This window comes from Myotis daubentonii, chromosome 1, assembly GCF_963259705.1.
Source record: "Myotis daubentonii chromosome 1, mMyoDau2.1, whole genome shotgun sequence".
Classification (NCBI taxonomy): domain Eukaryota; kingdom Metazoa; phylum Chordata; class Mammalia; order Chiroptera; family Vespertilionidae; genus Myotis; species Myotis daubentonii.
Genome location: NC_081840.1, coordinates 62263746 through 62407924, shown reverse-complemented (window position 1 = coordinate 62407924; position 144179 = coordinate 62263746).

Below are 144179 nucleotides of genomic sequence, written 5' to 3'. Positions count from 1 at the left end.
CCAGTCTTGTGTAAGAGCATGATAACTAGTTATTAAATGTGGGTTGCCCCTGAGGAGAAAAATTAATATTTGCAGCTTCTTTCAGTCAAAGACAATGCCTCAATAGGGACACAGCTATGAGCCACCAGTAGCCAATACCCCTTGTGGCTGGAGGAATGAGTGCCTTAGTCCTGTGGGGGGATTTGGGTGGTACACCGAAGCATCTACTACAAGGCTCACTGAAAATTAAGAGGCATTATTCCAGAGACAGAAAGGAATAGTGCTACAAGGGTTGAGGAACATCCCTACTCTTTCTATGATATTGGGTTCCTCACACTTGAAAAAGGGACATACTACCAAGTTCTATAAGTAGACTTACTCTGCTTGAAAACAGTATCTTAGAGGTGGCTGAATAGCAAGAATGTTTGGCTGCCATGTATATGTAAGCTGGGTATTAAGTCTCTTGTGAGTCAGTATTCCCTATGCATAAGCTTGCCATAGACAGAGTGAAGCTTTCCTCAGAAGTGTCTGACTTTGAATGGACCACACTGGGCACACAATGGCCAGCTAGGCATGCAAGTTCTGAGATGAATCAATAGTGCTAGACAGAGAGGTTTCATCCCATGGTTGTTAAACAGCTGTTGCTCCTGAAGTTTTGACTTGTGCTGTTGGGTTACGGTCTTCTATTATCATTCAGGATTTTATCTAAATAGAAATGGACCTAGTGTAAGGATCCTATGTACCCAAATTGGTAGAAGTTCAAAATCTTTCCTTTAGGGAATCATTTCATTGGTGAGATAAAAGAAATGTGAGTGTGAGTATGGTGGAGTAATTTACTTTTATAGCATTAATATAAACTACCAGGGTCAATTAAATTCTTCAAAGTATTTGCTGCTTCTCCCTAAGGAAGGATTATGTATCCCCACTCACTCCTTTGATATTGGGCTTTGCTGTGTACATTGCAATGAAGTGAAATGGCCAGGGGGGGAAAATTATGTGTGTCACTTCTGAACAGAAGTTTTAAGAGTCATTGAATGGTTTGCTACTTGGCCCCCTTTTTCTTCTTTTATAAGAGAAATATTCCATTTAAGGGCTGTTCCCTAAGTCTGGGCCTAGACATAAAGGTTCATGGAGCAGAGCCACAGCTGACTCTAATGAAAATGCAAAATAAGTGAGAAATAATCTCTGATGTTTGAGGAAACTGTGATTTTTTTTTTTTTTGAGAGGTTGTTTGTTATCACAGCACTAGAGGCCCAGTGCACGAATTCATGCACCTTGAAAGGAACTGTGGGCCACGAGGCTACAGTGGGCACAAGGGTGGGTCTCGGCCCATCCTCCATGCCTCCACCCTGCCCCTCAGGCCACAGCCCTCTTTCCCCTGTCTGCTGGCAGCCCTGCTCCCACTGGCAGCCCCAGTCCCACACGCTGACAGTGCCGGTCCTGCTCGCACCCGCTGATGGGCGCAGAGCGATTGGGGCCAGCGCCAGCAGCAGGTGTGAGCAGGGCCAGCGTGTGCTAGCAGGGCCGGCGCATGTGAGCAAGGCCAGCGCCAACAGCAGGGTGCAAGCACTGGGCAGGACTGTGGCGCATGGGAGCAAAGAATTTTCAGTAACCACCAGAGGCTTGCAGATGACAGCAACCGGCACCCCACCTTGGTCTGGTGCCCCCACTCACCTGCTCTACCATCCTGCGGTGACTGCTGCCTGCCATGTTCCGCACTCTACTGCCTGCTGCTGACATCCGCCGTGTTCCGCACACGACCCCTGGTGGTCAGCGCATGTCATAGCGACCGGTTGTTCAGTCGTTCTATCATTCGGTCTATTTGCATATTAGTCTTTTATTACACAGGATAATTTAGCCAAAACTGACTGGTAACAGTCAAATTTCATAATTTAGCCAAAACTTACTGGTAACAGTCAAATTTTGTGCAGATTCTGTTTGGAGACTTGATACATTCACTTAAAAATGATGAAAGGACTCCAGAATGAAGTAATTCTCTGGTAGGAATATTGCTAAAGTAAAATTGATCATTCTATCCCATTTCTATAATCTGGTCATTTTAGCGTTTTGTTTTGCTTTTGTTTCTGTGACAATAGTAGAGGCTAGGACAGTGATGGCGAACCTATGACACGCGTGTCAGAGGTGACACGCGAACTCATTTTTTTGGTTGATTTTTCTTTGTTAAATGGCATTTAAATATATAAAATAAATATCAAAAATATAAATCTTTGTTTTACTATGGTTGTAAAGATCAAAAAATTTCTATATGTGACACAGCACCAGAGTTAAGTTAGGGTTTTTCAAAATGCTGACACGCCGAGCTCAAAAGGTTCACCATCACGGGGCTAGGAGAAGGAAAGAGATACAGGGAGGAACACAGAGGTGACCTGGTGAACAGTCCCTGACTGGGGCTGGGATGATGAGTGGGGATAACAACAGCTCTGTAATTAGAAGGAAAAACAGATAAATTGCTAATTTTGAATTTGCATTTTTGGAAGATATATGTTATTAATTCTTTTGAAAATAATGCTGTAAGGAGTCTGTTCTGTAGTTTGGGTAGGATCAAAGGGAAAACATGAGGCTTTCTTGCACTTGGCTCTATCTACACTTCCAGATAGCATACATTTTGTGTACCCGAACATACACACACTCACTCAGTGAAGATAAGATTTTATTTCCTTCAATTAAATTCAGTACTTAAAATAGCAACAAAAACAACCAAAAATGCTTTTCGGTATTTGAAAGAAGTTTTTGTGTGGTTGCCTATTTATTTCTTTCATTTTGGGTGAAGGCATAGGGATTCTTGATGGTCCATATTTCTTAAATTTTATCCAAATGTAAAATAGTGATTCATCAAAGATCATATACAACTCTTCACACATCCTTAAAAGAATAGCCACAATTTAAAATGTGCTTTTATGTGAGACACTGGTATGTTTCATGATACATAGGCTGTAACAACAAGATGGATAGCCTCATCTACAAAATGAGGCTTAGAAGACCAAACTCACTGGTTAGTCAGGAAGAGCTTAAATGAAAATGCATGTGGAGTGCATAGTATAGTGTCTGGCACAGAGGAAAGAGGAAAAAATGGTAGCTAATATACACCCTAATATAACACTTCCTCCAACCAAATGTTACAAGTCTTTAGTTCCAGTTTGCCCATTTTTCTCATGGAGAAACTACTAGAAAAAATTGATAAGGTCATTGGATTGGAACAAAAACGTTTTATGCATCCCCTGACTCCACCTTTCTCTCTCTTGTTTGGTGCCCCTGGAACACCTGGCCACCCTTCTCTTGGAATTGGATTATGGCAGGCAGAGTTCTAAGATAACCCCAAGATTCTGCCCCTAAATAGCCCTGTATAATCCTTCCTCTTGAGTGGGCAGGACCTGTGAATATGGTAAAATATTATTCCCATGAATGGGTTACTAATCCACAGACTTAGTTAATCGAAATGGAAATTGTTCTGTGTGGGCTTGACCTAATCAGGGGAGTTCTTTAAGGAAAGGTGGGCATTAGAGAGTGGCTGCTGCTGCTGCAGGCCTTGCAAGAGGAAATTGTCATGCTGTGCGGAGGGAGATGTGGCCTAGACTCAGGAACGGCCTCAAAGAACTGAACTGGTCCCACTCCTCCCAACAATTAGCAAGAAGCCAGAGACCTGTCAGCCACAAAGAAACTGATTCTGTCAACAAACCAAGGGAGCATGGATATAGATCTTTCTTTAGTCAGGCTTTGACATAAGGATACAGCCAGCTGACACCTTGATTTCAACCTTATGACACTGTGAACACAGGAACCACTGAAGCTGAGATAATAACTTTATTCTGTTTTAGGAAGCTAAGTTGTGGCAATTTGAGGTGCAGCAATAGAAAACTAATATAAGATGAAACACATCATGGGACATGGAACCTAGCCTCCTGAGTGAATACTGGAGTCTTGAGACACAATCCAGAAGTAAAGGGATGTTAACTCCCTCCGGATAAAGATTAACCAATGGGAAGTGAAACGAGGAAGGAAGATAAGCATAAATCCCCAAATCCCACCCTCTCCCTCCACCCTTAGAGGACTACTCCAATTCCTCCCCCCACTTCTTTTTTGTAACCCTTCTAAAGAAGTCTTATGTGCCAAGGGAATGCATCTCATGCTTAATTTGCTTTGTCTTTTCATAGCATGTGACTAGCCAGCTGGGTTATAACACATTACACTTCACTCATTTCTTTCTTCTTCATCCTCACCAACATGTTCAGCATCTCCCAGTTACAATGTTAGCACTTTAATCCTTTCCCAGGTTTTGCTTTCTGAGGGACCTGGGCTAGGTCACTCACAGAACAGTGGCAGAGCCATAATTTGAGTCCAAGCCTGACTCCAAAGCAGAAGTTAATTTCAGGATACCTTATTTCATTTCAAGGAAATTAAAGTTAAAAGTGAACGCTGCATACATGGTTGAGGCAGCACACAATTTCTATGCTAATGACCACTCAGGAAGACAGAATAGGGGTTCAGATTGTCTTGTTATTCAAAATAGAGTTGATCAAACTGTTAGAAGGAACAGTTTCTGGCTCTTCCATTAAGTTCAATTTAACATACATTTGACAGCAAGGAACTCTATAGTGTAATTGGTGCTAGATTCCTTTAATGTTTATTGCTAGTGCATTTGGGGTGATAGTATCTTAAAAGAGTCACTTGCTCTTTGCACAGTGGAGATTAAGATCCCAGTGTACCTTTTCTTCTCAGTTCTTTTCTTTTTTAGAGTTGTCAATACATTTCCTGAGGTTGGAATTTTGCCTTGAACTATTTCCGAGATGCTCTTTCCATTGAGCAGTGCTCAATGAGCCTGAGGCAGAATTTGAAGCAAATAAACAGAAACAGCACCCAAGTGCATTTTTAACACTGAGTCTGTTGGTAAATGAAAACGTTCCTTTCAGATTGGCTAATCTGTTCAGTGCATTAGGGACTAATAGGGTGGGCATCACACTTTGCTGCCTTAATGATAGAGCCCAGAGGATAGGTAATGCCTTATTTCCTGTGTATTTTTCTCCTTATGAACTGTGGTAACTTGATGACCACAACCACAAGTTGAGCATGTTGTTTTTAAATATGTTCTTAGGAGCCGTGGACAGGTAGCTCAGTTGGTTAGTGTCATCCCGATACTCCAAGGTTGGGGGTTTGGCCTCTGGGTCAGGATACATACAAGAAACAACCAATGAATGGATAAATAAGTGGAACAACAAATCGATGTTTCTCTCTCTCTCCTCCTTTCCTCTCCCTCTTCTTCCTCTCCCTCTCTCCTTCCTTTCCTTCCCCAATCTCTCCCTCCCCCAATCATTCCCACCTTCCCACTTTCCCTCTCTCCTTGTCCCCCCCCTCTTCCTCTAAATCAACCAATCAATCAATCAATCAATCAATATGTCCTTAGGATTCAGTTGCAGGTTCCTTGGAGAAGCCTGTACTGTTCTGGTTCGTTGAAAGTTTTACTGATAATCTGAGTTGAGTCATTTGGGCAGTCACATGTTGTTGAGTGAGAAGTGAATACCTGACTGAAGCTTGGCCAAACATCCTCTCTCAGGTATGAGGTGGAGACCACCAAGGAGATGAGGCTGATCTCCTCACTAGATGATTTGGAAACCTGGGAGCTACAGGGTGGCCATCTTCCCCCTGTATCTGGATGGAGAAGCTAAAAAGCCCATCCGATTTTATTTTCTATGTGGCTTCTTTGCTCTTCCCCATTTTTATGGAAATGTTGTATGAAGAGAGAGTGCCAGCAGGGATGATTTTCACTTTTCTCTTCTGGATCCTGTCTTCACCTCTCTTCACTCTGCTTTGTCTCCAGGAGGCTGAGCCCCAACCTCTGATTCTGTGTGACTCCCCTACCCTCTGGCTTCTGGGTAGGGTTAGTCATTATAAAGTATCATTAGGAGATCAAAACACAAGCAGTCGAAGTACTTATTCCCTTGCCTCCTTCCTCAGAGGCTACTGATTTGCAGTGGTTGCCGTTCTGTAGCAAGGTCACAGATCTTATAGGGCGATTTTCTCCTTCAGCAATAGCTGCAGATCTCGCTCTGTTTCAATGGATGTATCCCAGGTCTAGCAGCGGGCAGATTCTAGGCCTAAAGGAGCAAGAGGAGGGAGCTGCATCTTGCCTTGTTGGTTTCGCTTCACCCTGTGCTCGGCCTGTAAGTAAGTCACATATGCCTTTGAGAGTGCTGTCTTTTTCCTGCTGAGATCATGAGACTGTTATACGACCTATGCTCCGGAGGTTCTAATGTCTTTTGGATCCTGATCAGGATTTTACAATGAATTTGTTTTGCTTTAACTATTTAAATGTGTCTCAAAACCAAAGAGTCCGTACAAATAAAGATTGAATTGCATATATAATATTTACATAGACCTAAAAACTTTTCCAAAATAGGATAAAATTCACCAATAATTCAAATGGGTTGTTACTATGTACATGGTACTATGATATGTAATAGATTTGATTTTTTCCCCAGTTTTATCAAGGTATAATTGGCATATAACATTGAATTAGTTTTAGATGCACATGATGCTTTGATACATAAATATATTGCAAAGTGATTACCACAATAAAATTTCAGTTAATATCCATCATCACACATAGTTACAATTTTTTTATTATGTCCTTTAACCACTTCCACCCATTTTGTTCACCCTAACCCCCATTTTGAGTATTCATTTATTTTTTTTGTGTGTGTTTGTATATGGTGAGAATCTTAGAAAGAGACACACATAATCAAGTAATAGCTATAGGAGTTGGTAGCTAAATGTGAAAAGATAGATAGAAGATGCCAAGGTTTTGAACGTAAATTACTAGGAGAATGGAAGTAGCATTAAAATAACTGTGGATTTGAAATGTTAGCTTTGGTATATGTCTGAGTATGATGGTAAAATTGAGCAAATGTCTTGGACGCAGCTGTATATTTGATTCAGCAAAAAAAAAAAAAAAGAAAAAAAAAGAAAAAAAAAAGCCACTGTTGGAAATTTTCTTCAAATATAGATGAAGCTAATATTTTAAATAAAGATTTTAGTTCAAGATTTTAACAAGGGAGCTGAAATATGTTTAATAGTTAACTAGCTGAAAAACACACACCACAAATGTAAAATGAAACAAAATATTTCTGAGCCATGTTCCAAGAGAAATGAAGATGGGGGAAATGAGTGCTGTTCTCTACTGTACCAAGGCAATGAAAAAGTAGCCACCTGATAGAAGTGCCCCCAAATTGGATTTTCGTGTTCCATTCAGCATGAACACATTCCTCATTGTTTTCCCCATGACCTTCTCTTCTTCCTTGTACCCTCAGGAGAAATGAACTCATTAAAATATGTGGGTACATAATGAGATAATAAATAATGCAGCAATCTCAGTCCAACTAAAGATACTCGCGATCTCTATTGACTTTGGCATTTATTTAAAAGTCTCCAGAGAAGAACCTCCTGGCAAGTTTTAGCAGATTTATTTATTTATTTTTAACCTGAGGTGTATTTAGAATAAAAAATGACAAACTTCTAAATTGGTTTATTTTTCTTACAGGCATTTTTAGGGATATTTCAGCAAATGGTATAGCCAAGTTTATGTGGAGGCACTAAGCCCATCAGTGGAATTCTCCGTATCAGTAGAAATCAACAAAGCCTAATGCTCTCAGCTCTTTTCTTTAAGCTTATTTGAAATCGGTTTCCTTACCTATGAGATGGAGGAGCTGAGCTACATTTGCTAGGTCTTCTCTTGCTTTAGGTTACTAATTTCTAGTGACAAGTTCAAAGTCACAAACTTAATGACAGCCCTAGCCATTTCCTGTGCAGCAGCAGGAGGAAGAAAGCCTGACTGGAACAGGAAATGGCTGCTTTGGGATTAGCGCCATCAGGCGTGAATACTGCTCCCAGTACCAATTACTAGTTGTAGACAAGACAGGGACATTTTTTGTTCCCTGTTTTATAGATGACCAAGTAAGTCCCAAACGCCATATGTTTTACAAGACTGTTCCAGACACCTGCATGCAATAGGTGCTTTATCATGTTCCTTCCCACTATATCGGGAAGCTTCTTTTGGGACAGTTTTATGGTAATCATTGTTATGTTGAAACCAAGCTTTGAGTCACCACACTTTAGTATATAAGCAGGTTAGGCCCTCAGTAGTCCTTTAGACATTACATGTCAGTGAACATTGAGACCAAAGTCTAGCTTTATTTTATTTTATATTTTTTAGAGAGAGTGGGAGGGAGGGAGGGGGAGAGAGAAAGGAAATGAGAAAGGGAGGGAGGAAGAGACAGAGAGACCATCAATGTGAGAAAGACACTCAACTGGTTGCCTCCCCCGTGTGCCTCGCCTCCGTGAGACTGTAGGGTAACAGATGTTGGGCAGCTGGGGGCACATTCTTACCTGTGCTGAGGGGCGCACCGATTAAAGAGAGCAGTTGTACTTCTGTGATGCTGAGGCACAGGGTGCAGAGGGGAAGAAGGGGATCAGACTGAGTGGGAAGCCCGGGGGTAGAGTACAGTAGAGGATAGACTGTGCTAGATATGGTAAGGGCAACGGGTAGTCACTGAAGCAGCGTAGATAGAAAAGAGAATGCAAGCTTCCTGAGGGCCTGGGACGATCTTAGACACCTGTCTCCTTCACGACGCCCAGTGAGCTTCTTGCATGCAGCAGGCCCGCAGGGACTTTCGGGTCAGGGGTGGAGCTCCCTTAGTTCTGGTCGCCGCATGAAGGCACGGATGGATCTTGGCTGAATTCACAGCAAGACAGTAAATGTTTGGAATCCTTTGTTCCTGGAAACAAACTTCGGGAGTGCGACCTTGTATTTCATACGACTTTGTTCTTCAAAAATCGCTGCCGTATAATACTTTTTGTCAATTAGTTGGAATTGCATTCAGTTAATGGCATATGTAATTAGCCATCTCATCTTGCTCGGAAGGGCACTAACAAGAGGTAAAATGAGCTATTTTCAGTGGTTGTAAAACTACTGAGCCACAGAAACAGAGGCCGAGACCCTGTTAGGGCTCAGAGGAAATGGAGCTGAAACGAAAAAAAGTACCGCCACAAATGGAAACTATTCCATAAAAGGACAGATAATTTTAGTCTGAAATTGGGGGAGTATGCCATTAAATTCTCACAAATTGGTTCATTTTTTTCTACCACACTCCAAAACCCCAGTTTTCATTTCCCCAGGAAAATAAATATTAAACCAAAGGAGATAATTGCTTAGAGTTTCATAAATCTATTGTTTATCTTATCAAACTATAAAAAGTTAGTTAGTAATTAAAATTTAACAACCAGCTACGTAAGAGTATTAATAGAAAAAGCTAACATTTATTTTGTGCTTACAATGGGCCAGGTGTTGTTTGAAGTTCTCTACATGTATTCTCATTTAATCCTTATAGCAACTCTATGAATAACAAAATGGAATAACTGGTTGATTACATATTAGTAAGGAGATAATTATTCTCTGTACCCATGCCTGTGTCTCTTGAGCTGTGCTGTCCAGTAGCCATTTGCCACATGTATCTATTTAAATTAGAGTTAATATAAATAAAACATTCAGTTCTTGCATCACACTACCCAATTCTAATTGCTCAATAGCCCGGAGTGGCTAGTGTTACTGTATTGGATAGCACAGGTAGGGAACAGTTTCATTATCAGACAAACTTCTGTCAGACAGTGCTATTCTGTATCTTTATTTCAAATAAAAAACTATTTGCCAGCGTGGTTAAGGGAGTTACTTAAGATCACACAGTTTATAATTGGGACAGCCAGGACATAAACCTAGGAATCTTTACCCATCACATGCACTGCTCTATTGTACCTACTTTTACCAACGTACAGCAGGAAGAGGGATACAGTCATAATCACAGCCTTGGCCATAAATGACCTGTTAATACTCATCGCAGGGAGGGGTGTGACTATGGAGGATTCAACTGCCAAGGGTGCGGGCTAGACTTCATTCCTCTCCTTTTGAACGCCTGAATGTTAACACAGGTGAAAGAGCAACACCGGGTGCCGGGGTCCAACCCCAGCAGGTCCAGGGGTTCCCAAAGGCGTAGATGGAGTCGGCGAAGAAGGAAGGACACGGAGACAGTGTTCAGTTGATCAGCAGCCTAGCCAGGATCTCCAGCCAGGATCTCCAGCCAAGTTCTGGTCTGGATCTCCAGAGAGGTTCTGCTGTTTATTGTCTTGTTACATCTGTATTTATACCAGTTGATTTTAATCCTGTCAATTTCTATTACAAAGGTTAGGGCGTTTCTTATCTCCATTCCAGGGAGTAAAGATTATGTAGCTTAAGCATGATTGTTTGTAGTTAAAGTGATTAACTACCCGCCTGGCACTTAGTTAAGGAGTTTCATCCCCTCCCTAACTTCAGGGAAAAATCCCTACCTGGGGAAACAACCTTTCTCAGAGAGGTGACCTTGGTTAAAACACACAGCGCTAAGGGGAGCAAACATATTAAGAACAGTATGCTATATACGCCAGGTCCCTTGAAACATATGCTGTGCAGATGTTTCTATCCTGCAGTGACTGTGTCAAGCAGCAAGGATGGACCAGCTTCCGGCAACCAGGGGACAAGAGGGTGCCCTGTATTATGGGACAGACTGAGAGGCCGTGGATACAGAACTGAACCGCCATGTCATCCTTCAAGGTCCAGGGAAGCCGAAGGCTTCTCCTGCTATGATACCCTGTGGCATTTTTACCATGACCTTTGTTCAGCACCTCTGAGGAATGGCTTGTGCCAAAAACCTGGCTGAGGCCTGGAGCTTGGGAATCTGTTGTAAATGTTTTCTGATATGTATTTTCATTGTGACTTTCTTGGATTTAAAAATTAATGAAGAAACTTCTTATGTAATTACCATTATAGGATGTCTTTCACACATATGTTATACGTTTATGTTCATGCTCTGTAGCCCTAACCATTTTCTTTTGTATCCAATATTTTAAGCACCTTTTAAAAAAAATGAGTGCTTAAAATATTAGAACTGTGTGTTGTCCCTCCACCTTTCCTTTACATCTGTGAGGCTTCTCCCTCTGGCAGGGCGGCAGGTGCTCTGGAGCCCAGCCGACTTCCCTGTGGCTCTGGCAATTCTCAAACATTCAAGCACACGGGATTCCAGCTCCAGGGCTCCCCCTGGGGGCAGGAGCACATTCGTTTGCTCAGTGTGGAGCAGGTCAGAAATGCTACATAGTAATGACTGCAGGAGCCCCCATCAACCAATGACAGCTGAGAACCGGTAGGTGAATAAATACCTCCACCTCTTTGCTCTGTGGGGGACAGCTCTGAATTGGGAACCCACAGTGAGGCCCACCCTTGGCTGATCCCCTTCTCTTGGGGAGGGGCAGAACCTAATACTTGCTTCTACCCAATAATATGGCAAATATGATGGGATAGTAACGCCTGTGTGACTGTTATATAAAACAACATCTTAGCAGACTGCAGTGAGAGGTTCTCCTGCTGGCATGTGTAAGAGGGCTGCATGGCAGAGAACTGCAGGTCATCTCAAGGAACTAAAGTCTGCCATCAGCCATGTGAGCTTGGAGAGGACCCCAAACTCCAGAAAGAAATGCAGGCTGGTTTGACATCTTGTTTGTGAGACCCTAATTAGAGAGTCTAGGGAATCTATGCCCAGATTCATGACCCATGGAAACTATGAGATAATAAATGCCTATTGTCTTAAGCAGCTATGTTGGCAGTAATTTGTTAACACAGCAGTGGAAAACTAATACAAGATTCTTCCAGAGCCTCCCAGGGGTCCCCAGGGGACCGAGCCCCAGTTGCTCCCAGTGGTAATTTGCTCATTATTGTCCCCTACACAGGCTTCCTTCTGTTTTCTTTCCCACTTTCCTAGTCTCCTGCTGCTACTTCTTGGAGTCAACTTCTAAATAGAGTACTAGTACTCAAATCGTTAATTTTGGGTCTGCTTCTGGGAGAACCCAACCTAACATTAGCATTTTTTAAGTTTTTAAAAAATTACTTTATAAAGATAGAGTTCACATGTGGTATAATACACCCACTTAAAGTGTAAAACTCAATATTTTATATACACTCATGGAACCATTGCTACAATCAATTTTAGAACATTTATATCACCCTAAAAAGAAGTCCATATACATTAGCAGTCACTCCCCATTCCCCAACTGTCCCAGCCTGAAGCAATCCTAATCTATACTTCCTGTCTATAGATTTACCTGTCTTAGATATGTCATAGAAATGGAATCATAATATGTGATCATATGTGACTGATATCTTTCACTTTACGTAATATATTCAAGGTTCATCAGTATCGAAGCATGTATCAGTACTTTATTTCTTTTATTGCCTAGTACTCCATTATATGGATCTACCACATTTTATTTATGTAATTACCCACTGATGGGCATTTGGGTTGTTTCCACATTTGACTATTACGAATACTGGTGCTATGAACATTTGTGTATGTTTTTGTTTGGACGTGTTTCATTTCTCTTTGGTGTATACCTGGGAGTGGAATTGCTAGGACATATGGTAACTCTATACTTAACATTTTAAGAAACTGCCAAATCATTTTTCAAAGTGACTGCATCATTATACATTGCTACCAGCAATGTGTGAGGGTTATAATTTCTCACATACTTGTTAACACTTGCTACCTATCTTTTTGGTTTTAGCCATTGTAGTAGGTATGAGTGGTATATCACTGTGGTTTTCATTTGTGTTTTCCTAATAACAAATAATGTTGAACATGTTTTCATGTGCTTATTGGCCATTGGTATGCATTCTTTAGAGAACTGTTTATTCACATCTCTTTCCAATTTTACATTGAATTACTTGTCATTTTATTGAGTTGTAAGTGTTCTTCGTACATTCTGGGTATAAGTCCCTCATCAAATATATGATTTACAAATACCTCCATTCTGTAAGTTACTTTTTCACTTTCCTTTAAATTTACTTTTGAGTTATAATTGACATGTAACATTGTATAAATTTAAGGTGTACAAGTTGTTGATTTGATACATTTATATATTGCCATATGATTACCATACAGTGATAATTCCTCTATCATATAATATAATTATTTCCTTTTTGAGGTGGGAGCAAGTAAGATCTAGCCCAGGGGTGGGCAAACTTTTTGACTCGAGGGCCACAATGGGTTCTTAAACTGGACCGGAGGGCCGGAACAAAAGCATGGATGGAGTGTTTGTGTGAACTAATATAAATTCAAGGTAAACATCATTACATAAAAGGGTACAGTCTTTTATTTCAATAGTTTTATTCATTTCAAACGGGCCGGATCTGGCCCGCGGGCCGTAGTTTGCCCACGGCTGATAGCCTCTTATCACCTTTGAGGTTTATAATATGGTATTGCTGTCTATAATCACTAGTCTGTACATTAGATCCTCAGGACTTATTCATCTAATAGTTGCAAGTTTTTCTCCTTAAACAACATCTCTTCAATCCCCCCAGTCCCTAGATACTGGAAACAACTACTCTACTGTTTTTTATAACCTTGACTTTTTTAGATTCCACATATAAGTGATATCATTCAGTGTTTGTCTTTCTCTGTCTGACTTACCTTATTAGCATAATGCCCTCAAGGCCCATACATGTTGTTGCAAGTAACAGGATTTCCTTTTTTTATATATAACAGAATAGCATTCCATTATATGTGTGTGTACATGTGTATGTGTGTGTATACACACACACACACACACACACACACACACTAGAGGCCCGATGCATGAAATATGTGCAAGGGGTTCAGCCCTCGCAGCCTCGGTAGCTTGCCTTGGCCCTCACAGCCCCCACTTCATCTAGAAGCTCATCCGGAAGGATGTCCGGAAGACCGTTCGGCTGTCCAGTCTAATTAGCATATTATGCTTTTATTATTATATACACCATATCTTCCTTATCTAGTCATCTGTTGGCAGACACTTAGGTTGTTTTCATATGTTAGTTGTTATGAATAATGCTGAGTAAACATTCTTATATCTCTTTCATATCCTGTTTTTATTTTCCTGTGGGTATATACCCATGAGTGGAGTTGTTGGATCATGTGTTCTATATTTAACTTTTTGAAAAACATCCTATTGTTTTCCATTGTGGCTCAACCATTTGCAATCTTACCAACAGGGTACAAAGGTTTCCTTTTATCCACATCCTCACCAATGCTTATTGCTTGACTGGTTGATAATAACCATTCTAACAGGTGTGAGTGATATCTCATTGTATTTGTTTTCTGTTTCTCTGATTACCTGTGATGTTGAGCACCTTTTCATGTACCTGTTGGCCATTTGGATGTCTTCTTTGGAAAAATGTCTTTTTAGCTTCTCTGCCCATTTTTAAATTGGATTATTGGCTTTAATGTGTTTGAGTTGTATGAATTCTTTATATATTTTGGATATTTAATTCATTGCCAGATATATGGTTTGAAAATATTTTCTCCCATTCTCTGGGTTACCTTTTCATTTTATTCCATTGTTTCTTCTGCCATGCAGAAGCTTCTAAGTTTGATGCAGTACCACTTGTTGAATTTTGCTTTTGTGGCTTGTGCCTTAGGTGTCATACCTAAAAAATTATTGCTAAGGCCAATGTCAAGGAACTTCCTTTCTATGTTTTCTCTAGAAGTTTTATGACAATAGATCTTATATTTAAGTCTTTAATACATTTTCAGTTATGTTTTGTAAGTGGTGTTAAATAGGTGGTCCAATTTTGTTCTTCTGCACGTGGTTACCAGTTTTCCCAACACTTTGTTGGAGAGACTGTCCTTTTCCCATTGAGGGTTCTTGGCTCCCCTGTCAAATATTAGTTGACCATAAATATGGGGGGTCATTTCTGGGCTCTCAATTCTCTTCCATTGGCCGATGGGTCTATTTTTCATGCCATTACCAAACTTTGTAAATTACTGTAGCTTTGTAGTACAGTTTGAATTCAAAAAGTATGATACTTGTGGTTTTGTTCTTCTTTCTCATGATTTCTATGGTTATTTAGGGTCTTTTGTGGTGCCATTCAAATTTTAGAATTATTTTTTCTATTTCTATGAAAAATGACATTGCAATTTTGGTAGAGATTGCATTGAATCAATAGATGATTTAAGGAAGTATGGACATTTTAACAATATTAATTCTTCCAATCCATGAATACATGATATTGTTCCATTTGTTTGTGTTGTCTTCAATTTTGGGGGGTCAAAGTCTTGTGATTTTCATAGTGCACATATTTCACTTCCTTGATTAAGTTTATTCCTAAGTATTTAATTGTTTTTTATTTTTTTATGAATGGGATAGTTTCTGTTATCTTTTTCAGATGTTTTGTTGTAAACACAAGTGATTGCTGTAGGTTGATTTTTATGTGCTGCAACCTTACTGAGTTTGTTGATTAGTTCCAACAGTTGTTTTTGGTTTTTTTCTGGCAGAGTCTTTAGGATTATATATATATATATATATATATATATATATATATATATATATATAATCTGCAAGTAATGACAATTTTATTTTTCCTTTTGGATTTGGGTTCCTTTTATTTCTTTGTTTTGCCCTAATTGCTCTGTTTAGGACTTCCAGTACTATGTTGATTAATAGTGGTGAGAGTGGGTACCTTTGTCTTACTCCTGATCTAAAAGGAAAAGCTTTCAGTTGTTCACTATGGACTATAATGTTAGCCGTGGGTTTGTCATATATGGCCTTTATTATGTTGAGGTATATTCCTTCTACACACAATTTGTTTAGGATTGTTGTCATAAAAAGAGTATTTTGTCAAATGCTTTTTATGCATCTATTTAGATCATATGATTTCTATCATTCTATTAAAGTGGTATGTCACATTTATTGATATGTTGTATTGAAACATTCTTGCATTCCAAATAAAACTCTTTATGTCATAACGTATAATCTTTTTAATGTGTTGTTGAATTCAGTTTGCTTATACTTGTTTTTGAGAATTTTTACATCTATGTTCATTATGGATATAGTTCTATTTTCTATAGTTAGTGTCCTTATCTGCTTTGGTATTAGGGTAGTGCTAGCTTTGTAAAATGAGTTTTACAAAGGGTTCCCTTTTTTTCAATTTTTATTTTTTTTGGAGAGTTTGAAAAAGATCAGTGTTAATTCTTCATTAAATGTTTAGTGGAATTTGTCAATGAAATCATATATGGCCCTTGATATTTTGATACTTTGAGTCTTTTAAGAAAATTATTCACTTCATCTAAGTAGCTTGCTGACATAGTTATTTATAGTATTCCCCTGTAATTATTTTTTACTTATGTACATTTTATAGTCATGTTCCTTCTTAATTTATGATTTATTAATTTGAGTCTTTTATCAGCAAAGTATTTATCGATTTATTGATTCTTTCAAAGAGCTAACTTTTGGTCTTGATTTTTCTCTATTCTTTTTCTATTATGTAATTCAATAATTTCCTCTGTAATATTTATTCCTGTCATTTGTTTGATATGGTTTAATTTCTTTCTTTTCCAGTGTCTTTTGGTAGAACATTAGATGATTAATTTGAAATCTTTATTTTTGTAATATAGATTGTTTATAGTATAAATTTCCCCTCTCAGAACTGCTTTAGCATGTTTTATTATATTGTATTTTAATTTAGATTTATCTCAAATTCTGTTTAAATATAGAAATTTGCTTTAAGATAGTTTTATTCCCTTCCTTTGTTCTATTATTGTCAAGTATGTGAACTGTTTACACAGTTTTATAATTATTTTTATGTAACTTTAAATATTTTAAGTAAAATTGAAAGGACAAGTGAGGATATTTTTATATAGTCTATTAACCTATATATAATCTTTTTCTGGTGATTCTTATTTCTTGGTATGGATTTGAATTTCCATTTGATGTTCTTTCTGTTCAGAATGGACCTTCTTTTGTATTTCTTATAAGGCGTGTGTTGGCAACAAATTTTGTCTTTTTTAACTTGAAAGTGTATATATTGTAACTTAATTTTAAAAAACATTTTTAAAATCAATAGATTTTATTTTTAGAGCAGTTTTAAGTTTATAGGAAAAATTGAACAGAAAGCACAAAGTTTCATATACTTCTAGTTGAGTTTCCTTTATTATTAACATCTTGCATTGGTGTTATACATTTTTTTTTTTTTACAATTGATGAATCAATATTGATATATCATTATTAACTAAGTCCATAGTTTACATTAGGGGTCATCCTATGTGGTTTGAGGTTTGCCATTCTAATAGGTATGTAATGGTATCCCATCATTTATAATATAAAACTCCCTAATTACATATAATGTTGAACATTTTTATAGGCTTATTTTCTATCTGTATGTCTTCTTTGGTGAAGTGTCTAAGTTTTTTAGCCTACATTTTTTAAAAAAATATTTTTATTGATTTCAGCAAGGAAGGGAGAGAAGAAGAAAGATGGAAACATCTATGATGAGAGAGAATCACTGATTGGCTGCCTCCTTCATACGCCCCACTGGGGATGGAGCCCACAACCCAGGCATGTGCCCTGACCAGGAATAGAGCCGTGACCTCCTGGTTCATAGGTCAATGCTCAATCACTGCAAGTCAATAGTACTATGACTCAGCATAGTACTATTTACTTTTTCTTTGTTGTAAAAATTAGTCAAAAACTTACAATTTTAAAACTCACCTTTCAATCCAGTTTTTACTTGGATTGTTTTCTGAGTGTTGAATTTTAAGAGTTTTTTTTTTTGAATATTTTGGATTCAGGTCCTTTATCAGATATGTTTTTCAAAATGTTCTTCCAGTTTGTCACTTATCTTCTCATCCTTTTAAAAATGTGTTAAACAAAGTAGAAGTTTTAAATTTTAATAAAGTCTAAATTAATAATTCCCCTCTTATGAATTGTGCTTTTGGTGTATCTAAAAACTCATTGCCAAACTCAAGATCACCTAGATTTTCTCTTATTTTATACTAGGGGCCCGGTGCACGAAATTCGTGCACTGGGTGTGTGTGGGGGGGAGTGTCCCTCAGCCCAGTCTGCCCCCTCTCACATACTGGGAGCCCTCAGGCGTTGACCCCCATCACCCTCCAATCGCAGGATCGGCCCCTTGCCCAGGCCTGACGCCTCTGACACAGGCATCAGGCCTGGGCAGGGGACCCTCATTTCCCCCAATCACTGGTTCTGCCCCCAGCCCAGGCCTGATGCCTCTGGCCCAGGCATCAGGCCTGGGCAGGGGACCCCCAGACCCCTCCGATTGCTGGCTCTGCCCCTTGCCCAGGCCTGATGCCTCAGCCAGAGGCGTAGACCCCCATCACCCTCTGATCACCTGATCAGCCCCTTGCCCAGGCCTGATGCCTCCGCCAGAGGTGTCAGGCTTGGACAGGGGACCCCCATCTCCCCCCGATCACTGGCTCTGGCCCCCGCCCAGGCCTGAGGCCTCTGGCCCAGGAATCATGCCTGGGCAGGGGACCCCCATCTCCCTCTGATCGCTTGCTCCACCCTCTGCCCAAGCCTGACGCCTCTGACCCAGGCTTCAGGCCTGGGCAAGGGGACCATCATATCCCCCCAATCCCCAGCTCAGCCCCCCGCCCAGGCCTGATGCCTCGGCCAGAGGAGTTGACTCTCATCACCCTCCGATCACCAATCACCGGATCGGCCCCTTGACCAGGCCTGAGGCCTCCAGCAGAGGTGTCAGGCCTGGGCAGGGGACCCCCAGCTCCCCGCGGTTGCAGGCTCCGCCCCTGCCCAGGCCTAACGCCTCTGGCTGAGGCGTCCGGCCCGGGCAGCGGGGACCCGCAGCTGCAGCGGCCCCGCAATCGTGGGCTCCCCTTTAGGCCCAGGCAAGGGACCCCTAGGCTCCCGGGACTGCCAGTTTCGACCGTGTCCAGCTCCCATCGCTGGCTCCACCCCTACTTCCTGTTATCACTGGCCAGGGCAGCAAAGGCACCTGATTCTCTGATCATGGCTGGGGGGCAGGGCAAAGGCAGCCCCAGGGCCGCCTTTGCCCTGCCCCCCAGCTCTTAGCTCCCCCCTGGGTTTCCGATCACTGTCAGTGGCAGGGGGCTTCTTCCTGCTTTCCCTTTCGCCTCCCTGCATTGTGCCTACATATGCAAATTAACCGCCATCTTGTTGGCAGTTAACTGCCAATCTTAGTTGGCAGTTAATTTGCATATAGCCCTGATTAGCCAATGAAAAGAGTAGCTCGTACGCCAATTACCATTTTTCTCTTTTATTAGTGTTGACTAGTGGCCCGGTGCATGAAATTTGTGCACGGGGGAGGGTGTGTTCCTCAGCCTGGCCTGCACCCTCTCCAATTTGGGGCCCCTCGAAGGATGTCCTACTGCCAGTTTATAGGGATCAGGCCTATACCAGCAGTTGGACATCCCTCTCGCATTCCGGGACTGCTGGCTCCTAACCGCTCACCTGCCTGCCTACCTGCCTGATTGCCTCTAACCACTCTGCCTGCTGGCCTGCTTGCCTCCAACTGCCCCCCCCCCCCCGCTGATGGCCTGCTTGCCCCCAAATGCCCCCCTGCCAGCTTGATCACCCCAAACTGCCCCCCGTGCTGGCCTGCTCGCCCCTACCTTCCCTCCCCATTGGCCTGCTCATCCCCAACTGTCCCCCTGCTGTCCTGATCACCTCCAACTGACCCCCACTGATGGCCTGCTTGCTCCCAACTGTCCCCCCTGCTGGTCTGCTTACCCCCAATGGCCCCGCCCCCCACCAGCCTGATCATCCACAACTGCCCTCCCCTCTTGGCCTCTAACTGCCTCTACCTCGGCCCCACCACCATGGCTTTGTCCAGAAGAACATCTGAAAGGTCTCCTGGAAGGTCTCCCAGTCTAATTAGCATATTACTCTTTTATTAATATAGATATATTTGTCTGTAAATATGATTGTGATTGCAGATATGAGTAGGACCAGTTAAAATTTTATAGAATGGGCCTTTTATTACAGATGGCTTGCCATGTATGCATTTTTTCTAAAGAAGTAAAAATTACTTTAAAAAAATGTTTCAGGAAGACTTTGAGAAATTTACAGTATCTGCTTTTCTTCCAAGAAATTTGTCACTTTTATGCCAGAGTGAGAATTATTTGTATGCTTTGTATGTCAGCATTGGGCCACTGTGACTGGGGGGCACTTAGCTTGACTTGAGAGTAATTATCTTGCTCACTGGCTGGGAGGGAGGGTGTGTGGCAGAGGAGATAAATACTTGGTTCTGGATTATTCATAGATTGCTGACTTTCTGGATTGATTGTGCAAGCCCCTCCTTTTATTGATGTATACCTTCTATTGACAAACATCTACCCTGGGAGAGAAATGAGATGAAACTCTCTTCCTTTTCATTGTAAAAAGCATTTGAATTCCTAAGGTGTGATAAGGCCACCCAACCATCCACAGTCAAGGTACACATTTTCATGGAGGATGTTCCCACTCTTGAATAAATTAAAACAATTTTTTTCTTTTAATTTAAACTTTCTTCTATAACTGTTTTCTTGTTACTTAACAGCTAGTTTTTTTGAAACTACTTCCAAAGCTTTTCAAGCTGTATATGTCCTTGGAATGAATTATAAATAAGAATTGAGCCCGGCGGGTGTGACTCAGTGGTTTAGCATCAACCTATGAACCAGGAAGTCACAGTTTGATTCCAGGTCAGGCCACATGCTTGGGTTGTGGGCTTGATCCCCAGTACGGGGCATGTAGGAGGCAGCCGATCAATGATTCTCTCTCATCATTGATATTTCTATCTCTCTCCCTCTCCCTCTCTGAATCAGTAAGAATATATTTGAGAGAGAGAGAGAGAGAGAGAGAGAGAGAGAGAGAGAGAGAGAGAGAGAAGAGAGTATGTATGTTTGTAAATAAGAAAACATGTATTTGATGTTCTTAGAAAGTCTTATTTTCTTTCATTAAAACTTGTGCAGTATAGGGAACTCCATAGATTCTCTTAATTTGAAGAAAGTTAGAGGGAAAGGTATTAATTCGGAGTTCCTTGGGAAAATGTGTCACTTATATATATTTTTTATGTTTATTTTTTTTTAATCAAAAACTGAAATATTTTCTATTCAGAAAATATATTTGGATTTAAATATCTTCTATAATTTTAACCCTAAAATATCAATTTAAATATTTTAAAAATGGTTGGGATGTTTGTTTTTTAAAATAAGTTAGGTTACTGGAGTTCTACATGTTACTGGATCACCTGGGGTAATTTTCTGATTGGAAAATTAAGAATTATAGTCAGAGGGGAGGACATGAGAATTTTTAAAGAACATATTCAATTTACTTTAGAAGCCGAACCTCTCTTATCATGTGACTTGTTTTGTATGTTCGTTAAACTATATTATCACATAAGCATTGCTGCTATTGGGACAAACAGTGACAGTTGATTCGGGTCATTTGAATGTCCACTGTCTGTTTTAATTTGTATGTTCGTTTTGACACTGTTATATGCTCAGACTTCAGTGGAAGTCATGAGAACCTATTATTTTTGCCTGCTCCCTCCTTTACGCTGGAAATATTCCTTTTTACTCAGAGGCACCTTAACTTTGATGTAAGGGATTATTTCCATTGCCAACTGTTTTCTTCCTTGCCAAGAAAGAGAGTTGTGAACTCTTCAGTGATACCTTCCCCAGCATATTTGCAGATGTGGTTGGGAAAAGTCATTTCATCCCTGACCTTTGCATGTCAGGTGCTGGGGTGCTGCCTTGCCTGCGCCCGGCTCTCCAATCCCAATGTGGCTCTCTCTTCCTCCAATCGCCATGGCGACCACCGGGACACAGGCCAGGTGGCACCCCCATGGCTGTTGCCTGCTGCCTGGGTTTCTGATCACTGTTCTGTCCTTCCCTTCCGCCTCCCATAATTGTGCCTATGTGTGCAAATTAACCGCCATCTTTGTTGGCAGTTAATTTGCATATCACCCTAATTAGCCAATGGGAAGCATAGCAGAAGTATGGTTAATTACCCTTTTTGTCTTTTATTAGATAGGATTGTAAAAGTTTTATAGCTTTGTGTTTTACATTTCAACCTACCATCCATATTGTGCTATTTGTCAAACGAGTAAGGTCAGTATCTATATTCTTTTTTTTTTTTTTTTTGGTATGTATATGTCCAGTGGTTTCAGTACTTATTTCTTCTTTGGATAACCTTTGATTCTTTGTCAAAGTTCAGTGAAATGGGTTTGTGTGAGTCTATTTACAGGCTCTCTGTTATGTTCCATTGATCTATTTGTCTATGTATTTCATTAATACAACAGTTCTTGATTACTATAACTTTATAAAATGTCTTAAAGTTGGGTAGTATTAGTTCTCTGACTTTGTGTTATTATTTATTTAATTTTGTTTTTTTATCTTTACCTGAGGATATTTTTGCATTGATTTTTAGAGGGAGTGGAAGAGAGGGAAAGAAAGAGAGAAACATCCATGTGAGAAAAATACATTGATTGGTTGCCTCCTGCACATGCCCCAGCCAGGGCCTGGGCCAGGGAGGAACCTGCAATTGAGGTATGTGCCCTAGACTGGAATTGAACCTGGAACCCTTCAGTCCGCAGGCCGATGCTCTATCCACTGAGCCAAACTGGCTAGGGCTGACTTTGTTTTTTATTATCATGCTTGCTATTCTGGGTGTTTTGTCTCTCTATGTAAAATTTAGAATTAGTTTGTTGATATGCCAAACTAATTTATTTGTGATATTTATTGGGTTTGCATTGAATCTATAGACAAATTTGGGAAGAATTGATATCTTAAGAATATTGACTCTTCTATTGTTATTGGTAAAGTTGGGGTATCCTTTTCACCACTGGATACTCGGGGTGGAATTCTTAAGACAACTTGGAAAAAATTTTTGAGACTCAAATGGGAGGATGAGTGATTTTTGTGTGCATGGAATGACATCCCTGGGTTTCCAAAGTCCCCTTTCCCTTAGTCCAATTATGGAAGTATAGCTGGGGTTTCAGTAGAGCTAGAAGCAAAGCCAGTGTCCAGAGTTTCTGTCCCATATGGCAGCTACGTCCAGTTCAGCATCAGGCTTGTTGCAGCCTATTAGTCCATTGTGTGAGGGGTCCAAGTGGCCATGGGCCATGTGGGTGAATGTAGAGGAGCAAAGAGGGCATGTCCCCTGCAATAAGAGTCCCAAGAGAGCCAAGAGAGTGAACTTCTTTGTTCAGAGGATTAAATATCTTAAAGTTCTTGTGCTTGCAGTGTCCATGCCTCTTCTGGCCAGTGACCTATTCCCAGGTGTGACTGACAGAAAAGTGCCTTCCCTGTGTCACCCCAACATTACTGGGCATGCGTCTATCTTCCCTCTGTTGGACTCCTGGGGAATGTAAAGTTGTAGCTTCCTGGGGAAGCTGCCCAAATGACATGCCTATAATATTTGGCCTTCCCTTTGCTCCTTTCACTATCTATGAGCCTGGACTATTTTTCCATTTATTTCAGATCTTTTATTTCTACCAGAGTTTTATAGATTTATAACAAAATGTTTGATTTTGAGGGATGTGTTAATATAAATGGTAATAAGTTTTTAATATCAAATTTCACTTGTTTATTGATGGTTTTCAGAAAACAATTGACTTTTTATATTAACCTTGCATCCTTCAAGTTTGCTATATTCGCTTATTAGTTTTAGGATTTTTTGGTCAATTTTTTTAGGATTTTCTTCAGAGACAATCATTTAATCTGCAGACACATTTCATTTCTTTATAGTCTGTTGTTTCTCAGAAGGTACACCCTTGGGCATGTTCACAGTCATTTAAACCCCTTTGCCTTCCATCCCAGGGTTGAAAATGGTTGAGTGGAGAGGGTCAATGAGAAAAAAAAGTGGGGCGGGGGGAACATCTGTAATACTTTCAATAATAAAGATAGATAGATAGATAGATAGATAGATAGATAGATAGATAGATAGATGTTACCTGGTTTTAACTGGGTTGTCTCTGTTGCGAACACATCTAGCTTCTAGCCTCCAGTATCTGATAATTTTTCTATTATTTTTCTACAGCACCCTGAGGCATAAATTGTTCTATAGTTGATCCAATCAAGTCCAGGCTGTTTTGCAAGGGTTTTCTTTGAGGTTTATTCCAACCCCAGGAAAACTTCTTAACTGTCTCTTTACCTGATTCTCTCTGTGAAACTAGTTGGTCTGCCATTTTGCTTGTTATTATGAAGCTACCACCAGTTGGTTAATTTCTCACTATCATAATCTAAATTGTTTTTGTCATCACTCTTGGCTTAAACTTCCTTGCTTTGCTCCAAATAAAGTCGGTTCTCACTGGGAAAGCTTTGAATTTCTCTTATTGTTGCCTGCCTTTCCCAATGACAGTCCCAATGACAGGGACTACAGCCTGCTTCTTTCACAGTGACAACTCTGCTCTGTCAGCAGGTCAATGGGTGGGGGTGGGAGCCGCTGTTCTTGGCTTGCCCCTTTCTGCATGAAATGTCTACTCTATGCGTGATTTGGTACAAAGCTGGATAAGATGTCCATGTGCTCTTCTTTCAGGGCCTGGAGCAGAGCTTCTATGCCATTAGTGAGGGAGGGTGGAAGAAGGGAGCCCCAGGCCTTTCAGCTGCATTTCCTGGGAAAGAGCTTCTGTAGCACCGACCTATGGTATGGGAATGAGAAATGCTGGTGGCTTGTGTCTTTCAGAGAGAAAAGAAGCCCCTGAGAACTGGGGGATTCCCTTTATCTTGGCTGCATATATCATTGTGGTTTTTACAACCCAGAGCTGGGGGCAGGGAGGAGGGGCAAGGAAGCATTTCATGGCTCTAATGCCACAGATTCTTACCTTTTCATAAATATTTAATAGATTTTCTTGAATAAATGTTTCTACATTTGTGGCATTCTCTTAGAAAATTTAAATTATTCTTTTACATACATACATACATACATATACATACACATATGTATATATATATGAGTAGGTATATATGTCTATACATATCTCATTAGCTATGGTTGTTTCTTAGCAAGGTTCTACAGAGCTCTTCATACCACCTTCAAGGAAGTCTTGCCACCCACTCCTATTTTTTTTATAATCTCATTTTTTTCTTAATACAGTTTCATGATTATTTTAAAAAATATATATTTTTTGATTTCAGAAAGGAAGGGAGGGGGAGAGAGAGATGGAAACATCAATGACGAGAGAGAATGACTGATCAGCTGCCTCCTGCATGACCCCTACAGGAGATCTAGCCTACAACTGGGCATGTGCCCTTGACTGGAATCGAACCTGGGACCTGTCAGTCTATAGGCCAACGCTCTATCTACTGAGCCAAACCAAATAGGGCCTTTTTTTTTTTTTTAATGAATCAGAGAACAGCATGTGCCTATATTGGTCTTACCTTATAATCCAGGCACTTTTGCAATATGTGGCGAGAGCTTTGTGAATAAGACTTTTCAGGATTGTATTTGTTAAAGAAAATGAGGACGTACCCCGAGGAAGACTCACTGGATGGGGGATTAAGCTTTGCTTCAATAATGGTGCAGGTGGAGGGTGATTAGCACTCAGATTTGAGAGTGTGAGACAAAGTTGGGGGAAAAGGAGTCTCTTTATGGCTATAAGAAGGTAGAACAGTGTTTTTATCAGTTTGGAAAAGATACATCAGGCATTAGTTTTGACACTGCAGGCTTTGTGGGTGGTCCTCAGGTGGGAGGCAGGAATGTCAGCACCATTTCCCTCCTTCTCTTCTCCAGATGCAGATATAGTCTTACCAGCACAGCATTCAGGGTAAGAGCTAGTAGGTCTTGATGTTGGGCAGGATTCCCTTAAGTCAGTGGTTCTCAACCCTGACTGCACATTAGAATCACCTGGGAATCTTTTTAAAATCCTGATTTCTGGGCCTCATCCTCTGGAAATTCTGTTTCTTTGTTATGGGGTGTGACCACATTAGTAACAAAGAAACAGAATTTCCGGAGGATGAGGCCCAGAAATCAGGATTTTAAAAAGATTCCCAGGTGATTCTAATGTGCAGCCATGGTTGAGAACCACTGCCCTAGGGCAGTGGTCAGCAAACTGCGGCTCAAGAGACACATGCGACTCTTTGGCCCCTTGAGTGTGGCTCTTCCACAAAATGCCACGTGCGGGCGGGCACGTACACTGTGATTGAAACTTCGTGGCCCATGCGCAGAAGTCGGTATTTTGTGGAAGAGCCACACTCAAGGGGCCAAAGAGCCACATGTGGCTCGCAAGGTGCAGTTTGCCGACCACTGCAGGGGATGGAGATGCTAAAGGAGAGACTCCTACTCAGAGTTCCTAAATATTTATGGCATCTGAGTTGGATATAAAGGGAAAACTAGTGCTTTATTGGGGTGCCTGTGTTATGGCCATTGCCACTCTGTCGGGAGGAATCCATGCTTGCTTCTTGGTTTGGTGAAATTAAGGTGTCATCAGCACATGACATATTAACAGCAGAGGTGGTTTTGGCATCTTGAGGACTTTAGCACTACTTGTTCCCTTCATGGAAGCGAGTGTTTTCTGGAAAGCTCTGAGGGCAGAAGTGAGGCACCCATGTGGCTTGCACAGCCCTTTCCAGATAAAAAATAGTAATGACATAAGCAGTCATTAGCTTTTTTTAACAAAAAGAACAGTTATGTTCACAGCAAAATTGAGAGAAAGGCACAGAAGTTTCCCACATATCTCCTAACTCCACACATGCATAATCTACCCTGTTATCAACAGCCCGCTCCACTGTGGTATGTTTTTTGCAATTGATGAACCTATGTTGACACGTCCTAATAACCCAAGTACATAGTTTACCTTAGGGTTCACTCTTGGTCTTTTACATTCCATGGATTTGGACAACTATGTAATGACTAGAAGCGCAGCATGCGAAATCACGTGACCCTGCCCACCCGCGCATGCCCCGCCCGCTGCCCCTGCCATGCTCGCAGCCCCGCCCACTTGCACGCGCAGCCCTACCCACTCGTGCCAGTCTTTGGTTGTTAATGGTGTTAGGGACACAGGCCTTTTATAATATAAACTAGAGGCCCAGTGCATGAAATTTGTGCATGAGGGCGGGGGCATCTCCCTCTCCAATCTGGGACCCCTTGTGGGGTGACTGCCGGTTTAGGCCTGATCCCAATCTGGGATCTGCTCTCACAATCCCTCTCACAATCTGGGACTGCTGGCTCCTAACTGCTAGCCTGCCTGATTGCCCCTAACTGCTTCTGCCTGCCTGCCTGGTCTCTCCCTAACTGCTTCCCTGCTGCCCTAATCAACCCCAATTGCCCTCCCCTGCTGTCCTGATGGCCCCCACTGCCCTCCTCTGCCGGCCTGTTTGCCCCGACTACCCTCCCCTGCTGGGCTGATCGCCCCCAACTGCCCTCCCCTGCCCTCCCCTGCCAGCCATCTTGTGGTGGCCATCTTGTGATGATGTCATCATGATTCCACCTAGGCTTTTATTATATAGGATATGCAGCCATCATTTTCATGCCATACAGAGTATTTTCACTGCCCTATAAATACTGTGCTCTTCCAATTCATCACTCTACTCCTGCCCATCCTAATAATAGCTTTTCAAAAGTTACTATGTGCCAGTAAACATTTTGCAATACCAATAAGAAGTAGACTTTTTCATTATCTTCACTTTACAGGTGAGCAAACGGGGACATAGAGAAGTTGAGAGGCTTGCACATCTCATGATTAAGTCTAGCAGGTGGAGAAAAAGGGGATCTAACTTCCAAGTCAGCAGTGTTGACCAATACTCTGTGCTTCATCTGCAGAGGTTCTTAGAAGGAAGTATGGATGACCCTGGTAGGAAGGAGGGGGACAACTGCTAGGGAAACCACTTTACTACTTAGAGAGCCCTCCATTCCTTTTGTATGTGCCAGCCCGGGGTGTCCTGGAGAAACTATTCACACTTATTAGTGTTTTTGTATTGTTTTTTACTTTTTCATAATGTAAAATATAACATTTAATAGATAAATATTTCACATTTTTGTTTCAAATTGCTATACTTTTCATGAGTATTAAAAACATATTTTCTTTAATCATATTTATAGGTGTTATCTAATATTGAAATGAAGTTTACAGAAAAATTTGGTAATTTCTTTGCTATGACTCCCATATATACACCAAGAGAAACATTAATCCCTACTATCTGTGCTTATGTTCTTCATAACATTTCTACTGTTTTACTTATCTACCTTTGAAAGAAAGCAATTAAGTTATATTTCTCCTCATTTTATTGTCAACAGATAATCTATAACCTGCTGTATAGTGTTATAATGACTTTATTTACATCTTTTCTGAGCAGGGAGAATTACTATTTACCATAGAGTAATCATATTTAGAGTGTTTTAGAAGGAAATCTTTGTTCTCTATACCATCTGCCAAAATTGTTTATTAATGCTGTTTTAAAATGATAAATCTCCAAATATGTCGCCACCCCAGACTTTTCTTCTGTGCACTGAAGACACTTCTGATTGTAATATCTCTTGTGATGAACACTGTGCTGTATTGTACAGATTTCTTTTCAGGACTAAAATACCTCTTACTCTAGTCATGGGAGTGTTCACAGTGGTCAGCCTTCCTCAGGGACTGTCCTGGCTGGAGAGAGGCATCTCGCTCAACTTCATGCTTCTTTCTTGGGGGAGCTTATTTCCAATGACTGATCAATATAAGGGTATAAACGCCTGACGCTCTCACTCAAGTGGGGATAATTGCAAGGTTTGTTTCATCTTCTAAACCTTCCTTAGGGATGCCTGGGGCTTCCATTGAGTCTCATTGCTGCCCAATACTGCGTTTTCCTTTCCCTTTATCCTGAGTTGATTTAAGGGCATCCTATATAATAAAGAGGGAATATGCTAATTTGTTCGTGAAGGTGTCCCCATAACGACCTATTTGCATATTGATGCACGTGCAGCAGGGGGCGGGCAGCCTGAGTCAAGTTTGCTGGGGCCCGCATGCCTCTCCTCCCTACAACTCCAAACCCTTGTGGATATAGGCCTGAGTGGCCTTCGCCCCAGGGTCAGACCCTTCCCCACTGCCCTCCCTCTGCACCCCCCTCACTGACAGCAGCAGGGCTGTCTCCACAGCTGAAGTGTGCTGAACCTCGCTGGGGGCACGGCTAAACCCACCCTCCTTAGCCCGCCTGGCTCCACCCTGGCCCGCCCCGCCCTGGCCTGGCCCCCTCCCCGCTCCAGGAGATTGTAGCCCTGCCCTGAGCAGGTACACCTGTGAAACAGCCACGTACAATTTAAAGAATGGCACCAAGTGGGAAGGTTTGACAGTTACTCCCCTTTGGCATTGCTGCCTCCCTAACTCCCTGCCCCCTGCCAGCGCCTCCAGGGATGACCAGCGCTACAGGGCTGCTGGCCAGAGCCCGCCCCTCCGGAGCCTGCAGAACCCTCTGCAAAGCTTCCATAACTACATGCCGGGGTCCAACCCCAGCGGGTCCAGGGGTTCCCAAAGGCGTAGACAGAGTCGGCGAAGAAGGAATGACACGGAGACAGCGTTCAGTTGATCAGCAGCCTAGCCAGGATCTCCAGCCAAGTTCTGGTCTCGATCTCCAGAGAGGTTCTGCTTAGGATGCCCAGCCAGGTTCTGTGACCAGGTTCTAGTCAGGTTCTCTTGCCATGTTCTATAGTCGGGTTCAGTCCAGGATCTTTTGCCATGTTCTCTCCAGTGAAGTTCTTCTGTCTCCAGGATCCGTGTAGGTTCTATCTTCTGAATTCTCTTCTAAGCTCTGTCTCTCTCTGTCTTGTTACAACTGTATTTATACCAGTTGATTCAATCCTATCAATCTCTATTACAAAGGTTAGGCCGTTTCTTATCTCCATTCCAGGGAGTAAAGATTATGTAGCTTAAGCATGATTGTTCATAGTTAAAGTGATTAATTACCCGCCTGGCACTTAGTTGAGGGGTTTTATTCCCTCCCTAACTTCAGGGGAAAATCCCTACCTGGGGATTCAACCTTTCTCGGAGAGGTGACCTTGGTTAAAACACAGCGCCAAGAAGGTGAGCAAACATATTAAGAACCATATGCCATATATGCCAGGTCCCTTGAAACAGCAAGGATGGACCGGCTCCCGGCAACTACAGTCCCAGGAAACAATCATGCCCTCCTCTCCTAATGAGCACCTGCTACCTGTGAGGGTACCCATGGGCAGTTGGGGGTGAGCAGGCTGGCAGGGGGGCAGTTGGGGGTGAGCAGGCTGGAAGGGGGGGGCAGTTGCGAGTGATCAGGCTGGCAGGCAGAGTGGTTAGGGGCGATCAGGCAGGCAGACAGGTGAGTGGTTAGGAGCCAGAGGCCCTGGATTGTAAGAGGGATGTCCTGGCAGTCGGACATCCCCCAAAGAGTCCTGGATTGGTGAGGGTGCAGACCAGACTAAGGGACACTCCCCACCCCCCTGCACAAATTTTGTGCACCGGGCCACTAGTTCTCTAATACACCTCTTGCATGTTAATCTCAACCTCAGAGTCAACTTCCCAGGAAATCCAATTTGAGTTACTGACAGATCTCTAATATGATGTGCCTAGACATAACATGGTTTTGCGAAAGAGACTTTTATTGTATTTCCTAAATAAGTTAATGACACCATCATCCACTTTAACACCAAAAGCAGAGATCTGGGAGTTGCTCTGGACTCTTAATCATCACTGTTATTTCTTTGATTGCCAGTTCCCTTGACTAAAGTTCATTTCTGAATATTTCCTCTTCTCCCCATCCTATTGCCATTTTTTTTGGCTTCCATATTTTCTGCCTGCCTAGCGCAGCAGCTTCATAACTTATTGTGGATTTGTAGCAGATGCTGTCAGTGCGCTGCTACATCCCTTGACATTCACTCTTCCCAGACTTGCCAAAGGCTTGTTACAGTGCGCACCTGCAACTCTGTCTGAGGCTTTCTCTGGCCTCTGGAGACTGCTGAGTTTGTGTTCCAGGAACTTCTGGGAAGTTAATACTCCCAGTAGCAGCCATCAACCATTGTCGGATGAGAGTTAGTAGGTAGATACTCTGATGGGAAACTCTGAGGCATATTGTACATGGTCTCCCAGAGGTCCCCTATGGATTTAAACTTTAGTTGCCCATAACTGTAACCTTCTCAATAATGTAAACTTCACTGACACCTTTCCTGTTCCTGCCTTTGTCACTCCTGTATCAATGTTTCCTGGCATCACCTCCCCTAGGAACTGACTGTGACAAGAATCTTACCTGAGGGTAGGTTGCCCAGAAGCAGACCCCGAGATAAAGGTTTAAGTGCGGGAAGTTATCTGAATAAAACGCAAATGTGATTATTTCGTTGTCTTATTTAAAAATTTAGGCTGCTAAAGGTAAAGTTCAAAGTCCTTAGCATGCCATCCGAGGCCCTTCATGACATTCAGCATGATCTTTGCTGATTCACTGAGCTAGCAGATCAGAATCATGGCCCTTCTAAATAATTCATAATCATCTCTCGGTTAGAAGGTAAGTCCTCGAGCAGCAAGTCTATCTGGTTTGGGCTAAATGTGGGATGCATCTGATCCCTCTATGAATAGTTCAAACAAAACTTCATTGAGGCAAGAAATAAAGTAACCTCTATTCTAGACACACAAAAATGTGTGCTTCTCAATGGCACTTCAATGATAAGTTTTCCCACTTTCATCCTCTTTCAATGGGATTTGGACTAAAATCTCTCATTAGTTTTTCACAGTTGAGCATTTCTTCAGAATAAAGATTGATGCAATTTTAGAGTTCACAGGAAAGCCAGGGTGGAAACAGGCATTCATTCTTTTTTGTGCCTTTAACTTGGCCACTAGCGTCCAAATGGCACTGAAACCCAAAGCTCAATTTATAAGATTTAAAAAACAAGGTAAGGTGTTACTATTAAATGAACATTTATGAACACCTACCATACAATGGTGTGAGAAATACAGAGGAGATATTTTGGGCCAGGTAAGAAGGCTTGAATAAAAAAGGGAGTCTAAGTTTGAAAGATACTAACTAAACTTGAAAATTATGAATCTCTGCCTACTGCCCTTTGCTGAACTGTTCACGCTGTGAAGCCTTGTCCACCACTTTACACATGAGACAGTAATCTTACAATGAGTAATTACACACAAACACTATTTCCTCAGGGTGACTTTCTGACTCCATTATCTGTTTTCCAGAGTGTCTTAGAGTTTTCTTTAAATATACAATTACTTGTTCATTTAAATTCACTCTCCCTCGCTGGATTAAAGTCTCAGAATGGTTGGGACCACATCTATATTTTTTAGAATGATATTCTTAGTATCTACTGCCTGACATGATGGGGACTCCATAAATATTTGTTGAATAAATGAATACTCAAACATGACAGATCAAGGGACTGATCTCAGATCTGACTTCCCACACTTATGTTCTTTACAATGCATACTTTTAGCAGATTAAAAGGCAAAGATAGTACCACACATATCTATAAACTTGGTGCTTAATTAATTATTGCCTGGCAATGTTAAAGTGAGAAGCAGCCACGGAACACTCTGATCAAACCTGTTGGCCTTTGTATCATTAAACAAAAATGTTTTTCAGGCTTCATGGACTGTGGGGCAGAGGGGAGTCTGAGTTAGGATTTCACCCATGTGGCAAATTCGGGACATGAACTTCTTAGTGATGGACTTCATATACAAACTAAGTTAACTGTACAGACTGCTATCTAAAATCATTCACCCAACCCTTCCTTTATTTATCCCTGTCTGAGCCGGTGAGAACATTTTATTTCCTATGACAGTTGTTAACACTGTGGTTTGGTTTTTAGGCTAATCCCTGCATGGCTACAAGCCTTCACGGCTGCCACAATCCAGATAGTAAATGTAGATAACATTTGGTCAAGTCCCCCCACCCTCCCCCAAAAAAGAACCCCAAACCCCCAAACAGAAAACCCCCAAACTATAGGTTCTTCGTTTTTTAGGAAGAAAACTTTTCCCAGGAGCCTTATGTAATGATTTCTTCTCAGGAGAATATGGCTCGGATTGGGTCACATTATGTTTTGGTGGCATTTTTACCCACATTCTTTTCTTGTGGGCTCTGTTTTCTCCTAGAGAGTAGCTGGAACATAGACAACCAACGGTGTTTCCCATAGGAGCTCCTACTCCATGAAATTCAACTTCAATGTGTATTAAAAAGTCTCATTTTATAGTTGGTTTTGGTAAAGTGGAAAGGAGTTTTAATCATTTAAAAAATTTAGTGGCTAAAAAAACCAAAAACCAAAACAAAACCAAACCCTGCCCCTGAAACTGTTTGTCTCTAATATGCCCTAAATTTTTTTTCTAAAAGTTAGTTGTGGTAATTCCATAGCTCTCTTTTTGGCAGAGGGAGCAGCTGTTCTCCACAAGAGAAAACGTTGGAAGATCAAGTAGGGGTTCAATTGAAGGTCCTCTAAAAATGCTATTTGTCCCCAATTTCTTACCTTTCACATACTTGGGTTCCTGGAATTTCCTGACTTTATCATGTATTTCTTACATTGTCCTTCTTGCCTTTGCTCCATCCAGCCTCTTAGAATCTTACCAATATGTCACAGGAGGAAAGCCATCGAACTGGGTCTTGAAATCTTTCACGATTCCCCCTCCTCTAATTATACCATTTTCTTATCACTTATCACCATGTGACCTATATCATTAGAGCTGTGTTCCTAATTTCCTCACAATCTATGACTTCAAATATTCCAAAATAATAGTCTTATTTATCTTGGTAGTTTTATAGCTTAATACCCAGTGTACAGTCAATGCCTCTTTCCTGTAGCCATACTATTTGCAATATTACTTACAGACTCTATTTACTGATGGGAGAAATTGCAGTTTTCATACCCGCTGAAATAGGGTTGACTTATGGCCTGCCACAGTCATTGGTCAACAAAAGTTAATTCAGAATCCATGCTTCAAGAATCTATGCTCTGTTCTTATTTTCTGTCAGATTAGCCTGGGCTTGTTTTCATAGCATAGCAGAAGAGAAGTGCAGGGGTGAGGGGAGAGAGAGAGAGAGAGAGAGAGAGAGAGAGAGAGAGAGAGAGAGAGAGAGAGAGAGAGAGAGAGAGAGAGAGAGAGAGAGAGAGAAAAAGAACACCATATAAAGAACTGGCTGACAGTCAATTCACCCCCAAACAAATTGGAGAGCCAAGCCAAGATAGCAGGGCTGCCTATTCAATGTACAGAAGACCATATGAACATTTATGAGTCCATCAGAAACCAGAAAAAATATCCATATAACCTATAAACACAGGAACAATAGAAAATATTATACTTTTAAGCTACTAGACTTTGGGGTGGTTTGTCATACAGCAATGACCAACTGATAACATGCTCAAGAATTTATTGCTTTGAAACCACCTTTTGTAATTGAATAAGAATTTTCATCCCTGGCAAAGAAGTAGCTAATGAGTATATGGCCCAGATTCTTCATGGTAAAATTATCATAGATATTGAACAATTTGATACAAAATGAGAAGTAAGTCAATAAGATAACCTTTAAAAAAGTAAATGAAAATGTTATCTTTAAATTATTCTAGCTGTGAAAATAAGATGAAAAAATTCATGTACAAAATAATTTAATACTATGTACTTTTGTACTTTTTGTTCCTGAATAAAAGATTTTGATGTGCCTAGAGAGAGGGTAGTAATAACATTCAAAAGTCAAATTTATTCAAAATGCCTTTCAAGCACTCCTTTATTGTTATGCTAATTAAACTTAATTCATAAATAAAATATCAAGTTGAGATGTATTTGGCAAATGTAATCTATTAAGGAATACTCAGATTCATAACTCCTCCCAGTTGGCTGAGTTCTTAATACCCCAGTTTTCTGCCAGGCCATAGGGCTTATTCTTATGTTAAAGTAATAGGCATTTGCCAAGAATTCTGACTTAACTATGTCTTTACACAACTATAAACAAATCATCTTAGAATCTCAACAGTCTGTATATGCAGAGGGATTATCAGTAGCCCAGAGCCCCCTAACTCAGAATTTCAGGAATTAGGTGACAGGGTCAGAATGCTAATCTGAACTAGGAATGTGAAAGATAATTTTAGACTAACATTTCAAAATCAGTTAAGGAAGAAAATTTCACTTTAATCAGAATCTGAACAGATGTAAAGATGACACTGTATTTGCTCTTCTGTGCCTGGCAATCAACTCTGTGTAACTATATTAAGATGAGCCAGAAACAAGGTTAATGGAAGATTTAAATATGCCCAGGGTTGTACTCTTGCTAGAATTCAAGGAAGAGGCAAGCACTTAAGCAGTGTGGTTCCCATTCAGAGCTCTACGTGTGCACTCAGAGAAGAAATCTGCTTGGAGGTAAGACCAGGGACTAGAAAGTGAACCTAGAAATGCTCACAGTTGGAGGTGTTATTACTGTAATATTTCTTTGATATGGCACCTCAGAGTCTGGCTTTCCACGGAATGCTAGTGAATTAAAATTCAGTGAACAATATTTACTGAGTACCAAGTGCTTCTGGGGAGAGTATATTTGTGGGAGGGGCAGGGAAGAAAAGACACTACTTTATCTCTACTCAGAAGTTTATTGTCTTTTTGAAATGGGAGGGAGAATTATAAAATTTTTAATATTTTATTTTTTTTCATCACCATTATCCCCTCTATGCTCTCTTCCACACCCCCCTCCCCAATCCGCAATCACCACACTGTTGTCCATGTCCATGAGTTCTCTCTCTTTTTGCTCAATCCCTCAAAGCACACCCCCCCCCGCAATACACACACACACACACACACACACACACAAACATACCACCACCACCTGAGCTGTCTGCCTGCTTCAGTTTGTTTCACTCATATGTGGAAGGTGAATTTTGAAGGACATTACTTACTGAGCTGCTTTGTGCCTCCTGCCTCACATATATATTTATAATTAACTCCCCCCTCATCCTCCTGTATTACAGAGTAGACATGATGGGCAGAGACTCTGAGAAGCCAAGGTCAGTAGGAAAGTAAGGATTCAAAATCAGGTGTGACTCTCCAACAGATGTTCTTTTCACTACAAGAACACTACAGAAGAACTAGAAGAGTAATTTTTTTAAAAAAATATATTTTATTGATTTTTTACAGGGAATAAGGGAGAGGGATAGAGAGTTAGAAACATCGATGAGAGAGATCGATCAGCTGCCTCCTGCAATGGGGATGTGCCCGCAACCAAGGTACATGCCCTTGACCGGAATCGAACCCGGGACCCCTCAGTCCGCAGGCCGACGCTCTATCCACTGAGCCAAACCGGTTCAGCAAGAAGAGCAATTTTTGTGACTCTAATATGGTATCTGTGAGAAAGTATACAAATCTACACATTTATGTAGGTGTTTTTCCAGGATGGATTGCTTCCACCAGAAGTACAAGTTCCTGAGTGCTAGGCTGTAGGGCTTTGGTGAATACAATTACATCCAATCTCTTATTGTGGGAGGTAACATTTTTATTTAAAAAATTCTTGCATATCAGCTCATAAGAATAAGTGGGGGAGTAAGGAAGGGATTTTTTTCAACTGCAGCTTTTTGGGGGCTTAACATGGTAGAATCCAGTCCAGACATAAAAACAGTCCAGTCCCATTGATCTTGGGGCTAAGATGAGTTATTGGCCTAAGATACATTAATGAAGGAATATGCAATTAGTTAGTGAAGGCAAATTTCCTGAGCATAGGGTGCTCTGATTATCCTCTCAGGAGACATTCCCCAGAGGCCTTTCTGTGGTGAAGAAGATTAATAATAACTCTTTTGCTTCATGTAGTTTATGGCAATTTAAAACTGCGTTTATGTATGGTGTCATTTAAAAACATTTTTTACTGAGATATAATTCATATGCCGTAAAACCAACTCATTTAAAGTATACAACTCAATAGTTTGTAGTATATTCAGCTATGTAACTATCACAACTAAGTTTAGAACACTTTTGTTACTCTAAAAATAAGTCCTGTACCAGATTTTAAAATCCTTCAGTTGATTAATATTTGAGTTGTTTTTACTTTTGGGCTACTGGGAATAATGTTGCTATGAGCATTTCTGAATAAATTTGTGTGTGGACATGCATTTTCTTTTCTCTTGGGTTTGTACCTGGGAATGAAATTGATGGGTCATATGGTAACTTTATATTTATCATTTTAAGGAACCACTCAACTATTTTTCAAATTGCTTCACCATTTTACCACTAGCAATTAATGAAGTTGCAATTTTTCTACCTCCTCATTAACACTTGTTATTGCCTGATTTTTTATTTTAGCCATCCTAGTGCATATAAAGTTGTATCTCATTGTAGTTTTGATTTGCATTTCTCTAATAACAAATGATGTTGATCATCTTTTCATCTGCATAATGACCATTTTGATATCTTCTTTGGAGAAAAGTCTTTTCAAATTCCTCGCTCATTTCTAAATTGGCTTATTTTTATGTTTATTATTGAATTATAAGAGTTTTAAAAATGTATTCTGGATATAAGACTCTTATCAGATATTTTTTAAATGTCTTCTCCCATCATGTGGTTGTCTTTTCACTTTCTTGATGGTGTTTGCAGCCCAGGAGTTTTTCATTTTGATAAAGTTCAGTTTATATATTCATTTTGCTGCTTGTGTTTATGGTATCATATCTATAACTTCCCGGTATCATATCTAAATTGCTTAATCCAAGGTCACCTAGATTTTCTACTATGTTTTTTTCTAAAAATTTTATGGTTTTAGCTCTTACATTTCGGTTGTTGATAAATTTTGAGTTAATTTTTGTGTGTGATATGAGATAGGGGTCTAAATTCAGTATTTCGCATGTGGATATCTATTTGTTCCAACACCATTTGTTGAAAAGGCTTTACCTTCCCTCATTGAATAGTCTTGCTATCCTTGTAGTAAATCAATGGGTTTATATTTGGCCTTTTAATTTTGTTTCATTGATATATATATATATATATATATATATATATATATATATATATATATATATATATATATATCTCCATTCTTATGCCAATACTACACTTACTTGATTAGTGTAGTAGATTTTGAAATTGGAAAGTGTGGCCCTCCAACATTGTTTGTCTTTTTCAAAATTATTTGGCTGAGTCCCTTGTATTTGCATATGAATTTTAGGATCAGCTTGCCAATTTCTGCAAAAATTTCCAAGTTTGGATTTTGATAAGAATTAGGTTAAACCTGTAGGTCAAATTGAGGAGTTATGCTGTCTCAATAACATGTTTTCAATCCATGAACATAGGATGTTTTTACATTTATTTAAATCTTCCTTAATATCTTTTTTTTTATTGCTTAAAGTATTACAAAGGGTATTACATATGTATCCATTTTATCCCCCCGCCCTAGGCAATCCCCTAGCCTCCCCTATCACCCAGTGTCTTATGTCCATTGGTTATGCTTATATGCATGCATACAAGTCCTTTAGTTGATCTCTTACCCCCCTACCTCCTGCCCCCCAACCCTCCCCGGCCTTCCCGCTGCAGTTTGACAATCTGTTTGAGGCAGCTCTGCCTCTGTATCTATTATTGTTCAAAAGTTTATAATGGTCTCTATTGTCCATGAATGAGTGAGATCATGTGGTATTTTTCCTTTATTGACTGGCTTATTTCACTTAGCATAATGCTCTCCAGTTCCATCCATGACGTTGCAAATGGTAAGAGTTCCTTCCTTTTTACAGCAGCATAGTATTCCATCGTGTAGATGTACCACAGTTTTCTAATCCATTCATCTACTGATGGGCACTTAGGCTGTTTCCAGATCTTAGCTATGGTGAATTGTGCTGCTATGAACATAGGGGTGCATATATCCTTTCTGATTGGTGTTTCTGGTTTCTTGGGATATATTCCTAGAAGTGGGATCACAGGGTCAAATGGGAGTTCCATTTTCAGTTTTTTAAGGAAACTCCATACTGTCTTCCATAGTGGCTGCACCAGTCTGCATTCCCACCAGCAGTGCACAAGTGTTCCTTTTTCTCCACATCCTCTCCAGCACTTGTCGTTTGTTGATTTGTTGATGATAGCCAGTCTGACAGGTGTGAGATGGTACCTCATTGCTGTTTTGATTTGCATCTCTCGGATGATTAGTGACTTTGAGCATGTTTTCATATGTCTCTTGGCTTTCTGGATGTCCTCTTTTGAAAGGTGTCTATTTAGGTCCTTTGCCCATTTTTTGATTGGATTGTTTATCTTTCTTTTGTTAAGTTGTATGAGTTCCCTATAAATTTTGGAGATTAGGCCCTTATCAGATATGTCATTGGCAAATATGTTTTCCCACACAGTGGGTTTTCTCGTTGTTTTGTTGATGGTTTCTTTTGCTGTGCAGAAGCTTTTTATTTTGATGTAGTCCCATTTGTTCATTTTTTCTTTAGTTTCAAGTGCCCTAGGAGCTGTATCAGTGAAGAAATTGCTTCGGCATATGTCTGAGATTTTGTTGCCTTTGGATTCTTCTAGAATTTTTATGGTTTCCCGTCGTACATTTAAGTCCTTTATCCATTTTGAGTTTATTTTTGTGTATGGTGTAAGTTGGTGGCCTAGTTTCATTTTCTTGCATATATCTGTCCAATTTTCCCAGCACCATTTATTGAAGAGACTATCTTGGCTCCATTGTATGTTCTTGCCTCCTTTGTCAAATATTAATTGAGCATATTGGTTCGGGCCGATTTCTGGGCTCTCTATTCTATTCCATTGATCTATATGCCTATTCTTGTGCCAGTACCAGGCAGTTTTGAGAACAGTGGCTTTGTAATACAACTTGATATCTGGTATTGAGATCCCACCTACTTTGTTCTTTTTCAGGATTGCTGCAGCTATTCGGGGTCTTTTTTTATTCCAGATGAATTTTTGGAGAGTTCGTTCTAGATCTCTGAAGTATGCCGTTGGTATTTTAATGGGAAGTGCGTTGAATTTATAGATTGCTTTGGGTAGTATGGACATTTTAATGATGTTGATTCTACCAATCCATGAACACGGTATGTTCTTCCATCTGTTTATGTCTTCCTCTATATCTTTTTTCAACGTCCTGTAGTTTTCTGAGTAGAGGTCTTTTACCTCTTTAGTTAAGTTTATTCCTAGGTAGCTTAGTTTTTTTCGGTGCAATGGTGAACGGGATTGTTTTTATAATCTCTCTTTCTGAAAGTTCACTATTGGTGTATAGAAATGCCTCAGATTTCTTGGGGTTAATTTTGTATCCTGCTACATTGCCTAATTCATGTATTAAGTCTAGTAGCTTTTTGATGGAATCTCTAGGGTTTTGTATGTATAATATCATGTCGTCTGCAAATAAGGACAGTTTTACTTCCTCTTTTCCAATTTGGATGCCTTTTATTTCTTCTTCTTGCCGAATTGCAATGGCTAACACTTCCAGTACTATGTTGAACAGGAGTGGTGAGAGGGGGCATCCCTGTCTTGTTCCTGTTCTTAGGGGAAATGGTGTTAGTTTTTGTCCATTGAGTATGATGTTGGCTATGGGCCTGTCATATATGGCTTTTATTATGTTGAGGTATGATCCTTCTACTCCCACCTTGCTGAGAGTTTTTATCAAAAATGGGTGTTGAATTTTGTCAAATGCTTTTTCTGCATCAATTGATATGACCATGTGGTTTTTTTCTTTCAATTTGTTTATGTGATGTATCACGTTTATTGATTTGCGGATATTGTACCATCCTTGCATCCCTGCGATAAATCCTACTTGGTCATGGTGTATGATCTTTCTGATGTACTGCTGGATCCGATTTGCTAAGATTTTGTTGAGGATTTTGGCATCTATGTTCATGAGGGATATTGGCCTGTAATTCTCTTTCATTGTATTGTCTTTACCTGGTTTTGGTATTAGGGTGATGCTGGCTTCATAGAATGAGCTTGGAAGTGTTCCTTCCTCTTGAATTTTTTGTAGTAGTCTGAGGAGGATAGGTTTTAGTTCTTCCTTGAATGTTTGGTAAAACTCCCCTGTGAAGCCGTCTGGTCCTGGGCTTTTGTTTGCTGGAAGCTTTTTGATGACTGCTTCAATTTCTTCCATAGTTATTGGCCTGTTGAGATTTTTAGATTCTTCCTGATTGAGTTTTGGAATGTTGTATTTTTCTAGGAATTTGTCCATTTCCTCCATGTTGTCTAGTTTGTTGGAGTAGAGCTGTCCATAGTATTTTTTAACAATCATTTGTATTTCTGTGGGGTCTGTTGTTATTTCGCCTCTATCATTTCTGATTTTATTTATTTGGGTCCTCTCTCTCTGCTTCTTGGTGAGTCTGGCTAGAGGTTTGTCAATCTTGTTTATCCTTTCAAAGAACCAGCTCTTGGTTTCATTGATTTTCTGTATTGTTTTTTTGGTCTCTATGTCATTTATTTCTGCTCTAATCTTTATTATCTCCTTCCTTCTGCTCACTCTGGGCTTTTCTTGTTGCTCTCTTTCTAATTCTTTGAGTTGTAGAGTTAGATGATTTACTACCATTTTTTCTTGTTTTTTGAGATAGGCCTGTAGAGCTATAAACTTCCCTCTCAGGACTGCTTTCATTGTGTCCCATAGGTTTTGGATTGTTGTGTTTTCATTGTCATTAGTTTCCAGGATGTTTTTAATTTCTTCTTTGATCTCATTGGTAACCCAATCAATATTTAATAACATGCTAGTCAGCTTCCAGGTGTTTGAGTATTTTGGGTTGTTTTTATTGTAGTTTATTTCTAGTATTATGCCATCGTGGTCTGTGAAGATGCTTTTTATGATTTCAATCTTCTTGAATTTGGGGATACTTTGCTTGTGACCCAATATGTGGTCTATTTTTGAAGATGTACCATGAGCACCTGAGAAGAACGTATAATCCCTGGCTTTGGGGTGAAGTGTTCTGAAGATGTCTATTAAGTCCATCTGATCTAGTGAGTCATTTAGGATTGTTGTATCTTTGCTGATTGTTTGTCTATAGTACTTATCCAGTGCTGTCAATGGTGTATTAAAGTCCCCTACTATGATTGTATTGTTGTCGATCTCTCCTTTGATATCTTCCAGGAGTTTTTTTATGAATTTGGGTGCTCCTACATTGGGTGCATATATGTTTACCAGGGTTATATCTTCTTGTTGTATTGATCCCTTTAGTATTATGAAGTGGCCTTCCTTATCTCTTGTTAAGGCCTTCACTTTGAGGTCTATTTTGTCCGATATAAGTATTGCTACCCCAGCTTTCTTTTCCTTTCCATTTGCCTGAAAGATATTTTTCCATCCTTTCACTTTCAGTCTGTGTGAGTCCCTTCTAATGAGGTGGGTTTCTTGTAGACAGCAGATGTATGGGTCATGTTTTTTTATCCATTCAGCCACTCGATGTCTTTTGGTTGGAGCATTTAGTCCGTTTATGTTTAAAGTTATTATTGAAAGGTACTTGTTTGTAGCCATTTCTTTGTGTGTGTGTGTGTGGCTGTTTTCTTTCTGAGCTTTTTATTTCTTCTTTTTATACCAGTCCCTTTAGCATTCCTTGCATTGCTGGCTTGGTGGTGACAAACTCCCTTAGCCTTTTTTTGTCTGTGAAGCTTCTTATTTCCCCTTCAAGTTTGAATGATAGCCTTGCTGGATAGAGTATTCTTGGATTCAGTCCTTTGCTTTCCATCACTTTGTAAATTTCAGTCCATTCTTTTCTGGCCTGATGTGTTTCTGTTGAGAAATCATTTGACAGTCTAATGGGAGATCCCTTGTATGTAACTTTCCGTCTCTCTCTTGCAGCCTGTAAGATTCTCTCTTTGTCCTGAACATTTGCCATGGTGATTATGATGTGTCTTGGTGTGGGTCTTTTCGGGTTCACCTTGTTTGGGACTCTCTGGGCTTGTGTGACTTTTTTCTTCCCCACCTCAGGAAAGTTTTCTGATATTATTTCTTCAAGTAGGTTTTCTAATCCTTGTTCATCCTTCTGTTGTTCTGGTACTCCTATTATTCGTATGTTGTTTCGTTTCATGTTGTCCCAAAGCTCCCTTAGGCTCTCCTCCTGTCTTTTAATTTTTTTCTCCAATTGCAGTACATTTTGGGTGTGTTTTGCTTCCTTGTCTTCTAATTCACTAATTCGGTCCTCTGCTTCTCCTAGTCTACTGTTGATACTTTCAATGGAGTTTTTCATTGCAGCTATATCACTCTTCATTTCTTCTTGGGTCTTACTTAAGTTGTTGATTTTTTCATCTGTTGCTTCTAGCTTCTTCCATATGTTATCGATTTTTTCATCTGTTTCTTCTAGCTTCTTCCATATGTTATCGATTTTTTCATCTGTTTCTTCTTGCTTCTTGCAGAGGTTGTCGATTTTTTCCTCCATCCGGTTTATGCACTCTAGGACCCTTATTCTGAATTCTTTATCTGTCATGTTGCATGCCTCTGTATTACTTAGCTGCTTTTCTGGAGAGTCCTCCTTCTCTTTCCTTTGGGGGTTTCTTTGTCTACCCATGTTTGATCTCACTGACATATCTAGATGTTGAGTCGTTCAGTGGTTGCTCCCTTGGTGGCAGTGACTCCTTGGTCTGTGGTTGCTCTTCGGGCGGTTGCGGTAGCTGCTGCTCTTCAGTTGGCAGCAGCTCCTCTGGTGGGTGCTGTTCACAGCTGTGGTGGCTCTTCTGGCTGGTGGGGTGAGGTTTCACGTACAGCTCCTGTTCCTCAGCAGAGGATGTGGTGCTCAGGAGGTTGCTGTTGCTTGGATCTGCTGCATTGATTTAAAGGCACAAAATACAACACAACAAGGCACCACGCACCAGGCACTATACACAAATATATTCACGATATTAATAACCCCAAATAAAGGTGACCACCTGAATTAAGAGAATTAGGGGATAAGGAAGAAGGAAGAGAAAAAGATAAAAGAAAAAAAAGAAAAGAATAGTAGGGACCAAAAAAAGGAGTGCAAAAATGAAATCGGGAAAAAGGAGGGGGGAAAATAAAAGCAAGAAAAGAAAAGCAAAAAAAAAGAGCGAAAAGAGAGAATGAAGTAGAAGAGGGGAAGAGACTTTTTATATGAGGAGAATACTCCTATAGAACAGCCATTAATCCCAACAAATTCCAGCAACAGCTGCCTGGATATGAATGCAAACTAGAAACAACCAATAATATAACAATGAAAATAGAATGGAGAACACTAATCCCAAAATAAAATAAAGAGGAAATAAAATGGCACTTTAAAAAATGGTAAAATGGTAGCAGTAATAATACTGGTTAAAAAATAAGAAGGTAGTAATTAAAAGGGTAAAATCAGGTGATGGAAAAAGAAAAAAAAAAAAGAACAGAAAAAAATAAAAAAAAATTGATTTCTTAGTTAAAAAGTGAAAAAAGAAAAAAAAATGCAGTAGTGAAGGTCCTTCGGTTCTTCTATTCTTCAGTGTGGCTCGCCTTAGACCTTCCAGGTATTCAGGAGAGTGTTGAGTTTCCCTGTGATATACTGTTCCTCTGTGTTGTGAACCACAGTCCTTATTTTAAAGCAGGTCGCATTTATTTCCCAGACTGCCTTATTTTGTGTTTAGCAAAGAGTCAGTTTGTGGGTCAGCCTCTGGGTGGCAGTGTTCTGGGGTTGGCCTCTGGGGCTATAGGGCCTCTCTTTCCAGTGGAAGTTCACTGCCCAGAGCTGACTGTGTAATAGTTAGTTACCAGCGCTATGTTGTTGCTGGGATTGAAAATCCCTCTATAGGTCAGACCCTGTTAACTCCCAGGGACTGATAAGGTTATCGTAATCCTTGATCTCGTACAGGGTGGAATCTGGGTGTGGCTGTGCTCCTTGCCTGGGGGCTGGGGGGAGGAGCCTCACTCTCTGGAGAGAATGGCTGCCCCAGTCTTGGGCTCAGGGGTGTCTCAGCACTCAATTCGCTGCCACCTCTCCCGGCTCCCCCTCTCTCCCCAGTCTCTCCCCAGATTCCACTCCTCAGCACACTCTCCCTCTCTTCAGCACAGGTGAGTGTCTGTATCCGAAATGTCCCATGAACAGGATTCAGTGAAAACAGACAAACAACCGCCGGCCGCGGAAACGGGGAAGGCTTGGTTTCTGTAAGCTTCTTCTCTTACCGGGACTGCATGGTCAGGTCAGCTCTTCAGGCTGCCCCCTTTAGGCTCAGTCCTCCGCAGTCACAGAACCCAGCTCTGAATTTCCCTGGCGGCGCCAGGAATCCCGAGGTTCTCCTTTCCCCCGTCAGGGGCTGTGCCTGTCCCAAGGGACGCGGCTGTCTGCCACGTGGTCTCCCTCCGACTCTCTGGGCTCAGAGGTCTGGCAAACTTTCCTGCCCAAATCCCTGGTTTTTTTTAACCTTTCCAGGGGAGTTCTGCTCTTCCCAGCTGCAAACCCTCTCACCAGCTGAGCAATTTCGCCAATTCAGTGTGGGTGTTACTAGTTTCAGCTGCTCATTCCATTTGCTCCCGGACACGACCTGGGACATGTCTGCCTATGTCGCCGCCATCTTGGTTCTCCTTCCTTAATATCTTATAAAAGATCGTTGACTGTATTATAGGTCCCTTCATTTTTCCCTTTCTTTGCCCCCCTTCACCCAGCCCCTGCCCCGCCTCAGGCCTTTCCCATATTATTGTCTGTGTCCATGGGCTATGCCTATACACCTTAATGTTCTTTGGTTAATCTCTTCCCATCTTCTCCATCCCTGTCTCTATTGGTCTCCATTTTGAGGATCTACTATGCTCTTCTTCTCTTTTATCCTCCTCTTTTTTTGAGGATCAACTATACTCCTTCTGGAGCGATAGAGGGAGACAACACTGTTTAAGCCTGGACACTCCTTCAGTCCATGAGAAGCTCCACAGCTATCTAATGTCTGTGAGGCTTCCCTCCTATTCACCGCAGTGAGTCTCCCACAGACTCATGAAGGCCCTAGACTCCTATTTATAGGATATCATCAGCCAGACAGCTGTCAACATTTTAGTTAATAACTCAGAGGTTTATAATCAAGATGTTGTCAGGCAAAATTTACATACATTCAAAGACTCATAAACTTCTCCTTTTATTCCAGCCACTACTGGAATGACTAGTTCCACCCCGGCCAGTTTTGTGCAGGTGCAACTTCACTGAAATTCACTTCTTGTTTCCTATACTGATGTCAACATATGGGATGCCCATCAGCACCTGTTTAGTACTCCCAGGAGTGCACACTTGCAAGCACAAACTAGAAGTGTAGGAGATTTAATATCTGTTGTACTATGTTTTTAAAAAATATTTAAATGCTTATTTTAAATTACAGTTTACTTTATGCTGTGACTATTTTGTAACTACCAATTTGTACTTCTTAATCCCTTCACCTCTTTCCCAAGCCCTCCAACCCCGCTTTCCTCTGGCAACCACCAATCAACTCTGTCTATGAATCTGTTTCAATATTGTTTGCTCGTTTATTTTGTTCTTTAGACTCCACATAAAAGTGAAATCATTTGGTATTTGTCTTTGTTTGACTGACTTAGTTCCTATCTTGAGCAATGGAGGAAGGGATTTGATGAATAAACTCCACCCCTTTTGTCCAGTGGGTGGATGGTTTTGAAAGTTGCATGGTTGCAAGTGCCAGTTGTCTGTTGTGGTGGCCAACTATGTAACATATCCTTGTATTGCCTTTCTCCACTTCCTTGTTTCATTCTTCTGTCCTAAAATCCCAACCCTGGGGTCATATTCCCTAATTAATGTCATTCACTCAGGCTCTCCTTTTAGGGAAACCATGGCCAAGTTTTGGGGGAACAACAACAGCCTCATTTAAGGTAGCATAACTTTAATTTTTATGACTATAACTATGATATTATTGGTATAATTTTATAGAAACAGTTGGATATGTATAAAAATAGACTAGACTGATGAATTTCAGAGGAAATGTGGGGGTGGGTAGGTGGGTGGGGAGACATTAACTGGGGAACTTATATGCATACATGCATAGCCCATGTACACAAATAATAGTGTGGTGAAGGCCTGGGAGCGGTGGGTGCGGGGTGGAGGGGGTCAATGGGAAGAAAAAAGGGACATCTGTAATACTTTCAACAATAAAGATAAATAAATAAAAACACACACACACACAAAGAGACATTCTTTGAAAGTGTCAGTGTTCATAAATACCATAAAAGTTTCCACATTTTGTGTGTCTACTAGGGAGGGTAATGATACCAGTGCCTTATATTTTATATCATGAAATTACAAAATCAGAAATACATATCCCAGAAACTTGTAACCAAATAAATAAATTTAAATAAAACAAAAAAAACCCCAAAATGTCACACATATTGGGACAAACTTCTTGTATAAATATTTCTCCTAATTTATAAATACTGATTTAACCTAAGTTTTATAACATTTTTGCTTTCTTTCTGGGACTTAGAATTGCATTTGTCTGTGATATTCTTGGCCATGAGATTTAGCCAATGAAACATGTGGAAGTGGGAAGGATCAGGCACAAGTTTTATGGGCCAAGGCATAATTTTCTATATTTTTTCCATCTTACCATAGTGATTATGGGGTATTGAGAATATATATATATATATTTATCAATCTGGCTCTCAGAGTGATAATGATGAGCAGATCCTACCTATTGATTTGCACTGAACATGTAGCATTAGCAAAAAAATACATTTTGTCACATTAAACCATTGAGACTTTTCAGTTTGCTGTGGTTTACAAATCAAGAGGGGCTAGGTTATTATGTAGTGTCCTAATTATACATGTTCACATATATGCACATATATCATGCATCAAGCTTTATTCTAAGGATAAAAAAACAAAACAATAAAACAACAACAACCAGGTAGCACACAATGAAATGAGCTTTTTAATTGTAAAACCAGGATCACAGCAGTGGTTAAGGCACGTAACAACTTGCTGAAGATCACACAGCTAGTAAGTGTAAAAACCAGAATCCAAATTTCAGAACCCTATTTCTAACACCTAGACCAGTGTTTCTTGGTGTGGATATACTTTGTTGGTGATCCCTGGTGACCTGCCAAGTAATCCACAGGGGAGCTTTATATTTTTAATTACTTTTTTCATATATTTCACAAGCTTTATATTTAACACTGTTAATTGTAAACAGTTACTTAAATTATATAAAATGTATCCCATTGTAGTTAACATTAACTGATAAACTCCATATGTGCTAAGATGGACTGTATTTAAGAACACAAATATGCAGAAAATAAGAAAATATGAAAATAAATTTTAATTTCTCTTCACTGTTTTTATATCTACAGTTTACTAAAGTTTGCAGTTCCCCAGTAGTGCAGTGTAAAAGCAGTTCATAAAGAAATGGAAGCAAATGAAGTAGCATTACTGTAACTCAAAGTAATGCTAAATTTGTAAATACTATATAGTATCACAGTGAATATAAAAGTGAATATCTGTTGAAATAAGTGATTTGGCTAGTGTGCTGATTTTCCATAAGCAACCAAGGAAAGATAAGGATGAATTTGAATATTGGTTTTATTGAATAGAACTGTAGTGCAGTTTAATGAAATTGTCATGAAACCCTTATAACTTTTACATGTTTTTTTTCTTTATGCAAAGCACAATGACCACTCTAGCAAAACAAAAAATGTCAGGAAATATATAAAATAATACTTTCTAGCAAAAAATTGATTAATTGATGATAAGAAAAGAGATCAGAACATCAGAAACATCAAAGTTGTAATACTTACTCTTGTGAAGAAGATTATAAAACCACCCATGAGGTTGACAAATATAGCTTGTCCTTTCTGTATGAGCTTCAGATATAATTTCTTTATTAAAAAGATATTTTGAGCATTGCCTTATATCAGTGGCATACACTGTGGGAAAGCATTTACAGTCACTTATGTGCTACAAATAATTTGCTTTTATGGTTGGACATAACCAATTCCAGTGAATGTATAGCACATGAGGAAGAAATACCAGGCACTGCTTTTTGTCTCATTTATCACTAAAAACCCATTTTGTGAGTCATGTTATCAAGAAGAAATCTTTTCAATGATAAGCGGGGAAAAAATGGTGCATTGGTCAGTATTGTCAGAACACTAGTTATTAGTACAACAAAGCAGAGCTTTGCTACATGAAGTTGCACTTGAATCAGAGTCACATACTTCTTTATTCATAGAGAATAGTTGTGGATCAGTACAATGTGTGAAGGATAGCCTTCACTTGCTTCATCAGAACAATGTTTTACCTTTCCAGATCAGGGTCTAAACAAAAATCAGATGGCACACTCAAAAAAGGATAATTCAAGGAACCATAAGAGACACTGCACCAACCCAGGGCATTGTAAGAGCCAACTCCCATTACAATGTCTTCACTCCTTTGTGTAGGCACAAAAGACCTCATATAATGACTACATGACTATTGTTGACACAGGTAAGGAATGTCGTAGGGTTGCTGTATCAGACTCCTTTTGTGTGAAGTCTCACATTATTATTGGCTCACTTGATTCCAACAATGTCTATGGCCAAGAATGTCGCACCAACTCTGATCTGCTTTGCACCAACATCATCTCAAATTTGCACTGTGGGTCTCTTGCTTCCTGCCTGGGTTTTCTGATGTCATTCATGTAGGACCCTATGAGAGCCCACTGGGCATTCCATTCTCAACTCAGAGGTGTGGGGGAGTTGATGCCTTATGGAGCAATCCTCAACCAAATGGAGGATGGAAGTCAATGGATAAATGGGTTTTACCTCTTGGGTAAGCAGTTCTGAGATGTTCATCTCACACTCTTCTGAAGGTTTCTGCAATGTTTAGCATCAGCTACCTACAGCAGTAAATCCATTCAATACTGCATCTCTATATTGACTTTCCCTTTCTATTTCAATGTAGACCACACCCAAAAGGGAGGTCAGTAAGTTTTCCCAAGAAAGAAACACAATTCCTTACCCCCATATGTTGAGTAGCCTAAATGCAGGCAATGACATCTGTTGGAGGAAAGGACCTATCAGAACTCTTGGAGGCACAATTGACCCCAACTAGGTCCAGACTTCCACACATAAAGTTGAAGTTGGTTCTGCACAAACAGTGACATCAGGTGAGGTGGCCTTAGCAGATGTCCAGGTAGTTTAATGTATAATGTGACTGCAAGGTACAATAGTCCCCTGAAGGCTCATTTATCCTCCATAGTTAACAAAAACTTCACTTATCCTCCTCATATTCTCCAGGAAAGTAGCACCTGATTAAAAAAAATTCCTGAACCTAGTACTGCAAAATCAAAAAAGGAGGTAGTGTCCTAATATTTATTGGAATTGTACTAACAAGCTCATAAACTAGCTGTAAAGTTTACCCCACAATAGACGACCTGGTTTTCTTCTTTTCTAGAAACTTGTAGAATCTTGTTTTTATCCTTAAACAATGATGTTTCAACATGGATAATTTTTCTATCAAGGCCTTCCGTTGTGGAAAAGTCTTTTCTAGTGTTTTTAATAACTTTCTCCTTTTTCCTTTATCATTTTCTGAAACTCCCCTTATTCAGAGGAATGACCCTAAAGATTCAACACCCGTGTCTAATCTTATATTTTCCATGTTTTAAGTGTATATATCTGGGAATTTAAAAAATGCAATTCAAAATATAATATCTTTTAACTAGCTTTCTTTGGGGGGGTCAATATTTTAGGTGGGAAATATAAGACTTTAAAATATCACATATTTTATTTGCTTCATTTTAGGCATATCTTATTTGAAGCATATTGCTTGTTTTATCTGCTGTTCATCTGAAAGAATAGCTGAGTTGAATCCACTCATGTTTGTGATGGTTACTGGTATATTTAGACATATCTAATAGTTTATTTTGTATTGTCTTTATTACCTTCTCTTTTTTTTCTTACCTTCTCTTGACTTGATAAAATTCTATTTCTTCCCCTTCACTGATTTAAATGTTAAACATTTTAAAGTTATATTTTATAATAAAGCCTATAGTCAGACAGTGTATAATTATTGTACTGATGTTTCCTCTTTAGGAAAAGACCAAAGATATCAAATTTACTCCTTTTGTCTTTTTCATTAATTTTATAAACTTAGTTCTACCTTTCAAATAATAAGATTTCAGATATTCTATTCATCAGTATTTTACTTAAGTTTTTTTCTCACCATTTGTTTTGCATTCTATTCCTTTCTGTCCTCTTGTCCGTAGCAGTTATTTAATAGAGTTTCCATCCACAGATCCCATTGAAAGAAAGAGCTTAGTCCTTTTATGTATGAAAATGTCTATTGTTTCCTTACTCTTAAATAATAATCTAGCTGGTTTAAAAAATGACACTGTATATTTACTTCAGAATTTAGTCTATTTTCTCCTGTAATTTATTTATGTTGAGATGTCTTCTGGGAATGCAATTAGACTAAGATAATATACAGACTTTCATAAATACAGTCTGTACTTTTTCTAGATACGGATTTATTTTTATCTTACTTATACCTTGGTTAAAAGTTTGCTAGGAAGGAAGAAAAACACATCTATAGATCGAAAGTCATATCATCATATTTGCTTATTGCTTTACTTCTCATTCCTGAAAGTTCTGTTAGATATATGTTGGGGCTTCTTTTATATTCCCATTTCTCTCTCACATATTTTCTGGATGAATTTCTCAGGAATAATCTTTGTTCAATTGTCTTGCATCTTGAATTTATCCCATATATGTGTGACTTTGAGATAGACTCAGAGAGACCTGTCAAGGCCATTTTTTCAGAGAGAACAACAAATTAATAAATAATGCACTACCTGTCACCAGAAAATTACCCAATGTAAGTTGAAGTACACCAGTAAGAAATAGATATAAGTAGTATTTACTTTAAATAATATTTTCCTATAGTTGGAATTTTAAAATCTTGTTCAAATATGTCTAAGCATTGGTCTTTTAATTTTACTTACAATTTGAAGAATATATTTTTAAAAATATATTTTATAAATTTTTCACAGAGAGGAAGGGAGAGGGACAGAGAGTCAGAAACATTGATGAGAGAGAAACATTGATCAGCTGCCTCCTCCACACCCCCCACTGGGGATGTGCCCACAGCCAAGGCACATGCCCTTGACCAGAATCGAACCTGGGATCCCTCAGTCCACAGGCCGATGCTCCATCCACTGAGCCAAACCAGCTAGGGCGAAGAAGAATATTTTTAATCCCATATGAAGGTTTCATCTTAGGAAAGTTTACATTTATGTTATTTTGTTGCTGCTATTATTTCATTATTTCTGAATAATATGCATAATTATATATTATAGAAATGGGGGAAATGCATATTGACTCTCTTACCTCATTGACATTTACTTTGACCCCTTTTTCTGCATTCAAGGAAAACCTAACAAGTGTGTCTTCTACGTATATCACCGAATCCATTATCTGAAGTTTGAATGCTATTCAGATCTCCTTCCAATGCAGATTTAAATTATTCTACTATATTTTTAGTTTTTTAAAGTCAATTCTTTTTATCTTGTCTCATCTGTTGAACTTCTTATAACTTTTTGTTTCTATTCCTTAGGGACCACATTTTCACACGGTTTAGTGAGGATGACAAGCCATTTTTCCTCAAACCATATTCTACGTTTTATAAAAAATAATTTTTAGAGTTTGCTCCTCTTGAATTTATAATAGTATGCTTTTTTTGCAGTATGCTTTTCACTTGTTATAAGAAAACCAATATGAGACTTTTCTTGACTAAAGACATGTTTAAATGTGTGGTGTGGATTGCATTGGCCCTACTCAAATCCCATGATCAGATCTATAGTGATAAGAGTAGCTCCCTACCCAATTATTAGTGTTTCAGATTTTTGTCTTTACCTCAGTTCAATTGTGATAGAAGTGTCCTACTCTACCCTCACTGCATGGTTATAGGATATTTTATATTCAGAGAAATATATCTATCGGAATACTGTGGGCAAGAGAGGTGAAGCACTCAGCTGCTGGCAAATTCTGGGATTCTAACACTTTCATTTTCTCTTCTATTATTTTTTTGGAGTTACCATTTTTGAATATATATAGAAATAGGTACTGATGGGGGCCAAGAGGGACACAATACTCTACTTGTAGGTAATGATTTTTGAGGCAAAGAGTCGGCTGCTAAATAATAGTGTTGTATGACTCTTTAATCTATAATCTAGAGGCAGACTTTGGGGAACGCTGAAGCCTGTATTTACTTCCACGCTGGTGGAGTCCCTCTCTAAGTAGACTTTGTGTCTTTACAAACATTTTATTAGAAAGTTGAGAAGACTGCCCCAGAGACTCTCAAATAATCGCAAGCCCCTTATTACCGCTCTAAAGCCTGCTTGTTCTTTGTTCTTCATAAGTCCCCCTGTGGTACTTTTCCATTGTTGTTCAAATTAATTTCTCTATGATACAATTCTGATCATCACTTCTCTTTTTAAAGCCTCCAGTGATTATATTTCTGTAGCCAATGAGTATGTTTGTTAAGTCTGAGTTCAGTGTCTTATTTAAGAGTGGAAGGGTAGGCTAAGGAAATCTTTTTATAATACTTTTATATTGGAGCTTATGATTTGGGCCAGTTTGCTTACAACCCACTTGAAAATGTCAGGTGTTTTTACAGTATTCATACCATTTGATCCATGCAGAATGCCTTCTGCTTTCTCTACCATCCTTCAATACCCACTTAAGATATTATCTTTACAATTCTTATTATCTGTGCTTCACACAACTGAGTGTTGGAATCCTCATAGCCCTTTGCGTTTTTTATGGTATTTTAATGCCATCACTGATCTTTTGAACAGTAACTGAATTTTTAATTTTATTAGTATGTCTGCATAATACCTAGTTAGCAGTGTCTTGTAGTCTGTAAAGCTTCATAAATGCTCTTCAGTACTCTTTTTTTTTTTTTTTTTGGTTCAATTGCATCTTGGGAAGCTTTAGAGTTTCCCCCTGTAGTTATAACCACATAACCCAGAGTCCCACATTCTGTAACTAAAGTGTCTTCTTTCTTTTAAAATGTATTGCCCCTATAGTATTATACAGAAATTAATTTATCTATCTTTTGTAGCTTGGTAAAATACATTACTCAAATATTTTTTCAGCAAGTGTAAAACTGATCCTATAGACCATGAAAGGGCTCAGAAAGTAAGGTCCAATAACACTGGGTCTCTATGCAAACGTCCAATGCCCTTATGGATTTGTAAGTAAGATACAGATTTAATCGCTCCAGTATGTACAACTACCAGCAAAAGGAACAGATATATAATGAACTTGTTGAATAGAAGATTGTGCCTCCCAAAGTTCTTTGTGAACCAGAGACAGCAAATGATGTATAGTTAACTCTCAAATTAAATAGCACTTGGCTATCAACTCTTTGACTTTAGTTCATTACTTTGCAAAACATTCCAGGACTTGGTGGGTTGGAGATAATAACTTATCTGAATCACTCTCACAGAATCAGCCTCCAAATACTTCAGAGATAATTCTTATTGACTTGTAGCAAGAATAGAAAGTTGTTAATAATACTGTATTGCGTATGTACTTATTTGTTAAGAGAGCAGATTTCATGTTCAGTGTTCTTACCACAATAAAAACAGTTAACAACATAAGAAGAAGTAAAAGGCTGGATTTAGGTTAGCCTGTCATCATTTTGACTATTTCAACAATCTCCAGGTTGTTCTGTTGACATCTACTCTCTAGTCTTTCCAGCCCAGCCTCCACATTGCTGCCAGAGTCATCTATTTCCTTTGTTCTTTTTTAACTTAGGTTATTTCAAAATTCCCATCTTCTACCTCATTATTCTGTCTTCCTCTATTGCAGATGCTCTCTATTGCATTTTAAAAATTTCATTCATTGAGTTCTTCAGCTCCAGAATTTCTATTTCTTTAGAAAGTATCTCATTTGAACCTCTATTTTTTTATGAATTTGTTGAAATTATCTTTCTGAATTATTTTGTAGGTTATTGAGTTTATTCAAAACAGCAATTTTTTATTTTATTTAAAAATATTTTTAAAAAATTCTTTATTGTTGAAAGTATTACATATGTCCCCTTCTTCCCCTCCTTTGTCCTCTCCCAGCCTGCCCCCACCCCCAAGCCCCGATCTTCAACCCTCCCCTATTGTCAGTGTCCATTCTTTATGCTTATATGCATACAAGTTCTTTGATTGATCTCTTGCCTCCCCCCCAAACCCCCTCCCCTGCCTTCCCTCTGAGATTTGACTGTCTGTTCAATGTTCTATGTCTCTGTATTTATTTTTGTTCATCAGTTTATGTTGTTCATTATATTCCACAAATAAGTGAGATCATATAATATTTATCTTTCTCTTATTGGCTTATTTAGCTTGGAAAAAAATTAAAATCACACACACATATTTAAAAATCTTATCAAGAAAGGGAAATTGACAAAAGTCTCTGGTACCAGGCTTTTTCTTTTGTATTATTGTTGTTATTTTTAAATCTTCACCTGGGGATATTTTTCCATTGATTTTTAGAGAGAGTGGAAGAGAGAGGGAAAGACAGAGAGAAATATTGATATGAGAGAAACACATTGATTGGTTGCCTCCTGCATGAGCCCCAACCAGGGCCTGTGCGGGGGAGGAGCCTGCAACCAAGATATGTGCCCTTGACTGGATTTGAACCCAGTACTTTTCAGTCCGCAGGCTGATTCTCTACCCACTGAACCAAACCGACTAGAAAAACCAAGGCTTTTTCTTATTACAGTGTGTCTTGGTTAGCTACGTATGGAAGACTGTATTTTCTAAGATGGCTGCAACCCTAAAATACCCCAACATTTCTTCTCCTGAGATGTGGGATTTATGGTCCTTTCCTTTGAACCTCAGTGACTATGTTGGGAGTGGTACTGTGTGACTTTCAAGGCTAGGTCATAAAAAGTGGTACAGCTTCTCCCTGGTCCTCTTAGGATACTTGCTCATGGAACTCAATCACCATGTTGTGGGAAAGTCGACAGACCACACGGAAAAGCCACATATAGGTTTTCTGACCAACAGCCCCAGCAGAAGTTCTGGGCAATAGCTAACATCAACCTCCAAAAATCTGGTGGGGCTGGGGGGATGTGAGCATTAGATGGTTCCAGCCCCCAGACTCAGGACACTACAGCACAAAACAGATGAGCTGGAAAGAATCAGAGACAGAATTTCCTGATCTTATTTAAGGACTACACAGCTGGAGTTACAGGAGGATGGTGTAACCTAAGTGTCATTCATGGGTAACCTTGTGCCAATCACTTTGTATAACTTATGATAGGCTAGGCAATGCTGCAAGAGCAAACAAATTTTTGCATCTTACAACTTCACATCATCAATGTCCACTTCTCACTCACATTGCCGTGCAGTGAAAGTCAGGTGGCTCTCCACAGCATGATGCAGGGATTCCGTTTCCTTTCATGTGGAGGCTCTTCTATCTTCAAGGGTCTCCTTGGAATCCTTTACTGAATCCTCTTCATTTAACTGGTCTACCAGTAAAGAAACAGAGCATGGAGGATAGCAGAGAAAACCATTTGGCTTGCCTGTGAGTTCTATTACTTCTGCCCACAGTCAATTGGCCAAGAACCAAATATATGACCACATCCTAACTGCAAAGGAATCTGGGAGAAGTAGTTTTCTTGATTATTCAGGAGAACATTTAGCCAGTTTCTGCCATACATGACCTCAGTTTCTTCTGTGTGGATGAGAATAATAACAATATGAAGTTCCCTAGGTAGCTGTAAGGATCAAAATGTAAGAAGTTGTCTTATCTCTGAAGAAACTGAAGGAACCATACACATTTTAGAAATATACTGTTTCTCATCAGAGAAAGATAGCTGAGATGATGGATACTTTTCATTATCATTCTGGGGTCCCCATTAATAGTGAACAATGATAAGTCATTGCCTCTCCCCTGGACTGTCCTGGATCTAACCACTGGCAACCACTGCCCTAATACCAACAATTATTTCTCCAGGGGAACAAAACAGCAATTTTGAATATCAGCTAGAGCTAGATTGTAAAATTCCATTGCATTGGGCTCAGTTATTAGAAAATCATTATCTTTTGGTGATGACACGTTTCCTTGTTTTTTTATGTTCTTTGTAGATTTTTATTGCTATTTTTTTGCATTTGAAGTAACAGATACCTCCTTAAATCCTTGCTGTTGCCTTTGATGTGGTATTCTGTTCACTGGTATAATTAACTGGATAAACTGGTTGTTGTTTTTCCCCTTCTCTTCTTCAACTTGTGACAGAATTCTTAAGCCTTTACATCTCTGGTTCTTACAACTCACCAAGCTGGCTACTGGAAACCTCCCTTTTGTTTTCCAGGTGGCTCGATCACCCAAGGTTGTGCTTTCTGAGTGCACCTCCTGTCTACCTGCGCTTGTTCTTGCTACTGCTCCAAATCCTTTGAGATTATTTTATGAACGATGTGGTATAACCCAGCAACAGATTTCTTCTTGATGATGCCCTGTTACTGTTTTTAAATTTTTTTAAATTTTAATTGAATTTACTGGGGTGACATTGGTTAATAAAATTATATAGGTTTTAAGTATACAATTCTATCATACATCTGTATATTGTATTATGTGTTTACCACAGTAAGTCAAGTCTCCTTCCATCACCATTTATCCCCCTTTTACCCTCTTCTACGACCCCCACCCGCCTTATATCTGATAATTACCATACTGTTATCTGTTCCCATCAGTAAAAAAGCTGTGGTACATTTCCACAATGGACCTAAGCTCTAAAAATGAAGGAAATCTTACCTTTTGGGACACTATGGGTGGACCTGGAGAGTATTATTCTAAGTGGAATAAGCTACTCAGAGAAAGACAAATACCATATGATTTCACTTACATGTGGAGTCTAATGAAAAAAAAATAAGCAAAATTGAAACAAATGTATAGATATAGAGAACAGACTGACAGCTGTCACAGGGTAGGGGAGTTGGGGGCTGGGTGGACAGGGTGCCCTGCTACCTTGATTTTCCAATATAGTAGTATAGAAGTTTCATCAGAAAGCTTAATAGTCATTGAACATTATTTAGAACTCTTTACAGTACTCCATACATGTGAAGCTATAAACAACACCTACATGTGAAGCTATAGCATTACCTAGGAGGTGGAATGGACTAAATTCTGAGATGTTTAGATGGTTGTGGAAGCCTGTTGAATATGAAAGACTAGCTGGTTGACTTACCCAGATGTCTGAACCTCATTGTGCTGTGATTTCCACTATGGTTCATTTAAGATGCTGACCATGGTTCTCAGGGATTCTTGGCAGTGTCATAGCAATAATAGCAATTGTTATTGTATCACTATCTGTGGCACTCACAACTGGATGAAGGAATGACCCAAAATACTGATTCAGTGTAACATCGAGGAATAACACAGGTTACATTCCCCCTCTCCCCCCACCTTGCTTCATGTAGTCAGGACAGTGTATTGCTGCACCAAGGTGGTGCTCTCATCTCTGTATGTTTAATATAAAAATTGGCAGGAGGAAAATACACTTACACAAGCACACAGAGTTTGTCCCATCTGCAGCAATAGCTTGTCAACAGTCAGTGATTTAAGTAAGCATCATCCCTGTGTCCTAATTAAATATACTTTTCTAAAATATTCATAGTTTAATTAGGGCTTAAAATCAAAGCAAAGACGTTTTAAGTATTCAAAGAGAAGAGCACGCTCATCTTCAAGAGATGTCATTTTAAAGATATGGTGCCATACGTTTGTAGAAATACAGGTAAAAATTTTATGAAGTTTTTCAAAAGTAATATCCAGCCTAAAATTTCATCAAAAGTTTTTCTCTTTATAAAATTGTGTATGCCCCTTATCAGTAGAGGGTTCAGTTTTGAAATAAATTCTTTATATTAACTTACAAACTGACCATAACTATCCAACCAGAATTTTCACTTTAAATATTGCTAAATGTCATTTTTCTTGGTAGAATCTTTCATTTTGTAATCTGGTTCTGTTACTTATTTTGTAGTCCTTGTTGTGGGTTCATTAACTGGGTGACATTTAAGATTGCTGTTCCAATCTGGAGGGCTCGGGTGGCAGAGCTGGGTGGGAGGTAGCTCTCTCTTGCAGCTCAAACATGGCCCCCAGAGGGGGACAGCTGCTGCACCTTAAGCCTCAGGTACAGGAAAATGGATTTTCAATCTGGTGGGGCTCCATGTGACTGGTGTCTGCCTGTGATGAGGGCAATGGCGAATCCCATATTTTGGGAAAACTATGCACTCATTTCTAAATTTGTGGCTGTACTGAAAGCAGCTTTTGGTCCTTCCAATATTTTCTTGGTAACATTTTCCCCTCTGGCTTTGGTACTTTCTCAATAGGAAGACTAGGAACCACCGTGGTTAGAAGACATTGATTTTCTTTCCTCTCCTAACACCATCAGCTGTCTCAGCCTCTTCCAGAGTTAGGGCCGGGATTTGGCACACTCTCCACTGCACCTCCTTAGCGAGAGTAACTGTGGTTAAAGCATCTAGATCCAACCTAACCAGATCCATAAGGTTTTGACTCCTCACACCTTTTCTGGACTCTATCACAGCACAGTGCTAATAGGGTATGCAACTGGCTTCTACAGTGGCTTCCCAGAGTGGCTGGAGAACAACATGTAGGCATAGTGTTGTTATTACCCCATGGGACAAACTTCATTGGAGGGAAAAAAGGAGTGGGATTTATCATCTGCCTCTTTTGTCTACCTCGTTTTTATTCATAGACTCATCTTGAGGCAAAGTGATTTGTTCCACATGGTTTGTCTAAAATATTTACCATGGGACTCAGCAATGAGCTCCACTTTATTATTTTATTATGAAATTGTGTTCAGCTTGGTAGCTACCTCTCTTCCCCTTTCCATGCTTTCCTTCTCTGCCTCATATCACTGTTGCGGCACTCGGATTACACCTCCATCTCATGAGAGTTTGAACCAATTCCATTCTCTCAGAGTGAGGAACGTGTCTCAAGCCGGGTAATTCTGCCTCAAAGTGCTGGATAGTAAAAATAAGAGGAATCTGTGAATGCCTGGCCACCAAGTCACTGCTTAAAACTCTGAAAAGTTCCACTTTTACAGCTTTTATAAAAAGCACTGAAAGTCTTAAATTCTTTGGCCCTCTGCTCTTCTGCCGTGGATCTTTCTGTTTTTCTTGAGATTCCTTAAGAACACCTGATTAAGGTTTGAAAAGATCAGCATCTAGTCTGTTTTTCCATCTGATGCTGTCCTTGCAGTGGGTTATATCTGACCACCCAGCCAGATTCTGCAGACTGTCCTCTTAGGATGTGGACATGAACCCAGGAGAGCACGAGGGCAAGATGGACAGCAGTGAATCTGATAGGGGCAGCAGGGTTGGAGGACGATGCTGAGGATCACTCCCATTTATTCTACAAGTCTCGTCAATCTTTATATGACTAATACAATCCACTAGTGTTTTGTGTTCTGCCTGTCTACCCTGATTCTGCTAACTTCTCATTGTTGAGGCTTTGCTCCAGATAACAGGAATCTCCTCCATGAAATAGTCTAATTGAATGAGAACTTAAGCTTTCTTGAGCTTTATATTTACTCCCTGTCAGTTTTTCAGAATTATGGAATTTCTTTACACAGGGAGAAGGTTCAGAATGGAATCAGAGAAAGGAAAAGAAAACAATGAGAGGTAGAGGGAAGATGGGTATAACAGATGTCAGCTTGATAAGATCTACAACTTTTCTGTCTGGTCATCAATACAATTTACATTCACTTATTTAAGAGAAAGATTTGTTAAGTTGGGACGCAGGCAGAAAGAGTTAGGCATGATGTAGGACTGGGGATGCCACTCAAATCAACCATGTACAGCTAATACTTTAGTGGGATTGATTAATCCAGCTTATTTATATAATGTAACTTATTCCTACAGGCCAAGGCTGTGGGAATGGGACTGTGTTTATGGGACTAGGTAGTAGGATGTATGTACCATCCACGGCCCCATACGGGAATAACAGAACTACTACCATAGCTGCTGGAAGTGTTGTGGAAAGATGGTGAGTCCTCAGCAATTGGCCCCACATTGACCCACATTCCTGAAAGTCGTCCTCTCTTTCCAGAGTGGCCTGCATTCAGTCTGTCCTTGATGTGGGGGAATAAAGACTTGGACTTCTTGCTCCAATTCAGAAAAGCTTTGAAATATCAGCCCAGGTTTAGAAAGCCTCATAGTTTCAGCTGGTTTTGTGGTGATGGCATTGCCTCTGCCAATCCTGTTCCTTCATGCCATAGGCATTGATCCCTAGAGCTTTCTGATAGGCCTGCTACATGCTAATATTTTTTGCAGGTTAGAGTCCCTGGGAAGCACACTATAAAGTGATATTAACTTCAGAGTCCAGTTTAGGGAGCTGAGAGCCTAGTTGCCTTTAGGATTGTGATGTTTTACAAGTTACAAGCCTCTTCAGAGTCAGGTGCCAATCCCAGGGGAATCGTGGGAGTACAGAACAGCTCTCCTTCCACTTTTCTAGTTCCCCTTTGATTAGTTAAGGGAAACAGAGAGGCCTCATTTCTTTGGAGTCGAACTGACACATTTCTGAAGTCAATCTCATTCACTTTCAAATATTTCTCATTTAAAACTTTCCTCTTTCAACTTTCAAAGCTAACTTATATCTCTGTGGCCCCATGTATGCTAGACCCTAGGATTCAATCAACACTGAAGCAGGAAGAAAATCTGGACTATTATTTGTAATACTGACCTACTGAGATCCTTTGAGCCCCAAGCCAGCCTTTACTGGATGAAGTTAAATGGTGGCACAAATACACAGTGATAACGATGGCTCTCTTAGCTTGAGCATCGCAACTCCAAGTGGAACCATCTATGAATGGTTGAATTAGTCTTCTGCCCTTTGACTCAGATTTTGTCACTGTTGTGCATTTAAATCTAATCCTATATACTGAATATTTTCTCTTGGCCAAGCAGAGTTCATTATCTTTGAGGTGCTATCTACTTGAGAATATTTCACCTTAGGAACATGAGTCATCTCAGTCACCCTTGGGAAGATGAATCAGCCTTGAGGAATGGAAGTCCTTTGCCTATTTGAGAACCCAGACCTTTGGGACACGATCAAGTTTCATCGGCTTATGGGAAGGAGGTGGTTAATTGGCCTTTTTTGTTTTGGGGGGGACCTAAAGAGAGGCCGTGGAAAGCAGTTTTGCCAGGAGAATGAGGTGGACTTTGATGTGGGAATCTAACATGAAATGGACTCTGGCAATTTGAAGGTCATGGTGTGTCTCACCAATTACTTGAATTGGAAATAAGATGATTGCCTCTTTAAAAATATCTATTTCCTATCTCTGTCAATTGAAAAACACCGACTAGAGACTTTGATCAATCCAGTAATAATGAACATCCCCATTGCCCAGACTACTAGAGTTTCTCAATATTTGAGGTCCATTCTTATGCCCTAGAATAAGACTAGAAACCTGCCGCAAAGTGGATTCAGCTACTTTTCCAAGGAGCTGTGTATTCTTTAAGTGGAAAATATCTTGTCAGAAAGCAAGGAAGCTGTAGATAGTGGAAGCTGTCAGTGATCCACGAAGGTCCCTTTGGATTTCTTTTGCTGTTTCTATAAGACCCTCTACTGGCCTGTGCCTGCAGCTCCATTCAGAGCTGGCTTTGCTTAGTTAGTTATTCCTCAGCACTTTCCCTAACGAAGCACAAGACCTGGGCTTTCACAGTCCTGCAGCCATCATGGTTCCCCGACATCTTCTTCCCTGTCCCTGACCTGCTACTCCATTTCCTTACTGGTTTCTCTGGGGAGCATTTTTTTCCCCCCCAAGAGTTTGTTTGTTTATTTGATTATTTATTTATTTATTTATTTATTTATTTATTTATTTATATCTTTGAAAGTATTACAGATGTCCTCCTTTTCCCCCCATTGATCCCCTCCACCCCACTCCCATCTCCTCCTCAGGCCTTCATCGCATTTTACTGTGTGTTCATGGGTTATGCATATATGTTCTGGGGAGCATTTTTTTTTTAAATATTGATTTCAGAGAGATGAAGGGAGAGGAAGAGGGAGATAGAATATCAATAATCCACTGACTCCTACATGCCCCCTACTGGGGATGGAGCCCACAACCTGGGCATATGCCATGACCAGGAATCCTACCTTGATCTTCAGGTTCATGGGTCGATGCTCAACCATTGCTCCACACTGGTCAGGCTGGCATTTTCTTAATAAGTCACTTGTACATACGCTCTTATCTTAGGGTCTGCTTCTGGGAAACTCGGGAAAAGTCCTGGGTACTCTAGAATCAAAAGTGTAAGTTTTTTTGACAAGCTTTTCAGTTTTCTATGTGTAAAATTCAGTAAGGTCACATTCAGTAGGCGGTTACTTAGAAACTTAGACCATAGATACAGAATGGAGAATCACTTGGAAGCTCATAAATACTTCTGAGGATTGTGGTTACTTCAAGCAGAATGTGAGTGAGAAATTGTATAGAAAATACTAACCATGGGACCTAAAATAGTAACTCTGAAATCTGTTCAATGAAATCTGATATTAGACTCCCAAGGAGGACTATGATTTAGGTGCTTTTGGGAAATATACTGTGAATCTGGAAACCTCCCAGAAAAGAAGGGATGGGTTTATTTTAGATGTAAATTAAGTAGGATTTGGCTGCTATGGAGCCTTTTTGTTGTCTTTGTCATTCCTACATTTTTGGACCTGGAGGCAATGTCACACGTGGCTGCAGAGTGTCAGGTGGTGCAACCTGGAAGAGTGAAAGGGCTCCCCAGAGGGTGGACCTACACCATGAGGAAACAGGAGAGGACTGGGCAATTGAACTTTGTATGAAGATTGCGTGTTCAAAGTACATTTTCTCCATGCAAACTTCCCGGGAAAATTTGGATCACGTCTGTTGAGACAGGTGATAATTCTCCATGGCACACTGTGAGGTGGGAGCCAGCACAGTAACCTGTCACAATGTCCTGGCTTACCTTATTTCTCTTCATTTTTATTGCCCTGGCCCTAAACCATCCATAAGGTGTCATCAGTTAAAGATTAATCTCTGACTCCAGCTCTGCTTTCTAGAGGATGTAGGTTAGAACACATATTGATTATTTACTTAATGGCAATCAAAAGATACAAAAAAAGAGAATTCTAAGGACATTGCTAAGAGAAAATGATTGAGTCTAGAATTCTATACTCAAATTATTTAAGTATAAAGATAATATAGAGCATTTCGGAAATATGATTTAGTTTACCTCCTGCTTCAATTCTGAAGGATGTGTAAGTACATTTTTATTTCTTAGTTTCTAGGAACAGTAGTGAAGAAAAACACACAGTAAAACTAGTATTTAAATATTTGTGGATGATATGGTTGTAAAGGTTAATATAATCTTTACAAAAGAATACCTAAAATAGTAGATCCAAATGTAAAGAAGAAAAAATGATGTAATTATATTCTTCACATAAATGACACAGAAAATTTAAAGTAAAAGGATATGAAAAAGTATCAGACAAATAAATAGAAACTAAGCAAATAATTTATTTAATATTAATACTATCACAAGGATATAAATATTAAAGGAAGCTGAGAGGTAAATTGAATATTGATAAGAGGCATGTCCTACCAACCTAAGTCAAATATTTATGTAGAGAATGTGCCAAAATATACAATCTTTTAGAAACCAAAAAAAATTGAACAAAACCTAGGGGTGCATATATTCTTTCAAATTAGCATTTCGGGTTTCTTCAGTTATAGTCCCAGAAGTGGGATTGCTGGGTCAAAAGGTAGCTCCATTTTTAATTTTTTGAGGAAACTCCATACTGTTTTCTACATGGCTTCACTAGTCTGAATTCCCACCAACAGTGCATGAGGGTTTCCTTTTCTCCACATTCTTGCCATTGCTTGTTGTTTGGGATTTTATTTTTTTTTTAAATATATTTTACTGATTCTTTACAGAGAGGAAGGGAGAGAGACAGAGAGTTAGAAACATCGATGAGAGAGAAACATCGATCAGCTGCCTCCTGCACATCCCCCACTGGGAATGTGTCCGCAACCCAGGTACATGCCCTTGACCAGAATCGAACCTGGGACCCTTCAGTCCGCAGGCCAACGCTCTATCCACTGAGCCAAACCGGTTCCAGCTGTTTGGGACTTATTGATGATAGCCATTCTGGCAGACATGAGGTGATATCTCATTGTGGTTTTAATTTGCGTGCCTCTGATGATTAGTGACTTTGAGCATCTTTTCATAGTCTATTGGCCATCATTGGTAGATGAGTGGATAAAAAAGCTGTGGTACATTTACACAATGGAATACTACTAGGCCAGTGATGGCGAACCTATGACACGCGTGTCAGAGCTGACACGCGAACTCATTTTTTTGGTTGATTTTTCTTTGTTAAATCGCATTTAAATATATAAGTAAATATAAAAAATATAAGTCTTTGTTTTACTATGGTTGCAAATATCAAAAAATTTCTATATGTGACATGGCACCAGAGTTAAGTTAGGGTTTTTCAAAATGCTGACACACCGAGCTCAAAAGGTTTGCCATCACTGTACTAGGCCATAAAAAAGAAGAAAATCTTACCTTTTGCAGTAGCATGGATGGACCTGGAAATTATTATACTAGGTGAAATAAGTCTCTCAGTAAAAGACAAATGCCAGATGATTTCACTTACACGTGGAATCTAATCAATAAAATAAGTTAACAAAATATAAACAGAAGCATAGATACATAGAATGGGCTGAAATCTGTCAGAGGAGAAAGGGATTAGGGGGATGGGTAAAAAAGGTGAAGGGATTAAGCAAAAAAAAAATATATATAGGACACATGACACATAGACACAGACAACGGTATGGTGATAGCCAGAGGAGAAGTTGGGTGAGGGAGGTGGAAGTTGGCAAAGGGGGGATGAATTGGGATGGAAAAAAGACTTAATTTGAGTGGTCAGAGTGTGACGCAGTGTGCAGATGATGATTTATTGAGTTGTAGACTTGAAACCTGTGTGGTTTTATTAATCAGTGTTATCCCCATCCTACATAATAAAAGCTTAGTATGCAAATTGTCCCCTCGACCAGGAGTTCAGGGGTTCAACCAGTGGGCGGGGCTGGCTGGGGGAAGGGAGGGAGGTTCTGGCCAGTGGTGGCCGGTGGCGGGTGGCTGGGGGAAGGAGGAAGGGAGGGAGTACTGGCTGGCAGCCGGCAGCCACAAGGGACCCTACAGTGCATGAATTTCGTGCATTGGGCCTCTAGTAAATTAAATAAAAAAGAAAAAGAAAGAAAAACTGATGTAACCAATCACACTGTAATTTTAATACATTTCTATTGGAAACTAGAAGATCAAAGTAGAGAAAAAATAAATGATTTGATCAGATAACAACCTTGACTTATTACACAACTAGAGGCCCAGTGAATGAAATTCGTGCATGGGTAGGGTCCCTAGGCCTGGCAGCAATCAGGGGTGATCAGGTTCCCTGTTTCCCAGCCTTCTCCTTCCCTCACATCCTCAGCACCCCACCACCACTGGTCACCTGCCTGTTTCGTGTTGACCCCTGGTGGTCAGTGCACATCATAGCAAGTGATGGAACTCCCATTCTCCTGGTCAAATTCTGAGGGGACACTTTGCATAGTAGCCTTTTATTATATAGGATTTGACTAAGGAAAGTCAACAATTTGAAAAACAAAGTAGAAAGCACAATGTAACATTTTAATTCCATTGCAGTAAATTAACAGTATGGTGATTACCAGAGGGAAAAGGGGTTGGGGATTAGTAAAGGGTAAAGGGGTTCAAATATATGGTGACAGAAGAAGATTTGACTTTGGGTGGTGGACACACAATGCAATATACAGATCATGTATCATAGATTTGTACACTTGAAACCTACATAATCTTAATAACCCATGCCACCCCAATAAATTTAATTAAAAAAATAAATAAGTAGTTAACAAGTAGTGAAAAAAATCATTCCTGAAAATTAAATAACTCAGGTGAATTTGTGTAAATTTTGTTAAAAATCCATTCAGAAATTAACAAAATGAGAACATTCTTTTAAGGATGCAGTTAAAATAGAACTAAGAAGAAAATTTTCTAAAACATTATTAATTACAGGACAGAAGGGAGATTAACTCAACAATTAACTCAAGAATCTAGGGGAAAAATAATTCAAAAAAAGTGGATGTAAAAATCAATAGAGACAAAGGAGTAATTTCTAGGGTTGAAGTGATTAGGGAAACCAATATACGATCAATAAAACCTTGAAAGCCACTTCTCTGAAAATACCAGTAAAGAGACATTCCTGTGGCAAAATCAACTTTTTGCTAATGAACTTGAAAATATAGATTAAATGTATAATTCTCTAGGATGAAATTGACTCAAAAAAAGATGAAAAGTCTCTGAAGGCCCACTAGTGTGAGTAATGGGCTACCATCACATCTGACCCAAGCCTGCATGACTTCTGGGTCCTCTTTGGAAACTACAGTGTTAAGGTCAGTGTGAACTGTGTGTGCTGTGAACCGGACCTAAGTGACACCTCTGCACTGCTGTAGATGCGGCCTTGTGGTCAGGCCTTGGTCCTACATGACTAGAATGTTGTTAAAGCCATGGGAAATAGAAGCTGTGGCTTCTCTATGTCAAGGTGACCCCCGCACACCCTGGCTCTCTTTCAGGGCAGCTGTACACACCTGTTATAAATGAAGGGGCAAAAGAAATCATAAACCTGGGGAGCTGTTGGTCCTCTGGAGAGGTAAACATGCTCCATTCTTTGAGCTGCATCTTTCTGTACGGCTAAGTCAACACAGTATTGGATTCAAGCGATTGTGTCTCCTGAGTCAGACTGCAGGTTAGAATCTGTAATAGCCTAATATCACTGATGGCTACTACAGTTAAAGCATGAGGCCTAGATGCTTTCAGTAACCAGTTTTAAAGGACCTTTGGGGAACAGACTTTTGTTGTTGTTCCTGTTATTGAAATAGCATAGAGTAAGATGCAAAGCTTCTCAATTCATTTAGTCTAGCATGACTTTTTTACCTAAGTAAGACAATTTGAACACATAAAAGTATAGGCCAATTTCACTTTTAATGAGAGAGTGGAATCCTAATAAAATATACTTGTAAACTTTGCTAATCTTTCAAATTAAAAATGTACAATCTATTTGACCAGCAGTTATAATTCTAGAGATTAATTCTAGAGAAGTTCATGTAAAGATACATGGGTAACTCATTATTTAAAGTATTATAAGTATGACAAAAATGAAGTCAACCTAAATTTCCACCAACAGGAAAATGATTAAATAAATCACATTATATCCATTCTATACAGTTTCATATAGTTCTTAACCAGCTATATAGAGTTATGAGAATTAAATGGAAATGTGCATGTGTGTGTGTCTATACATACTGCATTTAGAACATGGATATGGAGCTAGAAGACTCAAGTTTTTGTCCAGGCTATGCAACCTTGTGCAAATCTCCTGACTTTTTTTAATCCTGAAGTTCTTTGACTCACAAGTATTTTGTGAAAATTAATGGAGGGTTTTATATTCAAATATTTTTAGACTGTAATATACTCTCAAGATATTAAAGATCAGAATATTCAGAGATAGTAAAGATGATGATTTTTAAATGATGGCAAGTTTCCAAGATTACCTTGCATTTAATTAATAGCCAGGTAAAAGGAACATTGCCCATGTCGGTAATACCAAATAGAACAGTGACTGCACATTAGGAGGTACTATAAGCATTAGCTATTATGCCACACTGCCTTTATAGACCATCTTCAGATATCACATCCATTTATTTGCTTTTAACTTTCATTCAGCCCTTCTCATTATCCAAAGAGAATGGATGTAAGTCTGATCTAGACCAATAATGATATCATCTAGGACCACTCTCTAAGGCTACATTTTGTCTGATTATGGCTTTTTTTTGGGGGGGTAGGGGGGTCCAGTTAACCATTTGCTCTTTAAACTCTGATAGGGCAATTTAATTGGTTTCCTAGTGGAACATTAGAGGGATAACTAAAAGACATCAATGTTTACAGTTTTGAGTTAAACTAGGGTCAATTGACAAAACATAATGATAAACTAGCCAGCCATATGAGAGAATACTAGAGTTGTGTGCTGTACAGAGTCTATCATCAAAGGCAATTTTTAAGGGAATGGAGTAGTTAGATTCTGACCTCAGGTCTGAAAGAGTGTGTTGAAATGCTCTCTGTGTCAGGGTTACAGGGTTTATTGAGTGTAGGCGATCTAACTAGTAACCAGTTACAGGTCTGAGCCTCTGACATTGATGTGATTCAATTAGCTAGTGGATGTCAGATGTAAAGTCTCATCCCTTACAGTGGCATTTAAAGAATAAAAATGGTTTGTTAAACCTTTGAGGAAACTTGCAGGACCAGCAAGGTTCTGCATATGGTTGATTCTATGATTTGAGCAGGTTCACTGTTTAATTTTAGTCTCATTTTCATCTGATCCAAGTTATCTGAGTAGCTAGAGGTCATCTCTTCTAATACCCTAATTTTAAAAGAGTGGAGAAGAAAAGAAGTTAACTTGGTAAAGTAACTTACTTCCACCTTTAATGAGCTAAACTTCAGATCAAGGTTCTCTGATTCTTAGCCTATTTCTTTTTCCACTGAATAAAACTACCCATAGCTCTACTTTTAACCATATCTGTTATGGGTTGAATTGTATTCTCCCCAAAGATATGTTGAATTCCTAACCTCCTGTACCTATGACTGTGAACTGATTTGGGAATAAAGTCATTGCAGATATAATTAGTTGAGATGAGCTCATACTAGGGTAGGGTGGCCTCTTCATGCAATATGACTGGTGTTTTTATAAGAAAAAAAATTTGGACACAGACAGATATTCAAATTATGCTGCCATAAACCAAGGGACACCCAAGGCTACCAAAAGCTGGACTAGGCAAGGAAGCATCCTTCCCTAGAGGCTTTGGAAGAAGCATGGCGCTGCCAATACCTTGATGTCAGACTTCTAGCCTCCAGAATGGCGAGTGAGTTCATTGCTGTTGCCTTAACATTTGTGGTATTTGTTACAGCATCCCTGGGAGACTAATATAACATCAAATAATTGATTTTGTGGCCTTGGATGATAGTGCCATATTTATGCCATAGCCAGTAGCCAGGTTTCAGCAGTATAGGTAGTAGATAATTTACAGTTAGTGTTGGGTATATTTGGCTGAAGCAGGTCTGATGCTTAAAAAAACCAAGCCTCTGAAACTTTCATCTTGAAAACTTTTAGCATTTTAATAATATAAATATAAATTCTGATTGCTTATATAATACAGTCTAATCTGGAATATAATAAAATGGACTTGGTGGGTATACATATTGGCTCAATGTTTGACAGGTCTGATTACTCCAGACTGTCTAACAATCATGCATTCCACTATTATTTACATTCTGAGAACTGCCATCCAGGAAACAGCTCTTCCATAATTATCATGACTCTTTTCAGAGTTAAAAGTCTCCCGTTTTATTTTAATAGCAGTATAAAAATGATTATAAAAGGTGTACTTATGTATGATGGCCAGGTGGACTTTAATATAGTGAAGCCAACTACAGTTTAACCCAAAATATCTGATGAGTGCCTCAGGTGCCTCTGTTTAGAATAGAGTGGGGAACGGGACAGACATGGCCTTTCCTGTAAGTAATAAGTTTAACATGGGGAATAAGCTGACCATTAGAATAATTGCTGCTTCATCACAGTGATGACAAGGTTTATGAGGATGAGCATAAGTGGGGGGCAGATGTGTAAGTGAGAAAGCCTGAGTTGGTTGGTAGAGAAAGACTGAAAGGCATCTGAGCAATTGGCACAGCTTTGTTTCTGGAGAATGAGTAGGAAGCTCACAGCCCTCATTCCATCCATCAGTAAATCCAGTGAGCTCTCCCTTCAAACCATACCTTTAATGTAACAATGTGATTGCCTGCATTGCTAATGCTGTGATGGCCATTCCCTCATGCCACCTCAGCACCTGGACTATTTCAGTGTGCTCCTTAATGCTCTCTTGCTTCACCCTCGTCCCCTCACAGTCTATTCTTATCAAAACAGCTAGAGTCATTCTTTAAAAATATGGCTCAGATTATGTCTGTCTTCTCTCCAAACTCCAATGACTTCCCAAACTGGAGTAAAATCCAGAGCCCTTACAATAGTCAGTGGTCAATAAGCCATCTTTCTGACCTTGTCTTCGTCTGCCCTCTGCCTCCCCCACTGTGCTCCAGCCATACTGGCCTCCTCTCTGTATTTTGATGTCCACTGAGGGTCTTTTGCTGTTTCCTCTGCCTGGAAAGCTCTTACAAGATGGCTGATCAGCTCACTCATGCATTTCAGGTCTCTGTCAGTGCTGACCTTTTTAGCAGGGTCTTCCCTTATCTTTTAATATGAAATGACAACACCCGTCTTTTCCTCAGTCACTTCCTCCCCCTTTCATCCTGTCTTATTTTTCTCTATAGAACTTGGCACTGTCTGACAAGCTTTTACTTTGTTGCATTTTGAAAGGGAGTAAGGAGGGGGAGAATGGGAAAATCCTGTATAGGCAATTGTATAGTGTGGAAAGGAACTTGTTGAAGGAGTAGAAAGAAAACAACTGTGAAGAGAGTGCACTGAGCCATGGGAAAATGGCAAAGGAAAAAGATGTGGGCAGGACCAAATCAGATGGGCTATAGAGAGCAAATTAGGATAATGCCCCAAATCCCTACAAAAAACAGGTAGCCACTGAAAGTTTTAAATGGGGCAGTGATGATACATGTACATACTACAAAGACCACTCTGTGTGGAGAATGGCTGGGAAATGACAAGTTTGGAGCAGCTTATTACGTGGCCGGATGGGAGATGAGATGAGTCTGAGATCAGCGAGGTAGGGTGTAGAGATAGAAGGTCTGTGGAAAAGGTCAGAGATGCTTGAGGAAACTGTCAAGACTTCCTCTAAGGGAGCAAGGGTGAAGTTGCTGCCTCCTGCTGAGCCGAGGAATCTAGAGATGGAATAGGTTTATGTTCTGACACTAGGGGCTGGCAGACAGGCCAGGAATTCAACTTTAGACATATTGTCTTTATCCCAGAACTCTTCTGACAGCCAGACCTACTTTTCTAACCCAGTTGACATTTCTACTCACATATTTATAGGCATCTCAAAGCTGATAACAAGTAGTCTGTAGATGGTATTTGAACTTGTAGAAAAACTCTTCTAAGGAGATGTGTAAGAAGCAAACAGATGGGAGCCTAGGATTGACCCCTGAGACATTCCAACTTGTAACAGAGATCCGCTAGAAAAGAAAAATCCCCAGAAGATGCACCCATCCCAACCCCTTAGAGATTCGCTCTAATCAATTTTTGACAGATGAAGAAACAGATGCCAAGGGCAGTGAGGCAACTTGCCTGATCTCATGGGTAGTCGAACAGTGAGATTAAGCAAACTCTGGATTTGAGTAGGGTAGAAAGAGTAAAAAATAAGATGTTTTGAACTCTCAGCAGAGTTCTTAGTTTATATTACCACTGTCACGTTGGACAGAGTCTTGGATATGTTCCTCTCTTATTCCATTTGAAATCTAGGTCTATCCTCATTAGAAATATCTAGAAAAGATACTTCCATTTATCTTTTTTCGCCCCAGAAACTCCCTCTCTGCCACCCTCCCCAGACTAAAAAAATTTCTACAAGTTACAAAACATTTTTTAAAAATATCTATATACCTGTTATATCTATCTATCTATCTATCTATCTATCTATCTATCTATCTATCTATCTATCATCTATCTATCTATCTATCATCTATCTATCTATCATCTATCATTATCTATCATGTCTGATTTCTCTTTTTTTAAATACTGATATATGAAGCTCAAGTGTTTGCAACTCTTACCACTGTCAGTACACAATAAATTGTTGATAGATATGTATTTAAACATGCAGGATGTGACAGACGTGCATTTTTAAAAGTTTAATCCCAGAGACTTTTCAATGTGTTCTCTGGGGAGCTGTAGTTCTCACTGTTCTGGCTAAAGGACAGATTCAGATCATTATTAGCATTCTGCTCCTCACAGTAGGGGAAACTTTTGCAATAAGTTACGCTTATCAGAGCTCTCATAGACCTTTATAAACAAGGCTTGCCGAGCCTTCACATGCGGTTTCTACTAACTTTATAAAGGATGCAGGGACCAGTTACGACAAATCGCCAACTGCAAATGTAGATCCCAGAAACGACTGCCAGATCAATGTTAGTGGACCCCCTCAATCTCCTCAAAAGAACCTTATCTCTGTTCTTTAGAGTTATCACAAAATTATAAGTTAGTACTTCAATGCCCTTTACAAAGAGTTTTAAGTCCCTTGCTCTTCCCACAAACAACATTTTAGTCAAAATGTACTTGAGCTCCAATTGCTTGGTGAAAAATAGGTCACTGCTAGTCATGTTTAGCATTCTTCTTTCTTCCCCTTTGGGATCGAATCTGCCTTCAGACTATTTTTCACACAGAATAAGGATTAGTGCCTCTTTATCAATGTTGTCCATATCCCCACTCAGTATACTTTATTATCACTGCTGGAAGGTGCTTCTCAGAGACTGAGTTGCAGAACTATAAAAAAAAATAAAAAAAGAAGCTTCCCAAAGCCAGCGAAAATTGAAATGTCACTCTTTACAAGGAGTTTTAGGAGGGAGACTGAGTGTTTACTTCAATACAGGCCATCCATTCTATGGCCTAGTTTAGAAACTTTCAAAATCAATTTTAAATCTTTTCTTTATAGCTTTCACATCTCCTCAATATCATCCCTATTTTATTATGAAATTGCTTCAACCAGGCAACACAGGCTGGGGTGGGGCGGGCTTGGGGAGGGGCAGGCTTGGGGAGGGTAGGAGGTAGGCTGATGATTGATTTATTGTCTGGCTCTTTCCCTTGGTCCCTCCTGCTAACCTCAGCCCAGCACACCAGCCTGGCCGCTGGCCTGGGCGCCTGCCCCTGATGCATTGAGCCTGCCTGCTGTTTGGCAGGCATTTCCCTTTGTTTGTGCTCCTTTTGCTGCTCTAATAACCCTCCTCAAGGCCAAATTAGATTTATGTGGAAGGGGTCGTCAGCTAGAGGCTTCAGAATGGCTATGCTAATTAGAAACCAAAATATAAACAGCAACTCCACATGGATGTATTAAATAGGCCAGCATTCTCCACAGCAAATCAAATTAAGAGAAATCCCATTATCTCGCTCAGGGCTTTTGCATTTTTTTTTTGTTCTGACCGCCTGTTTTCATGTTTGAACAGAAAGAGGGTCTGAATATATTTCATTACAGGCCTGGTTCTAAACTAAAACCTCTTTCTTCCTTACCCCAAATGATAATGCTTCCAAACCACTATTCACAATTAAACCAAACTCATTTTTTTAAAAAATTTCAGCCTAAGTTTATGTATCTCCCTCAGAAGACTTTTAGGTTTCATTTGTCCTCACCAGCTTGGCTTCAGTGTAAACTACTTACCGCAAAGTGTTGTCAACAGCTCCCTGAAAAGCCCCATGTATCCTATGAGAGTTTGTGTTTATTAATATCTGCTACAGGAAATGAATATTTCATCCATTAATCTTTAACCTTGTGCAGTCAGGCTGATTCTGCAAGGGAATGTAAAAACAAAAGTAGCCTGTCTCCTTTAAAATGAACCAGCACTAGTGCTCAGGGAGTTTTAGGTACTTAATGTGAGAGGGGACAAGCAGCAGGGGAGGGCAGTCACTTGTGCAGCCAACTGGCTTTGTTCGAAGACCTGTATCCAAGTTGGATGCAAAGAATGATACTTTATGATAGAAGGATTTGTCGCAAAGACATCAAGTGGAATAGCTCAAAATTATTCTTTAAGCTTTAAAAAGGAGGCAACAGTAATATCCTTAACATATTAGACAGAGTCATTGAATAAAGTCTCTGTCATGCAATAGATGCTTCTTCTTTCAATTTTTACGGTTTGCAAAATTCATGAGGTTAATAAGTATTAAAAATCTCATTACTGTACCATATCAGATAGGGATGTAGCTCGAGGGTGTAATAAACTAGTGCTGTTGTAGAAACTCCATCAAAAAGCAAGACAGCATTACCCAGCATTATAAAAGCCTCTATATCTCTCTGCATACAACTTAATGTAATGAAAAATATTACATACGAGGTTTCTGAAAGCTCACAATTCAAATCCTGAAACTTGTTGACTTCACATATAAAGTTAGAGCAGGTGGTTATTAGAGTTTGAAAGAGATTCACTGTCAGCATAGTGTTCTTGGTTTAGCTGTAGATATACTGGGCAGTTATATCAATAGCCATATTTTGCCTTTTTTGAAAATCTTGCCTGACTTTGCTGAAGCCTACTAGTTCTAAGTACTTCGCACGGTGCAACTGTTACTCTTCCTCCCAGTAGAGGTTATACATCAGTACTGACAGGGTTAAATAGCTGCCTACTTCCTTCTAGAAAGAAGGGTAGGTTTTCCAGCATTCATCAGCAATGACTGTACTAATTCCCTTTCCTATACTTTTCTCCTCCAACCCTCCCAGCTCACCCTTGGAGCCCGCATCACTCCCGGCTAGCTGTCAGCTACACTACTGAGCTCAAATGTTACTCTGCTTTAATAGATAACTTAAGACAAATTACCATTGGAGATTCATTTGGGGGTGGGGGGCGGGATTAATTATAAAAGGCAACCAAGTGTGTGTGGGGAATCCTACATAGAAATTTAAGCTACTTTGACAGAACATGAGGTATTTGCTCATCAGCCTTAGGTTATTCTAAGTACAGCAGGCAGAGAAGTTAGGCTTGTAAGATATATTGCTTCCCTACCCATGACTTTTTTGCTTTTTAAAGAACTCCTCATTTTTAGGGAGCAGATAGGGCTTCATCTGTGAACTCAAGGAGCTTAGGCTCTTTCCCAGCTGATAAATCATGATTTGTCTAAACCACTCATGGATATCTATTCCCTCAGATTGATGGAAGTGCAGGGGAGGAGACGGGCAGGCAACACAACTCAGTCTTGGCTAATGAGCTATAGGGGAACACTGTCACTTTAATTCAGAAATGGAACCATCCTCAGCAGAGCCCTAGGAGGGAGAGGCCTTTGGCTCCTGCCTCATTCTTCCTGCCTGGAAATCAAACGAGATGCATGGAGGTCATCTTGCTATCAGAAATTGAAAACCTTGTGGAAAAAAAGAACCTGGGCCCATGACATCAACATTGAGCTTGCCTCTAGAATTCTTATTATGTGAGAAAGATAAACCTCCATTATTTAAAGTACCTTCAAGCTCTTTTTTTTTTTTTTTAGCATCCTTCCCCCTCCCCCCCAACGGTACTAACCCCATTATTAGGGCTTCATTCTCATGACGTCATCTAAGGTCTCATCTCCAAATGCCATCACACAGGAGTTTAGGGTTTCAACATGTGTTTTAGGGGGACACAATTCAGTGTATAGCAATATTCATCTCTCCTGTTTTCCTTCTTGGCGCTCAGGGGGTCTTGCGTTTATGAAGTGTGTATGAAGAGATAGATACATCACTAAGGTCACAAGGCTCTTCCCTTTGCTAGCTTCATGGGATTGTTGTAGTTTCTATGAAAAAAGGGATCTATTCATGCTTGCCAGGCTTGCACTTGTCCAGCACATCATCATATATGCAGCTTCCGTAGGAACCCTTTTCATGGGTTAAGATCTAATGGATCCTCTTCATTTTCTTTTATCTAACTTTTCTGGGTTCTTAAAGCTATTCTTTCCCTTAGGCCTAGGGCTGGAAGGTCTCTCTGTGTTGCTAGACCCAGAGATTATGGATTATTTTTTTGTTTCCCTGTATCCTGTCCATAATTGAAGGAATATCTACTAAAGGGATTCTTCATAGATTACCTCATCAGATATGCCAGCTTGTTCCTATTAGGGCCCTGACTTTTAAGTCTATACATAGCCAAGGTGTAAAACTGCTTAACCCTGGCCTTAGTCTGCCCACTCCAATGATTTTCTCAACATGATTATCATAATTTTAGGTCAAATCAAGCTAGCATCTACAATATGACTATAGAATATTGCTTTCTGCAGAGTGTATACTGTAAGATTCTCTTCTTGTTCAATGTTTAGGTTTCTACGTATCTATTTTCTAAATGTCAACATACAAATCCAACAATTCCTTTATTTGCTAGGTAACTTCCTCTTGCAGCCTCTGTATTCTAGCACCAATAGGGATTCATTATTCTCTGGGCATGACTTCTTACTCATCTGGGACTTTCTTCTTCTTTACATTGTTTGAACTCCTATATCTTGAATCCTACATCTTATTTTTTATTTTTTAATATATTTTATTTTATTATATTTATATTTTATTATATTTTTTTACAGAAAGGAAGGGAGAGGGATAGAGAATTAGAAACATTGATGAGAGAGAAACATCGATCAACTGCCTCCTGCACACCTCCTACTGGAGATGTGCCCGCAACCAAGATACATGCCCTTGACTAGAATCAAACCTGGGACCTTTCAGTCCGCAGGCCGATGCTCTATCCACTGAGCCAAACCAGTTAGGGCTCTACATTTTATTTTTTATTATTGTTATCATTCTTTATAACCTTGATTTGATAGAATGCATCTTCGGGTAGCATCTGAGGAAAGGTTCATGAAAAGTTTATTTTAGTTCTATATATAAAATATCTTTTTCAACCCGGATTACTGTGCCTATACAAGCCACCCATCAAAAGTGAGGGTAGTCTGGCAAGTGTGACCAGTGGTTTAGTATCGACCTATGAACCAGGAGGTCATGGTTCGGTTCCCAGTCAGGGTACATGCCCTGGTTGTGGGCTCAATCCCCAGTAAAAGGCAGAGGGACGTGTAGGAGGCAGTGAATCAGTGATTCTCTCTCATCACTGATGTTTCCATTTCTCTCCCTCTTCCTTTGTCTCTGAGATACGAATGTATATATTAAAAAAAATAAAGGTAGAATTATAACTTTTTCTCAGAATTTTGAAGGCATTGCTTATGGCATCTAATGTTGATGTTGAGCTTTGAAGACACTCTGATTCTCATTCTTTTTTTGTGGCTTGTTTCTACCCTTTGGAAAAATTTAGGATCATATTGTTTCTGTTGGTTTAGTCTTATAACTTTGTCTAGATATTCTGAACTTCATAGGCTGTTAGGTTATTTTTAAAGGGTAGTTGACTGTGTTCATTTTTTTCTCTTACTAATATTAGAACTATCATCTTCAGGATGAAATATCAATTTTGATGTACAAACACATAAGAATGAAACCATTTATACAGTAATTGCCACCCTCATCTCAAACAAATATATTGGCTTAATTCCACATATATGTACAAACTTGTGATGTCTGAGAGCATTGTGTTTACAATGTACCTCATATCTACTATTACAACAAATACATTAGTTATTTTTTCTTTACAATGACAAATAATGGTCCATTATGTTCAAATTCCAAAGTATCAAGTTGGCAAGTGAAAATTTTTCTATGTGGTTAATAGTAGAACAATTTTTAAGCCAAAATGATCACATTACATTAATGCTATTAATTAGTATGTTATTATTTATAGGTTTTTAAGTGAATTTATAAATTTGCTTTGGTTTTATAATTGAATAAGAAGTCTTCATTTCAATTTTTGCTAAATTCCTATAATGTGTAGGACACTGTTTTGTTTAGCACTAAATACCAAGGATGTAGCACAAAAATCTCCATAAGTTTATACTCACTGTTGTAAATGCTACAGACTGAATGTGTCCTCCCCAAATATATATATTAAAACCTAATCCCAAAATATGAGTGCATGTAGAGGGAGGCCTTTGGAAGGTGATTAGATCATGAGGATGGAGTCCTCATGAAAGGAATTATAAAAGTGACCCCACAGAATTGCCTCACCCCTTCTGCATGTGAAGCTATAGGAAGTAGACAGCCATCTATGAACTAGGAAATGAGTCTTTACCAGACACCCAATCTGCTGGTGCCTTAATCTTGGACTTCCCAGCATCCAAACTGTGAGAAATACATTTCTGTTGTTTATAAGCCACTCAGTCTGTGGTATTTTCTTTTAGCAGCCTGAACTACGGCAGTAAGCTTTATGAGGAAGGAGTTTAATTTTAGCTAAATTCTTAGGCTATTATGTATATCTTATATACACTGAGCATATAAAATGTATATATGTGCATATTGAAATATATAAATGCAAGTTAACACTGGGTGACTACAAGAATGTTACTGGTTAATGGAGTCTACTGAAGTTTGAGAAGTAATTTTATTCCTTTGATTTCCATAAGTACTTTTTAAAAACTTCTCATGCTTTCCTTACTGATTCAGAATAGAGAGGAACCTTAAAGATCCACTAAAATTCTTGTCTTACTCTAATTCCTGTGTTAGGCATCACACAGGATTGATAAAATGAGAGGATGAAGACTTATATCACAAGATAGGGCCAAGGGTGTGAGAGAAACATGTCCTCAAAGGCATGATATTTAATGACTCTGAGCACTAAATAGTCCTGTAATACATGCATTGCTTACTTAGAAAGGGATAGAAATAGCATTCTAATGGAAACTGCAGCTTCATGGGTAACTGTAGCTCCCATGGGTGACATAGGGGAACCAGGCCTGATTGTTTTTCTACGTTGGTAAGAACAAAATTATGGGGAAGGACTTGGCCCTTGTAAAAAAAGGTTAGTGCAATGACTGCTTCTCTTCTGCAGATTGATTTGACCTAATTTCTTAGGGACTTCCTTACCTGTGGGTTCAAGAATTGAGGCAAAAACTTCCCTGGTTGCCAGGAAGAACTCCCAGGGCATAATCAGCTTTCAACATAATGCTTTTGTCAAAGGAAAAGAGACACAAATGCAGATACAAATGCAGTCTAGATGAAACACAGCATGCCTTTTTTCAAATGGAAGGGACATCTGCTAATTGGCTATTTGTATATGCTTTCCTTCACTTCAGTGCTTAGAGTATAAAACAGATTAGGACCTTTGGGAAATGGGGCTCATTCTAAGAATCCCCACTGGCTGTCCTATATAGAGTTAATGACTAATGTGGGTGGAGGCAGTGACCAGCCTCCATTTCATCTTTCCGTTGTTTGCCAGAGTAGCACATAACCTATTCCAGGCATCTGCGACTGGAGGCAAAACATGCCAATTATTTTTATTGATCTACAACCTTTATAGGTGGGACACCTTGCTGGGCCAGCATATGGAAATTTAGATAAGGAAATGATTGCAGAGACATGGAAAGGGCTTTGCTATTTGGAAACGAATGTATGGGCCTTGAAAAAATGAACAAGCACTTGGTATTCCAGAGCTTAAGAGCGCCAAGACGAATTATGCAGTCGCTGCAATGGAAATTGATTACTAAGCCTTCGATGAGTCACATGCCTGAGGAATTAAGTACTCCAATCTATTATTGTCAGTATCCTGATGGGTCAACCAGGCTGTGAATGGGAATTTGCATTAAATTGATTGGAGTGTTTTTTCTTGAACTAACATCACTCAATCAAGGGACACATTCAGACAGAGCTAGATAAGTCTGACTGAATTTGATTTGGAAAAGCAGAGTAGCAAGGGATTAGCAGGCAGGATTTAAAAGCACCATAAATCTGCACTACAGGCTGGCCTGGGAGAAGCAGGTGAGCAGTCTCTGTACCACAGACAGGGTATACAGTCAAAGCAAATCTGTTTTGCAGTTCCGTAGCATGTTGATGCGGTCATGGTTTACAAAAATCACATTCAGGTAATACAGAGGATGACTTCTTGGAGGCTTTCAGATCTGATTCAGAAATGACAAAGTATTTGCCATCTGTCTCAGGATGGAGTCTATATTTCTAGTGTACATTTACCATGAAATGATCTTTTGACCTAAGGAAAGTCACTCACTGTACATGCAATGAAGCTTTTTCATAACGAGGGTAAATAGACTAGATAACCTCAAGTCCACTTAAAGTTAACATTATATGATTCTGTGAATAGAAAAATATGATCAAGTGCCAAATTTCACTCAAACACTTGATGCTCTTTGGGCTAGATTTGTGCTTTTCAGCCGTTCTTATCTCACGGCACACATAAACTAATTACTAAAATTCTGCAGCACACCAACAAATATATATTTTGTCAATCTGACAAAACATAGGTATAATTTTGATTCATTCATATCGGATGGCTATTGTTGTGTTGGCTGTTGTTATTTTTTAAATTTGAAAGTCTAAGGGAAAGGTCAGTGCCCTGATGAAATAGTCAGGTATTGTATGTTTTACAAATTCTTGCCGTGCACTGGTTGAAAATCGCTGGGTTAGATGCTTGGATTCACAAGGAGCCTCAGCTGAACCATGTAGTCTGTCCCAGCACATAGCTGATGGTTTAGGCAAGGAATGATGGGTGGGAAAGTTTTGAGGTACTGAGAATTGATAATATTTGAATGCTAATAGAATAAATGCAGCTCATAAAAGAGCATCTGTTGATACTTAAAAAGATTCCGACTAACAAATTATGAAATAAGTAAATGAGTTCCATTTTTATCTGCTATTAACCACTCACATATATACACTAATAAGGATTCAGATATTTGTTTTGAATGGTGAGGAAGGAACATTAAAAACTTGTCATATAATCTCTCAAAGTAATAGAAAAATGTGAATTCTTAGAGAGTCTACAGTGTCCTTATGTCTTAGCCTATTCTAACTGAATAACACCAGGTTGAAATTTTATTTCTTCATTAAAAAAATCTAACTTTGAAGTATTAGAGTATTCTGGTTGAAGGATACTTAGAAGGAATATAACAGACTAAAATTCACCTGTACTAGCCACTAAGCTGAAAACTTGGTAAAGATGTGAGGGTACTGGTTTACTGATGAAACAGGATTTGTGGGAGTAATAGCGGACCTCTTATCAGTGTTGAGAGTCTCTTCCATTTCCATCTTGTCTGTTTTCAGGGTTGCCATAGTAACACTATCAGGGTGTCCTTACTGTTGATTACAGCTTGTCAAAAGTCTGATAGATATTGCCACCTGCCCCTTTCATGGCTCTTTCTGCCATTGCAGGGTACAGAAATCAGTAACAAGGTAGGAGTCTTTAATCATGCTGGTATTCATAGGATATGCATCTTTGATGTTTTAGGCCATATCTTTGCTGGTTTGATTAAAATACAGAAAATACTCCTTAAAGATAAATATCTTGAAGTTACTTTACCCCTTGAAGTTCACTCTTAAGCAGAAGTCGGTGAAGTTTTGCAGATAAGCCATTTTCACAAGTGCTCATTGTTTGAATATGTTACTATTTGAAGATATAGAAATCAATATTTTTGCAGCACTGTGTATTAGGGTTGTTCAATCAAACTCCATTCAACTTGAACCATGAGTTCTGTTGAAATCTTGTTTGAACTAGAAAGCTATTAAAATTGAAAACAGAACACTAAGGATAAAATTACTGTATGATAATGCTTTAGTGAATGTATAGGGTGTACTGAGCCCAGAATAATGAAAATTAGGTAGAAGCCAAGGAAAGGAAGCTAAGAATCTATTTTCAAGGATATAAAAGTTTAGTCAGGAGATGTTTTTGAAGTAGTATTAAATGTGTATATTATTCTCACTTATTAAACCTGTAGAAAGGGCCTGGGAAAAATTAACCTAGAGAGAGCATTATTCATATGTTTCCACTACAGAGGGGAGATGACCCTAGATTGCCAATATTCATTGGGTCTAAAATACAAATTTTAGGATTCCCCAGGAGTGTGAAGAATATTCATACTGCAAGGGCAGGAATTTGAATGTAAGCAAATAGTGAGGATTCATGAAATGAAATGTGGAGTAGAGATAATAGCATCTCCACCAAGCCTCATTTGAATCTATGACTTGTATCTGAAGGCCCTCTTCCTCATTGTGTCCTCTCTGACATCTCCTGACCTTAGAGAGAAGATAAACCTCTGGTCCATGTTATGCAAATATCATAGTCTGAGTTTCCAGTTGCTTCTACAGTGACCTTCAAAGAGAAGAGAGAGAAATAGGCAAGAGCATAAGCTCATTTTTGTGGTACCTCCTACTTAAGAGGATCTCTTTTCCTGAACAATAAAACCCTTTTAACTGAGGTGCTGTGATGTGAAAGGTCATAAAGTTTACAAATGAATAAATCCACGTTTATACTTCTGCTATTAACTTCATGAGGAATAAAGATACTCAATAAATCTAAAATTATGCAAAAAGAAGTCAATGCAATGTTATGTTCTAGATTCTAGAATATTTGTATAGTAACATTATTTATATCATAGACATTTGTTTAAGTCTTGTATAACTATTATAAAACATTAAACTATTCATAGATCTTCCTTTGAAGCATCTGAGCCCTTGGTTACCATACTCTTCTCTGGCTAGGGTTGTAGTACTTATTCATTCATAGTCACAGTTGGGCAATTGAGTCCCAAGAAGTGCCCAAGTGATTCTCCTGTGTAAAAGCAGTCATACCTACTCCTGATAATCAAGGTCAATTTCTCCTGCCAAGATTGTGCATCTGTTTTCTTTGCTTGCTAGTCCCTGGATACTCTGAGGCCAAAGTGCCCATGAACCAACTATAGATACAATTCAGTGGGGTGCCTGATATGTCCTCTGTGAAAGTGTTGGCTCTTTGGGCACCAGGACCTATTCATGTGGTGACTTTGCCAGGAATTACAGAAAAAAGAAGCATAAATTTGTCCCCCCCCCACAGGGAATCATTGAGAGTTAGGATAAGTGGTTATGATTGGATCTGTTACTTGGTTGAACTTTTAGTAGTCTATAGTCATCCTCAAAGATCTGTCTGGATTTGGTAGGGACTAGATGGTGAATTATACAGTTACAATAAGAATCATCATTCTTGCATCCTTGAAATCTTAAATGTATACTATATCCACTATCACCCTTTCCAAGATGTGATATTGTTTTTGATTTACCACTTTGGTCACTTTTGGGGTAGTTTTAGAAGCTTTTACTTAGTATGTGGAATTAAAAGTTTCACCATGGGGAAGGTCATGGCCCCAACATGGGAGTTGCACCATTTGTCAAACATACTAATTCACATCATACTTTCTGGAAATGGAGAAATAACCATCAAATCAAGCTGAGCCATTGTAAATTGAACTTTATCTAGGACTTTATTTACTATTTGGCCCCTGTATGTCTCAACTCCAACAAGGGTCATAAGAATATTTTGAGTTTCCAGCATTCATTATCACTTTGTACCTCTTTTCCAACAATTCTCAAAATATTGGGAGTTCTTTCTCCCCCACTCCCCCCCCCCCCCCCCGCAGCGATGTATAGTTTTCCTGTGTATGTGCCTAAAAAACGTTTGGTAAAGAAATCATTACCATATATACCTGCTGATTTCCTTTGCTGATACAAGTTGAATAGTGGCTATGGTCCATTGACTATCTCCATGCTTTTCTGTGGGTTAGGTCCCTGTGACTGCCACTCTAATCTTACCATTCACCATAATAATTGTGACCCTTTGGTTTGGCTTCTATTATTTGGGGTCCTACTATCTTTACTTCATAACTTTCCAAATATCATTCCTGACCTACAGAGTAAAACTACCACTTCACATGTTAGTGAGGCTGGTGCCCTTCTCAGCAGCACATTCCCCTGGCCTTGGTGGATAGTGTTTGCAGTGGGCTTTCCTGTGGAGCATAATCACCTGGCAGGTCTTCCAACTGAATATATAGTACAGCCATTCTAGCATGCTCACTTCCCTAAGCCTTTAAGTCATTCCTCCACTATCTTCCATGGAAACCCTAGCATTTCAACCTCTCCACCATGGGTCGTTGCTTTTTCCATATTTCTAGGAATCATCATAGTAGCAGTTCTCATATTTTTTCTGGAATTCTTGAGAGGATATTAAATCATTATTTCAGGAGAGTACTCCTAAATCAATACCTTTTTTATCCAATTTTAACACCCTAGAGATAGTGTGAAGAGTTTATTGTCTTGGGAGTATTCTGTCCTCACCTTGAACAAACATGCTCATGAGCCAGTCCCACCTGTGTTCCCCTGACTCCTGCTCAGACACGTGGCTATGCTCTTCATCCCTCTTCAACCAAACATGGCCTCACATAAAGCTATGATGCCAGCTTTAACAGCTGGACTGCCTCTTTGTGCCAGGGTCTTTTGTGTGTTCCAGTGATGGGGTCCTCCCTGACAGCCAGTAGTGATTCAGCTCCAAAGCACCATCTGATCACTTACTTGCTCAGACTGTTCTTAGTACCAGCTCTCTTAGGTTTGATTCTCTGGAAGCAAACCCTGAGATGATGTTTTGGGTACATTATATTTTTTAAGAATCAATACATATGAAAGAGAGAGGGGGGAGGGACGATTGGACAGAGGAAGAAGTAAAAATGTGATGTAGACCCAACAGAGCTCCGGCAGGGAGTTCTGGAGCAAGTGTTGTCCATCTGAGTTGTCATAACTCAGAATGGAATGGAATGGACACCCTTTATACTTACTGCTTGGTCCCCAGGTGAGGGCTGCCTGGGGAAGGGAATGACTTGGGCAAGGCAGCTTTTTTTAAAGCTGAGACAGACTTTGAAGGTGCTAATAGCTGGAGACTATCTGCATTATCTACTGTGGCTGGTAGACCTTTCAAGGAAGGACTTGCCCAGGTTGCTGTTTTTCTTTTGAAAAACTAATGCCAGGGGTCACATGGGAAAGGGCAGTGTTGAGGAGGAAGGGATTTTCTTCCTAGATGAAATGTGACAAGGTAATAAGATCAGTAGGTTTAGACCAAAAAAGAAGTAGGTAACATTTTCAAAAGAAGTTAGTTAGATTTTCAAAAACAGGAAGCAGATATATATGGAAAGATCAAAAGTAAAATAATAAAAATTAAGAATGTTTTAATAACAAGATATACTTTTTAAAAAATATATTTTATTGATTTTTTTAGAGAGGAAGGGAGAGGGATAGAGAGTTAGAAACATCGATGAGAGAGAAACATTTATCACCTGCCGCCTGCACACCCCCTACTGGGGATGTGCCCACAACCAAGGTACATGCCCTTGACCGGAATCGAACCTGGCACCCTTTAGTCCTCAGGCCGACACTCTTTCCTCTGAGCCAAACCGGTTAGGGCAACATATATTTTGGTGTACATGTTAATAGTATGGAGAAAAGTAAAAACCATAAACAAATGTATCTGCATCCATTGTACCAGAAAATGTTGTAAACAAAAGTCTAATCATTTGTAGGAATATTTTTTTAGTTTTAAAAAAGATCAGTAGGTTTAGAGAAAGTAACTTGGTCTAGTTCTGGCTTGACTCCATCCTATTTCTATGATTTTTTCCTCCAAGACAATATCCTTTTTCCCCTTTATGGTTGAAGGAGTAAGTGCAAAATTATCAGCCTGGCCCTGCCCAGTAATCAGGCTCACAAATGCTGTCAAGGTACCTCACTTAAAGTGCCCATTAAGAAACAGAACCATCAGTGTGCATGGGAATTGGAAGTATTGTTCCATCAGCAATGCTCTTCCAGCTCTGAGGTCTTATAGGGAAGAAGTTGGTTTCCAATTCTTTCCTTCCTTCTGATTTCTCAAACTCTTATATCCAAAACGCTATACATGGTGGTTTGCTCTCAGAAGTTCATGGCAGTCTGGTAAGGCCCGAGGCCAAGCAGCTTTCTTTGATAAAAATCAGTTCTAAGGTTATACTACTTCCGGGGGATATCATAAGAACTTATAACTTGGTGTGGGAAGCCTTGGTAATTATACATAAAAATTCATATATTTCATGTAGGAAGAATCTCTGTATAAGCTATGTCCCAGATGGTTTTCTTGTTTATTTTTTTCTGCAAAGAAGTGTATATATGTACATATATACATATACACATATACACATATATACATATATACATATATACATATATACACATATACACATATACATATATACATATATAAATATATATAGTTATAACTATATATATAGTTATCTATATAGCAGATACATAAGCATATGTACTAAACATTCTACTTGATTTCTTTTTAAGTTTACATAGATGTTCTCATACTGTGCATGTATCTTCTTGACCTTGCTTCCTCCTGCCTCCTTTCCCACACTTTATTTTTAAAGAACTATCCATGTTTTATGTAAACATACATGGTATATGTGTCCATGCGCACATTTGTGTATATATACATGTATGTACACATATGTGTGCACACACACACACACAAATACACTACCTGTATCTACTGAGGAATACACCATTATAGATTGCAGCCCAGTTTATCCATTTTTTTAAGCTGATTTCCAGGTTGATTTTCTATTTTGCACTGTTATAAAGTTTGCTACAATGAAAGTAATCACCCATATCTCTGGAGAATGTTCCTAGTAGCATAAATATATATATCCTGTAATACAGAAGTAAATTTGGGGGGAGCTATTTGGCAATTTTTCCTAAGAGGCTATGCCACTTTCCAGGTCTATGAGCAGTTTGGTAACAAAGTCTGTAAATTTCAACTCTTGGTGTTGTCAGCCTGACAACTGTCTCTCTGTATCTTAAGGTAAATTTATTTTTACTTTCCTTGGTAACTATTGGAGTTGAAGATCTTTTGTGGCTATTGGCCATTTTTATTTTCTCTTGTGAATTTTTCTCATTGTTTCTATTTTTTTATTGGCTGTCTTTTCCTATCAATTGCTAGAAATTGAATATAATTGAATATAATTCTGTGCTGTTCTTGTTGCAATTATGTTCCTTTGATTTCTGGCTTGTAAGCTTTATATTTTAATGTGATTACAGTTATTACATTGAAAAAGCAAATTGTTTAAACACATTTCCTTTATGAGCTTTTTTGCTTTTTCTAAGAAAGCCTTTCCTACTGTGAGTTCATCAAGATATTATTTTATATATTTTTTTTCCAGTTTTACTTTTCACATTCAGGTCTCATGAAAAACTGTTTTTTAAGGAAAATTAATTTTTCTGAAAATTTATGCTGGGAGATAAGGATCTGATATTTTATTGAGCAGTTCTCCACTGATTATTAATGCCACCTTTGGCAGGTATCATATCTTTTTTTCTGTGCCATATGTTTGGTGCTATTGATATGTTTATCATCCCTTTCCCCCAAAACACATACTCTACACTCAGACCATATAGTTTGGTTACTGTGGCTTTATAATAAATCTTCTATGTTGTTTGGCACCCCTATTTTTCAAAAATAAATTTATTTTAATTAATCCTTATAAATTTTATCATTAGTGTGTTTAGTTCTCTGAAAAATATCAGAATTGGTTAAATTGCATTTAACATAAATATTAATTTTGGGGAGAAAATTGACCATTACATTCCATATTTATAATGGAAAGACCCAACGCTTTCTTCCATTAAAACTTTAATAAGGTCAAAAAGAGCAATATAATTTTCCATATAAAATTCTTAGAAGTAAATTTAATAAAATGTATAAATCCTTATTGGGGTACTTTTTTTTCTATTTCATTGTCCTAATTTGTATTTGCTAGAATATAGAAACACTTGATTTATCAAACTTTGCAGACAAGCTTATAGAACTAATAAAATTCACCTGAGGCCCTTGCTGCTATATGGTGACAATAACATATGTAATTGCTCATCTGTTTTCTCCTTTTCAATCTTTATACCAAGTTTCTTTGTCTTATTGCACTAACCAGAAACTCTAGTACAATGTTGACTATTAATTAGATGTAATGGTGGACATCCTTGCCATGTTTCTTACTTCAGTAGAATTGCTTCTAAATTAGTGTCACCATTAATCATGAGGTTTTCTGTGACTTATTAGTAGATCTTCTTTACCAAGTCAAGTTCCCTTCTATTCATAGTTATTAGGATAGTCATGAATGTTTGTTATATTTTACTAGAGTTTTTAATGAACCTATTAAAATAAGAATATGGTCTTTCTTTCAAATCTCAGTAATTTAATTTTCAGCATATTATCTGATATTTAATTTTCTTTGCATTTGGGGATAAACTTTACTTATTTATGGGGCACTATTTTGTCTAAGCCTCGTAAGTAAACCTAAGTGCTAGTAACTAAACTTAAGATCTTTGTTGACATGTTTATGGAAATATTTTATACATGTTTACTTTGATAGCTACAAAAGAAAGAATGCAACTCACTTTAAGGAATAGACCTTTGTTTTATATAGATTGAAGTGAGTATAAACTTTATGCCAGAACAGAATGAAAAGGTTTGGTAAAACTTTCCTGTCAAAAGTCTAGACTTGGGGCCCTGACGTGCCAAGGTTATAGGTTTGATTCCTAGTTTGGACAGATACAAGAATCAACCCATGAATGCATAAATAAATGGAACAACAAATCTATCTTTCATTAATTTTTTTATTTATTTTTAAATCTGGACTTGATGGGATATTATCTGCTTTCCATGATCCTACCTTCTTCATACCTTACCCCAACACACATTTTCTCTAACCAAAATAGTCTTGATTGTTTATTGCTATTTTCAGAAAACATTCAAATCTATGATAAAATTTATTATTCTTGATTAATTCAGGTTTTCTACCAAACATAAAATTATCAAAACACCAAGATAAACTATGCTAATAGGTTTGAAAACAGATGACAAGGACAAATTTGTTCACTGTATTCTTATGATGGATCTTAATCTCAATTGTGTTATCCTTTTTTATTTTGATTTGGCTAGACTAGAAGCTTGTCTACTTTAAGAAGATAAGGTTTTATTCTGAATGTTTACGAGTGGTTTTCTCCTTACAATTTAGAAGCACCACATTTAAGTTTTAATTTTGAAAATAAACAAGTTATCATTGGAATATTTTAAAACATTTATATAAAATAACTTCAGACTAGCAAAAATACTTGAATAAATTAGAAGGAAAGAAAAATATTTTTAAGAGCAGAGATCAATAGAATAGAATTTTTCTGTGTTGGCCCTCCATATTTCTTTGTTTCTAAGTCTTCACAAAGAACAAAAGAACTATAAAAGCAAGCTTGTAAGATACAGAAATGTTAAACACCCTATAGGTTAGAGTGCTTATTTTATTCATAAATATTTCAGTGTATGTTTCCAAGAGCTGATTTATTAGATTTGCTTCAAAGTAATATGGAAGTAGGGAAGTAAGTGCGGTATAGATGAAAGAAAATTGGCTCTGAGTTAATAAATGATGAGTACGTGGGGGTTCATTAAACATAAAAGTAGGCAAATTAGTAAAGGATCTTTTACATTTATTGTAGAAAATTTCATTGACTTCTTATTTAATTGCTTTGCAGTCAGAAACAATGGTCTGGAAACAACTGTTTGGAAACCAAATTTTTTTCATATATTTGAATAAAAATAAATAATATATATATCCCCATATAGAAATCAGATTTTACCAGTGTTGTATTTTTATTGGCTGAAGAGTTCTTGTAGATATGTTTATTGAAATATCATATTGATTGTTCAGATCTTCTCTATACGTGCCTATTTATTTAAGTCAATTTGGGAGAAATATAATAGAAATATAAGGAGAAATAGAAAAATCTACAATCACAACTAAGTCTTCTGTCAGTTCTTGCTTTATACTGATGTGATGTTGTAAGCACACAAGTTCATGGTACATTTTCCATGAGTAAAAATGCATTGTTAGAGATAGACAGCACATATTGATATACCACTACTCAATCTTACATGAATATTTTGATACTAACAATCTTTCACTTAGTATTTTCTAGGTGTATCTCTTACCCTAGTAAACTGATAACTAATTTTTAGAGAGCCTTTCAGATTATCTGTCTTTTAAACATATGTTTAATCATTACATTTAATGATCCCACTGCCTTGTGGTTTTTGTTTTTTTCTCTTTTATTCCCCTCTTTTGTTGACTTATTGGATTAATTGAATCCTCTATTCCTATTTTCCTTTTCTGGTTTGGAATTTATTGATTCTATTTCTAGTGTTTTAGTATTTCCCTTTATGTGTTATATAAATGTTGACTCAGAGGAAGATTGATCTTGGACTGTGTGTTGATCAGGAGGAAGATCAAAAGAATTCTAATACATCTTCCTTTTCACCTTCCATGTTATGGCTGATACTTTAGTTCTGTACTGTTTAGCCTCCTGGTCAGACATCTCTCAGGCACCACTTCACACCTCAGCCTCATTTGTCTCCTATCAGCTGCTCTTGCAACAACAAGCTCCGTGGACCTTATCTGACAACACAGATGCAGTCTGACCGTCTCATCGTGGGCCAGGTACCTCTTGCCTCCCACTTTGGGACCCTTGTTGGAACCCTCACATACTCATCCTGAATGCGTAGAAAGGTAACATGTCGAAGGCAAACCTTTGCTCATTCCCACTGCTCAAATACTTAACTGCTAGCTCCACTTTCTCCCTCCTCCTAGGGAAGGTCCCTAGATACCTTTATATCACTTTTTGGGAAGGTCCCATGGGCTTGAGAAATCAGCCATAGGTTTGTTTATATTGGGTCTTTCTCTTTTCCTGCTTCATTTCCCTTGTCACTCATTCCTACTCTAGGACCATCCTCTCCAATAAAATGGTATATAAGTTTCCTGTTTTGGGTTCTGCTAATTAAAGTTTAGGTCACTGAGATGGGGATTATGGGATGGATGAGATTGAGAAGCTTAAAACCTTGGAAAGCTCTGCCCCATAACCTTAAGCCCTAAGTTTACCTAGATGGATAGTTCCTATGCATACTGATAGCTTGTCATTTATATACTTGCATCTGTGTTCCTCTACCTAAGGGCTCTCTCTGGTGCTTTGGGGGTTTGCTAAACACATGTGCAAAGCAGCCCAGAAGACAGTTCCTGAGGGAACCATCAACCAATGAGAAATGGAAATTGGCAGATAAATACTCCAGCTTTCCTGCCCCCTTGGCAGACAAGTGCATATTCTACAGGGATCCCTAAAAGCAGGACGGAGCTCTGGCGACTCAGTAGTAGCTCACTCAGCAATATGCTCTTTATTGTGTCTTCTCCCTTTTCTATCTCTTCTCTGTCTCATTCTCTCTTCTACTTTACTGGATATAGGTACATTATTTAGGAAGTGATACCCAAAAATATAATACTTGCCTTAGGGTATATATTTAGGGAGGTCCAAACTAAGATAACCCAGATTCCCTTACACCCACCAGGGATGCATTCAGGATTAAGAGATCATTTCTTTTTTGGTGAATGATATTCATAAATATGTCGACCTGCATATGGACATGATACACTTGTCTCAGACTACAAGTTCAAATCTTTGGCAACTTGAAAACAAATATCTCTCCAGGTTTACATGAGGCAGTGTGGTGCTGCTGTGCTATGTTGCCCAGATCCTCACTCAGGCAGACAGCCCTCAATCAGCCTTCTTGGGTTCCTCGGGGGCACAGAGCAACCTTGTCTAACGTCGTGCCGCTTTCCTGGAAGGACTGTATCCAATAAATTGTCCCAGGGGTACAGAAGCCTAGCTCTCTTGTCCCAGCTGTGGGCAGCTCTGAAGACCTTCCTACAGGGTTGACTGAGGTCTTCTCTCCAGACAGAATTATAGTTTGACATCTTCCTCTGCTCAGTCCTACTTCCTTCCCCTCCTCACTGGAGGATCTCAAGCACACGCTTTAAAAGACCTCCTGCCTGCGAATCTTTATCTCAGATCCTACCTCTTGTAGACTGAGTTCTCAGAAAGCAGGGAAAGAAATACAAAGAAATGCAAAGATGTCTCTCTTTTGCTTTAGTTATCACCTTCTCTTATAGAAACTCAACCCTTTCATCCTATGGAGTAAGACACAGGAGGGTAAAAGGAAAGTATAAGCTGAATCTGAATCTTCAGATGCAGTGTGACCTGGAGCATTAGACTCAAGTCTGCAAGATCCAAAGAGGACATTAGGTGCTCACTATATGTCTGGTATCCTAGTAGTAACATCCATTTTTTTCCACGCCTTCCCATTTGACAGTTGTTTTTTTTTATAAAGAATTCTATTCATTTTACATTTAACATGGCCATTTGTAAAGTATCTCAATTAAAACATTTTTTTTAAAGAAAACTTACATACCAAGGGCTAGAGGTATGCCTGCTTAGAGAAAGCTTGAATGGCAGAGATAAATAGGTCAGTCATGCTCCCATTGATTGCACTAGCAGGCTGTGATCTTGGAGAGTAAGGGAGGTATAGGAATGTTTGAAAGCATGCCCACAGAGTTGGGGCCATGAGTCTAGATGGGGTTAAGAGCATTCTCTGCTTCCCTAACTGCACCGTTGTGGGTGGTAAAGAGGAGAACTGATCCTTTGTACTTTTGTATGGATGAATGGTTGCATTTGCTCAAACTCTTTAAAAGTTCCCAGTAGGCATGTTCAAAACAGGAGAAAAGGAACATATCAAACTGAGCCTGATTTGTACATTCATCCCAAACTAGCCTTCGGAGGCTTTTCAGGCAGATGTGCTCAGGGGTGAAACTCTTCTCCCACCCCTAACAAAACCTCACTTAAGTGATCAGAGATGAAAATAAGGAAAAGTCTGTAGTATTAGCAAGTAAAGAAGAATACATGACATCTAGTGGATTTCTTGAAACTGTTGATAGCATATAACCAATGGGATGGGATGGAAGTCAAGATTGGTCATTGCTTTGCTATTGTGGATTAATAGCAATGACTACTTAGGAAAAGGGGAGCTCAGTCTTAAGTCAAAACCAGAAATACTTTTTCTTGATAGGTTGCTAGGAAGAGGGTGAACTATGGATGGCACCTTAGAGTTCAACGAAATCGTTAGGAAAGCTAGTCAACCCTGGCACGGCGATTAGAAACAGTGAAAGCCACACAGCCAAAGCCTGTTTATATACTCACTTCTCTCAGGCCCAGGTGCTAAGGGAAACATCAACAGGAGAATGTTAAAAGATCTAAATTTCTGGAAAACGCAAGGGCTGAGATCTATTTAACTCAAGAAAACTAAAGTCATTTATTATGCAAAATTAGACTGAATTTTTCAAGGTCCTAGTCTTATGCCTCACTTTATTCTTAATATAAGAGCTGTTGATAATAAATTGTTGATCATTTCTCATTAATTCAGGATTTAATAGGCAAATGTTAAAAATGGGATTCAGTGAAGCTAAGATTTTGAGGAAAGAGGTACAGTGGGGCCTTGACTTACGAGTTTAATTTGTTCCGTGACGGAGCTCGTAACTCAAATTACTTGTATGTCAAATCTTAAAGTGAACGAGTGAGACACGTGATGCTGGGCTGATGTGGCGTTCACTGTGACGTTCGCTGCGCCAACTAGCGGTGGGGTATCTGAAGCTGGCTCGTAACACGAATTTTAGCTCGCAACTCAAAGCAAAAAATCGTCTGAGAGACGGCTCATATCTCGAAAAACTCATTAGTCGGGACACTCGTAAGTCAAGGCCCCACTATATTTCCCTAACAGATAAACACAATCAGTTTGACTTCTTTTGTCTAAGTGAAAAATTAGAATTATGAAACCCATAGAGCTAAGATATTTAGGCTACTAATGACAGATGATAATGGGGGAAACAATCAATCTATCTTTATATCTTTATGTTTCTTCCCTAAATTATTAAATATTGAATATGTTTTTAAAAGAATGTATGAATTTGACAAAAAAAGCACCTAACTCACTCACTCATTTAGGAGGTCTCACCTGAATGAAGGCCTTCCCAGGGAGGTGAAGTGTGACTCCATAGATTAAAACTCTTCCCTGTACTCCCAAAGCATTTTGAACTTCCTTTAATATCACTCATCTCTCATTCTTGGAATTAGTAACTGTCCTTTATTTTTCACCTGGTAGACCTAAAAATCATTCAGTCAGGGACTATGCCATGTCTCTCTAGTCTAGAACACAGATGGCACACACCTTGTGCAATTTTAAACATTTCCGATGATTCTCTTCATTCAAGATTGACTTTTGAAAAAAATAGGCACTTTATGGAACAGTAAGAAAATACAAAAAAGATCGATATGAAATGGCTACACTTATGAGAGGAGGCAATGAAGTTGTACCTTTTAAAAAATCATTAGAAGAGTAGAATGGACACTGAAGGCCATTCTTGGGAAACTCTCAGATTGCAGATGAGTGGAACCCACCTTAAGTTGGAGAATAACATGACTCAAATCTTAACAGTGACCTGCTGCAGAGGCATAAGTAATGAGAAGGAATTGTATCCTTTGTAGTTATTCTACTCTTGAATAACCTTAAATGAAAAGCCATGGTCCATAGCAACACTTACTGAAATCTTCTGCCCTCAAACTACCCATCTCTGTGATACTTACCCTCACCTCAACAGTGTATACACGTCTATTCAGGGCCAAGGGTTTTTTCTCTCCTCCCTTTCTTTGGTATTTGATTCTTTACTCTTAGGGAAAAGGTTCAGTTCATCCTTATAAAGAAATAATAAACCTTTCTATAAACTTACCCCTCCTTTCCCCTTTAAGCAAGAGCATTTACAGGATTCTTTTTGGTGGGTTGGTGAAAGAAGAAAGGAAGTCTTTCTCCTTCCTCAGGATAATTTTTATATTGTTATAGATTGAAGTATGTCTGTTTACTTATTACTTCTGTTCCCTTGTTATAGTTTCTTCCTGAACATCTGTTCTGTCTCCCATATCTATATTTCATCTGGATAATGTCTCCTCTCAGATCATTTATCTGTCATGTACCTAAGAAGTGAGTAGTTAAGAATCAGGCAGGGATAGTCTGTCAATCTATAAATCCTTTCAATATTCCTGCCCCCATGGTGCTCTTTCCTGGATTTCTGAAGCACTGGTGTATGGCTTGCAGCAAGGCAGGGAATGCAGCAGCTTGTAATCCAGTTCCATCAGAGAACCATAAGCCTTTGAGAGGAACTTTATGGATGCCTAAGCAGGCAACCTGGCTAAGCTGAAAAGAAATTCCATGTGTCTACACTTATATCCCCAACAAAGAACCAGTGCTGAGCTGAGGCTGGGTTTCACTGCTCTGTAGCATTGAGAAAGAGACAGATCATGGGGAGAGTTTACCTTGCTTTAAACCAGCTACCAGAAACATCTCTGGTCTCCTGTAGAATCAGGTTATAATAGACGATAGAAGTCAAAATTCCTAGGCCTTGCAGTTTGCAAACGCACTTTGTGGGCATCACTCATAGGATCTGTTGTTATGGGAAGTAGTTCTCCCCAGATGGCCACAGAGAAGATGGGTCACTCATGTTATGTAGTCTTTGGAATAGTAGATGGAAAGAATATGAGGGTCAAACTCGACTGTTGGCCTTATGCCAGTAATCTTAGATAAACAAGACTACCATCTGGCCAGCATTGGAACTAAAACATGGTTCATCTGCTCTATGACAGCTTCTCCCATTCAATTGAAAAATCAGGAATTCATGAACTTGTTATTATTGTTGTTGTTATAAGGCAAAGACCAGTGTGAAATTTGTCTATATTCTTTGTCATCCTGCCTGCAGGAACAGGTTCAAGGGATCCAGGTTTTTTTAAGAGGTTGAATTTTCAGTGAACTACTACCTCATTTGGACCTCTGAATATTAAGCCATATTTTTTGTATATTTCAGTGTCATATTGGAGACTGGCTTCTATATAATGTTGTAACATAACTTCTCAAACATGGCTCAGAAGGCAGTTTTTCCTCAAAGAGTGGGCAGCCTTGTAGAGCAAAAATCTTATAGGCCTTAGAGTCAATCTAGTCCCAGGTTCTGATCTTAGTCTTTATGACATTCCCAATCCTATATAATAAAAGGGTAATATGCAAATAGACCAAATGGCAGAACAACTGAACAACCAATCAAAGCATAATATGCTAATGATATGCTAAGTCTGCTCAACCACTCCCTATGATGTGCACTGACCACCAGGGTGCAGACAGTCAACTGGTTGTCCTGTTGCTATGACGTGCACTGACCACCAGGGGGGCAGATGCTCCCACCAGTAGGTTAGCTTGCTGCTGGGGTCCGGCCAATCTGTACTGAGCAAGATGGGCCGGACACACCCTGAAGCCCTCTCGGCAGCGGTCCTTCCCTGGCTCGACAGTGTACCAGTGGGGTCCCTCAGCCTGGCCTGTGCCCTCTTGCAATCCGGGACCCCTTGGGGAATGTTAGAGAGCCAGTTTCAGCCTGATCCCACAGCCTCTTTCGATTGGGACTGATTGGGTGCAAGCCCGTGGCAGGCACAGTGGGGCCCGGATGTGCAGGAGTGGCGGGTAGGAGCTGCAGGTGGCGTTGGACTGCGGGTTTCGGCCCGATCCCTGCAGTTCACTCAGAAGGGCCCCACCCATGCACGAATTCATGCACTGGGCTTCTAGTATCTCCATAATAAGAAATAGAAGCAAGTTTTAATTTCCTCACTTAAAAATAGATATACCAAAAATAAAAGGTGATGGGAATAAAAAACATTAGGAGTTACCATTTATTAGTAATAATGCTAAGCCAGTGATTCTCCCTTCTTAGCCCTATCTTATGAATATCAAGTTTAAGTTATTAATTAGTGAGCAGAGGAAGTGACTCTTATTGACCAAACAGTTCACTGGTTAATGCCCAGTTACCTGTTTCTGGTATATCTTTCTCAGTGAGATGTTACCTCAAGATCCTATACAATGATATCAGTTTATAGGATTGCTTTGGCTCAGATAAATCTTCATTACTTCTGAATGCCACTCCAGGTATTAAGTACATAACATAACTTTCCATCACATAACTCCCCTGGTTATAAAGGAGTACATTAGAAGATGACCAAGGGTATTTACTTCAAGAGATGTGAACCCTTCCTCTCTGTAGAGGAATTGGCATCTATTATCTCTTCATGTACCTTACCATTATATTATACTAGAGGCCCAGTGCACAAAAAATTGTGCACTGTGTGTGTGTGTGTGTGGGGGGGGGTGTCCTTCAGCCTGGCCTGCTCCCTCTCACAGTCCAGGAGCCCTCAGGGGATGTCCTCCTCTGTAGGAGGTGACCAGGCCAATCAGGGAAGGTGCCGCCCCCATCATCCTGCTGCTGCCACTTCCTGCCCTCAGCAGCTGCTGGCCCTCAGTCCTGCAGCTGCTGCTAGGGCTGCTGGCCCTCACTTCTTAGTACTGGCCCCGTCCCCCCACCCACTGGTGGGTGGGGGGTGACCTAGGACCAGGCTATCTGGGGGAGGGGCTGTGGGAGGTTGAGGCACAGCAGGTTGCACCCTGTCCAGCCTCTGTGGAGGTGTGGAGCAGGGACCAGACGGCACTGCTGCCTCTGTGACTGCCTCAGCACTGGGACTGGGACTGCACAGCCCCCTCTCCTGCTCCTCTGTGGAAGGGGCCTTGGCGCTGGACTGGCCCACACCAAGGCCTCTCCTGTGCTCCCTTTGCAAAAGGGGCTGCGGTGCCACTTCTCCTGTGGCACCGCGAGAGCCTTCTCCTCCCTTGCCGCTGCCTCTCCTGCGCAGCTGGCCCTCGGCCCTCGCAGCCGCTGTGGCTTTGTCTGGAAGGACGTCCAGAAGACATCTGGTCTAATTAGCATATTACCCTTTTATTAGTATAGATTGCTTCTAACTTGGTAAAGAAAATCCAATATGGCTAGAGTGAGGTCTAGACCTTCTGTTCTTAGAGTGGGCCAGTTGTGTTCTGGGAATGCTGTAGTTACAGGGCTTGATTATCTCTCCAGGGGCCTGGCAGTACAGATAACCCCAGACTAATTGGGCACCACTTGTTCCTTTGCTCCCTCAGCTTCTCTGCATATTCTCACTAGGAGACAGAGGCGTGATTTGTGAAGAACTATAGGAGGCTTTTGATATGTTCTGGCATGGTGTGCTAGAGCCTCATTTCCTGTGTTCAGTTACTGAGTATTCATCTAATTCTTCTTGGGTCTTGTCAGAATGGCACCCGGGCATGGTCATGATCCTCAAACTTGGTCAGGGTGGCTTTACTAGAGCTCAGAAAAAAACTTTTCCTGGTATGTTAAAAAAAATTCCACAGCTTTATTGAAAGATATATATATATAATAATTTTATGTGTTTAATGTACACAATTTAATAAGTATACACCTGTCAAACTGTCACCACAATGTAAATAATGAACATATTCATTATTGCCAAAAATGTACTGTGTTTCTTTGCAGTCCCCCACCCTACAACTACTTTACTTTGATACTATATATTAGTTTTCATTTACTAGAATGGAAATTTTTTTTGTAATGGCGCCTGTCATTCAGCATAATTACACTGAGATTCATTCATATTATTGAATCAATAGTTTATTCTTTTATATTGCTAAATAGTATTCACTGTATGGATATACCATAGTTCGTTTATCCACACACCTGTTGATGGATATTTGGGTTGTTACCAGGTTTTGCTGTTATAAATACGGCTAATATGAATGTTTGTATACAAGATTTTGTCTGGACATATGCTTTTATTTATCTTGGATGAATAGCTAGGTATGGAGTGGCTAGATTATGTAGTAAGTATATGTTTAAAACTGTCAAACCTTTTACCAATGTGATTGTACAATTTCACCTTCCCATGGGCAGTGTATGAGAGTGAAAGTTGCTCTATATCCTCATCAACACTTGGTATTGGTCAGGAGTCGAGGGAAAAAGTAAGCTGTACCAGCATCCCTCCTGCTTGGTATCAATTCCAAATGTACCATTTCTAACTTACAAGGTTGGATAAGCTGAGCAATAACCCACTGTGACTTAATGGGTCAGCAACAAAGGAGACAAATGGTCACTTGGTGGTCCCAGGTTAAGCATTCCATCTCTAACAGGCCCTGTTGCGGTGACATGGCCTTGCTTCAGAACCCCAGGAGCTTTCTCCAAAGACTTACAAGAAAGTATTTCTCACCACTGGCCCAAACGTGTCTGCTGAGTCATCTGACTGAAGAGGTAAAGCTGCTTGCATTACGGCGTGGCCCTGTGAGAGAGCAAAGAGCACCTTTCTGCTCTGGGCCCCAATTAGAATCGGCAGTCTTTTGCGTCACCTTATTCATAGGCCAGACCAGTATCTCAGGTGACGGATTTGGTGTCCCCAGGCATTGGACTTCCTTCCTTGTGGCAAGGCCTGCAAGAGGCAGCAATTTCTGTTTTACTTTGGGAATGTCTGGGCACATTCCTGGACACTAGATATCTAAAAACTTGATTAAAACGATAGATTCCTGAATCTCAGAAAGGTTCTTCTCTTCCAGAGAACATAATTCTCATCAAAGCCTTCAGCAGAGTAGCAGCCTCTTACACATCCTGCCTCATCAGCATGTTTTTCTGGATGTCATGGGTTAATGTGAGGTTCTTTACATATTCACATGGTCCAGATCTCTTATGAGTATATTATGACAGCAAGGAAGGGTTATCAGAACTTATAAATGCATTTTTTTCAATTCATTTGAATAAAGTTTTTCCCAGGGCTGTTTTTAATAGTCTTACCCGAATTGGACATAAAAAAAATACATTCACCTAATCAATAGCTATATATAATTTACTCATTAATCTGCTCTCTCAAAGATACTACCTCCAGCACAGCAGCTACAATTATGTTTTCTACTTGGCTGAGTTTGCAGTAATATACAGTCATTTTCAGAGCTCATCCTTGCCATAATATAATGAGGCACCCCATAATCTACCATGGAAACTCAGGCATTTTAACATTGCTCAGCATGGGTTATCATTTTCTCTAGGCTTCTAAGTGCCTCTCAAGTAGTGAGTTCTTATTTTCTATTGGCGGGGGGGGGGGGGGGGGGGAGAAAGGGTGTTAAATCTTATGTACCAAAGTCAATACATTATTGCTTATTCAGTCTTATATTCCAGTCCTCTTGATCAAGAATCTCAAAATCCAGTCCTACAGATACTTCCTTGGCCAGCACATGAAGACTACTTGCTTTTTTCTATATCTGTAATCTGTCTCTTCCTGATGCCCCAGATGTCCCTAGCCTTGTTATAATGGGACTAGAGGCCCAGTGCACAAAAATTTGTGCACTCGGGGGGGGGGGGAGAAGGGGGGGTCCCTCAGCCCGGCCTGTGCCCTCTTGCAATCTGGGACCCCTCCGGAGATAACGACCTGCTGGCTTAGGCCTGCTCCCAAGTGGCAGAGGGCAGGCCCAATCCCTAGGTGCAGCCCCTGGTCAGGCTCAGAGCAGGGCTGATTGGGGAGTTGGGGTGCCACCCCCTGTCATGCACAGAGCAGGACCAATCGGGGTTGGGGCACCGCCCCCTGTCATGCACAGAGCAGGGTGGATCAGGAGGTTGCGATGCCACCCTCAGTCACGCTCAGGGTAGGGCCGATTGGGGGGTTGGGGCACCGCCCCCTGTCACACTCAAGGCAGGGTCGATGGGGAGGTTGTGGCACCACCCCCTGTCACGCACAGAGCAGGGCCAATCAGGGGGTTGGGGCGCTGCCCCCTGTCATGCACAGAGCAGGGTCCATTGGGGGTTGGGGAGCTCCCCCCTGTCATGCACAGAGCAGGGCCCATCAGGGGGGTTGGGGCTCCGTAACCTGTCACGCATAGAGCAGGGTTAATCAGGGGGTTGGGGCACCACCCCCTGTCACACACAGAGCAGGGAAGATCAGGGGGTTGGGGCGCCACCACTGTCACACTCAGGGCAGAGCCGATGGGGAGGTTATGGCTCTACCCCATCACACACAGAGCAGGGCCCATGGGGGGGGGGATTGGGGTTGGGGCGCCGCACCCTGTCACACACAGAACCACAGGGCAACCAGGGGGTTGGGGAGCTCCCCCCTATCATGCACAGAGCAGGGCTGATCAGGGGGTTGGGGGGCGCCTTCCCCTGTCACGAAAAGAGCAGGGCTGATAGGGAGGTTGTGGCCCCGCCCCCTGCCACACACAGAGCTGCAGGGCGATCAGGGGTTTGGGCGGTGCCCCCTGTCATGCTGATCCCAGTGCCGGGAGGCCTCTCGGCTCTGCTGATCCCAGTGCTGGGAGGCATATTACCCTTTTACTATATAGGATAGAGGCCTGGTGCACAGGTGGGGGCCTGCTGGTTTGTCCTGAAGGGTGTCCTGGATCAGGGTGGGGGTCCCGCTTGGGAGCCTGGCCAGCCTGGATGAGGGGGTGATGGCTGTTTAGAGCTGGTCACACACCCTTCAGGGTGGGGGTCCCCACTGGGTGCCTGGCCAGTCTGGGTGAGGGGCTGAGGGCTGTTTTCAGGCTGGCAGGTGACTGAAGCTCCCAACCACTCCTTTATTTATTTATTTATTTTTTTTATTCTGAGCCAGCTTTAGCTCTGGCTCCAGCTCTGAGGCCTCTGCTGCTGAAAGCAGGTATCTGGTTTGTTTGGGTTCTATAATTGAAACACTGTTTCAACTCCAGCTCTGAGATCCCGGCTGGCTGAAAGCAGGTTTCTGGGGTTTTGTTTAGCTTCTATATTTGTAACAATGTTTCAAACTGCAAGCTCAGAGGCTGGCAAGGTAGGCAGGGAACGTTGGATTCCTCTGTCACTGAAGCAAGCAAGCCTCATGTTCGCTTCAAGCTTCCTGGCTGCCAGCCGCCATCTTGGCTGGCAGTTTATTTACATATCGCCCTGATTAGCCAATGGGAAGGGTAGCAGATGTACGGCTAATTACCATGTTTCTCTTTTATTAGATAGGATAACCCTAACTATATACCTGGGGGAAGTTTCTGATGGGAGCTGCTGCCACCACATATGGGAGAAGAGTGGGGATGGAGATGGGTGGGGGCTAATGCCAAAAAGGAGTGTTGTACCAGCTCTGGAGGTTCTAAGGCAGCAGTTCTCAACCTGTGTGTCGTGATCATTGGAAAACACATATAGCATATCAGATATTTACATCATGATTCATAACAGTAGCAAAATTACAGTTATGAAATAGCAACGAAAATAATTTTATGGTTGGAGGTCACCACAACATGAGGAACTGTATTAAAGGGTCGCGGCATTAGGAAGGTTGAGAACCACTGCAAGGGTTTAGGGAAGTGCAAAGAGCCACAATAGACAGGGGACATCCACCCAGACAGGCCTATTCCATGTCAGATTTCTAGGGTTTTTTTCCTAACCAGGTCTCTAACCTTAACAGATCTACTTTGGCAGGGTGTTCAATCATCTTAGAAGCTCAGCAACCCTAACTATCAGATCCTCAGTCCATTCTTTGGCTGGGTCCACTCCTCCATTATAGAAGATAAGAGCCTCTTTGAAAATTTTAAGGGAAAAACAAATAATAAACAAACAAAGAAAAAAAATAAAAAGGTAGTAATACTGTAGATGAAATATCATTCTCTCCTAGCTTCCAGGCCGATAGTAGAATCTTTGCTCCATATGGGACCCTTGGCTTGCAATTCTTTTATCTCAGAGAGAATACAGAAAGATATAATCTCAGAATTTAGGCACATTTACTGATATCAGACATTTACTACCTCTGAGGAAAATATCTGAGAAAATCTTCAAAGCACTGAGCCAAAAGGGCGACTACCATGGGGGACGATGTAGAAAGGAAACAATAGTGAATAATAAACCTTGAAATATAAATAAATCTGAATGGATGGTAGGCTATCTGAAAATGCATAGCATACATACCAAATTAGGACAAACTGTTAGAATCATTCCTGTAGGCTATTATTAAAATTACTAAACTATCTCAGCAAAAATTGAGATATTGTCAGAGGGGCTTGGAGGAAGATGCCTACATGAAAAGGTAAAGTAAAAGCATTCTAAATTCTCAAGGGGAGAGTCAGTCAAAAGCAAGGGAGAGGGGTAGAACTGAAAGTACACTGGGGTAGCAACTGTTCCCTCTACTAAGTTATTCTTATTTTCATAGTAGTTTGTGAGAACGGTAAGCATTAATGAACTGAGCAAGTATATAATGACTGGCAAATTGGTCAAATAAAAAATGCTGGTAAAAGAATATAAAGATGAAAGAAAAAGTTAAGTATTATTTATTAAACTAAGTTTACTGGACTTTTAAAAATAATATATTCAGAGGAAAGGCAGGGGAGGGTGGGCAGATAGTAAGAGATCAACCAAAGAACTTGTATGCATATCTGCATAACCTATGAACACTAACAACAGGGTGGCGAAGGCCTGGGATGGAGGGCAGGGGCAGGCTAGAAGAGGTCAATGGAGGAAGAAAGAGGGCATATGTAATACTTTCAACAATAAAGATTAAAATAATAATATTTTAATTTTTCCATTACAGTTGATATATAATATGATATTAATTTCAAGTGTACAGCATAGTAATTAGATATTTATATAACTTGCAAAGTGATCACCCCAATAAGTGATCAAATTAGGAAAAAACTATTAGAATAATTCCTTTAGGCTATCATTAAATTACTATACCCCTTCTGACACCATGCACAGTTATTAAAATAATATTGACTGTAGTCCCTATGCTGTACTTTACATCCCCATGACTTTTTATAATTGTAAATTTGTGTTTCATAATCCCTAAAATCATATGGTATTTGTTTTTTTCTACCTGACTTATTTTACTTAGCATAATACCCTCTAGTTCTATCCATGTTGTTGCAAATGTTTCATTCTTTTTTATGGCTGAGTAATATTCCATTACATACACAACCTTTTTTTATCCATTGGTCTGCTGATAGACACTTAGGTTGCTTCAATATCTTGGCTATTGTAAATAACGCTTAAATAAACATAGGGGTGCATATATATTTTTTGAATTGATGTTTTGGATTCCTTCAGATAAAGATCTAGAAGTGGGATTGCTGGGCCATTTGGTAGTTCTATTTTTATTTTTTTTTATTTTTGTTTTGTTTTTCTATTTTAAATTTTTTGAGGAACCTCCATATTCTTTTCCACAGTTACTGTACCAATTTCTAATCCCACTAGCAGTGCATAAGGGTTCCTTTTTCTTCACATCATCACCAACACCTGTAATTTGTTATTTGTTGATTTACTGATGATAGCCATTCTGACAGGTATAAGGTGATATTTCATTGTAGCTTTTCCCTGATTACTGATATTGAGCATTTTTTCATGTCTTTTGGCCATCTGTATGTCCTCTTAGGAGAAACATCTATTCATGTCTTCTGCCTATATTTTAAATTTACTGGACTTTTAAAAGACAGGATGTCAGAATTACAATCCAGTTATTTACTTCCTATAAGCAATGCTTTAACCAAAGTGGTACAAATTAAAAATAAAGTTATGGGCAAAGAGATTCCTGACATGCAAATAAAAATAAATCAGTAGAGGCAATATTAATTATAGCAATGTCTAGGATAAAATACATTAATGATATAGCATGATTCATGACATTGTAAACCCATTTTATGAAGCATCCTATATAATAAAAGCCCAATGACTGAAACCATGGAATGACCAGAATGACCACAGGCCAGGGTAATCAGGCAGGCAGGCGAGTGGTTAGGGACAATCTGGCAGGCAGGCAGGCAGGCAAGTGGTTAGGGGCAATCAGGCAGGCAGGCAGAGGTGGTTAGGGGTGATCAGGCAGGCAGGCAAGTGGTTAGGAGCCAGTGGTCCTGGATTGTGAGAGGAATGTCCAACTGCCAGTTTAGGCCTGATCCATAACCGACAGTCGGACATCCCCCAAAAGGTCCCGGTTGAAAGTCCCAGATTGCGAGAGGGTGCAGGCCAGGCTGAGGGACCCCCCCCCCACACACGAATTTCATGTACCGGGCCTCTAGTTCTTACATATTTGTCTTGGTGGGTAAGATATTATAACAAAAAAACACTTTGCTATACTGTTTTCAGAATTTTTCTCAGGATCAGATATTTTTCATGAGTGATCAAAGTACAACTACAAAACAAATGATGATTACTTGAATTATGGGATATTTTTCAGATATTAGAAGAGTGTAAAGAAAAGGAAGTATATGGCAGCCTTGAGTTATCATCAGAATGTACATCTTCAGCACAAGAGAATGTATAAGCACTGCAGTTAGGGCAAGGAGAAAGTCACCCAGATGGCAGGATTGATGGGAAAAATGTTCATCCAGTTTAAACAAAACCACGCCAGCTCAATAATACCTGCATTTGCTTTCCCTTCTTATCTATCTTAGTGCCCTATTTCTATCTATGAGCAAAATCATATAGTACTTGCCTTTCTCTGACTGGCTTATTTTACTTAGCACAATGACCTTTATCATGTTAAGGTACATTCATTCTATACCTAACTTCTTAGAATGGATGTTGAATTTTATAAAATGCTTTTTCTGCATCTATTGAGATTATCATATGATTTTATTTAACTATATTAATGTAATTTTTTACACTTAGGGATTCATGTGTTCAGCCATCCTTATATCTTGGGGATAAGCAACAGCTTCCACTGGGACATGGTGAATGACCCTTTAAATGTGCTGCTGAACTTGATTTGCTAGCATTTTATTGAGAATTTTTACATCTATATTAATCAGGGTTATTTGCCTGCGGTGTCTTTCTGTCTTTGTTATCAGGGTAATGCTGGCCACATAGAATAAAATTAATATTTTAAGAAGAGTTTGAGAATGGTTGACATTAATTCTTCTTTAAATATTTGGTAGACTTCACCAAGGAAGCCCTCTGTTCCTTGGCTTTACTTCGTTGGGAGAATTTTGAATACTGATTCATTCCCTTTGCTAATAATTGGGCAGTTCAGGCTTCCAAGAATTTTTCCATTTCTTGTAGACTGTCCAGTTTGTGAGCGTATAGTTATTAATAGTAGCTCAATTCCTTGTTTTCTGTGGTATTAGTTGTAATGTCCCCTCTTTCATTTATAATTTTGTTGATTTGAGTCCTGTTTTTTTTTCCTTGGTTAGTCTCACTAAAGGTTTGTCAATTTTTGTTTTCAAAGAACAAACTCTAGTATTTAAATTTTCCTATTGTTTTCCTGTTCTCTATTAGTTCATTTCTTCTGCTAACTTTGGTCTTAGTTTGTTATTCTTTTTCTGATTCCTTGAGGTGTAGAGTAGGTTGTTTACTTGATATTTTTCTTGATTCTTAATGTGTGCTTATTAGTACAAACTTCCCTCTTTGAACTGCTTTTGCTGCATCCTTGTTTCTTATGTTGTATTTTCGTTTGTCTCAAGATACTTTATTTCCCAATTTATTGGGGTAACACTGGTTAACAAAATTATATATGTTTCAGGTGTACAATGTATTGTGTGTTCACCACCCCAAGTCTCCTTCCATCACCATTTATCCCTCCACCCTCAATTTAGCCCTCCCATATCCCCACTGATTGTTCAAGACAAAAATTAAATATTATTATTTTTTATTTCTGAATTTCCTCCAGTTATTTGCTATGATTTCAGTGTTCTTGAATTTGCTACGAGTTGTTTTATGGCCTCTCTAAGAAAATGTTTCATGTGTACTTGAGAAAAACGTATAGTCTGCTGTTGTCAGAATGTCTGTCTGTTAGGTCTTTTTGATCTATAGTGTTATTCAAATCTGTTTCTTTAGTGATTCTCTGTCTGGATGATTTATACTTTGTTGAGAGTGGATTATTAAAGTATACAACTATTATTTTATTGCTATTTATTTCTCCTTTTAGCTATGTTATTTTTTGGTTTAGTTGCTTTGTGTTGGGTGCATAAATATTACGATATATTGATCCTTTTATCAATTTATGATGGCATTCTTTGTCTACCATTTTTAGCTTAAAGTATATGTTATATTGCTTAAAATATCTTTTTGCATTTTTTCACTGTCTATATGTGTCAAGCCAAAGAATGTGGTGCATAGTTCTACCTAACATGACCCGCAAACAGAAGCCTTGCCACTTATATGGGTCCCTGTCTGGGAAAATAATTTGTATCCCAATCCACTGCTGAATACAATTGTTAGCCCACCTGAAAAGGGGACCTAATCAGATCATACAGGAAGCTAACTCTTGTCTGGGGAGATAATCAGGCAGACGTGCTCATAAAACTCTCTGTCCAGATGGGCTGCTGGCTTATGGCTGCAGATAAGCAGAGCCACTAGCCAGGCTCTGGGCTGCTGGGCCAGCAGTTCCCCAGGTGCTCTGGCAAAGCTTTCTGGTCAGGCACCTTCCAAAGTGGCAAAGTCATGAATTAGCTCCCTTGTCAAATGGGGCTACCACAGGGAGAAAAATGTCTGACAACTATTTTGATGTGACTATAACTCACTTTTTGGTCTTCTCTCTATGCAATGACTGCCTTATAAACATTTCATCAGCTTTTCCAGCTTAATCCATTGTATATACTCAGTCCTATTTATATTTATGTTTTGCCCTTTAAACTAAACAAATATGGCTTAACTCCACTGCAGAACATACATAAAGTTTATTATGTGAGTCATCTAAAAATATTTTCATGTGCTACCTATATTATTCATGTGCTACCTATATTATTCAAAAAATTTGTCTAATATATCTTGCAAGCCTCAATATGTAATTCTTTAAAAAATTACTCTCATCCATGACTACCTTTAATATCAAAGTCAGCCCTGAAGGAGATAACATACCTTGTTATTTGGGTACTTGTGTTTTTCATGTGGAAGGGCTAATACTTTGGGGTAAAGTTTTAACCTCTAATCATAGACCAATGATGCCTTATCAATATTAAATGTCACATCATAACCAGCTATTTACCTGATTGTCATTTTCTTTTTTAAAATATATTTTATTGATTTTTTACAGAGAGGAAGGGAGAGGGATAGAGAGTTAGAAACATCGATGAGAGAGAAGCATTGATCAACTGCCTCCTGCACACCCCCTACTGGGGATGTGCCGCAACCAAGTTATGTGCCCTTGACTGAAATCGAACCCAGGACCCTTCAGTCCGCAGGCCGACGCTCTATCTACTGAGCCAAACCAGTCAGGGCTGATTGTCATTTTCTTGCAGAAAACTATCCTGGACATTTTTGTAATTTCATGCAGTTACAAAGAGGAATAAGTTGTATGTATACTTTGTCCCAGGCACCTGGGGGCAGAAGGAAATTTTCTAATGGAATAAAACAGAGTGCCTTCCACGGTCCATGTTTATGGTATATTTCAGTGATGGCAAACCTATGACATGCGTGTCAGAGGTGACACGAACTCATTTTTTGGTTGATTTTTCTTTGTTACATGGCATTTAAATATATAAAATAAATATCAAAAATATAAGTCTTTGTTTTACTATGGTTTCAAATATCAAAAAAATTTCTATATGTGACATGGCACCAGAGTTAAGTTAGGGTTTTTCAAAATGCTGACACGCCGAGCTCAAAAGGTTAGCCATCACTGGTATTCCAAAGTCACAAGTCAGTAGAATACAGATATAATAGCAATTCTGCTATTAGTTCAAAAGACAACATTAAGTCTGATAATTTCTGAGGGTCTGGTTTAAGATGGTGATATAGGAAAGACTCCTGAATTCACCTACTCCAAATATACAGCTACAGACAGACCAAATTCCCTTGACTAGCTTTTGAATTTCTTTCAAGTAACTCCTATAAATTTGTTGGGGAAAAAACACCTTATCAAACAATTTCACAAATAAACCCACCTCTGGTAGGGGGACAACTGGGAGGGAACTCAACTCCCAGATTCTTCCAGAGTAGACCTACAGATTTGGTGCCCCAGCTTTTAAAACAATCACCTAGAGATTGGCACCCAAATATCTAGTCCTGAAAGCCAATGGGGCTTGAATCTATGAGAACCGCAAGGCTAAAACAGTTTTTAAAGGGCTTATGTGTACTCACTATTGCTAACCCAGCATGACTAAGCACAGAGGCAGGAGAATAAAACATGCCCAGTAATTTCATGAAAGAGACTTATTTGCTTATCTTAAAAGTTTTGCCCTGAGGAGCAGACTGGGGAGGCTGTTAGATGCCATCTTTGTGGTTTCCCTCTGCCTTGTTTCAGGTCACCACTATCTACTGAAAAGGAGCTTGCGTGTACATTAGGCATCACAGCTTTTGTGGCTGCTGCCCAGGGAACATACCTTGTTAGCCTGGCTCTTGTGCTCAGCAGGGTTTATGTTCATGGATCCCATAGAACTGTAACACAAGGAGAATATATTTTTAAAAAATCTTTATTGTTCAGATTATTACAGATGTCCCTCGTTTTTCCCCCATAGCTCCCCTCCACCTGGTTCCCACCTCACCCCAGGCCCTCATCACCCCACTGTCCATGTCCATAGGTACTGCATACATGCATATAAGATCTTTGTCCCATCTCTTCCCGCACCCTCCATATCCCCTTCCCCCCGAGAATTGTCAGTCCACTCCATTTCCATGCCCCTGATTCTAATACATTCACCAGTTTATTCTGTTCATCAGATTTTTTATTCATTTGATTTCTAGACTTGTTGATAGATATGTATTTGTTGTCACTTTTTGTTCATAATTTTTTATCTTTACCTTTTTCTTCTTTTTCCTCTTCTTAAAGAATATCCTTCAGCATTTCATATAATACTGGTTTGGTGGTGATGAACTCCTTTAGCTATTTCTTGTCTGTGAAGCTCTTTATCTGACCTTCAATCCTAAATGATAGCTTTGCTGGGTAGAGTAATCTTGGTTGTAGGTTCTTGCTATTCATAACTTTGAATATTTCTTGCTAACCCTTCTGGACTGCATCATTTCTGTTGAGAAATCAGCTGATAGTCGTATGGGTATTCCCTTGTAGGTAACTGTTTTCCTCTTGCTGCTTTTAAGATTCTCTCTTTGTCTTTTGCCCCTGGCATTTTAATTATGATGTGTCTTGGTGTGGTCCTCTTTGGATTCCTCTTGTTTGGGGTTCTCTGCACTTCCTGGGCTTGTAAATCTATTTCTTTTGCTAGGTAGGGGAAGTTTTCTGTCATTATTTCTTCAAGTAGGTTTTCAATATCTTGCCCTCTCTCTCTTCTTCTGGCACCCCCATAATTTGGGTGTTGGTACGCTTGAAGTTGTCCCAGAGGCTCCTTACACTATCTTCATATTTTTGGATTTCTTTTTCTTTTTGCTCTTCTGGTTGGGTGTTTTTTGTTTCCTTATATTTCAAATCTTTGACTTGATTCTTATGATTCTCTACTGTTGAATCTCTGCCTATTATCCTTTATTTCAGTCATTGTATGCTTAATTTCTGACTGGTCCTTTCCCCTTTTTTTTTTTTTTTTTTTTTGCATTCTCACTAAGATCCTTGAAGGTCTAAGTTCCTTGAAGGTCTCACTAAGTTTCTCAGAGGTGTTTAGAAGATTCTTGAGTAAGCTTATAACTATGGTTTTGAACTCTATATCCAGTAGTTTGCTTTCTTCCATTTCTTTCATTTGTGACACATTTCTTTGTCTCCACATTTTGGCTGCTTCCCTGTGTTTGTTTACCTCCAGGCCAATTGGCTGTGAGGACTAGCTGTGTCTACAGTGGAAGAGCTGCTGTACAGGAGACACCCTTATGGGGCAGTACTTGCTTCAGTGGAGCTTTGGTGCTCACTGAGTCTGCCCCTTGAGTGTATCACTTATGGATGTGAAGAGTTATAATCTGATATGGTCTCACACTGACCACTGGGTACACTGGCTTTTGGATCTCCAAGGAGGTGCAAAGTCAGCCACTGCCTGAGGCCACCCAGCAGGAGCTACAGAGGGATCTGCAGATGCCATATCTTTGTATGGGGTTTGGAAGTGCCCAGATGAGGCCCAGCTGTGAAGCAAGGCAGGCTGCTGCAGTGCTGGCTTTTGCCTTCTTTAGATAGTTTTGGGGCTCCCTCACCCAGCTGCAGTTTGACAGGTTTTAGGCTGAGAAAGGACAGGCTATTCATATGCAAAAGGGACTGTGCACAGCTTGGGTAGGGTTATAAGCTGGGTGGGGTGGGATCTCAGGGAGTGTCCAGGGCAGAGCAAACAGCAATGGCTGCCAGTCAGTCCCGCACCAGCAAGGTCTGACCGATGCGGCGCACACCTCCATCTGGAAGAAAGCTGCCCCTGTGTTCCTGCCCCGATGCCAGAGAGTCCAGTTTCTCCCTGTATGTGTCTGGGTCCCCCAAAGTCTCACCTGGCCTTGGAGCTCAGAGCACATGGGAGCTTGTATCTCCCTCCCGATTAAAAAGTGGCACACCCAGGTGTCAGCCCCTTCTGCACCTCCGCACCTCCACGCCTCCACACCTCCTACAGGTCTCAATGCTCTTTCCTCTTTATTTTTATAGTTGTAGTTCTTCCACTCGGCCAGGTTTCCCATGGTTCTGAATGATAATGGCTATGTATTTTAGTTGTAATTTTGATATGGTTGTGGGAGGCAGCAAGTACAGATGTTTACCTATGCTGCCATCTTGGTTCTCCGAGAATATATTTTTTATAAGCTATCCCCCCTTCATCCCTCCCCCCCCACCCCCCGGAATAGTTCAGAGGCAGCAGACAGAAATGTCCAGTCTTTCTAGGAGAGAAGCCTGCTGCTTATCTAATTTAATACACATCTAGAGGCTGAATACAATCCTCTCCACAGATGGGGAAAGCCAGCAGGTGCCTTTTTTTTTCACTCTGCTTGCCGTAAGTTACCATGTCTCAGAAAAAGAGATTATGCACATGTTTGGCATCCTGGCTATTGGGGTGATTGTCCTGAAGATTCATTCCTTGATAACCTGGCTGGTGGCCAGCAGGACTATGCTCATATATTCAACATAATGTTAGCAAACAAAGAAACAGTTCTTAATTAGTTATCCCCTAAGACAGTGGTTCTTAACCTGTTGGTCACAACCCCTTTGGCGGTTGAACAACCCTTTCACAGGGGTCGCCTAAGACAATCCTGAATATCAGATATTTACATTACGATTCATAACAGTAGCAACATTACAGTTATGAAGTAGCAACGAAAATAATTTTATGGTTGGGTCACAACATGAGGAACTGTATTTAAAGGGCCAGAAGATTGAGAACCATTGAAAGAGAAGGGCTAAGTACAGAGGGAGCACACAGAAATGCCCATATTCTAGTCTTTGCCTAAAAGAGGTACATTTGTATACTTAAACTTTAAAATCTGCTGACTTGAGAGCCTCTCCTTTATGACACTGATAGGTCTTGGCACATACTAGTCAAATACTGGGAGTCACAAAGGATTGGGAGAGGACAAGAGTGATTAATAGGGTTCATTTCCTACACAAGATCATTTCAATACTTGGAGAGATGGCTGTTTTGTATAGTGCATCAGAAATAACAGAGTCAAGGAGAATGAAGAAATAGAGGAATATGTTCTAAACAAGAGAAAACTATAAAATCTTAGAAAAAGACCTTAATAAAATGGTGATAAAGGGGTGAATATATGGTCCTTAAGATGCTCCCCAAGGCCAGGAGAACAATGCATAAACACAATGAGAATTTCAACAATACAAGTAAGTACCAAATAGAAATCAGTGAGATGAAATATATAGTAACTGAACTGAAAAATTCCATAGAGGGGTTCAAGAGCAGACTAGATGAAAGTTCAACAAACTTTAAAATAAGGCAAAAAGTAATAAGTTAAAGACAAGGAGAACATCTTCAAAGAGAAAAACAACAACAGCAACAACTAGTTATATACAAGGAAATCCCCGTAAGACTCTTGACTGATTTTTTTTCCCAGTAGAAACTTTGGATGTCAGAAGAAAGTGGCATGGTCAGACCATCACACCTCAGAGGGAAGGTAGGGGAGGGTCGGGGTAAGGGGGAGAGATCAACCAAAGGACTTGTATGCATGCATATAGGCCTAACCAATTGACACAGACAACAGGGGGCAAGGGCATGAGTGGGGAGGTGGGGGGGTAAGGACACATATGTAATACCATAATCAACCTATATATGTAATAGATAAATATTCTAATGGGTCGACTGGACAGGAAGAGGTTGTGTGTGTAATGTTGGGGGCAGGGCAGCAGGGGCGTCCATGCACCTGCGCTGGGGGAGGGCTTGATCAGCAGCAGCCATGGCTGCTTCAAGGGCCAGAGAGGGAGGCAGTAACGGACTGGCAGTGGCCGTGGCTGCTGCGGGGCCTGGGGAGTGAGGCAGGGCCAGACTGGTGACTTGAGGGTGGGCAGCGTCACACAATTTTGAATCACATGCTGGGCTCCTAGTAAAAAAATAAAAACAAATAAAAAAATAAAAAGGGAGTCGAATGATATATTCAAAATGCTGAAAGATAAAAACTGCTAACCTAGAATACCCTGCCTGCCAATTATACCCTTCAAATATGTAGGAGAGAGTTTTTCAGATAAATAAAAGCTGAAAGAGTTCATTACCACTTGACCAACCTTACAAGAAATGTTAAAGCAACTTCTTCAAGTTGAAACAAAAGGACACTAACCAGTACTAGGAAAGCATATGGAAGTATAAATCTCACAGGTGAAGTAAATCTATAGTAGAATTCAGAATCATCTAATGTAATGGTGGTGGGTTAATTACTTATAAATCTAGTAAAGAAGTTTTAAAGACAAAAATAGCAAAAATAACTATTTGTTGATGGATACACAAGATAAAAAGCTTTATATTGTGACAGAAAAAATGTGGGGAGAATAAAAATGTAGAACTTTAAAATACATAGACTTATAAATAGACTGTTATAAATATATTTTAATCTAAGTGTCATGTTTGTAATAAATAAAAACCTATAGTAGATACACAAAGGACCAATCTAATCATTATACTATAGAAAATCATCAAATCACAAATAAGAGAGCAAGAGAAGGAATAAAAGAATTGCAAAGCAATGGCCACATAATAATTAACAAAACACCAATAGTTAGTCCATACCTATCAATAATTACATTAATTGTAAATGGAATAAATTCTACAAAGAACAACAGAGTGGTTTGTGGATAAAAAGACAAGATCTAATTATATGCTGTCTACAAGAGACTCACTTCAATTTTAAGGACACACAGTGAAGGTATAGAAAAATATACCCCAAGCAAAAATACACCAAAAGAAAACGTAGGTAGCTAGACTTATATCAGAGAAAATAGACTTTAATAAGATTGAATGATAAAGAATCAATCCAATAAGAGGATATAACAGTTGTAAATACTTATGCACCCAATAGAGGATCACATAAATATATACCAGGTAAAGCAATTTTAAGAGATATAAAGGGAGAAATAGGCAGTGATATAAAAATAGTAGAGGAGTAGAGGACTTGAAATATCCCACTTTCATCAATGAATAGATTACCTAGAAAAAAAAATTCAATAAGCAAACATTGGCCTTAAAGGACATATCAGATAACCTTAACATTTATTGACCATTCCATCCAAATCAGGAGAATACACTTTCTTCTCAAGCACAAATGGAACATTCTCCAGGATAATGTTAAACCATTAAAAAGTAAGTAAATTTAAGAAGATTGAAATCATGGCTAACATCTTTTCCAATCACAATTACATGGGACTAAAAATCTAAATATATATATATATATATATATATATATATATATATATATATATATACTTTCTTATATATATATATATATGGAGAGAGAGAGAGAGAGAGAGAGAGAGAGAGAGAGATATCAAACAGCATGCTAGTGAATAACCAATGTGTCAAAAAAGATAAAAAAAATCTTGACACAAAAGATAATGTAAATACAATCTACTGAAAAGACAACAGAAAATAGAGACTAAAACACAATGAAATTAAGAGCTGTTTTTTAAAAAAATATTTTTATTAATTTCAGAAAGGAATGAAGAGAGAGATAAAAACATCAGTGATGGGGGAGAATCATTGATTGGCTGCCTCCTACATGTCCCTCACTGTGAGTAGAAGGAAGAAAATAATAAAGATCAGATTAGAAATAAATAAAATGGAATCTAAAACCAATAGAAAAAATCAGTATGACCAAGAGCTGATTCTTTGAAAAGATAAACAAAATTGATAAACCTTTAGCCAGACACATCAAGAAAAAAGGAGATGGCCCAAATAAAATCAGAAATGAAAGGGAGGTGACAACTGACACCACAGAAATCCAAAGGGTTATAAGGTAATGCTGCAAAAAATTATATGCCAATAAATTGGACAACCTGGAAGAAATGGACAATTTTCTAGAAACAATATTCCAAGGCTGGATTCGGAAAAACAGAAAATCTGAATAGATCAATAACTATCAACAAAATCAAATTAGTAATCAAAAACTACCAACAAGCAAAAGCTCTGGACTATATGGCCTCTCAGGTAAATTTTACCAAACATTCAAATAAGAATTAACACCTATCCTTCTTAAACTATTTCAAAAAATTCAAGAGGAGGGAATTTATGAGGCCAGCATTACCCTGATTCCAAAATAAGACAAATCCATTATAAAAAGAGAGGAAATTATAGGCCAATATCCCTGTAAAAATCCTTAACAAAGTATTAACAGAGTCCAGCAGTAGATTAAAAAGATCATATACTAGAATCAAGTGAGATTTATTCCTGATATGCAAGGTTGGTTCAATACCAGCAAATTAATTGATATACTACATAAACAAAATGATTAAAAAAAAACATTTGACATAATTCCACATTCATTTATGATAAAAACTCTAAGCAAATTAGGACTAGAGGAAACAAACCCCAACATAACAAAGGCCATATATGGCAAACCCACAGCTAACATACTCAACATGGAAAAGCTAAATATGTATTCCTTAAGATCAGGAACATGACACAGTTGCACTTAAGAGGCTTCAGAAGAATCCTCTGCTTGGAGACTTATATTTCCAAATGTTTAGACTCTTAAGCAGATATGAGACCTTTCATCACATTTACATGTGGGATAGCCTTTCTGCTCAGTTACGCATCTGTGCAGATCATGCTGATGCTCCTGTTATATCCTTTCTGGCCACTTAATTTCAACTGTGGTGTAAAGAAACCCAGGCATCTATTGCTGAGAGCACATTACCCATTACCTCTAGTGGATGTCATGCATCTTCCCACTTTGTGCCCCTTGCCTTCTGATGCCAAATAAGCTTGCTGTGTACTCAAGCAAGTGTAGACCAAAAGTGTATAATTATCACCCTCAAGGGAGCTTTTGACTAATTAGAGACAAGAGCCAGGGAACCAATGCCGAAGTCTCCAAGAGTCCAAGTAGACTGGGATAGATCTCTGAGTCTCAGAAGATTATATGGCATAGGGAACCACATTGGTCATATGGTCACCTAAAAAAATATATTCTTACATTGGCTCTTCTCATTACTTTCTTTATCCTTCCCCAATCTTCTACTGTGGCATAAACTCTCAAATAAAACACTTGTACTGAAGTATTTGTCTCAGTCCACACTTTTGAGGGTTACCCACATTAAAGCAATTGGTCAGAAGTGGTATTAGAAAGCAGAAACACAGGAATGGAAACAGATGTTAAATCACTTGATGGTCAGACAGTAAAAGGAGCCCCATTGCCTGGGCTAATTTTGTAATAATTCTTGGCAATCTTATAAGCATTTCAAAACTTCAATTCAATCCTTTGGTGAATTAAGATGATGTAGAGGTAGAAAGGGAAACAACAGCAAACCTATCACTTGAATGGCAGAGGGGTGATGTTAATAAGGATTGAAGAGTTTGCTGTTTTTGTTAACTGACTTAGAAGTCCTTAAAAATGATTTAAAAAAAACACAGATTCTCATCAGCCAACTATGAACACGGGATATGTTGAGCCTTAGTTTCTCATCTCCTGTTGCAACATCACCATACTTTCTAGTAAATCAGGAACCTGCTTCTGGCACAGTTGCCTACTGCAAGAGACTGAATGCACAACAGACAGCTCTCCTACAAAGTAGGGCCCACAGATAGAAATAAAACCATGATACATGGATGGAGCAAATGAGCAGAGATTAGAGATTAAGAAAATTTGATTAGAGCCTTGATAGAGAAGATGCCACACATGTGGAGTCCATGCAAGTATCCTTTAAACAGATGCTTTGCAAGAAAATACTTGCCTTCAAAACCTGACTTTGCTTTTCTACATTGCTTCTACTCCATTAACCAGGTGCAGGTTAACCTAGCCTGAGTGGGGGAAAACTTTTTCTCCATGTTCCAGCTCTTACTAAATTTTGATAACATTACAATCCTATGGCTTCCACAGCCCTAATATTGATAACTTCCCCCCAACTTTCCTTATTCTTGAGTATCTCAACATCCTTTTTGTATTCAATTAAGGGTGATATATACATAGCCCCTTCACTAAGTTCTCTTTAGAATATTTTCAGGGTATGCCTTCTATTTATAGCCTAAATTCTTACTGATAAAGCATTTCTTTAAATCAGAAATAGCCCCCAGAAAATAAGCCTTTAGTTGAGATTTTGGGTTTGATGAGACAATGAATATCCTTCTTCCAGAGGGACAATGGGACACTGACCATATACAGCATTCAGTGACATCACAGTTCCTCAGAACATTATTGATGGGTGTCTGTGACGGAATGTCAGTATAGGAAAATTAGTTGGGAAATGATGATAACTACTTCATTGCAATTGAGCAATGGTGAGTATGAAGATTGCAGACACAGTATCTTTGAATGTATTGAATAAGTTATTAAAGGACAATAGGCTACAGGCTTAAACATTCAACTGAACTTTCTGATAAAGAATCTCAGAAAGCTTCTCTAGAAACCACAAAGGAATCCACCACCTTATCTAGCCACTGGGGAAAATATGGTTCAGCATTACATCAAACACAGGTTATACTGGATGTAGAGATGCACTACTTTGTCAAATCTTATGCTAACATAGGATCATTGGTTGGAATGAGTTGAGATATTAAGAGCATTTGATTAGACAAAAGAGGCTGAGAGCCCAACTCTTGTTTGCTTGGGAAAACAGCCTCTTCCTCATCTAAAGAAATCAGCTTTCCTCTGCTTAAAGCACTTTGAAGAACACCACACCCTCATTGCTCCAGACACAAAAAGAGAACTAGATCTTAACATGGTCCTGGGTAAATTTGAGTCTGCTCAGGGGGAAATAAAGCTATCTGAAGAGTTCCATGTGTTGCATGGAAAAAACCCTGAGTACATGTATGCGAAAGAATAATACAGGATTTGGCCAGAGACAAGAAAATAAACTTTGGTCATGCCAAGTCATCAATACGATAGTATTCACCTAAGTTTTGTTATTTAATATATTGACTCAAATACCTATCCATTTCTCTGCTTGTTAATTATAGCCTAAAGGCAACTCTTGTATATATTTGGAGGTCTAATCCTGTAATTTGCCTTAAATACTAAAGAATAGATCCCATTTTCTTCTGCAGATGGGAAGACAGAAATGGTGTCCACCTATTAAGTACAATGTATTCAGTCACATCTTAACCATATTTCATGGAAGGGTTCATCAATGGGGTGATACCAACAATCTTGAAATTTGTGTGTAAATTTGTTGTTTAATCCAGAAATGATACCATTGAAAAGATACCCTGGTTTTATAATAATAGTGAAAGCCCAAGATAGTAAGCATACTTTATTTTTGGAACTTACCTAAAGTAAATGTGGTTATAGTTTCTCTAAGTCATCAGGATAGAATAATACTGAGAACTTTGACTTAAATGGATTTGTGAAAATAACTAAGGAATCACAGACTCTCTAAGGATAAAATACTTAGTATATCATAACCATCTATATATATAAAAGCCTAAGCAACCGTTATGATTGAATGACCAGAATGACCTGTTAACCAGTCGCTATGATGGGCACTGACCACCAGGGGGAAGATGCTCAATGCAGGAGCTGCCCCTGGCGGTCAGTGCACTCCCACAGCCAACCTCCCATGGCCCCACACCCAGTCTGGCCAGCCCCCCACCCATGACTCTGATTGGGGGGCCAGCAGGCCAACCTCTGCATTCTCCCCTGCTGGCTGTCCACCCCTCAGACTCCTATCAGGGGGCTGGCCTGCCAACCTCCCCCTGACTGGCTGGCCCCCTAATAGGCCTCGATCAATGGCCAGGCCGAGGGACCACCCCCATGCACAAATTCATGCATGGGGCCTCTAGTCCTATATAATAAAAGGCTAATATGCAAATAGAATGAACGTAGAACAACTGAACCGGTCGCTATGACATGTGCTGACCACCAGGAGGTAGGCTCAGAACATGATGGGTGTTGGCAGCAGGTGGCAGAGCGCGGAACATGGCATCGGCTGCCGTGGGATGGTGGAGCAGGTGAATGAGGACTCCAGACCAAGGTGTGGTGCTGTCATCAGGTCAAGCCTCTAGTGGTTACTGAAAATTCTTTGCTCCCACATGCGGTGGTCCTGCCCGGTGCTCACACCTGCTACCCACACCGGCCCTGCTCACACCCACTGCTGGCACCTGAGCTGCCGCTCGCACCTGCTGCTGGTGCTGGCCCGGATCACTCGGTGCCGTCAGTGGCTGCAAGTGGTGGCTGCTGGCCCTGATGCCCCCTCAGGGCTTCTCCACCTACCCCACTTTTGAGAGGCAATCGGGGCTGGCAACTGCTTCTCACACCCACTGCCAGTGCTGGATCCGCCACTTGCACCCAATTGCTTGGCGCCTTTAGCAGGTGCAAGTGGTGGCTGCTGGCCCCAATTGCCCTGGAGGGCTTCTCCACCTCCCCATGCTCCTGAGGAGCGATCAGGGCAGCAGCTGCTGCTCACACCCACTGCTGGCACTGGCCCCCCAACCACTCCATGCCATCAGCAGGTGTGAGTGGGGCCAGCGCTGTCAGCACATGGGAGCGGCAGCAGCGGAAGCGGGGCTGCCAGCAGAGAGGAGACCAGGGGCTGCAGCAGGAGGGGCCAGGCAGGGGTGCGGAGGATGGGCTGAGACCCACCCCTGTGCCCACCACAGCCTCACAACCCCACAGTTCCTTTCAAGGTGCACAAATTCACACTGGGCCCCTAGTGTAAACATAAGTGGTATAGATCTACTATATAATTGCCACCATAGTTAAAATTTAAATTATTCCCTAAGTCTACCCAGAACTCCTTGATTGAAGAGGAGGCTGGGTCCCTTTAAGGATAAATCCATGAAAACAGCAACAAATGTTTTCTATGAGGTTGGTTGATTGTGCATCAGAGAAAGAAAAATCTTAATTTGCTTTGATATTACACTGATTCTTGAAACATAAAAATCACCATGATCCACTGTTCTAAGAAGAGGCTTATGCATGGTATTTGATTAATGGACTCCTGATGCAAGTCCAGGTTACAGTAGGCTTACTGGGCCCATATTGTGGTTATTGTCCCTTCATATTTATATATCATAGGAATAGTTGTACTTAGCCTTAACAGCATCTACACATAGGTTTGCTGACTTATGGAGTGAGGGATAATATGGCAGAAGGATCTAGAAGCCTCATTTATTTTATGAAGTCAGTGAGGTCCTCAAATTAAAGTGAGTTAAGAACAATGTAAAATGAGATGGTTAAACTAATGTTACAAATATATAAAATGTTAACACACACACATACGTATATAATAAATATACATTTAATTACATAATTTGATTACATATTCATACATAATTTGATTTCATATGTAAATTTTGATTTTATATATACTTTGATTATGCCTCAGATTTGATTATATAGACATAGATTTGATTATATATACATAAGATTTGATTATAACCTGATTATATATTTAATTGAATTGCATGTGTATGTGTATATATAGTTAGGTTGCATGGACATGTATATGGATTTTATGTGTATATGTATAATAGGTATATATATATATATATATATATATATATATATATATATATACTCAAATGAAATTCATAAAAATTTAATTTTCACCTCCATATTGCTTCGGTCTTTTGGAGAGGGATACCTACTTAATTATACAGAATATCTGTATTCTTAACAATATGGCATTTGGGAAAATTGAGATAAGACAAAACTTTCTTTACCCACTAAAAAAGTTGAGGACAGGGCCTTTGATAAAAGGCTTCATCTTAAGATATCTGGTTCTGGAAAGGATATTCCCCCCGCTCCGTGCAGGAAATCAAGAACTTATGGGGCCCCTGCTTCTGCGAGCATCTGCTTTTCTGTCCTGTTTGGGAAAGAAGTGGTCATGACTTTGCCATGATTGTGATCTGAAGTCATTGATCAACTAATGTACTTTCCTAACGTTATCACTTTCCCGTTTGAGGGCATAGGGAAGGCATAGAACTTACACATCAGGAACATGAGAAATTCTTGGCTGTGCAAGAGTAGAACTGCTGAGAAATCAATAGGAATCTGGTTGTAGTGTCTGTGGTGTAATTACCACCATGTCTGAAAACTAATCTGAAACTCCTAGCCTGGCCTTAGACCTGCTCAGCAGAAAATGCAAAATGTTCCCTTTGAATTTCAAAGTGCCAAATGCCTCCTTTAAAATTCATGGCCTCTTAGAATATTTAGCTCTGGTCTCAGTTCATCATCTAGCACCTGGAGGACTGTGGCAGTACAACTCCAAAGTGTTTTGTTTTGTTGTCTGCTTTTAAATCATACACAGATCCCTGAACAGCCTGAAGGTGGCTTGGGTGTTGTCAAGAAAGAGGGAAGGCAGAACATAATTATTCCTGGAGTGACATGTTTTCTCTATCACAAAACATCTGATTGGTCACTGGACTCCAAAAAGAGTGAGGTGGCCTCCGACGCGCTCAGGGGATGGTGATAAAGACATTTTGGAGACAGACTCATCCATACATGCAGGCACACAGCTGCAGTTAAAGTAAGCCTTGTTATTATTATTGCCAGTTAAATAAATGGATATTCAATGATACTTTCATAATAATGAAAATGAAATTCTGCAAGCTAAAACATTATTAAGGAATTTTTACACAGGCCTTGAGGCAAGTATAGGATGTCAGTTTTATGTGATGAAATGAGAGAATGAGTAATTATTTTGTTCAAGCAGCTAAAAAAGTGGCAAGAAATAAAAATATGAATTGAGTTCTGTTGGACTGGCAGTGTGTCTACAGTTCCTTATTTGTCAAAAAGTTTGCATAGTCTCAGAAGCTTTTGAACCATTTTCAGTTGAGGCACAGGATTCTAGCAGACTGCTTAACTCTTTTCCAGCAAAAGAAATAATAATTTCTAGCATGAAATTACTGAATTTTGTCCTAAGAGGTAGAAACATTTGAAATTGCAAGCCCTTTCATACATCCCGCATAGAAAATACAGATACAAATCCCTACTGCTGAGAAACTTGCAAGAACACTAGTGAGTTAATAGCAAGCAGTTATGCTCAGAGAGAAATCAAAATGAGTTACTGGCAAAAGATCCATTATCAATGGGAAATTAAGTCAATAGGTAACACTTGTACTTTCACATATGTCTTCGTAGTGAGACAAAAACTGAGGTTCAGAGTACAAATTAGCTATCAGCATGCTTCATTGGGGAGAAATTATCAGCAACTTTTGTTTATTACTGAAAACCCATGACATATAAAAAGATTTGTCACTTTTTTCCCCCACAGTTTGAGCGACTGTGAACTACAGTGTAGACCTAATAGGGGGTTTATAGGGATCAGTAATGAATTTACCCAAGTGTTAGCATGCTATAGTGCTACCTCATTTACAAACAAAAAAAACCATTTTGAGTAGCTTTTTCCTTGGACAGCTGTGAGTTCAGTTCAGACAATCTGGTTCTTACCATATAATTTATTGTACATCATATTTCAAGGTATACTCAATAGGTTAGTTTCCAATTTCTATTTTCATTTATTACTGAATCAAGATTAGAAGGCATTCCTGGCTAACAGCTGTCCTTGGTGAACAAGGTAATGAGAGCTGGCAGAGCAAGGCAATGCAAACCTCTTGTTCATCAAGTGACACTTGCAGACAGAGTGAGCCTTTTATCACAAGAGTTCCTCACCAAGGAATAGTGAGTTATTCTTGGGAAGACAATGTGTTCAAGTCTAGACTGTATAGTTGCTGAAATAAACAGTAGTGGAATGTTTGCCTTTAAACAATTTAGGTATGAATTATTGAAGCTAGAACTGGTAGGCAGAAGTGGAGTTGAAACACCTAGTGGGACCAACTTGAACCTTCCCCCACAGCAATATAAGACATCAGGGACCTTAACTCCACTGACTGCCCCCTAAAAGATCATCCTCAGCACTCAAGAAGGGACTGGGGCTAGGATTTCCTCATCCTAAAGGAATCCTAAGGAGAGCAAGGACTGAGAAGAACATGGAGGATTACAGAAGGAAAACTAGGGTTAGAGAGAGAGAAAGTTAAGCTTCCTTCACCATACTTCTGAGTGGTTCCACCCTGTCTACTTCCAGCAGTATTGCCCCAGACACTCTGTCCTGTCATGGAAAAAAAGCAGAAATGCTGCTTCAAATCTGGAAATTTACTGTGGGAACAAAGCTGCATTCCCTAATCCTGACCATGGCAGACTAAGATAAAGAACTTTGTCCTACCACTGATAGACAGTGCTTTTGAAGTTTTGGGCTAATCATTCCACTTATTCTCCACACATTGTACTTAGCTCAAGAACTATAGTATCAGAACTCCTGAATTCAGACAAACTATGTGTTTCATGCTCAAGTTTCAGGGAAGCATGTTACGGAGAACATCCTGTGATAGTTCAATCAGCAAGAACTGTTTCTCTGAAAGGAAAATCCTGGGAGGGCCAAAATGTAAACCTCATGAAGGAGCCCTTACCGTGTGAATCAGAAACCAGGAGCCTTTTACTTGGACACATAAAGAGTCAATGTGTCCCATTCTTAAGATCTTTTAAACTATTTTTATTTTCTAAGCAGCTCAACTACATCAGTTCTCATAATACAGAGTGCAGAATGATATGCAGGCCAGCTGCAGGTGTTCCTACTTGATGAAACAATAACCTCAAAACTATTTGGGCTTCTATTTTGGCCTTCCTTGAGGATATACACACACTTATTTTCTATTATGTTTAAGATGCTCTGAAGCTCCTCTATTCCAGAGCAGGATAAGAATCTGCTTCCCTGCCCAGCCGGTGTGGCTCAGTAGATTGAGTGTTGTCCCATGCACCAAGAAATCACTGGTTCAATTCACAGTGAGGGCACATGCCCGGGTTGCAGGCTGAATCCCCAGGAGGAGGCCTATGGGAGGCAGCCAATCGATGTTTCTCTCTCATCAATGTTTCTATCTCTCTCTCCTTCTCTCTTCCGCTATCTCTATAATCAATAAAAACATAAAAGAAAAAAGAAGAATCTGCTTCCTGGAGACCTCAGTCCCTTTGAGTGTGTTAAGAGGCATGTATAAATATGTATGAGGAACCACGGGTCTCTGGCATGTCGGTAAGAGAAGGTACATATCAGGGCAAATGAAAAGGAATGGCCAAGGCCGGGAGGAAGCAAGGCTGAATCCCAGGTCACATTATGTGTCCATTTCTGAGTGTTCGAAGGAAAGGCTCAGGGAGTCCTCCCACTTCTCTTTAAAGCAGTAACTGCTAAAATAACCATTTTCCTTCCACTTCAGCATAACTTTGTATCCCCTTTAAGCTACCCACTAACTTCCAATTTTGTCAGGAAATTCCAGGAGGAACAATGAAAGGCCTTCCTAGGTAAGCCGTTTCAGCAGACCGGGTACACATATTCCCTAGAAAACAGCAGCCCATGACTCCTTAGCCCCCTCCTGGTTTTTCTATTTTCATAAAGACCAGCTTCTGGGAGAAGCCTGAACTCCTTGATGAACCACCAGAAAAATATTTACTTCTAAACTAGGTTAAAAGCTTGAGAGCACTACTCCACCCTTGGGCCTAGACAAGTCCCTCTTAGCTTCTCACTTAAAAGAGTCTTTAAAATCACCTCCCTCACTTGTTCCTGAGTCCAGGGCAGCAGCACCTCTAGACCATCTGTCTTTTCTTATTAGGATCTCCTCACAGAGGTGACTCAATAGGTGTCATTCCTTAGTTATTTCCTTGGCAGCAGGTTCTTGATTCCTCAGGAGACATTTTCCTCTGTCCCTTCCTCTTGAACAAATCCCTCCACTCCCTGGCTTGCTCTTAAGGCAGACTGTTCTCCCGCCCTTGAGGTTAACTCCCCGGCTCTGAGCAGCACCCTGGTTTCCGGCTTTTTTTTTTTTTAATATATTTTATTGATTTTTTACAGAGAGGAAGGGAGAGAGATAGAGAGCTAGAAACATCGATGAGAGAGAATCATCGATCAGCTGCCTCCTGCACATTCCGGCTTTTACTCCCCTCATTGGCTTCAGGCCTGGCCGGGCTAGACCTCCGCCTCTGCTCCAACGTCACCTGTGCTCTCTGTTAACACAGATGCCTGCTACCTCCATGAAGCTGCGCGCTTGTTCCTGCGCTCATTCCTCTCATTTTCCCCTCTTGAAATCCTTGCTCTCTCCTTCGCTGCCCTCTAACAAAGTAGCTTCTTCACAATAGACCAGGGGTCCTCAAACTATGGCCCACAGGCCACATGCAAATACAAATATTGTATTTGTTCCCGTTTTGTTTTTTTACTTCAAAATAAGATATGTGCAGTGTGCATAGGAATTTGTTCATAGTTTTTTTTTAAACTATAGTCCGGCCCTCCAACGGTCTGAGGGACAGTGAACTGGCCCCCTGTTTAAAAAGTTTGAGGACCCCTGCAATAGACCTTTATTATCCCACCAAGGACTCTTCTCATTTTGTTCATGTTCTTTCCTATAACTTCCCACCATTTCCCCCCATAACCTTTCCCAAACAGCCACTCAATCCACACTAGTTTTGTTCTTCCTTCCAACACACTAAGACCCTCCCACAGCTTTCACTCTGCAATTAGCCTCCCAGCTGATTTCTTGCTTTGCTATAAAACACTAAAACCAGCCCAGCTGCACCCTCTCTCCTTGGTTATGTAAAACTATCCATGCCTGGTTTATAGCCATGCGACTTTCCTCCCACAAACAAGTTACTCCCCATACAAAGATTCTCACTTGAGTGGTCTGGGGTGGGGCCCAGGCACACATTGCTTTTAAAGATCCCCAGGTGATTTGGATTTGCAGCCAAAGTCGAGAACCACTACCCATACCTCTTTTACCTGTGGAATAACTGTGCTCAAGTTCTTTGCATCCAGACAACCTCAAAGAACTGCACAGAAAGATGAGACTATTGTGAGCTGCTTCGGCAGTAAGATTTAGGTTGATCCTGGCATCAAATAACAGATGTCTCAGTCTCCCATCAGTTTCTTAAAGTTATTGATGTCTCTCATCATGTGGCCAGGATGTACTGTTCAAGGTAATTAACTCCTCAGCTGAAGAAAAGGTTCCCAGTTCTCCCAGACTGATGATTACCTACTCCATTTTCTTTGTTCATCATTTTGATGGTCAAAAGCCTTTGTCTTAAATTCAAATTGAAATAGTCCTCTTTTAATCTAAGCCTGTTTCTTTCATGTTGGCCCCCTATGGATATGAAAAGGTCAATAAGCTTTCCCTTCATGAAACTTCTCATTTCCCTTCATGAAACTTCTCATGAATCAAATCACACCTTCGCCTTCTGTTCTCCGGTTAAATACAGGCAGACCTCGTTAAATTGCACTTCACTTTATTGTGCTTCACAGATTTTGTGCTTTTTTTCCAATTTAAGGCAAGACCCTCCACCAGCAAAAAGATTTTGACTTGCTTTATTGAGATCTTTTTATTGCGGCAATCTGGAACTGAACCTGCAGAATCTATGAGGTACATCTGTAGTTCCTGGTTAATTAACAGAATTAAAGAAAATCAAAACTGTCGGGAACATCAGGGTTACTCCAGCTTAATATCTGCAAACTTTATTTGCAAGTTTTGGGATCATATTATTAAATACAATGTTAATCCTCACATGAAAATTGATATAAGCAGAGCCGATACAGGCAAAGTGTTCTGGGAGACTCCACATGTGGTGGTAACTGAGGCACCTCAAAGGAACTTTGGTACTTCGCAAAAAGAAATCTGAAAATCTTTTTTCAAAGTCCAGCATTTCAATTTTATGGATAAGGGAGCCAAAGTCCAGAAGCTTTATGTGAATTTTCAATTTTCTAGTAACAGTAGACATACTACTTTGGGGGAACACAGGGATGTAATGTACAGCATAGGGAATAAAGTTAGTAATATCGTAATAACTTTGTATGAAGACAGATGGTTGCTAGGCATATTGTGGTGATTACATCATAAGCTATATAGAAGCAGAATCACTGTGTTGGACACCTGAAATGAATGTAATACCATATGTCAGCTATACTTTAACTTAAAATATTATTAATAATATAATGTAAAAATGCTTAAGGTAGCCAGTGGAAGGTTTGGTTTTAGATTTGATTTTTAATAAACAACTGAGTCTTTGTTTTATTGAGTAACTAATGATAAGCACAGAGATATATTTTACTCCCACTAACCAAAAAGGAATGCCTAATTTCAGGGAATGCAAGTACTGGTAAAGTTCAAATGCAAAGGACCTCTGAGCTTCTGTTTCTAAAGCTGTCCCAACAGGCCTCCTCTCCCTTCCCTCAAATTGCCTTGGTCAAGCAGCTACCTACTCCTGTAGGATTTCATCCTATTCTTGGATTCTAAATGGTGGTTGCAGGACCACTCCCTCCTCTCTAGTCTAGTCACACTGTTCTGTGACTCAGAGTGCTGAAAAGTAAAAATGTAACCATCAGGACACGATTCCAGCTTCTAGATCCTGACTCTTCACAGGGCAAATGTAGAGTAGGTTTCCATTGTTAGGAAATACATGGCCTGCACATATCACATATTGACATCTAGTTTCCAAAGACCGAGTTACTTATTTCCTCCTCCTCTCTCACTGAATTTCTTTTAAGGGAGGCGCGTTTTTAATCTTTTTAACTTTCTGTATATTTTCATTCCTACTTTTCCTCCCCCTAGAACATCCTTCCGTTCATAAAAGATGAACAAGCACAGAAGCAGCTGATCAAGGTAATATGACAGGTGACAACCAGCCTCAGGAAAATGTATTATATGATCTGGGCCGGACCAAGATATAGAAGCATTCTGGAAAATAAAATAACTTTGAATTTTATCAAACAAACATTCTTTGCAACCTGGAACACCATTTATTGAGAGAAGAGGCGATGCACTTGTGAGGAAACAGGGAAAAGACTGGTGCTACTGGTGGGTCTCGGTCATCCTCCTCTCTATCATCTTGGGCAACTTTGCACTAAGAAGGCACAGCCCATCTATGAAATAGTGGCTTTGTGGATCATTGGGCCTACTAGTTCCATCCATTTGATGGCAGGTGAATGGCCATCCACCATCTGTGGTTCCTTCAACATGCCCTTTGTATGCATATATAGGATAAAGGTTTACCCACATCCCTCAGCCTAAATAGTTTATCAAATCATTCTTTCTAAGGCCACGTAAAGATCTATTAGTAATCTATAAATTATTTGGGAAATTTTATATATACTAGAGGCCCGGTGCATGAAGTTTGTGCACTAGGGGGTGGGATGCCCCTCAGCTCAGCCTGTACCCTCTCCAATCTGGGACCCCTCGGGGGATGTCCAACTGCTGGTTGAGGGATCAAGCCTAAAGCAGCAGTCAGACATCCCTCTCACAATCTGGAACTGCTAGCTTCTAACTGCTCGCCTGCCTGCCGGCCTGATCACCCCTAACCTCTTCTGCCTGCCTGATCACCCCTTAACTACTCCCCTGCTGGCCTGACTGATGCCTAACTGCTCCGCTCCCAGCCTGATCGACCCCAACTGCCCTACCCTGCCGGCCTGATTGCCCACAACTGCCCTCCCCTGCCGGCCATCTTGTGGCAGCCATCCACCACATGGGGGTGGTCATTTTGTGGTGGCCATCTCGTGATGATGTGGGGGTGGCCATCTTGTGGTGGCCATCTCGTGATGATGTGGGGGTGGTCATTTTGTGGTGGCCATCTTGTGATGACGTGGGGGCGGCATTTTGTGATTACATGAGGGCGTGATGGTCACCTAGGCTTTTATTAGTGTGTGTGTGTGTGTGTATATATATATACATATATATATATATATATATATATGTATATATATATATATGTATATATATATATATATGTATATATATAATAAATATATAATATATATATTTCGTTTGGCTGACACTTTTTCTTCTATTAAAAATTGGGCATATTAACCAATGATTCACATCTGAAGGCATAAGAATTAAGAAAAAGGAATAAAACTGTCTCTCTTTTTTTTTTTTTTGTAGATTGTGCTTTATACCTTTCATTTTCTCCATGCAATTTCATTCCAACTACTCTACTCTGCTCTGTGCTCCAGGAGACTGACCTGAATAAGTGTATCAACATCTTTATTTTCTGGCATTTGTTTGAATTCAGCCAATAAGAGTCACCAGTAGAATATTGGATGGTAAGAGGAGAGAAAGGTTGGGGTATGTATTTCCCTGGCTCTCTCCCACTGTCCCTCTAACAAAGGCCATGAATTCTTCCAGGTTGCCTTTCCCATACAGTACTTCTTGAGGTTCATGTAAGCACTCCCCCACTTTGCTTCTTCAGGCCTGGGGATGGTAATCACTAAGTTACTAACTCTGGTTTTCCCAACATGAATTGTTGCTTTCCCTAAATGCTGCTCATTTTATAAACAGTCACAATGTTGTTAATTTCTCCTCAATTAGCCAGTTGTAGAGTGTCATCTACTTCCTACTGGGACCTTCATTAATGTACAACTAATATGATTATGTAATTATAAAATCTACAGATGAGAGAATAGACAAGGTGTTGTCATATATTTGGTATGAAAACAAAAAGTTGCATTCCATAACAAATTTAGAAATAGAAAATGACAATCTTTTAAAGGGATACTGTTTTTTAAAAATCAACTCATTTAATGTAGCTCATAAAAAAACCCTAAGAAAACATTTTCAAGACCTTATGAAAAAATGACAAATCTATCTTGAAATTTTAGAAAATCGAAACATGAGAAGATGTATTATGTTCAGGGATTGTCAAGACACAATATAATGTTTTTAAAATATGTCTGCAAATTTTTGGCATTTCTCCCTTCAAAATATAGAAACTAACTCTCCTCCTTGTAAGTGTGGATTGGATTTAGTGACTTGCTTTTAAGCAATACAATCTGGTAGAAGTGCGAGTGTGTAACTAACAAGGTCATAAAAGGCATGGTTGCTTCCTCCTTACTCTCTCTTTCTCATGATCACTCTGACAGAAACCAGCTGTCATGTCATGGGCACCAGAACTGCCCAGTGTAGGGGGCCTTCATAGAAACTGAGCCCTCTGACCAAGATCCATGTGAGTGAGCCATCTGACGCATGTTCTTCCCCCAGTCAAGTATTCAGATGACTCAAGTCCTGAGTGACATGTTGGACTGAAAAGTCATGAGAGACCCAGAGTCAAAACCCCTCAGCTAAGCTGTTCCAAAATTCCTGGCCCACAGATACATAATTGTAATTGCTGTTTTAAGGCACTATACTTCGGGTAATTTATTACATAACAAGCAATATATTGATAACTAATACATCCAATATCATAAAGGTATCAATTATTCACAAATTTATCTCTAGACTAAATACCATCCCAATAGAAAATCCAATATGTATTTTGTCTAAATCATCAAACTTATTCTAAAAGTTAACATATAAATTAATATTCCCTTATTCTCCTGAATAAAAATAAAGACAGATGAAAGAACTGGCTTTAACAGATAGAAATGCTTAATACTGGTGCAGGGTTAGATACTAGTAAATAAATCAATAAAATAGGATAGTTATCCCATAAATTCTTAATTATGAGTAGACACCTTCTATTTAACAGAGGTAGTAGTACTACTGGTCAGAGGGGAGAGAATGGGTTTTCAATAAATTGCATGGGGGACAGTTATGGTCCACATAGAAATAAAAACAGAAAATAGCAAAACAAAATTAGATCCATTCTTGATTTGGGTTTCTCAAAAAACAGACCCTGAAACAAGGATTTGGGTGCACGTAACTTGAGAGATGAATTGCAGGAAGCAGAGTCATAGACTGAGAAAGTAAAGCAAGGAAAAGAGGAAAGAAAGTAAAGGATGTCTTTATGAATTCGTTGTCTCCAGGTACATGGGGGACTCAATCCTCCTGGGAAATCCCTGAGAAGCTCTTTAGAACACACCTTGGAATTTAAATGATAAAGATGCAGGGGTATTTATTGACCTCTCCTACCCCTCCCTGGTTGAATGTTGGTTCTAGGGGCAGGTTCTGGTTGTGAATTGCTTGAAACAAATCACCCTAACAATTCGTGTCAGAAAATAACACTTCATTATGCTCATGAGTTCTGTGGGCAGAAATTTGGACAGGACAAATTTGGAGATGCTTTGTCTGAGCTTTACAATTCCTGGAGACTTAACTAAGAAGACTCAAATGACTGGGCGTAACTCAAACAGAGGGGACCAGAATCACTGGGAGGCTTCTTTCATCATATCTGGCACTTGATCTGGGATGAGTCAAAGTCTGGCATCCTCTGAGTCTAACAGCTCTATTTACTTTGGTCTCTCCGTATGGCTTCAGCTTCCACTTATCCTGAAAGTCTAAAGGTGCTTGGATGTTTTAACATTGTGGCTCATGGCTCTAAGAATGAACAAAAGGTAGACTCTGCATGGCGAGTGCCAACCTAGCCTCAGAGATCATGTGGCGTCACTTCCACTTCACCAAAGCCAGTGCAGATACAAGGGAAGGGGGATTAGGCCCCAATCCCTGATGGGAGGAGTGTCAAAGAACTTGTGGCCATCTTTAGAAATATAAGAGGTGTCACCTCTCTGGAATTTTTGTCCTAGCTGTTTTTATAAGCTGGTTTGTTCACACAGCCAGAGAAAAATCTCAGGCATGGAGGTGTTAGTGGTTGAGGCAAACCACTGTTGGCATGTACAGAAATTGCCCCCAAAAGCTTCCTATGTCCTCTGGGGTAGGAACAATTGGCATGAGCAGGACCCCAACAACATTCTCCATCCTTTGTGTCACTCAGAGATACCTGTGCCCTACTTTAAGTGCACTATATCCTATCTCTCAATCTTCCAAGTATTGGCCTTTCACAAACTCCAAAAAAATAATATCCTAAAACAGGAGTTTAATGAGACAGGGTTAAGTCACTCTTATTGAGTCAATTCTAAGAATGAAATTCATATTAATAACTCTCCTTCCCTTATCCTCATCCAGAATTTCTACTCCTGTAGGCTGCTTGCCTCGTGGAATGGAACTGAGATGTTCAACTCACACTCTTCTGAAGGTTTCTACAATGTTTAGCATCAGCTACCTACAGCAGTAAATCCATTCAATACTGCATCTCCGTATTGACTTTCCCTTTCTATTTCAATGTAGACCACACCCAGAAGGGAGGTCAGTAAGTTTTCCCAAGAAAGAAACACAATTCCTTACCCCCATATGTTGAGTAGCCTAAATGCAGGCAATGACATCTGTTGGAGGAAAGGACCTATCAGAACTCTTGGAGGCACAATTGCCCCCATCTAGGTCCAGACTTCCACACATAAAGTTGAAGTGGTTCTGCACAAACAGTGACATCAGGTGAGGTGGCCTTAGCAGATGTCCAGGTAGTTTAATGTATAATGTGACTGCAAGGTACAACAGTCCCCTGAAGGCTCATTTATCCTCCATAGTTTACAAAAACTTCACTTATCCTCCTCATATTCTCCAGGAAAGTAGCACCTGATTAAAAAAATTCCTGAACCTAGTACTGCAAAATCAAAAAAGGAGGTAGTGTCCTAATATTTATTGGAATTGTACTAACAAGCTCATAAACTAGCTGTAAAGTTTACCCCACAGTAGATGACCTGGTTTTCTTCTTTTCTAGCAGCTTGTAGAATCTTGTTTTTATCCTTAAACAATGATGTTTCAACATGGATAATTTTTCTATCAAGGCCTTCCATTGTGGAAAAGTCTTTTCTAGTGTTTTTAATAACTTTCTCCTGGTTCCAATCAGGATGAATTGCTGCACCTTCCAGAGTGGAAAGGATCAGATGTAATTTCCATGAACGTTCATTCTCTGTTACATTAAAATCTATTGGCTGACAGTGCAATTTAAATAAATCTTTTGGCCATGCATGATCTTGAAACATTGTGCGTTGGCCACTTAGAAAATATTAACTTGTGGAGTTAAAACAGATCTTCTAAATGTTGATTCATTTCATTATACAATGTTAAAAACATCACATTCTTTAATAAAATTACACATTTTATCAAAAAGTCTAGGTTTGGGAAAGTGGGGAAGTGCCAGGTATAAAGACAATATTTCCCACAATTCTAACTTCTACTTAAAACTGCAATTTTCATCATTGGCAACAAATACTGTCAGTTGTTTTCCTTGAAATGGCAGGCTTACTTTGTTAATTTTTGTGAAAATGACTACCAAATAAACAAGTCTGAATAAGCATGTTTTGGCTGTCAGTTATTATTTCAAAGGGAAAGGCAATTTTGTTAAAGAGGCTTGTTCAGCTTTCAATTGAAATAATTGCAGAGGTGCTGTTTCTTGATAGAACAATCATGCTTTGGTATGCATCTAAAGCTCTGTGTGTACTTCCTGTTTTGTCACATAGAATATTAAAAAGTATCAAGATTTTTTAAATTGCTGATAATTTTGACTGCTTCAAGAGCATCTCTAGGAAAACTGACTTAAAAATTGGCAGTGGAGAATAGTACTGTCTTAATTTTTTGCCAAGGCATCAGCAATTTGATACACCATTCCTTTGACTCTATCAGTGGAAAGTCCAACAAAACAGAATAACCAAAAATGTTATTATTATTATTATTATTATTATTATTATTATTAAAATAATTGGACCTTGTGGACTCTCTGAAAGGGTCTCTAGGATCCCTCAGGGTTTGTAGATCACACAGCTGCTGCAGTGGAAGCATCATTTCCAAGCTACATGGTACCATTCCAGCCATGTATCAGGACTGGTTCCAAGTGTCTAAATATAATCAATGAGGCGATACATTGATTTTATTGTATCATATTGATTTTTATGTAATTGTTTTTTATGGAAGAGAATCAAGTGAATCATCACCTTTTCACAGTTTTTAAGCAAAGTAAGTCTGATCTACTCTCACAAGGAGGGGGAGGCTTCTTTTGCTGACCCATAGGGTTCAGAGCAATCTAGGAGCTCAGGGTTTTCACATATTTCCACCCCTGACTTTCATGGTCCCATTCTTCTTTATCAACATTTTTTTTTTATCATAGGAGACTTGCCATTGCTATTAATTCACCTGTTTCTGAACTCCTGCGATCTGTGCAATCAAATATTAACCCTATTTTTCAGTACATTCTGCCCTCTGGCTGTAGGAGATAAGGGTCTCTTTAAATATCTAATAGAGGCCTTCTGCCTCTCACGACACTCCCTTAGTTAATATTTGAGTGACATGAACCTGTCTCTCTCTTTTCATGCTTCCATGATAGTTAACAAAACCCAGCCAACTTTACTGTCTTGATTACCATTATTCTTACATAGTTCAATGTTGGAACTATGGGAGAGCCAGTGTCTTCTCTTCCAGCCGTGCTTCCTCCCAGTACACCATAGGGAGAGCCTAAGTAAATGTGGTGCTGCAAGGTTCCAGTGCCCATTGCCACCCTGCTAATTCCCAGCGATGGAGACTTTGTCACCCGACTAGCAAGTGATCTAGTTGGAGAATTTCATGCTGCAGATCTGTTTCTAGGATAGTTTGGTTTATAGCCATAACCAAACCTGAACCAACAATTTGGGGAAAAGTATTTATCTTGGAGGTGATCTCAGGAAGCAATTCAGTGAGTGGGGAAATGCAACAGGGAAGGGAAAAATAATAAATTATATATTAATAAGTGGTTTATTACTGTGGCAAGTAGGGCTCAAGTCTACTGTTAATTCCCTGAAAGACTTTATTAAACATACTTAACAATTGTTCCCTTTAGGGATGAGGAAGCAACTTTCCTACTCATTCTTTTTCCTCACTGAAGACCATTCCTGAGGCACTGACCTGTCTCTTTCAGCCAACATTATATATGGGCTAAGCCTGGTCCAGCAGCCAGAGCAATAGAGCTTTGAGGAAGCTGACCAAACAAAGCCCATCCTGACAGGCAGATACTTGAGGCAAAAGTCAATGTAGGCCTCCTCTTCACTAAAGCTCTGAGCTGGATTAAGGAATATGGGTGACCCTGATATCTATTACAGATCCTAACCTCACATCCACACAAAAACGAGATTCAGGAAGATTACAGGCTTAAGTGTGAAAAGAAGAATTATAAAATTTTTAGAAGACAACCTTATCCTTGTTAGACCTTGTAGTAGGGAGAGATTTCTTTAAAAAGATACAAAGAGCCCTGACCGGTTTGGCTCAGTGGATGGAGCGTTGGCCTGCGAACTGAAGGGTCCCAGGTTCGATTCCGGTCAAGGGCATGTACCTTGGTTGCGGGCACATCCCCAGGACAGGCTGTGCAGGAGGCAGCTGGTCGATGTTTCTCTCTCATCGATGTTTCAAATTCTCTATCCCTCTCCCTTCCTCTCTGTAAAAAATAATAAAATATATATTTTTTAAAAAGATACAAAGAGCACAAACCATAAAGGAAAATATTCAATAATTTCTCTTCCCTCAAAGACATTATAAAAAGAATGAATAAAAATATTACAAACTTAGAGAAGATATTTACAACACATATAAATAGCAAAGAATTATTGGATAGTATATTTACTGTGAATCAAGAAAGAAAGAAAGAAAGAAAGAAAGAAAGAAAGAAAGAAAGAAAGAAAGAAAGAAAGAAAGAAAGAAAAAAAGAAAGCAAAGAAAGGAAACCCAATAGAAAAATGGGGCTGGGGGAGAGAACCAGTGAGCAGGAACTTTATAGATAAAACAAAAATGGTCCAAAATCTTTGAAAATATTCAATCTCATTATTAACCAGAGAAAAGAAAATTACCACCAAATTAGCATAAATTAAACTTTCAGAATATATCAGGTATTAGCAAGGTAGAACTCTCATTCACTTTTGACGGCAATGTAAATTTTGTAATATCTGTGAAATTCAGATTCTATTTCATAGCAGAGTTAAATGTGGGTATTTCCTATGATCTACCAATATCACCTGTAAGAATATACTTGAAACTAAGATGTGCATGAGATACAGCCTTTAAAAAACATTACAAAACTGGAACCAAACCAACTAGTGTCAAGAGGATTTTGAGCCTTGGTTCTTGGCTCTGTTTCTTACTAGTTGGGTGATTTTGGACAGGTACTTAAGCTCACTAAACCTCAATTCCCTCATCAGTAAAATGAGAATAACAGTATCTTCGAACCCATAGGCTTGTTATTGAAACTAAATAACACATGTAATATCCTTCATATGTTCTTTCTTGTTACTTGCTCAATTAATGTTAATAAAATAAATAATTCTTATTTTCATTACAGAGAATCAGAAAGGACTATTTTAAGAAGTAGATTATTGCACCTTTTAGTTCCTAAGGGCTTGTTAAATAGCATTTTAGTTTTATTTCTTTCTAGTCATCTAGCCCTAATAATAGGACCTATCCCAAGGTGTTGAGAGAATTGAATGAGGTAAGATAGATAGAAAGGCTTCTTTGCCTGGTGGGGTGGCACATGGGCGGCTACTGTCATTGCTTCTTCTAGTTGATAAGGCTATTCTCTTTGATTTTAAACGCCATGAAATTTGAGAGTTAGCCTAATTTGTTTCTTATTCTTTTCATTGGCTTTTCTCCTCCCACATTTAATTTTAAATATTTTTTCCTTAAATCACCAATCTTCTAAACACATTAATTTTATTTGCCTTTTAGACTTCTTTTCTAATATATTTTTTCCCTTTTGATTGATTTGGATCTGGTTTAGATTTCCTAAAGTTCATTTTTAAAAAAATATTGTTGAATTTCTTTTTTTATGATCCTGAATATTAATATTTGGGCCATTTTCCATCAAGTTTCTATTTGAACAGGATCTTTCTTCAAATACTGCTGTTTGACTCATTAATATGGTTTGCAGATCTAGAGTGGCCTGCTCTGTGATTCACAGGTCAAAAACGGGGGCTTGGTGCTGAAAAATTTGTGCAAAATAATATAACATAAAACAAAAAAATAAAATAATAAAATTACTGAAGTTATTATGAGAAAAATACTTGCAATATTCAGAACTCAATTTAATGAAAAATACTTGATCATCAAACTATTGATCAACAATATCAGCTGAAATCTATTTAGATGTTAGCAGAAACTTTCACTGTAGTTATGTGCACAGCAATAAAATGCTTTAACATTCAATTTCATTAGCCTTGTTACTCTACATCGGTAGTTCTCAACCTTGGCCGCACATTAGAATCACCTGGGAATCTTTTTAAAATCCTGATTTCTGGGCCTCATCCTCTGGAAATTCTGTTTCTTTGTTACTAATGTGTGGCCTCACCCCATAACAAAGAAACAGAATTTCCGGAGGATGAGGCCCAGAAATCAGGATTTTACAAAGATTCCCAGGTGATTTTAATGTGCGGCCAAGGTTGAGAACCACTGCTCTACATGAAGTTGAGGTGCTTTCTATCCTTGCCACTCGAAGTGAGGGCCTAGGGCCAGCAGCATCAACATTATCTGGAAGTTTAATCGAGTTACAAAGTTTCAAATACCATTCTAGAACTGCTGAATCAGAATCTTCAATTAAACAGATCACCAGTCTATTTTTGTGCATAATAGTGTTAGCTCAGAGCTAGAGTCAGATTTGTTTGTATAAGGCACCTTCCTCCACTTTAAACGTAAGTGAATAAATGGCAGGTTCCCTAACCTATAATAAGAGTGGGGCAAAGAGGCATTTTGGATGATAGCTCCATTAAGTGAAATGTTAAATACAAACAATTACATTGAATAGCGTGTGTGTCCAAATCTCTTTCCCAGCAATTTAATTCTTTGTGGCATTTCATTCCACATGTATTAGCCATGTGTGAGATTATGATTTATTTACGCCTACCTCACTTGAATATTTGGTAAAACATTACTTTTAATATACTTTTGAAGCAATAGAGGAAAACATATTTTCATTTACTCACTCATTGAACAAGCATTAATGAGCACCTGTTATGCCCTGTACTAGAGGCTGGGGACACAATGGTCAATAAGACATGGAACCTTTCTCAAGGTTCCATCTAATGGGGAATCCTATGTAATAAAAGGCTAATATGCAAATTGTCCCCTTGACCAGGAGTTCGACTAGGGGATGGGGCCAGTCAACCACCTGTGGCCCTCCCCCCAGCTGGCACAGCCCTGGCCGGGGGAAGGCAGGCTCTGACCGGCAGCCAGCAGCTGCTAGGGACCCTACCCATTCATGAATTGCATGAACTGGGCCTCTAGTACACACGTAAACAGACTTTTAATGCAGCGGGATAAATGCTTTGATAGAATACCTACAGGGTCAGATGGAGGCACCAGTGAGGGACAGTTCACTCAAAGATGAGAAGGTGGAAGAGGAAATGACCAAGTTTTTTAGAAGGACAAATATAAAAATTGGGAGAAGAGAGAGGAAAAGAGCATTCCTTGGAGATGAGGTGGCATAGCAGAAATTCAGGAAGAAAAAGTATGATTTCATCAGGGACTTTCCAGTAGTCAGGTGCTACTGAAATATCACATGCAAGACAAATAGGAGAGGAGGATGAAATGGAGAGCCAGCCTGGGCATTTCAAGTCCACATGGAATTATTAAATATATATATATATATATATTTATTGATTTTAGAGAGAGGAAAGGAGAAGGAGAAGGAGAGGGATGGAGGGAGAGGGAGAAGGAAAAAAAGAGAGAGAGAGGATGGGGAGGGAGGGAGGATGGAGAGGGAGGGAGGAAGAGGGAGAGGGAGAGAGAGAGAGAGAGAGAGAGAGAGAGAGAGAGAGAGAGAGAGGCAGAGAGGTACAAGAGAACCACTGATCAGTTGCCTCCCATACCCACCCGGGCCTAATTCACAATCTGGGTATGTGCCCTGACTGGAAATTGAAATGGAAACCTTTTTGTGCATGGGATGGCGCTCCAACCAGTTGAGCCACACCAGCCAGGGCTACATGAAGAATTTTGCAGGGCAGCATTGAAAGGTTTTTAAATAGGAAATCATCCAGTCAGATTATCATTATTGGTGGGATACCCTAGATACAGAGTGGGGGAAGGAAGAAGGATGTGGAAAGCAAACCCAAAGCAGAGAGACCAATTAAGTGGCTATTGAATTCTTGGTGGCAAAAGTTAGAGTTGTTTGATGGTGAGATGTTAGCTTCACAACCAGGCAGAAGGGCAAAGGTACAAAGAACCCCCAGCGACTGAAGACGCCTGCACACTTTCTCTACAACCTTCTTCATGTCATATTTCACTTTTCGGAACAATATTGCAATCACTGCTTTAAATGAACAAATTCTCAAGATACCATCCTCCTTCATCTATCCATTATACAGTAAAAAAAAAAAAAAAACGAAACAATTAAATCCTTTATTATACAAGTATCTTGAACAGAGATCAAATGTAATTCATCCCATATGCTGTCAGCTAATTAAAGTATTTGTACCACAGATTCCTCAGCTTTTTACACAACTTTGGAGGAGTACTTGGGTCTTATTCCAGAAGACAAACAAATCACTTTCCATTTATCCTTATTTAATTTGTGCCACTTTACCAGTAATTTAGTACAGTGCTGTGGTTTCAAGCTTCATATTTACCCTAGAAGTTAAATGTGCACCTTCAGAAAACTGCCTGCCAGTAAAAAGGACATTACACATTAAAGCAGCGGTTCTCAACCTGTGGGTCGCGACCCCTTTGGGGGTCGAACGACCCTTTCACAGAGGCCACCTAAGACCATAGGAAAACACATATATAATTACATATTGTTTTTGTGATTAATCACTATGCTTTACTTATGTTCAATTTGTAACAATGAAATTGGGGGTCACCACAACATGAGGAACCGTATTAAAGGGTCGTGGCATTAGGAAGGTTGAGAACCACTGCAAAGAAACCTTTAAACTGGGATGAACAGTTTCTCCTCCTCCCCCTATACCCTAATTTCTGTCTTAGCATTATTCCCCTCCTCACACTGCTATCCACTTTGCTCTCTGATCTCAACCCAGTTGGAACTGAGATACTGGAGGAAGACATGTATTTCTCCCCAGTTTTACAGCATCATAGAAGCTTAAGTGATAGGTAAATCAGGGAAATATAAGTCCTTAATATGCAGAACTAATTTCCCAGGTTCCTAGTGAGAAACTCACTAGGTTTTGTGGTCCATCTTCATCCGAATAATAACACATTCTCATCTAGAACTGGCAAGGGTCAGAACTCAGCTGGAGAGATTTCCACTGAACTGCTCATTCTGCTTCAAGGCACCAAATATCTGAGTCTCATGCAGGCAAATTTAGCATTGTTTACTTTTAACAAAAATTTATTGGGTACCTACTGTATGCAGGATGCTACTAAGTAATTGGGGGAGAATACAAATTCTTTCAGTATTTTTTCTAGCCTGGTGCTGGACTCATGGGTCTCAGGGATGAAAGGATCCTCAGCCAATTCATAAAACCCTCACCTATTCCCCTTGTCACCTTATCCCCAAACTTCTATTTCTGATTCCCCCTATTCCACTCTCATTTCTGATTTGTCTTACAGAGGATCATATTTGACCTAACTTACATTATTTCCTTGTTATTTTTTCCTGAATTGTAAGATCTTTCTTGACCTTAATGTTTTTATGATTTGGTATTATATATATTCTTTTGGATTCCAATGAGTGTCTTTATTATAAGATCTCTAAAGTTTACCTTAAAAAATAAAAATTTTCATTTGATTGACAGTGGAAAATACATCTCCAGGGTACACAGTATAACATGTAGACTTTGAATAGCATATTTAAAGTTGGGCAATGCTATGCTTCTTCAATATGTTCTATGGGTTTCACTAAAACCTCTAACAAAATATGATATGAAGAGGTGGTCTGCATCAGTTTCTGTCCTAGAATCTCAGCTCATCATGGTGGTACATCCAGAGTAGATGGGAGAGCGGCACTTGTTCATTGATTGATTGACTCTTGTGTGAGCTATCCTTATTCAGGGCTCACGCAGATCATCTCTCTGTTGTTGCCTTTAAATTGTCAGGAAGTATTGCAGCAGCAACACTCAGTGGCATAGCAGGGCATCTTAGAGTACACCAATAGGGGTCTTCTATTGCCAAAGCACATGAAGACCTAATCCTCCTCCTTCACATGCACTGCATTCTTCCTCAGCTGTCCACATATGAGTACCCAGGATCCATCTCTTACCTCCTGCTAAGGATCTTCATAACCCAACCCAATTAGAAGCCAGAGGGGCACAGGAAGAGCATGAGGATGTGAATTACATAGGAAACCTTCTGGGACAGGGACCATTTTGGAGAAGAATGGAAAGTGAATCAGGACAGTCAAATAGAATATATCTGACATGCTCTTCATCTCTTATTTATCTTTGAGTGCACACATTAAAAAAACATTAGCAAAAATTAAAACCAAAGCCCGATCATTTAATACTTGACACAAAAAATAATTTGTCCACCAATTAATTCAGCCATGTACAAGGCACTTGATAGGCACTGAAAGCAACACAGATATGCACTAGTATAAGGAAAGGCCAGCAACACAGATATGTATAAGGAAAGTGAGCTGTTTTCAGGAAGCTTATAGTTAAATCATCACATAAAATAGTGTTTTTTTCTTAGAAAGCAAAATGTCAAGAGTAGGTGCCAGGGTCTTATCTGTATCTACTAGGGTTCAGGGATCTGGAGAAAGGGCTGTGATGCAAATTATTAAAGAGGCTTGAGAAGAAATACGAATTTGGAAGGCATTTTGGGAGAGCCAGAGGAGGCTTAGTTCTAGTAACTAAGTTCTTTGTATCTCCAGGCCCAAGGCTTTTTATTCCCACATTTTGCCCTATAGCAAAGCAGATATACATATCAAAGGTAAGGTTTGGTAAACAGTAAGTATTATCAGGCTGGGAGAACTGCCCTCAGCTGTCTGGCAGCAGGCAATAACATGTAGATCTTCAGCCCTGCTGAAGCCCCAAGGTTCATCAACCTTTTGATGAACTTCTTGCATTTATGACCTGCTGGAAGTAGCCTCCAGCATATCCCCCTTCTTTGATTTAATAAATTTAACAAGAATGTATGTCATGTGCAGAGTTTGGGTCCTTTTAAGATTTTTTAAATTAAATGGAAAGGATAGAGTTCTACCATGTTCTTTTAAATTGCTGCCAGGCATCAAAGGAATCAGTCTGCAGTAAGCTTCTTTCTGGGCCAACAGTTCTTTGAGTCCCCTTTTCAATCACTGTCTCTTGTGACATGACAGCATTGATATTCTAGTTCTGGATGGTGGACAAATGGTGGCCATGCAGATCCAACCTTCTTTGGCTTGGTCCTGGGCAACCTGCAGCGATGCACAGCTGCTGACTGCTAGCATGGCAAGGCGTCTTCACCATCCCCTATCTCTGGATAATTTCTCCTCTCTCCTCAGTGTGTTGCTTGGGGCCACTGCTATCTGTGGCTGGAGTAGTCTGGTTAGTTCCTCTCTTGGATCCATTGTTGCAGGAATCCACACAGGGTTGGAGGAGTTTTCTGGAAATATACAAGCATATTCTCAACCACAGGTTAGTAAAGGTATCCTTTCTATAAACTAGACTCGAGATCTTTTCATTTTGCCAAACTATTTTCCTTTGGCTTATTCTGACGCCATGTGTGTCTTGCCATCAGTATTACAAGTGAAAAAAATTTTAAAGTAAAAAATTTAAGTAATTAAGGCTTGATGTAATTTACTTACAGGAGATTATTCCACTATCCCCCCTTTTTTTGTTTTAAATATTATTAAGAGGCTTTTGGAAATTTTGCAATGCAGTCTTGATAGCTTTTAATTTCAATTCTTTGCACAGAAATATGACTGTTCTGGATTCATTGTATTATAAGTGGCTTTATTATGAGATAAACCATCAGTACAAAAATTTAGTTAATGTTCAAGGAATAGGTTCCTGCCTAGTACAACTAAGTTCCCCTGAATATTCACTTATTTTAATTTGCCAACTTAAATTAGTCTGAAATAAGGCTTATTTTCTAACTTCATTTGTCCTTGGGTGTTGACAGTAAGTGACACTAATTAAATTTCTGCTATTAGTCTTTGAGTAATTTTACATAAGCTTTGTTTAAGGAGGCAAAAACACAAATTACTTACTTTTCTTTTTGAGGCCTAATACATTAATTTTTAATCATAGTTTCCAGACATTTGAAGGAAACCTCTCTTTATTTGCTTCCAGAGTAATTTCTAGGCCACCTTTAGAGAGTTCCTTTTAAAAACCTTTTTCTTTCTTTTACACCAGTGGTTCTCAACCTTCCTCATGCCGCGACCCTTTAATACAGTTCCTCATGTTGTGGTGACCCCCAATTTCATTGTTACAAATTGAACATAATTAAAGCATAGTGATTAATCACAAAAACAATATGTAACTATATATGTGTTTTCCGATGGTCTTAGGCGACCCCTGTGAAAGGGTCGTTTGATCGCCAAAGGGGTCTCGACCCACCACAGGTTGAGAACCGCTGCATTAGAGTCTCCCTGTGAGAGCGTTAATAGCTCCACCCTCTCTAGCTGCCAAGTCTCTCCACACCAAAAAGTGGTGGATTAGGTATTACAGATTTTTGATCCCCAATACAAATTAGGCATTTTGCAATTTGAACAAGAATCCACATAGTTAAAAATGATAACGGCAGCCTTTTTCCTTGAGCCTGATTTAAAAGAGTACCTTTCGACATTTTAATTTCTTTATCCTTGAGCATGGAAGCTAAAAATTTACAATGATATTTTTGCCTTTTGGTCAAATCCTTCCCCATTATAGTCTGGTTTGAAACAAAAGACTTTTCTGCTCACTCTGGTTTGCAAAATCCAAAGCTTGGTATGGGCTTTACACACAGTGTATCTTCCCACCTTTACAAGAGATTAACTTCTTTTCTTCACTCTGGCAAA